This window comes from Hyla sarda, chromosome 4 (genome assembly GCF_029499605.1).
Source record: "Hyla sarda isolate aHylSar1 chromosome 4, aHylSar1.hap1, whole genome shotgun sequence".
Classification (NCBI taxonomy): Eukaryota; Metazoa; Chordata; class Amphibia; order Anura; family Hylidae; genus Hyla; species Hyla sarda.
In genome coordinates this window covers 377,630,702-377,774,880 of record NC_079192.1, presented here as the reverse complement: position 1 = coordinate 377,774,880, position 144,179 = coordinate 377,630,702, and the positions used below count along the sequence as shown (strand labels likewise).

The following is a 144,179-nucleotide window of genomic DNA, read 5'->3' as shown; positions in this document are numbered from 1 at the left end:
GTCTATGTGATGGCACATTTCCGGGAGTTCATAAGGTTGAAAAAAGACCAGAGTCCATAAATCCTAATGAGTCCCTACTGAGTTAATCCAGAGGAAGGCAAAAAACCCTCATACTAGAGGTAAAAATTCCTTCCCAACTCCAAATATGGCAGTCAGAATAAATCCCTGGATCAACCTTCTGTCCCTGTAAATCTTAGTATACATAACCAGTGATGTTGTTACTCTCCAAAAATGTATCCAGCCCCTTTTAAATTCTTTTACAGAGTTCCCCATGACCACCTCCTCAGGCAGAGAGTTCCACAGTCTCACTTCTCTTACAGTAAAGAACCCCTGTCTGTGCTGGTGTAGAATCCTTCTTTCCTCTAAACGTAGAGGATGCCCCCTTAGATACAGTCCTGGGTATAAATAGATCATGGGAGAGATCACTGTATGGTCCCCTGATATATTTATACATAGTTATAAGGTCGCCCCCAAGCCTTCTTTTTTCTAAACTAAATAATCCCAATTCTGATAATCTTTCTGGGTACTGTAATCCTCCCATTCTCCGTATTACTCTTGTTGACTGTCTTTGAACCCTCTCGAGATCCACTATATCTTTCTTGTACACTGGTGCCCAGTACTGTACACAGTATTCTATGTGTTGTCTGACTAGTTATTTGTACAGCGGTAGAATTATTTCCTTGTCGTGGGCATCTATGCCCCTATTGATGCACCCCATGATTTTATTAGCCTTGGCAGTAGCTGCCTGACACTGATCACTACAGCTAAATGTACTGTTAACTAAGACTCATTTTCCATGTCAGTGGTCCCAAGTGTTCTCCCATTTAATACATAATCCCAGCCCAGATTTTTCCTCCCCATGTGCATTACCTTACATTTATCAGTGTTGAACCTCATCTGCCACTTCCCAACCCAAGCCTCCAACCTATCCAGATCCATTTGTAACAGTGCACTGTCCTCTATAGTGTTTACCGCTTTACAGAGTTTAGTATCCTCTGCAAAGATTGCTAATTTACACTTCAACCCCTCTACAAGGTCATTAACCCCTTAAGGACAGGGCCCATTTTGGCCTTAAAGGAGTAGTCCAGTGGTGACCCAGTGGTGAACAACTTATCCCCTATCCTAAGGATAGGGGATAAGTTTGAGATCACGGGGGTCCGACCTCTGGGGCCCCCTGCGATCTCTTGTACGGAGCCCCGACAGCCCGCGGGAAGGGGGCGTGTCGACCTCCGCGCGAAGCGGTGGCCGACACGCCCCCTCAATACAACTCTATGGCAGAGCCGTAGCGCTGCCTTCGGCAATCTCCGGCTCTGCCATAGAGATGTATTGAGGGGGCGTGTCGGCCACCGCTTCGTGCGGAGGTCGACACCCGCTATCTGGCCGGAGAGCCTGGCCCCCGTACAGAGAGATCGCAGGGGGCCCCAGCAGTCGGACCCCCTGCGATCTCAAACTTATCCCCTATCCTTAGGATAGGGGATAAGTTTTTCACCACTGGACTACCCCTTTAAGGACCAGACCAATTTTATTTTAGCATTTTTGTATTTTCCTCCTCGCCTTCTAAAAATCATAACTCTTTTATATTTCCATCCACATATCCATATGAGGGCTTGTGTTTTGCATCACCAATTGTACTTTGTAATTAGATCACTTATTTTACCATAAAATGTACAGCCCAACCAAACAAATATTATTTATGTAAGAAAATTGAAAAGAAAACCGCACTTCAGCAAATTTTGGAAGGTTTTGTTTTCACGCTGTACACTTTCCGGTAAAAATGACATGTTTTCTTTATTCTGTGGGTCAATGTGATTAAAATGATACCCATGTTATATGCTTTTCAATAATTGTACCGCTTAAAAAATATATATAACCATTTTAATAAAATTAGTATGTTTGAAATTGCCCTATTTTGACCACCTATAACTTTCTCATTTTTCCGTGTATGGGGTGGTATGAGGGCTCATTTTTTGCGCCATGATCTGTAGTTTTTATCAGTACCACCAATGTGATAAAAAAGCGGCAATTTTTGACTTTTCATTTTTTTTTACGTTTACGCCGTTCCCCGTACGGGATAATTAACAATATATTTTAATAGTTCAGACTTTTACACATTCAGTGATACCAAATATGTGTATTATTTATTTATTTTTACGCTTTTTTGGGGGATAAAATGGGAAAGACGGATTTTTTACTTTTTTACTTTCTTTTTATACTTTAATAGTCCCCTATGGGATTATTTATAGCAATCATTTGATTACTAATACTGTTCAGTGCTATGCATAGGACATAGCACTGATCAGTATTATCGGTGATCTTTTGTTCTGGTCTGCTCGATCTCAGACCAGAAGACCCCGGGAGACAACCGGAGACAGGTGAGGGGACCTCCGGCTGCCATGATGGAGGATCGGATCGCTGCGGCAGCGCTGCGGGCGATCCAATCATCCAATCAAAGTACCGCACTGCCACAGATGCTGTGATCTGTATTGGTCACGGTATCTGAGGGGTTAATGGCAGACATCCGCACGATCGCGGATGTCCGCCATTACCGGCGGGTCCCTGGCTGCTGATAGAAGCCGGGACCTGCCGCGCATGATGCGAGCACTGGTCCGGCGCTCGAGGTCATGGCGGCGCGTAAATGTACGTCATGGTGTGTTAAGTACCACGGCACCATGACGTCCATTTACGTCCATTGTTATTAAGGGGTCAATAAATATATTAGATAGAATAGAACCCAAGACTGACCCCTGTGGTACCCCACTAGTAACAGTCACCCAATCAGAATGAGTACCATTAATAACCACCCTCTGTTTCCTATCACTGAGCCAATTACTTACCCACTTACACACTTTTTCCCCCAGTCCAAGCATTCTCATTTTATGCACCAACCTTTTATGTGGCACTATATCAAATGCTTTCGAAAAATCAAGATATACGACATCCAGTGATTCCCCCTGGTCCAGTCTGGAGCTGACCTCCTCATAAAAGCTGATCAGATTAGTTTGACAGGACCAATCCCTTATAAACCCATGCTGATATGGAGTCATACATTTATTTTTTCCAAGATACTCCAAAATGGCATCTCTTAGAAAAACCCCAAACAATTTACATACAACAGAGGTTAAACTAACAGGGCTATAATTCCCGGGGTCACCTTTTGACCCCTTTTTAAATTTTGGCACCACATTTGCCATGTGCCAGTCCTGGGGAACAGTCACTGTTACTATAGAGTCCCAGAATATTAAAAATATGGGTCTGTCTATAACATTACTTAATTCCTTAGAACATGCGGGTGAATGCCACCTGGACCTGGCGATTTGTCTATTTTGATTAATTGTAGGCGGCACTGTACTTCTTCCTGGGTTAGACAGGTGACCTGTACTGGGGAGTTTATCTTATCTCGCTGTATTTCACCTGGCATTTCATTTTCCTTGGTGAATACAGTGGAGAGAACCTTTCTGCTATTTATATAAAGAACATTTTGGGGTTAGTTTTACTCTCTTCGGCAATGAGTCTTTCTGTCTCTATTTTTGCGGCTTTTATCTGTTTTTTTTTTTTGTTTTTTTTTTTACATTTTTCTCTATTGCTTTTAATGCTTCTTCACTGCCATCCTGTTTTAGTAATTTAAATGCTTTATTTTTGTTGTTTATTGCCCCCTTAACATTTTTATTCATCCATATTGTTTTTTTTTCTGACCATTTTATTCCCATAAGGTATATACATCTAACAGTGAGAATTTAAGATATTTTTATAAGTCTCCCATTTAGTGTGAGTATTTTAGTTTTTGAAGACATTAACCCAATTTATATTGTTAAGGGTTTCTCTGAGATGTGATATTTATTGTTTTTGTGGCCCCTCGAGAGATTGCTGCCTTGTTTATTTGCCTCAGTAATTGATCTTCTGCCTCTTCCATTATGTTTGGTGGCTTATAGCAAACCCCTACCAGAATTTTATTTTTATCTCCATATATTTCTACCCATAATGACTCCACATTATCGTTTCCCTCCCATATATCCTCCTGCAATGCGGCATTCAGACTCGATTTCACATAAAGTCAAACTCCTCCCCCTTTTTTCCTATAGACTATAACCCTGTATGTTGACCGCCCAGTCACAGTTATCGTCCAACACGTCTCTGTTATACCCACATATGTCATAATTTTCCTCAGACATCAATGACTCCAAATCGTTAGTTTTATTGGACAGACTTCTGGCATTAGTCAACATGCAATTCAAAGGTGTATGAAGCCTTTCCCTATTAACTATTCTAACCCCTCCCTCCTCTCCACCCCCAGGTACATTAATAAGTCCCCCCTCTCTATCTACACTCTCTTCCCCCCTCTATGTTGTAGGTTCCCCCCCCCCCCCCACCCAGTCCCTAGTTTATACACTCCTCAACCCTTCTAGCCTCCCCATTGAGGTGCAGCCTGTCCCTACGGCAGAGCCGGTATCTGACAGCGAAGTCGACCCAGTTCTCCATAAACCCAAACCCCTCCTTCCTACACCAGCTTCTGAGCCACTTGTTTACCTCCCTAATCTCCCGCTGCCTCTCTGGTGTGGTTCGTGGTACCGGTAATATTTCAGAAAATATTACCTCGCTCTGGCATGTTCTGCCAGCACTCCAATGTCAGGGGAATGTCTGCACTGAGATTTTCCTGGGTGCTGGGCAGGGTCACAATCAGTCAGGGAGATGTGCAGAGTAGGCAGTGCTCATAGGTGGCAGCACTGCCTGAGGTTATCTTACTGACCTGCCCCAACTTCTCAGAAAAGTTTCAGAGCTCCAGAGATGGTACCAGCAGCCACTGCTCACTTCTCTTAAAGTGACTGTGGTGTGCTCTGTCACATGACAACATGGGCCACTGCCACTAGCAAACAGTGACTAGTGGCTGCAGCCACCATTACGGATTTTTTTGCATACCCCCAGGAGAACTGCTAAGCACCTCTGGGATTATGCGTACCTCAGGTTGGGACTTGCTGCTCTAGACCCAACCTTCCATAATTATGGCTTAGGTGGCGGCGTTCTCCTCTCTGCAGCGCCCCGGTCAGACCCGCTGACCGGGAGCGCTGCACTGTCTCTGCCGGGCGGGGATGCGATCCGCGTAGCGGCACGCGCCCGCCTGCGGGTCGCATCCCAATCCACTCACTTGTCCCATTCCCCGGCTGTCACGTCCCCGTGTGCGCAGCCTTCTCTCTAGGGCACGCGCGCCGGCTCTCTGAGATTTGAAGGGCAAGTGCACCACTAATTGGTGCCTGGTCCAATCAGTGTCTATTACCTCCATTGTTATAAAAACCCACTTCCCCTTCCTGTCCTCGTCGGATCTTGTTGCCTTAGTGCCCTGTGAAAGCGTTTTAGTGTGTTAACAAGCCTGTGTACCCAGACCTTCTGCTGTTGTCCCTGACTACGACTCTTGCTGCCTGCCCTGACCTTCTGCTACGTCCGACCTTGCTCTTGCCTTGTCCCTGGGTACCGCGCCTGTCTCAGCTGTCAGTGGGGTTGAGTCGCTATCGGGTGGAACGACCTGGGGGTTACCTGCCGCTGCAAGTCCATCCCGCTTTGCGGTGGGCACTGGTGAAAACCAGTAACCCCTTAGATTCCGTTCCCCTGGTACGGCCCACGCCATCACCTCACTGACACAGAGGATCCACCTCCAGTGTCCTCGCTGCATACCAGTCCGGATCCTGACAGTAGATCCGGCCATGGATCCCGCTGAGGTCCCGCTGCCTAGTGACCTAACCACGGTGGTCGCCCAGCAATCACAACAGATCGCGCAACAAGGACAGCAGCTGACTCAACTGACTGTTATGCTGCCACAGCTTCTGCCGCAACTACAGCAATCATCTCCTCCGCCAGCTCCTGCATCTCCTCCGCAGCGAGTGGCTGCTCCCAGCTTCCGCCTGTCTCTACCCGACAAGTTTGACTCTAAACAGTGCCGTGGATTCCTGTCCCAGTGTTCCCTACACCAATTCCCTACTGAACGGTCTAAGTTGGCTTTCGTGGTCAGTCTCCATTCTGGAAAGGCCTTGTTATGGGCCACACCGCTTTGGGACCGCAACGATCCCGCCACTGCTACTATCCAGTCCTTTTCTCAGAAGTACGTAGTGTTTTTGAGGAGCCAGCCCGGGCCTCCTCAGCCGAAACTGCTTTGCTGAACCCCGTCCAAGGGAGTTCTTCTGTGGGCGAATACGCCATCCAGTTCTGTACCCTCGCCTCTGAGCTATCCTGGAACAATGAGACCCTCTGCGCGACCTTCAAGAAAGGCTTATCCAGTAGCATCAAAGTTGTCCTGGCCGCACGAGAAATTCCTGCAAATCTGTCTGAACTAATCCATTTGGCCACCCGCATCGACATGCGTTTCTCGGAAAGACGCCAGGAACTTCGACAGGAAAAGGATCTTGTTCGCACTAGGTGGTTTTTCTCCCCGGCTCCTCTCTTCCAACGTCCTTTGCAATCTGTTCCTGTGCCTTCCGCCGAGGAGGCTATGCAAATGGATCAGTCTCGCCTGACCCTACAAGAGAGGACTCGCCGCCGTAATGAGAATTTGTGCCTGTACTGTGCAAGTACCGAACACTTCCTAAAAGACTGTCCTATCCGCCCTCCACGTCAGGAGAAACGCACGCACCTACTTCACAAGGGTGAAACGACTCTTGGTGTGAATTCTGCCTCTCCACGTCTGACGGTACCTGTGCGGATTTCTCCTTCCACCAACTCCTCCTTCTCAGCAGTGGCCTTCTTGGAGTCTTCAGGAAACTTGGTTCTGCAGGAAACTTTATCTTGGCCTCTTTCGTTAATAGGCTCAGTATCCCTGTAACCGGTCTCGTCAAACCGCTCTTTGTCTCTTCTGTTAACAGAGAGAAATTGGACTGCACTGTGCGCTACCCCACTGAACCCCTGCCCATGAGCATTGGACTTCACCATGAAAAAATTGAATTTTTCGTTCTGCCTAACTGCACCTCTGAAGTTCTTCTCGGCCTGCCGTGGCTCCAACGTCATGCTCCTATCCTCGACTGGACCACCGGGGAGATCAAAAGTTGGGATCCTTCTTGTCACAAGCGTTGCCTCACATCTGCTCCCACTTGTCAAACCCCTGAGGCTTCACCTTTACCGGGCCTTCCCAAGGCTTACCAGGACTTTTCAGATGTTTTCTGCAAAAAGCAAGCAGAGATCTTAAATTCCCATAGACCTTATGATTGTCCCATTGACCTCCTTCCTGGTACCACTCCGTCCCGTGGCAGGATTTACCCTCTGTCAGCCCCAGAGACTCAAGCCATGTCGGAGTATATCCAGGAGAACCTTAAGAGAGGTTTTATTCGAAAATTCTCATCCCCTGCTGGAACGGGGTTCTTCTTTGTTTCAAAAAAGGATGGATCCTTACGACCATGTATTGACTACCGCGGTCTAAATAAAATTACCATCAAAAACCGCTATCCCCTGCCTTTGATCTCTGAACTCTTTGACCGCCTACGCGGAGCAAGTATCTTCACCAAACTGGACTTAAGGGGCGCGTATAATCTTATTGGCATCCGTAAAGGTGATGAGTGGAAGAGTGGCTTTCAATACCACAGATGGACATTTTGAATATCTAGTTATGCCCTTTGGACTCTGCAACGCCCCTGCAGTCTTCCAGGACTTCGTTAATGAGATCTTTTGGGACTTATTGTATACCTGTGTTGTGGTTTACTTGGATGACATCTTGATTTTTTCCTCCAACTTAGAGGAACACCGTCGTCATGTCCGACAAGTGCTCCAAAGACTCTGTGAAAACCACCTGTACGCTAAATTTGAAAAATGTCTCTTTGAATGCAACAGTCTTCCTTTCCTAGGTTACCTAGTCTCTGGCCAAGGGCTTCAAATGGATCCAGATAAACTGTCAGCGGTTTTGGATTGGCCACGCCCTTCTGGACTCCGCGCCATCCAACGCTTCCTGGGATTTGCCAATTATTACCAACAGTTTATTCCCCATTTTTCCACCATTTGGCCCCTATTGTGGCTCTGACCAGGAAGAATGCTAATCCTAAATCATGGCCTCCACAAGCAGATGAGGCCTTAAATCGTCTCAAAGCTGCCTTTGCCTCTGCACCAGTGCTGTCCAGACCTGATCCATTGAAGCCATTCTTCCTGGAAGTAGACGCTTCCTCAGTCGGAGCCGGAGCCATACTTCTTCAAAAAACGCTACCGGATGTAACATTACTTGTGGTTTTTTCTCAAAAACGTTCTCTCCGGCAGAAAAGAACTACTCTATTGGAGATCGTGAACTTCTGGCCATCAAGTTAGCACTTGAGGAGTGGAGACATCTATTGGAGGGTTCCAAACACCCCATTGTCATTTACACTGACCATAAGAATCTCTCTTACCTCCAGTCCGCTCAGCGTCTGAATCCTCGCCAGGCTAGATGGTCGTTGTTTTTTTCCCGCTTTAACTTCGAGATACACTTCCGTCCCGCTGACAAGAATTTCAGAGCTGACGCCCTTTCTCGTTCCTCTGATGCCTCCGAATCTAAAGCCCCTCTGCAGCATATCGTACCGCCTGAGTGCCTGGTCTCCTCTGCTCCAGCCTCACTGGGGCAAACCACCCCTGGAAAGACTTTTGTTCCTCTACGCCTTCGCCTCAAGATCCTCAAATGGGGGCATTCCTCTCACCTGGCTGGTCATGCTGGCATTAAAAAGTCCATTCAGCTCATCTCCCGTCTGTATTGGTGACCTACTCTAGAGGGTGACGTTACTGATTTCGTTCGGGCCTGTACTATTTGTGCCCGGGATAAAACCTCTCGCCAGAAGCCTGCCGGACTCCTCCTTCCTTTGCCCGTCCCTGAGCAACCATGGTCCCAAATTGCCATGGATTTCATTACCGATCTTCCCGCATCCCATGGCAATACCGTCATCTGGGTAGTCGTTGATCATTTTTCCAAAATGGCTCACTTCATTCCGCTTCCAGGTCTCCCTTCTGCGCCACAGTTGGCGAAGCAATTTTTTCTGCACATTTTTCGTCTTCATGGGCTTCCCACGCATATCGCCTCGGATAGAGGCGTTCAATTTGTGTCAAAATTTTGGAGAGCTCTCTGTAATCAATTAAAGATCAAATTAAATTTCTCGGCCTCCTATCACCCCCAATCCAATGGACAAGTAGAAAGAGTAAACCAGATTCTTGGTGACTACTTGCGACATTTTGTCTCCTCCCGCCAAGATGATTGGGTCGACCTTCTGCCCTGGGCTGAGTTCTCGTAAAATTTCAAAAATTCTGAATCCTCCTCCAAATCCCCATTCTTTGTGGTGTACGGCCGTCACCCTCTGCCCCCTCCCCATTCTCACTTCTTCTGGAGTTCCTGCCGAAGATGAAGTAACCCGGGACTTCTCCGTTATCTGGAAGGAGACTCAAAAGTCGCTCCTACTGGCCTCGTCTCGTATGAAGAGACATGCAGATAAAAAGAGAAGAACTCCTCCTGTCTTTGCTCCTGGTGACAAAGTGTGGCTCTCTGCCAAATATATCTGGTTTCGTGTTCCTAGCTACAAGCTGGGTCCACGTTACCTTGGACCATTTAAAGTCAAAAGTCAAATCAACTCTGTCTCCTACAAGCTTCATCTTCCTCCTTCTCTTCGTATTCCTAACTCCTTTCATGTTTCCCTTCTCAAACCTCTCGTTCTTAACCGCTTTTCCCCCAAGGTAACCGTTCCTGCTCCTGTCTCTGGCTCCTCTGATGTCTTCGCGGTAAAGAAATCCTCGCCTCCAAGTTTGTCAGAGGTAAAAAAAAAATTCTTGTTGACTGGGAGAATTGTGGCCCCGAAGAGAGGTCTTGGAAGCCTGAGTACAATATCCTCGACAAGGAGCTCTTCCATAGGTTCCTGGGCTCCAAAAAGAGGGGGAGACCTGGGGGGGTACTGTTACGCCGAGCGCTCCAGGTCCCTGCTCCTCCCCGGAGCACTCATGGCATTCTCCTCTCTGCAGCGCCCCGGTCAGACCCGCTGACCGGTAGCGCTGCACTGTCTCTGCCGGCGGGGATGCGATCCGCGTAGTGGGACGCGCCCGCCCGCAGGTCGCATCCCAATCCACTCACCTGTCCCGTTCCCCGGCTGTCACGTCCCGGCGCGCGCAGCCCCACTCTCTAGGGCGCGCGCACGCCGGCTCTCTGAGATTTAAAGGGCCAGTGCACCACTAATTGGTGCCTGGCCCAATCAGTGTCTATTACCTCCATTGTTATAAAAACCCACTTCCCCATCCTGTCCTCGCCGGATCTTGTTACCTTAGTGCCCTGTGAAAGCTGTTACGCCGAGCGCTCCGGGTCCCCGCTCCTCCCCGGAGCGCTCGCAGCGTTCTCTCATTCGCAGCGTCCCGGTCAGACCTGCTGACCGGGTGCGCTGCGATATTACTCCCAGCCGGGATGCGATTCGCGATGCGGGACGCGCCCGCTCGCGATGCGCATCTCGGCTCCCGTACCTGACCCGTTCCCCGTCTGTGTTGTCCCGGCGCGCGCGGCCCCGCTCCTTAGGGCGCGCGCGCGCCGGGTCTCTGCCATTTAAAGGGCCGCTGCGCCACTGATTGGCGCAGCAGGCCTAATCAGTATTTTCACCTGTGCACTCCCTATTTATACCTCACTTCCCCTGCACTCCCTCGCCGGATCTTGTTGCCATTGTGCCAGTGAAAGCGTTTCCTTGTATGTTCCTAGCCTGTGTTCCAGACCTCCTGCCGTTGCCCCTGACTACGATCCTTGCTGCCTGCCCTGACCTTCTGCTACGTCCGACCTTGCTCTTGTCTACTCCCTTGTACCGCGCCTATCTTCAGCAGTCAGAGAGGTTGAGCCGTTGCTGGTGGATACGACCTGGTTGCTACCGCCGCTGCAAGACCATCCCGCTTTGCGGCGGGCTCTAGTGAATACCAGTAGCAACTTAGAACCGGTCCACCAGCACGGTCCACGCCAATCCCTCTCTGGCACAGAGGATCCACCTCCAGCCAGCCGAATCGTGACAGTAGATCCGGCCATGGATCCCGCTGAAGTCCCACTGCCAGTTGTCGCCGACCTCACCACGGTGGTCGCCCAGCAGTCGCAACAGATAGCGCAACAAGGCCACCAGCTGTCTCAACTGACCGTGATGCTACAGCAGCTGCTACCACAACTCCAGCAACAATCTCCTCCGCCAGCTCCTGCACCTCCTCCGCAGCGAGTGGCCGCTTCCGGCCTACGATTATCCTTGCCGGATAAATTTGATGGGGACTCTAAGTTTTGCCGTGGCTTTCTTTCGCAATGTTCCCTGCACTTGGAGATGATGTCGGACCAGTTTCCTACTGAAAGGTCTAAGGTGGCCTTCGTAGTCAGCCTTCTGTCTGGGAAAGCTCTGTCATGGGCCACACCGCTCTGGGACCGCAATGACCCCGTCACTGCCTCTGTACATTCCTTCTTCACGGAGATTCGAAGTGTCTTTGAGGAACCTGCCCGAGCCTCTTCTGCTGAGACTGCCCTGCTGAACCTGGTCCAGGGTAATTCTTCTGTTGGCGAGTATGCCATCCAATTCCGTACTCTTGCCTCCGAATTATCCTGGAATAATGAGGCCCTCTGCGCGACCTTTAAAAAAGGCCTATCCAGCAACATTAAAGATGTGCTGGCCGCACGAGATATTCCTGCTAACCTGCATGAACTTATTCATTTGGCCACCCGCATTGACATGCGTTTTTCCGAAAGGCGTCAGGAGCTCCGCCAGGATATGGACTTTGTTCGCACGAGGCGGTTTCTCTCCCCGGCTCCTCTCTCCTCTGGTCCTCTGCAATCCGTTCCTGTGCCTCCCACCGTGGAGGCTATGCAAGTTGACCGGTCTCGCTTGACACCTCAAGAGAGGACACGACGCCGCATGGAGAATCTGTGCCTGTACTGTGCCAGTACCGAACACTTCTTGAAGGATTGTCCTATCCGTCCTCCCCGCCTGGAAAGACGTCCGCTGATTCCGCACAAAGGTGATACAGTTTTTGATGTCAACTCTGCTTCTCCACGCCTTACTGTGCCTGTGCGGATATCTTCCTCTACCTTCTCCTTCTCTGCTATGGCCTTCCTGGATTCCGGATCTGCAGGAAATTTTATTTTGGCCTCTCTCATTAACAGGCTCAACATCCCGGTGACCAGTCTCGCCAGACCCCTCTACATCAATTCTGTTAACAATGAAAGACTGGACTGTACCGTGCGTTACCGCACGGAACCTCTCCTAATGTGCATCGGACCTCATCACGAAAAAATTGAATTTTTGGTCCTCTCCAACTGCACTTCCGAAATTCTTCTTGGATTACCGTGGCTTCAACGCCATTCCCCAACCCTTGATTGGTCCACAGGAGAAATCAAGAATTGGGGTACTTCTTGTCTCAACGTCTTTGCATTGATTACCGCGGACTTAATAAAATCACGGTAAAGAACCGCTACCCCCTACCTCTTATCTCGGAACTCTTTGATCGCCTACAAGGTGCCCACATCTTTACCAAACTGGACTTAAGGGGTGCTTATAATCTCATCCGCATCAGGGAGGGGGACGAATGGAAGACTGCATTTAACACCAGAGATGGACACTTTGAGTATCTGGTCATGCCCTTTGGCCTGTGCAACGCCCCTGCCGTCTTCCAAGACTTTGTTAATGAAATTTTTCGTGATCTCTTATATTCCTGTGTTGTGGTTTATCTGGAAGATATTCTGATTTTTTCTGCCAACTTAGATGAACACCGCCAGCATGTCCGCATGGTTCTTCAGAGACTTCGAGACAATCAACTTTATGCCAAAATGGAGAAATGTCTCTTTGAATGTCAATCTCTTCCTTTCCTAGGATACTTGGTTTCTGGCCAGGGACTACAAATGGACCCAGATAAGCTAGCTGCTGTATTAGATTGGCCACGCCCCTCCGGACTCCGTGCTATCCAACGTTTTTTGGGGTTCGCCAATTATTACAGACAATTTATTCCACACTTTTCCACTATTGTGGCTCCTATCGTGGCTTTAACCAAGAAAAATGCCAATCCCAAGTCCTGGTCTCCCCAAGCGGAAGACGCATTTAAACATCTCAAGTCTGCCTTTTCTTCTGCTCCCGTGCTCTCCAGACCTGACCCATCTAAACCCTTTCTATTGGAGGTAGATGCCTCCTCAGTGGGAGCTGGAGCTGTCCTTCTACAAAAAAATTCTTCCGGGCATGCTGTTACTTGTGGTTTTTTTCCTAGGACCTTCTCTCCGGCGGAGAGAGACTACTCCATCGGGGATCGAGAACTACTGGCCATTAAATTGGCGCTTGAGGAATGGAGGCATCTGCTGGAGGGATCAAAATTTCCAGTTATCATATACACTGATCACAAGAATCTCTCCTATCTCCAGTCTGCCCAACGGCTGAACCCTCGCCAGGCCAGGTGGTCGTTGTTCTTTGCCCGTTTTAACTTTGAAATTCATTTTCGCCCTGCCGACAAGAACATTAGGGCCGATGCCCTCTCTCGTTCCTTGGATGCCTCTGAAGTAGAGCTCTCTCCGCAACACATCATTCCTCCTGACTGTCTGATCTCCACTTCTCCAGCCTCCATCAGGCAAACTCCTCCAGGGAAGACCTTCGTTTCTCCACGCCAACGTCTCGGGATTCTCAAATGGGGACACTCCTCCCACCTCGCAGGCCATGCGGGCATCAAAAAATCCTTGCAACTCATCTCTCGTTTTTATTGGTGGCCGACTCTGGAGACGGATGTTGTTGATTTTGTGCGGGCCTGCACTGTCTGTGCCCGGGATAAGACTCCTCGCCAGAAGCCTGCTGGTCTCCTTCCTCCTCTGCCTGTCCCCGAACAGCCTTGGTCACTGATTGGTATGGACTTTATCACAGACTTACCCCCATCCCGTGGCAACACAGTTGTTTGGGTGGTCGTTGATCGATTTTCCAAGATGGCACATTTTATTCCTCTTCCTGGTCTTCCTTCAGCGCCTCAGTTGGCAAAACAATTTTTTGTACACATTTTTCGTCTTCACGGTTTGCCCACGCAGATCGTCTCGGATAGAGGCGTCCAATTCGTGTCTAAATTCTGGAGGGCCCTCTGTAAACAGCTCAAGATTAAACTAAACTTCTCTTCTTCTTATCATCCCCAATCCAATGGGCAAGTAGAAAGAATTAATCAGGTCCTGGGTGACTATTTACGGCATTTTGTTTCCTCCCGCCAGGATGACTGGGCAGATCTTCTACCATGGGCCGAATTCTCATACAACTTCAGAATCTCCGAGTCTTCTGCTAAGTCCCCATTTTTCGTGGTGTACGGCCGTCACCCTCTTCCCCCCCCTCCCTACCCCCTTGCCCTCTGGTTTGCCCGCTGTGGATGAAGTGACTCGTGATCTTTCCACCATATGGAAAGAGACCCAAAATTCTCTTTTACAGGATTCATCCCGGATGAAAAGATTTGCCGATAAGAAAAGAAGAACTCCCCCCATTTTTGCTCCCGGAGACAAGGTATGGCTCTCCGCTAAATATGTCCGCTTTCGTGTCCCCAGTTACAAACTGGGACCACGCTATCTTGGTCCTTTCAAAGTCTTGTGCCAGATTAACCCTGTCTCTTACAAACTCCTTCTTCCTCCTTCTCTTCGTATTCCCAATGCCTTCCATGTCTCTCTCCTTAAACCACTCATCATTAACCGCTTCTCTCCCAAACTTGTTTCTCCCACTCCTGTTTCCGGTTCTTCTGACGTCTTCTCCGTGAAGGAGATTCTGGCCTCCAAGACGGTCAGAGGAAAAAAAATTTTTGGGGTGGATTGGGAGGGCTGTGGCCCAGAAGAGAGATCCTGGGAACCTGAGGACAACATCCTGGACAAAAGTCTTATCCTCAGGTTCTCAGGCTCCAAAAAGAGGGGGAGACCCAAGGGGGGGGGTACTGTTACGCCGAGCGCTCCGGGTCCCCGCTCCTCCCCGGAGCGCTCGCAGCGTTCTCTCATTCGCAGCGCCCCGGTCAGACCTGCTGACCGGGTGCGCTGCGATATTACTCCCAGCCGGGATGCGATTCGCGATGCGGGACGCGCCCGCTCGCGATGCGCATCTCGGCTCCCGTACCTGACCCGTTCCCCGTCTGTGTTGTCCCGGCGCGCGCGGCCCCGCTACTTAGGGCGCGCACGCGCCGGGTCTCTGCCATTTAAAGGGCCGCTGCGCCACTGATTGGCGCAGCAGGCCTAATCAGTATTTTCACCTGTGCACTCCCTATTTATACCTCACTTCCCCTGCACTCCCTCGCCGGATCTTGTTGCCATTGTGCCAGTGAAAGCGTTTCCTTGTATGTTCCTAGCCTGTGTTCCAGACCTCCTGCCGTTGCCCCTGACTACGATCCTTGCTGCCTGCCCTGACCTTCTGCTACGTCCGACCTTGCTCTTGTCTACTCCCTTGTACCGCGCCTATCTTCAGCAGTCAGAGAGGTTGAGCCGTTGCTGGTGGATACGACCTGGTTGCTACCGCCGCTGCAAGACCATCCCGCTTTGCGGTGGGCTCTGGTGAATACCAGTAGCAACTTAGAACCGGTCCACCAGCACGGTCCACGCCAATCCCTCTCTGGCACAGAGGATCCACCTCCAGCCAGCCGAATCGTGACAAAAGCGTTTTAGTGTGTTCCCAAGCCTGTGTACCTAGACCTTCTGCTGTTGCCCCTGACTACGACTCTTGCTGCCTGCCCTGACCTTCTGCTACGTCTGACCTTGCTCTTGCCTTGTCCCTGTGTACCGCGCCTGTCTCAGCTGTCAGTGGGATTGAGACCTGGGTGTTACCTGCCGCTGCAAGTCCATCCCACTTTGCAGCGGGCTCTGGTGAAAACCAGTAACCCCTTAGATTCTGTTCCCCTGGTACGGCCTACGCCATCACCTCACTGACACAGAGGATCCACCTCCAGTGTCCTCGCTGCATACCAGTCCGGATCCTGACACCTACTGTAGCTATGTCTCTTACAGGACTGGTATGCATCTTACAGGACTGGCATGCATCACAGCCAAAAGCAGCTATAGTCTCCCTGCATTTAAGCACTGCTCTGGCCACCCAACAAAGGTATCTAAACTCCTCCAAATTTTCAACATCCAGGAGCTAACCATAGGGCTGACAATACACTTAAGGTGTACTGAGTCAATGGCAGCAGCCCACACAATACAACCGTAGGCCTACACCAATGACTAAATAATTTCCTCCCTGTCAGACTACTATTTAGCTCACTATCCACCTGTGATACATGGGACACAACTTGGTATAGCAGCCATACTGCCCTCCAATCCCAAGGTTCTGCTTACTCACTCTGCAGTGACTTCCTTCACATTACAGCAGTCCTCACTGTCATCTTTCCTTGTCTCTGGTCCACCACCTACTCAGGGTTCTTTCCTTCCTTTCTGCAGAAAGATCAGCTTGGTACTTTTAGCAGTTAGGTACAACATTCTTTGCAATTTACCGTACTCAGTGGCGCTAAACTTCCTTCTTATATAGTTCCTGTGTGGGGCCGCCCTTTTTATGATGAATAACACTTTCCTCGAAAAGGTAAACAGCATATTGTCCATTGTAGCAGGTGGGGGTAAAAACTTCCCCTGTAAGGCCCTACTCTCGCCCTATTAATTCCCTTCTTGGCAAGTGTTACTCGCCCTAAAAAGGATGGCCCCACACAGGAAACTCTCCCTATTTCCACCTAAAAACCCTGGGAAATGGCAGTGTTTGTAGGTGGAAATAGGGAGAGGTTCCTGTGTGGGGCCGCCCTTTTTACAGCAAGTAACAATTGCCAAGAAGGGAATTAATAGTGCGAAAGTAGGGCCTCACAGGGGATGTTTTTACCCCCACCAGTTACAATGGACCATACGTTGTTCCCTTCCACCTTTTAGAGGTCTTTGCATCACATCAATACTTGGTGGTCTAGGTGGCACATGGTGTTTTTTGCACATTTGAAAAATTGGGGTCCATATATTTTATCCTAAGTAAAGTTAAGTTTTAGCTAATGCATATCCTCATTACTTACTTGTGGTCTGATGCAGAGGAATTTCTGTAACTGTGGAGCAGCATTTTAAATTTGTTTTGCACTATCCACATTTGTGAAGTGTTGGTGTGGCACCATGGTCAATCTACTCTGATGCATCAGGCATCCCTGTTTGGCTGCCCAGAAGTCCAGCGGATCTTCAAAGTGTGTTGGCAGGGTCATGTCAAAGTATGCACCACCTGCTGGTTCAGGTCCTGTTCCAGGTCTACCTGCTGCTGATGAGTTGCTTCACTATATGGGTGAAGAAAGCTACTCATCAGCGACAGTAGACTCAGGCTGCTGCTGATGGAGCTGGTACTGCTCCTGCCATCCCACCCCTCCCCTCCCCAGCAGCCATAGCAGTGGAAGGTGAGCGGCAGAGGGACCCCTGAGTCAGACCTGCGAGAGGATGGATGATGGCGCAGATAAACATCGGCCTACTGACTACATAGGATGTCTCAGTAGCAGGTCAGTTTGTCCTCCCTCTCAGTGGGTGTAAAAAAGGCCCTCATTTTGTGCTGGTAGCAAGGGTCCAATAAGGTGGAGAGCCAGAAGTCATCCCGCTGCTGAATGGTGACAATTCAGCGGTTACTACGCAAGCAAGTGAGCATGTATCGTGCCATTTGTGCAAGTGACTTGGAGGGACTCCCTGCCTCCATCTCCACTGCATACTGCCACGATTTGTCTGGGTCCTCTGTCTCATCTTTCTCATGCCCTTCTAGCTCCTCTGGATGCTCCTATTCCTCCTCTCCTGTCAGATGACTATAAAAAACACCCATTTTGCGAAACCTAAACTTTGCTCCACTGTTCCCCTCCCCCTACTCCTCCTCTTCCAGTTCAGTCCCTACAGGGCTCATGTGGCCGTGAGATGTAGGCGCCACGTCTCCAGTGCCCTGACCAGCCATTGTTTCTAACACATGTTGTAAGAGATGAAGCAGTGGAATGATGTTGTTGATCCCAAAATCCTGGCGACTGACCTATAATGTGGCTTCCTCACAGGGCAAGAGCAAACGGCAGGTGTCACATATGAGCTGCCACTGGTTAACATTGAAGTTACACAGTGGAGTTCCCCTATCCGCTTCAAGAAAGAAATTGGTGATGGCTTTTCTCTGTTCGTGTAGTCAGTCCAACATAAAAAGGGTGGAATTCCAATGTGTGGAAACATCGCAAATCAGACTATGTTGAGGGATACCGATCTGACGCTGCAGCTCAAGGAGGGTGTGCTTTGTGGTGTACGGGTGACTGAAGTGCATGCAAAGTTTCCTTCCCATTGTTAGGGGGGGACACTTGCAGATGGGGGGACACTTCAGGAACCGCTTGACAACCAGATTGAACACGTGTGCCATGCAGGGCGCATGGCTCAGGCTTCCTTGTCGCAGCGCAGACAAGATGTTCTTCCCATTGTCGGTCACCATGGTTCCCATTTCCAGTTTTCGTGGAGTAAGCCATGATTCGATTTCTTGATGAATGACTTTTAACAGTTCCTCCCCTGTGTGACTCCGTTCGCCAAGGCAAGCCATGTGAAGAACAGTGTTACACCGCCGTGCCATGCACACATGGTATGCTGGAGGGGCACTGAGACTTGTCCATGCAGTGGAGGCTGAGGACACGGTGGAGGATGAGGAGGCGGAGTCACACACTGTCACAGAACCAATGGCCTGAGAGCGTGGAGGTGGAAGCGGTGTGACCTGTCCAAGTTGCTGTTGTGGCTGTGCAGGAACCACATTTACCCAGTGGGCAATAAAGGACATGTATTTTCCCTGACCGTAGTTACAGCTCCACACGTCGGCGCTGCCGTGCACTTTGGTACACACCGAAAGGCTCAAGGACTGGCCCACCTTCTCTTCCACAAAACTGTGCAGGGCTGGTACTGCCTTTTTCGCAAATAAATTATGGCTTGGGACTCTCCACCTCTGCTCGGCACAAGCCATTAGTTCCCTGAAAGGTGCAGAGTCCACTACTTGAAAAGGGATGGACTGCAGCACCATCAACCTGGACAGGAGCACATTCAGCTTCTGCACGTTGATTGAGGGTTGTGTCTGAGGAACCCACCGACTGTTGACTGGGAGTGCCGGATGTCACTTGTGATGAAGTGGATGACCGAGTTAACCAATCGATGACGGCAGATGGGTTGCTGGTTGAGACTCGACTGCTAGCTGATACCGGGAGCTCAGGCCTCTCGCTGCGACACCTGCTGCCACTCACCCCTACTCGGCTGTGACCTCTGCCTGAGGAATTTAAGACTCTGCCACCCCTCTGTGCACATCCTGGCACTTCTCTGTCTGACAAACTTATACACAAGTTGAGTGCGTATATGTTACACTTATGAGAGGGGGACAATACGCTCCACTACCCCTAAAACTGTGTTAGACTACAGAAGCAAGTGTGTAGCTTTGGCTGGCCTTTCACAGTAACTAGGCCCAAATTAGTTTAACAGGGAAATATATAAAGGACACCACGTAGGTGTACATACAGTTTAAACTTATGAGAGGAGGACTATGCGTTCCACTACAAACTGTATAAGGCTACAGAAACAAGTGGATATCTTTGGCTGGCCTTTCACAGTAACTAGGCCAAAATCAGCTTTTCAGGAAAAAAAACGTACAACATGTAGGTGTACCTACAGTGTTCACTTATGAGAGGAGGACTGTGTGCTCCACTACAAACTATACAAGGCTACAGAAACAAGGGTGTAGCTTTGGCTGGCCTTTCACAGTAACTAGGCCAAAATTAGTTTTTCAGGGGAAAAAAAAAAACATACACCACCTATGTACGCACAGGTTACACTTATGAGAGGACAATAAGCTCTGCTACGCAACCTGCATTAGGCACTGTAATAAGGTGACTATTAGTGTTGAGCGGCATAGGCCATATTCGAATTCGCGAATATTCGCGAATATATGGACGAATATTCGTCATATATTCGCGAATTTTCGCATATTCGTAATATTCTCGATTTATTTTCGCATATGCGAAGATTCGTGCATGCGAAAATTACCATATGCGAAAATTAGCATATGCCTTAATTAACATAAACGAAAATTCGCATATGCGTAAATTAGCATATGTTAATTTTCGCACACCGGTCTCACACAGTAGTATTAGAGCTTTCTTTACACCACACAAGCTGGAAGCAGAAAGGGATGATCACTGTGATGTGTACTGTGAAAAAAAAAATTAAGTTAAAAAATAAAAATAAAAAAAATAAATGAATATTCGTAATTACGAATATATAGTGCTATATTCGCGAATATTCGCGAATTCGCGAATAAAATTTGCATTGCGAATATTCGCGAGCAACACTAGTGACTATGGCTTTTCTTGCTCACCCTAACTGACCCATGTTAGCTTTACAGGTGTTGTACAACCAACTGCAGCAGTACAGAATTATTCGTCACTAATAGCAGGTGACAATGGTTTTTACTTCTCTGCCTAACTGGCCCCTTTATGCTTTAGAGTTGCTGTACACCACTGCAGCAGTGGAGTCGCTGTGTATTACACCCAAAAGTGTACTTTCTCTCTCTCTGTCAGTGCTTTTATGCAGTGATTTGGGCTTGTGGTGAATCGCTGCTATGAAGCTGTTTTTCTGTGCAACGCACACACTGCTCTATCTCTCTTTAAAAAAAATAATATATATATATATATTTTTTTTTATAGAGCCGATGCAAGTGCTCTCTATCACCCAAAGTGCAAGAAAAACGTGTCACACTAAAAAAAAGTGCACAAAGGATGCGGTCTATCGCTAAGCCCTTCTCCAACAGGACAGAGGCCCCCCAACAAACCTACCTTTCGCCAAAAGGCACCTGCAAGGATCCAGATTCGATGCCCTTTTCGCTGAAGCTACTAAGGGGCCGAAAATGCACCTGGCTTCAACCTAGGCGTTAACCAAGGTATTAGCCGAGGAGCAGTATACTGATGGCATCTTGACCAAAGCCAAGATGCCCAGGGGTCGCAGGGAGGTGAGGAACCAAAAGGCCGCACACACCTCCCCTAGACCGCCAGTAGGGACACCCAGAAGGGCTACCGCATCCTGACAATCCTATGTACAAAGAAAAACACGAACGTGGCACAGTGACATACAAAAAAATAAAAATAAAAAAAATAAGTGAATGAGTGCAGATATACTGCCCGGTCATCCGGCTGGATCTATAAAAATTTCCCTGATCCTAGCTAGAAGGCCGGGATACCAAGGGTGAGTTCCAAAGGTGAAGAGTATGGTGCAGTGCGTTCACTCAATGAGTTATAACACCCAGTGAGTTTCGGCACCTCAGAGTCACCACTCCCCAAGGCATAGAAGTACCTCGGCTCTACACCCACCAACCTCATGGCGAAACCCGGAGGAAACAGGTCACATCAGGACAGCCGTCAAGCTGATTCCTAAGAACCAGCCCCGGAACGCCCTGGTAGACCTGCCCCCTCCATGCAGCACCCATCCCCACCAGTCCCATACTGGCGTGACTTCTCCACCAGCATGAAACTGATAAGAACAGATACTACACTTGATCTTAGCCAAAAGGCCGAGAAGCGACAATGCTCTATCTCTCCCTGCAGTGAAACACTCTCTCTGAAATAAAACGCTGATGTGACTGGCTGCAAGATGGCTGCCAATTATATAGGGCGGTGACATCACAGGGGTGGCTGGCTGCTGGCTGCCGCATGCTGCCTGTGATTCAGGGTCATCCTGCCTACCCACCTTCCCAGAGTTCCTTGCCCGATGTCCTCAAATGTGAATACGCCATTTTAGATGCCCTGGAGCCTGGACCGCACTAAATGGAGTTTAATGAAGCGATTCGTGCGATCAAATCGAGGCCATATATGGATTCGTTGCAAAGCTAATTTTTCCTGAAAATCGTAACAAATTCAGATTCATCAGATTCGATTCACTCATTCCTATTCCCTAGCCTATGCTGGGCTCCCCTTTGGCCTAACTTTACCTCTAAGCCTCCTCTGGAACCTGCACCTTACCAACTGTCTCTGGTGGCGCTGGTGGGCACTGCATCTGTCCATCAACCAGTGCCAGAATTCTAGCACATTTGCAATAATAAATCTTGGCCAATGTTTGCTACTGGATGGATTCCAACCATTCCCTTTCCCAGCTTCATAAGCATGAACATGTCCAGTCACCTAGTGGCATTGCATGTTAATGGAGATGGATTTGGTAAGTATGGTCCAGTGCTCTGCAGTGCTACAGCTATGGCTTTTGCAGCAATATAATCACTGTCCGCTCCCTGTGCCCGGGGCCCTTTGGCTTTATTATATTGAGTCCCCTTGTTACAATCTAAACTCGAGAATTTAGAGATGGCCCCCAGACCTAAATATCTGAGAAAACAGGAAACTTAACACATTATTGTCTGCTGAAATATTGCACAGCCGTGATCTTTGACCTTTTCTACACACAACCAAGTTTACACAAGAACTAAAGCTGTCCGTAAAAGCCACCCCGGAGTTCAGTATAGATAGTGACCTCCCCTGCTGCATGTGTTCAGTTCACTGTAAGGCTCTGTTCTCACAGTATATTTTGAAGCAAAATGAATCTCAGAATTGCATTTTTTTCATCTTTTTTTTATTTTATTTTATTTTTTGTACTAATTAGTCTACTATTGAAATTAACATCACCCTGGGAGGGGATATTGCAAAACCAGACAGTCTATGGGCTACAGGCATGGAATTAAACTACATGTCAACAGTCAGATGTTTTAAATGCAATTCAATGAGGTGGCTTGGTAGGTTTTGAGGTCTAAAACAGAGGATTTACATGTCAAAATGCCATCCACAAAAGCCCAGATTTATCAAAAACTGTCTTGGTTGCCCAAAATGAACTCTGGCGAAATGAAAGCTGACCTGTAATTGGTTGTTATGGGCAACAAAGACAGCTTTTGGTCTTCAACCCATTGATACAAAACAGATAGATAGATAGATAGATAGATACGAGATAGATAGATAGATAGATAGATAGATACGAGATGGATGGATAGATACGAGATGGATGGATAGATACAAGATAGATAGATAGATACGAGATGGATGGATAGATATGAGATAGATAGATAGATATGAGATAGATAGATAGATAGATGTGAGATAGATAGATATGAGATAGATAGATAGATAGATAGATAGATAGATAGATAGATAGATAGATAGATAAATTTGATTGGGGCATTATTGGGGTGTTTCTTTTATTTCCCTTAGAAAACAGGAGCCCTATATATTTTCTCAGGGGTCTCTACAGAGCCTGATCCAGCCTTGGATACATAGGTAGGTACAATAGGCTTCCTGAATTGCTTCACAACCAGGCATGATTGTCATTTAGGTGTCTGGGAAAGCTGGATGACAGTGTCTACTGTGGGGTGGAGATACTACTGCTCCTTATTGTATTGAAGTAGTATAGGCAGGGTTATGATGTGTATAATCTGTGGTTGATTATTATAGTCTTCTCCCCCTACAATCCTGATCACTCTGCAATGAAAGCAGCAGCTGCCTCCTCACTGCATGTCTGTACAAGACACAAAACATCTGGGCCGGGGCTCACTTAAGTAAAATAGCGCGGATTGGACTGAAGACGTGGCAGAAGGAAAAGCCTCCTTTTCCTGGCCCAAAGCACCCCCTCCTTCTACTAAACAGAACCAAATGGCAGGGTGCATGACGGGAGGTTTGCTGGTGTACGTGGCGTCTCTACCACAAAATTGCTATTTATTCAGCTCAGAAATAAATGTTATAAAATTACCAGCAATCCAGTGTATTTGTTTTAACCAGACACATCTAACATCCCTCCAAGCAAAAGATTAAAAAAAAATATTCCTAATTAAGCCTTACAAAACTGCATCAAAACTACAACACAGGTCACACTAGCAGTTTTTTTTAATACAGGTCTATGGGTAGACCAGTGTTTCCCAACCAGGGTGCCTCCTGCGGTTGCAAAACTACTACTCCCAGCATGCCCGGACAGCCTTTGGCTGTCCGGGCATGCTGTGAGTTGTAGTTTTGCAACCGCTGAAGGCACCCTAGTTGGGAAACACTGCAGTAGAAAATCAAAAATCTGAACTAAGGAGGTTGCTGCATACTATTTTGAGGCACCCATACACCTTCAATAGCTATCTTTCCCATTCACCTCATACACGTGAACATTCAGCTCGGTGGGGAGGAAAGCTGTCTGGCAGTGGCTTATCTCACGGAAAATGAAAGGGTTGGGCAGCTTAAATCCAATATGCCCTATTCTTCTCTGCCCCGACACCATCAGTTTGGAAAGAGTCAGGAGGCCCCCCGTACATATTAGAGAATTGGCTGTACCCACCAGAGTTTGCCGTCGATGGGGACTTTTGCTAGGGATAATGTATGCAGATAAGCTCCTTCTAGTGGTATCTGTGGACAGACAGCAAATATTATCTTTTACATCTACACCCAATGGACACTTTATTAGAGGCCTTTGTTGTACATTGTGTGGCAGCCATGGGGAGTTAGATAGACTGTGGTATGGTACGGGACTCGGGGTGGTGAGATGTATCACTTTGTGACGCCAGGGCACCATTAACCTACACGGTCCAAGGATAGGACAGCTTCTCCTAGGCCAGGCGCGGAATAATAAATACACTGATACCAGGTTACAGATAATTGTCTTTACCGAGGCAGGAGTAGATGTTATGTTACAATCCTCACAGTGCAGATTAGAGTAGAGGAGATGCAGAGTAACCCTTGGGAGTTCTGTAGACTTGCTGTGCCTTTACTTGGGACTTTAGACTTAATGCTGAGGCCTCCCACGCTGACACTGTGTGGCCTGTCGACTCACCGTGTATTATGCTCACAATTAGGAATTTCTGACTCTTCCTGGACGGGGAACACTTGCAGAATGGCGGGGTCGCTTGCTTGAAAGTTTAATTTAGGCTTCCCTTAGATTCTCCTCATACTCCTTCTGTCTCTTTTCCACACTGCAGCTCACAGTCTGCACTAGTCTGGAGCTAGACTGAACTCCAAATAGACTCTCACTAAATAGCTCCTCCCCCCCTACACTATATGTGGCCTAGCTAGGGGGCCTTCCATTGGGCAACCAGGGTCACATGGGTACTCTGCATCATGCCTCCTAACAAATATCCTTTACATTTCTTAAAGGTTCAGTGCAAAATTATATAAATTAACAGACAAAGATCATAACAAATATTAAAGGATCACCCAAGAAGCAGGGCGTAGCGCAGGCACCTGAAGCAATGTTTACCTAACGGGATGCACTATGGTACTGGGACATCACAGTTGGACCTAATTTGGTGTTCAGAACCTCAGCAATTCTTCTTGGCATAGAGTCGACCAAGTAGTGAATATTGGCCCAAGGTGGACAGGATCACTTCTCACAATTGTTGTACATTAGATGGAGGTCCTGAAATGCTCTGAAAACAGAGATGCTGTCATTGGCTGTTCAGGCATGCTTAAAGAAGCCTTTTTGCTACATCTGGAGGACCACAGTTTGGAGATCACTGCTCTATGGGACTCAGATCTGAGGCTGAAGAAGCAAGAACAACTCACTTTCATGTTCCTGGAAGGAATCCATAACTATATGACCCCTATGGCAAGGTGTATTGTTGTGCTGACAGTCTCCTTCTGCTCAGAATAAACAGCTGCCAGAAAGGGATGAACTTGGTCAACCACAATACAAGTCCTGCTTGTCCAAATGTCCATTCACAGGTATTAAATGACCCAGAGTGTGCAAAGAAAACATCCCCCCCCCCCCCATTACACCTCCTTTACCAGCCTGCATTATTCACATCTGACAGGAAGGGCTCAGCCATTCATGCTGCTTGTGCTAAATTCTGACCTACCCTCAGAATGGTGCCACAGAAAATTGGACCAGGCAACATTTCTCCACTGTTTGGTGTTCCAGTTTTTGTGCTGCCTGCAGATATGCTTGTGATATTACTGCAAACATTGTGTTTTGCTTTTAGGGTAGAATATGTTACATATTTTTGTAAACTAACTCAGATTATATTGCCTTACTACTCCTAAAACCCCTTCTGCCCTTAAAAATATTTCCGAGCTTTAAAAAGCTCTGTATCATACCATTCCCCTTGCTCACATTGTGTGAGCTCCCAGCAGGAGAAAGTGGGCGTTCCCCAGCAGGCGTGATGTCACTGAAGCCTGCGAGAGCTGTTGTTCACCATGCCCCGCATGCACTTCCTGAGTTTGGTCTCCTGCCAGGCCGGGAAGAGACCAAACTAACAGTTTGACTTGCGCAGGTCACAGAACAGAGCCACCTAGTGGCCGTTTCAATCACATTAAAAACATATAAAGGTTGAGACTTTTAACAGCATGTAAATAACAAAGTGTCTTATAATAACATGAGGAACAATATATTAAAAGTTTAGTTTGGTGACAGGTACTCTTTAACTAACCGTAATGCTGTTCCACCAGAGGGGGCAGCAAAGAGCAGAATGTGTATGTGAATGTAAGTGAATGTAAATTCATGTGAGTGACTAGGTTAAAGGGGTACTCCGGTGAAAAACTTTTTTTTTTTTTTTCTAATCAACTGGTGCCAGAAAGTTAAACAGATTTGTAAATTACTTCTATTAAAAAATCTTAATCCTTCCTGTACTTATTGGCTGTTGAATACTACAGTGGAAATTCTTTTCTGTTTGAAACACAGAGCTGTCAGCTGACATCATGAGCACAGTGCTCTCTGCTGACATCTCTGTCCATTTTAGGAACTCTCCAGAGTAAATGGAAATCCCCATAGCAAACATATGCTGTTCTGGACAGTTCCTAAAATGGACAGAGATGTCAGCAGAGAGCACTGTGCTCATGATGTCAGCAGACAGCTCTGTGTTTCAAAAAGAAAATAATTTCCGCTGTAGTATTCAGCAGCTAATAAGTACAGGAAGGATTAAGATTTTTTAATAGAAGTAATTTACAAATCTGTTTAACTTTCTGCCACCAGTTTTTCACCAGAGTACCCCTTTAAACTCTATGTTTACCATCTGCCGTTACCTGGTAACAGTATAAAAGGGAAAATTAACACCTTTAAAGTACATTGTCCTGGTGAAGAACTGCTGATAAGTGAACAAGAGAAATATACAAGAGAAATATTTGTATATCCAGATGTGACCTGGAACCACCAAGAGACCAGCCATTGACACAATACTTTCCCACAAGAATGAAAAGATGCAAGAACTCTCTATATGGCATGGCTCAGGGATAGGAGCTGCAGAGGATGCAATTGTGATGGCCAGCGGTCCCACCACAACTGATCAAATATTTATAGCATCAAATTGATATATCATAAATGTTGTTTATGGAAAAAAATCCTTTTTAAAGTGCACATTGATTCTATATGTCATCGAGTAGAGCAATATGTGAAGTTGTAAGATGGGTAGATGTTACAAATCATTCTTAAGACAAAGGGATGTAGCACTGCTTTACTGTATATTTTATTGTTTCCTTATAAGTATGTTACCTTGGAGTCTGTGGCTGCATGGGTGGGTGTGCCCTAGAATGCAACAACGCCACCAAGTCACAGTATCAGACAGCAGGTAGTTGGTTTTCTAGCTTCCAGCTAACAAGAGGTGGTACCAGCAACAGCATAGGCCCATGAGGAAGCCTGACCCTAATATGGGTGTATTGGTGTGCTGAAGTGTTGCACCACAACCCAGATAGGAAAGGTAACTGGCACCATGGTGGAGAGTACGTTTGGACAATGTATGATGCCCAGGTTGTCCATCATTATAGAGTTGGTGAGCTGGATGGCGTGCCTGAGCAAACAATGCTTAGATGGGCTTCCTTGATTTTTTCAGGGTCCTTGAGAATCAAGGCACCAGTGTGGTACTCTGTGGTGCTGTTGTCACCAGACAGTGGGCTTGCAGGGGGTCTAAGTAACACTGGAAAGTATGGGCTGAGAATATCTTCAGCCCTGAAAAAATTGAGAATTGATAAGGTGGTTTGGGGTGTGAATATTATTAGCTCTATGAGGTGGGTGGCTTTGGAAGGTCTGCATTTGGCTGGTAGGTGGTTTGGCTTGGTTTCATCTCTGAAAAAGGCTATACCTAGAGCAGAGAAGGACCGAGTTGAGCTTTAGCCTGGAAGAGATTAGTGACCAGTGTATAGCAGAAGATTGGTTGTCTGGTGAGCAGCCCTTCCCCACCCATCCACCTAATTGCGTCAAAATGAGTGATGCATTAGCCATGGTACCGTTTGTATCATCAAGGGGTTGGCACTTAACATACAGAGTCACGCTTTCATTGCTTACATCCACAGTGGGAGTTTGGTTTTTCCCTCTCAGTCAGAGCTGCAGTATTTTTCTGGTACTGCAGTGTTTTGCACTGGGGCTTGGAAGCCAGTGCCCCTCTCACTTCCAAAAGGCCACAATGTTGAACACAGGGGATGGTGTGACAGTGGCAGCACCACTCACCTACCTATCCTGCACACCTTACCAACATGTGGCCTCAGTGAAGTAAATATTGCTGTTCCCTGACCTAAGCCACTATGTTGGAAGCCACTATTCTAAATTTGGCCTCGGTTATGGGCTCTTTTCCGTGAGTAGATGCACGTTTTGCATATATATGCCATGTGTCAAGTCCTTCAGTAATCCGCTAGACAATCAGAAATATGATCTAAGCGATTTCATTAACTGTCAAAGTACTGGAGTGATTTATATCACACAATGTGAATGTTTTAATTGATGGACTGTGTTTTTGTGCCCCTTTGGGTTGCCTGTGGCCAATAATGATTCTGATGTAACACATCAATATAATAAACATACAAGAGATACACATATTTTTGTAAATTGAATAGTTTATTGTGAGAATCAACTGATAGACATGCATATTGTAATCTACTACCCTATTAATCATCCTCCTATTCCTGCCTTAGTAGTAACTTACTTGCAGTTCTAAGTCCTGACGGACAAGCGCTGGACAACTAAATTTCTAAGTGTACGTGCAGGTTCCCGTGCGCATTAGACTGGCACATACGCACCTCTACAAGAGATCGATCACGGACACTAAGAGTTAGCGCAACCCGGTTCGTGCAGCCAGTATCGCTCATTCTTCTGGCAAGATTGATCAATCAGAAAGAGGTACGTATTCTTCTATTAAACAAGAACAAGAAGGAGGTCCAGCACAGCTTCTCACAGATATGCGGTTTTATTTTATCATGCAAATAACACACAGGACATACACAGAGGTGATGTGTTTCGGCCGGTGGCACCCGGCCTTAGTCATATGACTAAGGCCGGTTGCCACCGGCCGATACGTGTCACCTCCGTGTATGTCCTGTGTGTTATTTGCATGATAAAATAAAACCGCATATTTGTGAGAAGCTGCGCTGGACCTCCTTCTTGTTCTTGATTACTACAAGGTGAATCCGCACCTGTCCGTGCTGCAGCGGGTCTATGCCGGGTGAGCTGATCCCACTCTTCCTCTGCTGTATTCTTCTATTGGCTTTTTTTAGAACGATCCAAGATTTGTTTATTCAGCTGTCCATCATGGAATCAAGTATTTGGGATAGGATCTTTTTGATATCTATCAGGAATATCTAGTTCTCATTTGATTGACAATCTAGTTACGTCACCAAGGAAGGTTTTATAACCTCCTGTTGGCGTGTGGAACACACATTGCCTTGTTGCCTCTTGACAAAGCCACAGCCATGGCAAAACGTTGAGGGGGGCATTGTATTAATGTTTTTAACTTCCGTGTGCATTAGCCCTCTTTGAGTAGCATCATCTGCAGAGATGCTCTCTATACAAATTTGCTATATATATATATATATATATATATATATATATATATATGCCATTGTGTAGCAGCTATTTCAGCCTTATACTTACTCAATTCTCCAATGAGAAGAGGGACAGTATGCATACAGTATAGGTTTTAAATATAGTGTGTTTTTTCATTTTTCCCAATATAAACAAAGATTGTACAGTGCACTTAATTATTTGGTTGGTAAATTTAGGGATTTTGACCACCTTTGGTGGTTTATAGTATATTAAACAAACCGTATGTCTTCCATGAAGTTGTGTCTATCATAAAGCACAACTCTACAAGGTTAGTAGAGCATAATAGGTATGGTGGCGGGTTAACTTCACCATAACATACTACACCAGGGTGCCCCTGCATTTTTGTTTTTTCTCTTATCATGGGTATCAAAGGATCTAGGGGGTGTCAAGAAAAATATTTCCCCTACCATTACACCTCTCCTTAACCAGCCTGAACTGTTCACACCGGACAGGAATGGCTCATGAATTCATGATCAACAGAATGAAGACACCAATATCTGGATTCTTCAGAACAGACCAAGTTTTTCCGCTGCTTGGTGATCCAATTTTCCCCACTGTTTTTATGTTTTCCCTAGTCAACAATGGCCCTGGAGTACGTCATCAGTTGCTATCGCCTATTCATTCTATACAATGATGAGTCTTGTGTTCATAAATGTTAACTGGACAGCAGCGGTCTACTCAACTATAATATGATTGTCTGTGCATCGGAATGATTCTTGACATCCTCCTCTGACCCCTTTTGTCAGCACATTGTTTATGGCCACAGGATCCCCCTTTTGCTGAATATTTTGGAAATTATTATATTTTTTGCTGGATATTTTGGAAATATCAGTAAAGTACATTTAAATGTACTTTACTGACATTTCCATACGCACTGTGGCACTTTTTAATTGCCGGGATCTTTATATTGCAATATATACGTTTAGTAGTTTTTACCCTTGTGCTTTTTTCTTTTGTACTGTACCCCCATACATTACCTTATCTGGCATCCCAGGAGGAAATGTTTCCTTTCTCCGCCCAGCTGACTCCACCATTTACCTGTGGGTATTTTTTGCTGTGTTGTTCTGAGCTTTTTTATGTTTTTTTTTTTTTTTTTTTTGCATTTGTGCTTTTGTGTGACCTCAACAAAGATTATGTCTGTTTCACATCTATTTAGTCTACCATTTTTTCTGTAGGATATATATGTCCATATGGGTAGCATATACCTCGTTGGTGGAGAATTTTTTGTAGGAATATACATATATATATATATATATATATATATATATATATATATATATACATATATTGCTCAAAAAAATAAAGGGAACACTAGGATAACACATCCTAGATCTGAATGAATGAACTAATTGTATGAAATACTTTCATCTTTACATAGCTGAATGTGCTGACAACAAAATCACACAAAAATGATCAATGGAAATAAAATTAATCAACCCATGGAGGTCTGGATATGGAGTCACACTCAAAATCAAAGTGGAAAATCACACTACAGGCTGATCCAAGTTTGATGTAATGTCCTTAAAACAAGTCAAAAACTTCTCCTGCTATCCGGCTCTTCTTAGAGCTGAGAGGCCAGGGTTGGAGAAGTTGGGTACACTCCCTGCCCATGTGTATGTGATTCTGTGTTAAGGATTTGTGCTACAAAGAACATTTCAAATGTATAGCACTGATGTACATCGCTCAGTTGCTGCCTTTAGCCCCATGGACACTAAATGGAACAGCAGGGTTTACGCTTGACCACCACTCTATTCAATCTCCTCTAGCAGTGAGGAAGAATGGGGGACTAGGGACTCCAGTTCTATTGATTGGTGGGGGTCCCAGCATCTAACACTGTATCACTAAACAACTGGAGCTTTGTGACTGCTATATACAACACAGCACGATCATAATATTATCAACAGAGACTCGTCTGGCAGTGGCCGGGCCAAGTGAGTCTGCTGCCACATGGCACAGTCCCCTGGCCCCCACATTCCAGTCTCCCTTCACTTCTACTGACTCCCGGACTATATCACACCTATAATTGTGCACGGATTGGTCTTTGTGACCCATTGGTGCAGCTATAGCTGTCCATAGAGAGGTGTTGAGGGGGGATGTATGAGCCCCCACTGCCTTAGGGGCCCCGTCTCAACTGGGACTGCTGCAACCCCTATTGCTAAAACTGATTGACAGAAAACTGCTGACTGGATTTTATGCTGCACTCAAGGGTCATAGGTCTAATTTCCATACAGGGAAGCTCCAATGGACAGGTGTCACTGATAAAGTTGCCATTCATTTTATAAATGTTAATAGAAAGGTTTACATGATGTTTACATAGTACTATGAGGATGTAACCACTGTCTTCAGTATAGCATGCAACTATTCTGTGATTCTAAGACCAGGCTGAATGTTTGGTCTACATTGGATCTTATCGACAATAGATCTATGAAGTCTATATAAAATTGTACTTTTGCTGTGTAGACAGTCGAGCTTGTGTGACGTGGCCGAAGCTTTGAGCTCATGAACAGTCAAAGAGTTTCCAATTCTATTGTGAGTCACTTTGAAGGAATGCATTGCATGAATACATTTTGTTCTGTTCTCATTTCATGAAAAATTCATAGAACTGTACCAATTAGTAAACAATAAATTCATGAAAATGCTATAAGACTTTACAAATTATTTCTATTCTTTTTTTTCCCCATTGTCCTCCAACCCAGTCTTAGGCTGGATGCTGTCCTGTTCAACACCTTGCATTGGTGCCTACACATACCGTATATATATTGTGATATAGAGTGCCAAAAACATAAACATAACATGAATCATCAGCCTCATAGGATTGTGTATAAGTAACTGTCATATACAGTATACGTCATATACAGTATACTGGTAGATACCACTATCTAGTGCTTCAGTAACAGCTCCATACATAATAGTACATAATAGATTTAGTATGCACTGACTGAAAGGGTCTCTCCAATCTGACCAGTGTTATAATGTGATGTCATCACTTTATAATGGGAGAGGTCTGACCTCTGTGACCCCCACTGATCCCTTTATTGAAAGGGCCACAGTACTGAATTGGCGCTGTGCTCTCATTTTCCCAAACATTGCAGCCCCTTCATTCTCTTGAGAAGGTCAGACCTCCATAAAAGAGGAAGTTCAAGGAACTAAACTCAGGGACTAAGTGTTTGATTGAGTCCAACTACTGAGACCCCCCCCCCCCCCCCATGATCACCTGTACAGGGCCCCCGGCTACTTACACATTCTCAGCTGCAGCGATGTCCTGCCTTAGCCAGTGATTGTCCAAGCAGGCTGTCACTTGTGTTTGTCCAGTAAGGTGGGGGCTGGAGTGTGTCTTGAGGATGCGTAAGTAGCCAGGGTCCCATACAGGAGATCGCGGGGTCCCAGTGGTGTCCTTGGATTTGGGATAAGTGTCTAAAAAGTTCAGTTTCATAGACTGCACCTTTAACCATCATCGTTTCTTCATATTAAAAGAGTCCTTTAAACCATTAGGTGTTAAAAAAAATAAAAAATAAAAAAACACAATAATATGAATTAACTGGTTGTCTGAGATTAGCAAAACATTTTTTTTCCCCAGAAACAGCGTCACCCTTATCCATAGGCTGCATCTTGTATTGCAGTTCAGTTTACTCACATTAATGGGAGCTGAGCTATAATACCCCCTTTTAAAGCGGTGTCTTATTAAAGGGGTATTCCAGGAATTTTTTTTATTTGACTATGCTACAGAGACTGTAAAGTTAGTGTAGTTCATCATATAGTGTCTGTACCTGTGAGTGACGGTTTTCTCACAATTCTTGTGTGATTTTCACCCCAATATTTATTTTTAACAGCATACAAAATTACTCATGTCGCGGATTTTTCCCAGCTTGCAATGCGGTCGAGACCTGACTCACTAGTCAGCTGATGACAGGGAGCCTGTCTGCTTCAATGGGTGGAGAGAGCAATCTGCAAGTAATGCAACAGCTGTAGGCACCCTGATTGAAAACCACAGGTCTGCAGCTCATTTATGTTTCAATGGGTGGGGTGGCTGATGTGTGGGAAGGAGGAAAATGAAATCATGGGATTTGTAGGCAAACAAGAAAACTGAAAACAGGAAATAAAAGTTCACAGAAAGCTATCCACAGTGTTATGGTAATCTCACAGCATCGCCATTTAGCCAAAGACAAGCGCAGATCCTTCCTAAGCATGTCCATTACTGTCTGCCAGGTATGTACTAAAATCACCTTATGCTGGATAATCCCTTTAAGAGAACCATAGAGCTGCACTCAAGACCCAAAACAGAGAGCCACTGCATATTTTCTGGTGGGCCCCATACTGTTCATGCATTATATGACCTGCTATTCACTTGTGCTTAATTGTGTGGACAGGTAAGGGTTCTCCTAGTTACAGAGGCAAGATCTGGATCTGTCTTGGTAAGGGAACAACTTATTAAAATAAGGGCATAATCTCCCTAAGACATTTAGATTTACAGCGAAATCAATTACAGTATGTTTTATAAGAATATTAAGTCATAGCATTCTGCCAGTCCCATCCAATGGGTTAATGAGTGCTGAATAAACTCTGTGCTTGTAGTCTCTGCAGGCTATGAGTTGTCTGCCAGCTGTACAATATCATCATTTACATCATGGCTTCTGGGCGTGCCGCTATGGTGATGTGACACGTTGCTTAGCAGACAACGTTTTCCCAGCCACAAGCTGAAAACATACCCCCTGCAGCTAAATAAAAAAAATAAAAAAACATCAATGAAGAGATATCCTAGCAACGGCAGCTGGGTGGAAGACATTCTGATGTGGCGACTCAACAAGTTTGTACAGTGCCGGGATAATCTAGCATCTGCCATAGGATTGCAATGTAAAATCTAAAAGGGTCAGAGTGTAGAACAGACAGTGAATACAAGGATGAAGCCCATCGATCATAAGACATGCCATAAAAGCACGATCACCTGAATGCTGGGACCACCACTGATCTCAAGAATTAGGGACTTCCAAGCCCCATTGAGGTGGAGAGATAACCACTCAAAGAACACAACTGCTCTAACTTGTTTACTATCTTCTATTCAAAATGGTTGTATGAGGACCAAAGAAAAAAGGTCTGACCTTTTTTTAACCTTTTAAAGGGGTACTCCGCCCCTAGACATCTTATCCCCTATCCAAAGGATAGGGGATAAGATGTCAGATCGCCGGGGTCCCGCTGCTGGGGACGCCGGGGATCACTGCTGCAGCACAGCTGACGGGCAATACAGGGGCCGGAGCATCGTTACATCACGGCTCCGCCCCTCGTGACATCACGGCCCGCCCTGTCAAGTCTATGATGTCATGAGGGGCGGAGCCATGACGTCACGCTGCTCTTGCCCCTGTATCGCCTGTCATTACGCAGAGAGCGAACTCGCTCTGTGCAGTAATGATGGCGGGGTGCCGCAGTGGCGATCCCCGGGGTCCCCAGCAGCGGGACCCCGGCGATCTGACATCTTATCTCCTATCCTTTGGATAGGGGATAAGATGCCAGGGGTGGAGTACCCCTTTAAAGACATGGCAGGTTTGGGCCCTGAAGACATAGCCAATTTTCACTTTTGCCATTTTGTTTTTCCCTCCTCGCCTTCTGAGAGTCATAAACTTTAATTTTTTGTCTTTATGCAGGGTACTTTACGGTAAAACTGACATGTTATCCTTAGTCAGTCCAACTACAAAGATCCCCATATAGCTTTTCTATTTATTTTATTTTATTTTTTTACCAAGTAAACATGATTTAAATTGCCCTATAACTTTTTTAAATTTTAGTCTACAGCTGGGGGAACTAACAGTGCCCCTTAACAATACTTGCTGAGATGGGACACCTCTGCGGTTAGTGATTGGCAGAGCGGAGCTGTGACTTCATGTCTACAGCTCTGGACAGCTTAGTGAAGCAGACTGTCAGGGCGTCCGGATATCGGAGCTACAAAGAAGTGGAGGAAGGTGAATTAAAGTCTTTGTTATTTTATTAGGCAGCCTGGGAACACTAAGAAAATATTAAATTCCACTAGACAATCCCTTCAAGGGCCAACATCAATGGTGAGAGCCAGTTGCTGATAGCAGCCATCACTCCCCAACTTGGAGCAAGAGCAGTTTCTTAGTTCACTGCATAGTGTAATACGTAGTATACAAAACAATAAAACACATCCACACTCACCACTGGGAACGGGACTAGATGTTCCTATCTGGAGAAAGCCGGCGGACCAGGACTGCAGAGATATGTGGGCACTCAGAGGCTATCATCGGTAATTTTGCGCTTCTTCCGGCCTTGAGGCTAGTGGAATTCCACAAGCGGAAATTCAGAAGTGTGAATGGGAGTGCGGAATTCAGATTGAAGCCCCTTAAGGACACAGGACGTAAATGTACGTCCTGGTGAGCTGGTACTTAATGCACCAGGATGTACATTTACGCCCTATGCATAACCGCGAGCATCGGAGCGATGCTCGCGGCAGGTCCCGGCTGCTGATAGCAGCCAGGGACCCACCCGTAATGGCGGACATCCGCGATCAATAAAAATATGGTATCAATAAAAAGTACAGATCACGGCGCTTATATGGAAAAATGAAAAGGTTATAGGTCTTCAAAATAGGGGGATTTTAAAAGTACTAATTTGGTTAAACTGTTTGCGATTTTTTTAAGCACAACAGTAATAGAAAAGTATGTTATCATGGGTATCATTTTAATCATATTTGCCCAAAGAATAAAGAACACATCTAATTTTTACCGTAAATTGTACGGCATAAAAACGAAACCTTCCAAAATTAGCTAAATTGTGGTTTTCCTTTTAATTTCCCCACACAAATAGTATTTTTTTGGTTGCACCATACATTTTATGGTAAAGTGAGTGATGGCATTACAACGGACAGCTGGTTGCGCAAAAAACAGGCCCTCATACTAGTCTGTGGATGAAAATATAAAAGAGTTATGATTTTTTGAAGGCGAGGAGGAAAAAACGAAAACGTAAAAATTTAATTGTCTGAGTCCTTAAGGCCCAAATGGGCTGAGTCCTTAAAGGGGTACTCCGGTGCTTAAACATCTTATCCCCTATCCAAAGGATAGGGGATAAGATGCCTGATCGCAGGAGTCCCGCAGCTGGGGACCCCCGGGATCATGCACGCGGCACCCCATTTGTAATCAGTGCCCGGAGCGTGTTCGCTCCGCGTCTGATTATGGTCGACCGCAGGGCGGGCGGCGTGTGACTTCACGCCGCCGCCCCCGTGTGATGTCACGCTCTGCCCCTCAATGCAAGCCTACGGGAGGGGGCGTGATAGCTCGGCTTGTATTGAGGGCGGAGCGTGATGGCAAACGGGGACAGAGGCGTGATGTCACACGCCGCCGGCCCTGTGGTCGCCAGTAATCAGTTCCGGAGCGAACACGCTCCGGGCACTGATTACAAACGGGGTACAGCGTGCATGATCCCGGGCGTCCCCAGCTGCGGGACTCCCGCGATCAGGCATCTTATCCCCTATCCTTTGGATAGGGGATAAGATGTTTAACCCCTTAAGGACCAAGGACGTACCGGTACGTCCTTGGTCCTGCTCTCCTGATATAACGCGGGGTTACACAGTAACCCCGCGTAATATCAAGGCGGGCCCGGCGTCATAGTGAAGCCGGGACCCGCCTCTAATAGCGTGCAGCGCCGATCGCGGCGCCGCGCGCTATTAACCCTTTAGCAGCGCGTTCAGAGCTGAGCCGCGCGGTTAAAAGTGAAAGTGAAAGTGGGCGGCTATCTCAGTCGGGCTGTTCGGGATAGCCGCGGCTAATCGCGGCATCCCGAACAGCTGACAGGACAGCGGGAGGGCCCCTACCTGCCTCCTCGCTGTCCGATCGCCGAATGACTGCTCAGTGCCTGAGATCCAGGCATGAGCAGTCATGCGGCAGAATCGTCGATCACTGGTTTCCTATGAGAAACCAGTGATCAATGATGAAGATCAGTGTGTGCAGTGTTATAGGTCCCTATGGGACCTATAACACTGCAAAAAAAAAGTGAAAAAAAAAAGTGAATAAAGATCATTTAACTCCTCCCCTATTAAAAGTTTGAATCACCCCCCTTTTCCAATAAAAAAAAAAAACACAGTGTAAATAAAAATAAACATATATGGTATCACCGCGTGTGGAAATGTCCCAATTATAAAAATATATCATTAATTAAACCGCTCGGTCAATGGCGTGCGCGCAAAAAAATTCCAAAGTCCAAAATAGTGCATTTTTGGTCACTTTTTATATCATTTAAAAATGAATAAAAAGCGATCAATACGTTCTATCAATGCAAAAATGGTACCATTAAAAACTTCAGATCACGGCGCAAAAAATGAACCCTCATACTGCCCCATACATGGAAAAATAAAAAAGTTATAGTGGTCAGAAGATGACAATTTTAAACGTATACATTTTCTTGCATGTAGTTATGATTTTTTCCAGAAGTACAACAAAATTAAACCTATATAAGTAGAGTATCATTTTAATCGTATGGACCTACAGAATAAATATCAGGTGTCATTTTTACCGAAAAATGTACTACGTAGAAACGGAAGCCCCCAAAAGTTATAAAAACAGCGTTTTTTTTTCAATTTTGTCGCACAATGATTTTTTTTCCCGTTTCACCGTAGATTTTTGGGCAAAATGACTGATTTCATTACAAAGTATAATTGGTGGCGCAAAAAATAAGCCATCATATGGATTTTTAGGTGCAAAATTGAAAGAGTTATGATTTTTTAAAGGTAAGGAGCAAAAAACGAAAATGCAAAAACGGAAAAAAACCACGGTCCTTAAGGGGTTAAGCACCGGAGTACCCCTTTAAGGGGCTAATCTGAGGCGGAATTCTATAAGCGGAATTCTGCAAGCAGAAATTCTGCCGTGTGGATAGACCCTTTGGCTGATGGGAACCGAAGGGGAACTTTTCCCACGGTAGAAGTATCAAATGTATTATGACATGACTTTTGAAACAGTTTTTTCTTTCCGGTGTGATGGTACAAGTATGAGCAAAGCCTACATTCCCTGGACATAAGTGATTTTATGCTTATAGGTATTATCTTTTCTCTTTTATCCCATCAGTTCCTATAGTCCACATGCTGCACGGCACATCCTCCATCCATGCACATAGAAGGAACAGCTGTCTAAATAACACACATTCTCAATTCCATTGAACAACAGCTTGGTAGAAGGCAACATGGGGGTTGTGAGTAAGCAAACAGAACAGGATATAAACAGACGGGGGCCATAGCTATAGGTGGTCCGGTGTTGGTGCATGCACCCTGGTCCTGGTGGATGAGAGGGCCCATAGGAGAAGACACATATTGATGGTACATAAGGTTTATAGGTATGGTCATCTTAAATGGGTTTTCCATAAAGAAATGTTTTATAACATAGCTATAATACAGGTAATAAAAAAGACTTACCAATGGGAAACCAGGTACTGGGACTTGCAGAACCTGAGGATAGGCCAGTTTTGGCAGAATGTGTTTCTGTATCTGTATTACATGTCCAGACCTGACCTGTCTCCACGGTGTGGATCTAATATTCTATGTATAGAAAAGAAATAAAGATTAGTGACATGTCTCTTATAAACGTGTTACCGTGCAGAAACCACGTTGGAAGGTACACTGTGTAGGGCTAAACTGTGTCCAAAACTGTATCCAGATCCATGGCATACACTCCATTAAAATCCATAACAGAAATCCAAGGGTGTGTCTGAGATTCCTGACGTGGATTCACAGACTAAATTGTCATCATCTTTTATTTCCTGTGTGAACGCGCCTTTTATCGTTTGGGTTGACTTTACTGCATGAGGCTTTGTTTTGTGACAAGCTGTATGTATGTACATGCCATTCTTGTTGCAAACAATAATATTTATTTTATCCATTCTAAAGAGCGCAGGATAAAAAATTCTGCATCAGTTTTTAATTAATTAATTAATTAAGTAATTAATTAATTATTATTTTATAATACACCCTGGTCATCCTTAGTAATACTATAAATAAATTGTACAGGTAGTTATGATTCCGTTGATACAAAGTTATTGTCTGATATTTTGGAAATTATATTCCATAACATTTATTTAATCATTCTACATGGGTGAATATGTAATTTAGAAGTAATGTTTTTTTTTTTTTTTACTTTATTGCACAAGCATATCTTTATATGCCTGCATTAGTATGCCGTAACAACAGGAAATATGACCACTCAACTCTTGGGTCCTTCAAGTGACCTTGGGCTGTCAGTCTCTACAGGGAGGGCATGGGTCCTTATCCACCACAGCGATTCCCTGTGAGACAAAGGGGGATCTCAATCTCTCCCTTTGAATCTACACCGATAAAGTGGAGTGGCAGCTGCGTATTACATCCATTGCCCACTTCTGAGCCACATGGGCACACATGCTTTCAGCACAATGAGTATGACATATTGGTCCTATGTCCTTAACATGTTTATTGGGGTACTCCGCCCCTAGACATCTTATCCCCTATCCAAAGGATAGGGGTTAAGATGTCTGATCTCTGGTCCCGCCGCTGGGAACCCCTGCGATCTCCGTGCTGCCCCCGGCGTTCATAGAGAGCATCGGGTTCAGCGCCGGAGGCTCGTGATGTCACAGCCGTGCCCCACTCATGATGTCACGGCCACGCCCCCTCAATGCAAGTCTATGGGAGGGGACGTGGCCATCATGTCACGAGCGGGGCATGACTGTGATGTCACAAGCCTCAGCCCCGCATCGCTAGTCGACTGGCATGGAGAGATTTTTGCTCCGTGCACCGGATGTCTGGGGTGCCGCAGCCGAGATCGCGGGGGTCCCTGGCGACAGGACCCCTGCGATCAGACATCTTATTCCTTATCCTTTGGATAGGGGATAAGATGTCTAGGGGTGGAGTACCCCTTTAAGGGAACCTGTGGTCAATTTCATGCAGCCTGGACCACATTATCGAGGCGGTCCCCAATGGGCTCTCCGCGCTCCACCAGTCTTGATTGATAGATGCCTCTCTGTTTGGGTATAGGGAGAGATCTATTATACGTTTTTTTATTTTTGCGCAAAAGGATTTTATTAGAAGTATTTCAAAAGGCATAAAACAGCAACACAATAAGCAATGCAACAAGGTAAACATCACAGTATAGCGTATACGGTCCAGATATGATTCAAACAGCGTCGTGGCATACATCAGAAAGGGAAATCATTAGGTAGCTAACAGCTCGTCAGCGTGCTACGGTCCTGGAGTCAAGTCAACTGCAAGGTCATGCGGTATGGGATGCGTCACTGACCAGTTGATTTAGTGCCTAGCACACATACGCTAACAACGAGACCTATAATGGGTGTGCGTAACATAAGAAAGTCTAGGCAGAGATCAGCGTGTATCTGGCCGGAGCCAACTATGTTAGGCTGAACATCAGGAGCTTAATTGCAACTATTATACGTTTTTAACTTTTCTCTCTATTATGAGTAAAGTTTCACTTGTTTGAAATTCCCAAAAAATTTTTTTGGGTGTGCAAAGTCAAAAACTGTATGGTGCAAACCGGATGGAACCGTACGCGCATACAGTTCTGTACGGTTTTCATTGACTTCCATGTTTTAAAAAAACATATACGGTTTCAATACAGTTTTTCACCCGGACCATAAATCGTGGTAGGCTACGGTTTTAGGTATGGGGAAAACATGGACAAAACCTGTATTGCAAAACCGTGGTGTGAACCCAGCCTTACACAGAACCCATGTACAATAAACATACGGCTATACTAAGAAACAAAGATATATATTATCTAGGTATCTCCAGACATATAACATACAAATCCCTTTGAAATAAGTTTCAGAAGTTGAGTGGCCCCATCTCATGAAAAAGCATTTTTTAAAGCTGCCCACACAGTGTCGTCCCGTGTGCCCTGCTTGGCTTTTGTTGGCATCGATCAAAGCAGCTGCTGAATTACTGGGTGTATTCATTGTACCAGTTTATAAATAGGCTTTAGTGGTCGCTGCCAGTAACCTTCTCATGCCTGATGTGTGTCTTTCAGTCATTGTCTCGAGTAGTAAAGGTTATTCCTGGTGGAACCTCTTCTTATTAAACTGTAATGTAAGGCAATTCCCTAGTACACTGTTAAAAAAAATAAAGGGATCACTAAGATAACACATCCTAGATCTGAATAAATGAATAGTTTGAAATACTTTCGTCTTTACATAGTTGAATGAGCTGACAACAAAATCACACAAAAATGATCAATGGAAATTAATTACCACACCGGCACTCAGGGTCCCTGAGGGTCTGCATTATAGAACTTATGCAATCTGTCTTCAGCCATTACTTAGCCATGGACAAAAAAACTGAGCTAATTTCTTCCAAAAACAGCACCATACCTGTCATCAGGTTTTATGTGGTATTACAGCTTGGCTCAATTCACTTCAATGCAACTGAGCTGCAATACCACACACAACCTGAGGACAAGTGTGGTGCTATTTTATTTTATTTTCTAACCAAATCAGCTGTTATACTGCATGCAATGAAACCTGAGGCACCTGGGAATACATTAAGAGGCTATACAATTTCATAGGTATATGGTGCCTAAAAAAACATGGACCTATACTTTACTTGCATGTGCATTCATTCAATTTAAGGCTTAAAGGGGTACTCCGGTGAAAACCTTTTTTCTTTTAAATCAACTGGTGGCAGAAAGTTAAACATTAAAAAAGTTAAACATTAAAAAATCTTAATCATTCCAGTACTTATTAGCTGCTGAATGCTACAGAGGAAATTCTTTTCTTTTTGGAACACTGATGACATCACGAGCACAGTGCTCTCTGCTGACATCTCTGTCCATTTTAGCAACCGTGCATAGCAGATGTATGCTAAGGGCAGCATGGTGGCTCAGTGGTTAGCACTGCTGCCTTGCAGTGCTGGGGCCTTGGGTTCAAATCCCACTAAGGACAACAATAAATAAATAAAGAGTTATTATTATTGTTATGACGTCAGCAAAGAGCACTGTGCTCGTGATGTCATCAGAGAGCATTCCAAAAAGAAAAGAATTTCCTCTGTATTCAGCAGTTAATAAGTACAGGAAGGATTAAGATTTTTTTAATAGAAGTAATTTATAAATCTGTTTAACTTTCTCGCACCAATTGATTTAAAAGAAAAAAGGTTTTCACCGGAGTGCCCCTTTAAATCATGAAATTCATATGAGGTATCATGGACAAATGGAATAAATAATTCAGTGTCCGCTCATAAGTGGAATAATAGAGCACCAGTAAGTCTAGAGCCGTGTTTCCCAACAAGGGTGCCTCCAGCTGTTGCAAAACTACAACTCCCAGCATGCCCGGACAGCCTTTGGCTGTCCGGGCATGCTGGGAGTTGTAGTTTTGCAACAGCTGGAGGCACCCTTGTTGGGAAACACCTGTCTAGACTCTGAGAATTTAGGACTCAAAGAGGGAGATTTATCAAAACCTGTGCAAAGGAAAAGTGTACCAGTTGTCCATAGCAACCAATCAGATCGCTTCTTTCATTTTGCAGAGGCCTTGTTAATAATAAAAGAAGCAATCTGATTGGTTGCTATGGGCAACTGGGACACTTTTCCTTTGCACAGGTTTTGATAAATCTCCCCCAAAATACGGACTGACATGTTGGCAAGCCAAAGCCTGCAATGTTTGCCATTTGAACATACCCTATATAAGAGCGCCATCTGGTGGTTATTTTTGAAAATACCATTAAGGTAGATGAGCACTTTAGAAACTGCTTTAAATTAACATAATACATCAACAATAAAATGACAACTCATTGAGGTGGACATGCACTTTAGAAACGGTTTTAATTTAACAAAATACATCAAAAATGTAATTGAAACTCTAAAAAAAAGGCATAATTAAATATATCCTATTGTTTGGTGTATAGATATATATGGAGACTTTTAGAATGACGAGAATCTATAAACAGCTAAAATCTGTCAAAGCATTTTAAAGGGGTACTCTGGTGGAAAACTTTTTTTTTTTAATCAACTGGTGCCAGAAAGTTAAACAGATTTGTAAATTACTTCTATTTAAAAATCTTAATCCTTCCAGTACTTATTAGCTGCTGAATACTACAGAGGAAATTATTCTCTTTTTGGAACACAGAGCTCTCTGCTGACATCACGAGCACAGTGCTCTCTGCTGACATCTCTGTCCATTTTAGGAATTGTCCAGAGTAGGAGAAAATCCCCATAGAAAACATATGCTGCTCTGGACAGTTTCTAAAATGGACAGTGATGTCAGCAGAGAGCACTGTGTTCAAAAAAGAAAAGAGCAGTGACAGGTGGGTGCTGCGTGCTATATTGTGGGGGTCCCCAGTGGCAGGACCCCCGCGATCAGACATCTTATCTCCTATCTGCGGGGGTCCCCAGCGGATCAGACATCTTATCCCCTATCCATTAGATAGGGGATAAGATGTCTAGGGGTGGAGTACCCCTTTAAAGGGGTACTCCAGGGAAAACATTTTTTTTAAATCAACTGGTGCCAGAAAGTTAAACAGATTTGTAAATGACTTCTATTAAAAAAAATCTTTACCCTTCCAGTACTTTTTAGCAGCCATATGCTACAGAGCAAATTCTTTTATTTTTTAATTTCTTTTTTGTCTTGTCCACAGTGCTCTCTGCTGACACCTGATGCCCGTATCAGGAACTGTCCAGAGCAGGAGAAAATCCCCATTACAAACCTATGCTGTTCTGGACAGTTCCTGACACGGACAGAGGTGTCAGCAGAGAGCACTGTGGACAAAACAAAAACGAAATTCAAAAAGAAAAGAATTTCCTCTGTATCAGACAGCAGCTAAAAAGTACTGGAAGGGTAGAGATTTTTTAATAGAAGTCATTTACAAATCTGTTTAACTTTCTGGCACCCCTTTAACACCCCTGTCCATGTCAGGAACTGTCCAGAGCAGGATAGGTTTGCTATGGGGATTTTCTCCCACTCTGGACAGTTCCTGACATGGACAGAGGTGTCAGTAGAGAGCACTGTGGTCAGACTGGAAAGAACAACACAACTTTCTCTGTAGTATGCAGCAGCTGATAAGTACTGGAAAGATTAAGATTTTTTTTATAGAAGTAATTTACAAATCTGTTTAACTTTCTAAAGCCAGTTGATATGAAAAAATAATAATCATACTTTTTCACCGGAGTACCCCTTTAAGTGTCCTAAACTAGCCTATTGGATACCAATGTCACTACATGGGGTCGGCCCTGACTATTACTGAAAAAGTTCCATTCATGTTCAAATGAGATTCATTCATCTCACAAGCCCCTATTACTATTGTGTGTCTACGAGAGTGTTTTCCAACCAGGGTGCCTCCAGCTAATGCAAACTACAAATCCCAGCATGCATGGACACCCAAAAGACTGGAGGAAGCATAAAGGTAAAGGTACAAGGATGCATAAAGGTACAGCTGTCTATACACATTATACATGTCAGCCAAACTTTGACTTTCCCCCAACTCTCACTGAACAGATAATATTGGAGAAAAGGATTGAGCATTTCCATTCCAACTGCACAATCCTTTTGTTTTTGAAGAGATATGTTGCCAACAGGAGTCTGGCAGTAGCTTACCCTTCTTTTATAGGCTTCAAACAAATGAACACTTGACCAAGCATGTATGGGGGTACTGGGGCAGATAGCTGTCAGCCAAATGAACGTTTGACCGACAGCTATATTATGTGTATGGCTATCTAGTGGGGATGTACATAAATAGGGGATGAACATGATCATTGCTTTATTGTTATCTTGTTATCCCAGCCCGCTCCCCTCAGTTTCCCTTTAAATTCACAGGATTTTACATAACATGTGAGAAATTAAAGGGGAACTCTGGTACTTAACCCCTTAAGGACCCAGCCAATTTTCACTGTAGGACACGGCCATTTTTTGCACATCTGACCACTGTCACTTTAAGCATTAATAACTCTGGGATGCTTTTACCTTTCATTCTGATTCCGAGATTGTTTTTTTGCGACATATTCTATTTTATGATAGCTGTAAAATTTTGTCGATACTTGCATCATTTCTTGGTGAAAAATTCCAAAATTTGATGAAAATTTTTTAAATTTAGCCTTTTTTTTTTACTTTGAAGCTCTCTGCTTATAAAGAAAATGAATATTCCAAATAAATTATATCTTGATTCACATATGCAATATGTCTACTTTATGATTGCATCATAAAGTTGACATGTTTTTACTTTTGGAAGACATCAGAGGGCTTTAAAGTATAGCAGCAATTTTCCAATTTTTCACAAAATTAAAAAAATCGAAATTTTTCACGGACCAGTTCTGTTTTGAAGTGGATTTGAAGGGTCTTCATATTAGAAATACCCCACAAATGACCCCATTATAAAAACTGCACCCCTCAAAGTATTCCAAATGATATTCAAAAGGTTTGTTAACCCTTTAGGTGTTTCACAGGAATAGCAGCAAAGTGAAGGAGAAAATTCAAAATCTTAATTTTTTAAACTGGCATGTTCTTGTAGACCCAGTTTTTGAATTTTTACAAGGGGTAAAAGGAGAGAAATCTTCCTAAAATGTGTAATCCAATTTCTCTTGAGTAAGGAAATACCTCATATGTGTATGTCAAGTGTTCGGCGGGCGCAGTTAGAGGGCTCAGAAGGGAATGAGCAACAGTGGGATTTTTCTGAAATTGTTTTTGGGGGGCATGTCACATTTAGGAAGCCCCTATGGTGCCAGAACAGCAAAAAAAAAAACACATGGCATACCATTTTGGAAAGTAGACCCCTCAAGGCACGTAACAAAGGGTCCAGTGAGTCTTAACACCCCACAGGTGTTTCACAACTTTTTGTTAAAGTTGGATGTGTAAATTATTTTTTTTTATTCACTAAAATGCTAGTTTTCCCCCAAATTTTAAATTTTTACAAGGGTTAATAGGAAAGAATGCCCCCCAAAATGTGTTACCCCATCTCTTCTGAGTATGGAAATACCTCATATGTGCACGTCAAGTGCTCTGTTGGCGCACTACAATGCTCAGAAGAGAAGAAGTCACATTTGGCTTTTGCAAAGTACATTTTTCTGAAATGTTTTTTTGGTGGGAGGTCCCATTTAGGAAGCCCCTATGGTGCCAGGACAGCAAAAAAAAATACACATGGCATACTATTTTGGAAACTACACCCATCAAGGAACGTAACAAGGGGTACAATGAGCCTTAACACCCCACAGGTGTTTGACGACTTTTCGTTAAAGTTGGACGTGTAAATTATAAAAAAAAATTTCACTAAAATGCTGGTTTTCCCCCCAAATTTACATTTTTACAAGGGGTAATAGGAGAAAATGACCCCCAAAATTTGTAACCCCATCTCTTCTGAGTATGGAAATACCTCATATGTGCACGTCAAGTGCTCTGTTGGCGTACTACAATGCTCAGAAGAGAAGGAGTCACATTTGGCTTTTGCAAAGTAAATTTTGCTGAAATGGTTTTTTGGGGGAGGTCCCATTTAGGAAGCCCCTATGGTGCCAGGACAGCAAAAAATAAACCACATGGCATACTATTTTGGAAACTACACCCATCAAGGAACGTAACAAGGGGTACAGTGAGCCTTAACACCCCACAGGTGTTTGACGACTTTTCGTTAAAGTTGGACATGTAAATTATAATTTTTTTCCACTAAAATGCTGGTTTTCCCCTAAAATTTACATTTTTACAAGAGTTAATAGGAAAGAATGCCCCCCAAAATTTGTTACCCCATCTCTTCTGAGTATGGTAGTACCCCATATGTGCACATCAAGTGCTCTGTTGGCGCACTACAATGCTCAGAAGAGAAGGAGTCACATTTGGCTTTTGCAAAGTAAATTTTGCTGAAATTGTTTTCTGGTGGGAGGTCCCATTTAGGAAGCCCCTGTGGTGCCAGGACAGCAAAAAAAAAAAAAAAAAAACACATGGCATACTATTTTGGAAACTACACCCCTCAAGGAACGAAACAAGGGGTACAATGAGCCTTAACACCCCACAGGTGTTTGACGACTTTTCGTTAAAGTTGGACGTGTAAATTATAAAAAAAATTTCACTAAAATGCTGGTTTTCCCCCAAAATTTACATTTTTACAAGGGGTAATAGGAGAAAATGACCCCCAAAATTTGTTACCCCATCTCTTCTGAGTATGGAAATACCTCATATGTGCACGTCAAGTGCTCTGTTGGCGTACTACAATGCTCAGAAGAGAAGGAGTCACATTTGGCTTTTGCAAAGTTAATTTTGCTGAAATTGTTTTTTGGGGGAGGTCCCATTTAGGAAGCCCCTATGGTGCCAGGACAGCAAAAAAAAAAAAACACATGGCATACTATTTTGGAAACTACACCCCTCAAGGAAAGTAACAAAGTGTACAGTGAGCCTTAACACCCCACAGGTGTTTGACGACTTTTCGTTAAAGTTGGACGTGTAAATTTTTATTTTATTTTTTCACTAAAATGCTGGTTTTCCCCCAAATTTTACATTTTTACAAGGGGTAATAGGAGAAAATGACCCCCAAAATTTGTAACCCCATCTCTTCTGAGTATGGAAATACCTTATATGTGCACGTCAAGTGCTCTGTTGGCGTACTACAATGCTCAGAAGAGAAGGAGTCACATTTGGCTTTTGCAAAGTAAATTTTGCTGAAATGGTTTTTTGGGGGCATGTCCCATTTAGGAAGTCCCTATGGTGCCAGGACAGCAAAAAAAAAAAAACACATGGCAAACTATTTTGGAAACTACACCCCTCAAGGAACGTAACAAGGGGTACAGTGAGCCTTAACACCCCACAGGTGTTTGACGACTTTGGATGTGTAAATGTTTTTTTATTCTTATTTTCCACTAAAATGCTGTTTTTTCCCAAAATTTTACATTTTTACAAGGGGTAATAAGAGAAATGCCCCCAAGATGTGTAACCCCATCTTTTCTGAGTATGAAAATACCCCATGTGTGGACATCAGGTGCACTGCGGGCGCACTACAATGCTCAGAAGAGAAGGAGTCACATTTGCAAATTTTGCTGAAATGGGGGGGCATATCGCATTTCGGAAGCCCCTATGGTACCAGGACAGCAAAAAAAAAACACATGGCATACTATTTTAGAAACTACACCCCTCAAGGAACGTAACAAGGGGTACAGTGAGCCTTAACACCCCACAGGTGTTTGATAAATATTCATGAAGTAGGATGTGAAAATGAAAAATATAATTTTTTTACACTAAAATGCTGGGGTTACCCCAAATTTTTCATTTGGTAAAAGGAGAGGGGGGAGGGGGGGGGAGTATGTACTCTGTGTGATTGGTGTAACTATAAACTGTATGGGGGGGGGGGAAGCGCTGCGGCCCAAAAAAATGGGGGGCCAAATGCAGCGCCCTGAACCCCTAATAGGGCCCGGGTCACACTGAAAAATTGCGGCGGACCCTTGGGGACCTATTAGGGGTCGGGGGGGAAATTTTTTTTACTTTTATTTTACTTTTTATCCTACCTTTCCCTGGGCTGTATTCTTTCCCTGATCTATGGGGGGCTTCTTTCCTTCTGTGGGGGCTCCGATCTCAGCTGAGGGGGGGTCCCGGTCTTCTTCCAGCAGCTCTGACTGCTGACTGAACCCAGCCAGACGCAGGGGCTGCAGGAGGAAGCGGTTAACCCCTCCCCTGCCGGCTGCTATTGGCTGGATGATCGTCCAGCCAATAGCAGCGATCCTGGGGGGGTGACAAAATCGCCACCTCCCCATAGATACAGGAGGTGATCTGGGGTGTATCCTACACCCCCGATCACCTTGTATCTCCGGGTCAGCGGGTCACCAGTGACCCGCAAAACCGGAATCGCAGCGATTCACAAGTGTGAATTCGCTTGCGTTTTTTTGCAATCGCCGACATGGGGGGGTCTAATGACCCCCCTGGGCGTTTGCACGGGATGCCTACTGAATGATTTCAGCAGGCATCCCGGTCCGATCCCCGCCCGGCGGGGACCGGAATTGTCCATGACGTACGTGTACGTCATGGGTCCTTAAGTACCAGGGTGTCATGGCGTACGCGTAAGTCAAGGGTCCTTAAGGGGTTAAAGGGGTACTCATGTGAAAAACTTTTTTTTTTTTTTTTTTTATCAACTGGTGCCAGAAAGTTAAACAGATTTGTAAATGACTTCTATTAAAACATCTTAATCCTTCCTGTACTTATTAGCTGCTGAATACTACAGTGAAAATTATTTTCTGTTTGAAACACAGAGCTGTCTGCTGACATCACAAACACAGTGCTCTCTGCTGACATCTCTGTCCATTTTAGGAACTGTCCAGAGTAAAAGGAAATCCCCATAGCAAACATATGCTGTTCTGGACAGTTCCTAAAATGGACAGAGATGTCAGCAGAGAGCACTGTGCTCATGATGTCAGCAGAGAGCTCTGTGTTTCAAAAAGAAAATAATTTCTGCTGTAGTATTCAGCAGCTAATAAGTACAGGAAGGATTAAGATGGTATACAGTACCTTGCAGCTTAATTTAATGTTCCTTGAAGGTCTATTTACCTACATGTGAACTTTCCCTGCAGTTTGATAACATACAGTGATTTATGATATCCATACATATTGTTGTACATTTGTCATGAAGTATTAATAGACATTGTCATTTAATCAAACTTGGCATAGATCAATAGTACAAGCAAATATAGGAAACTTTGTCATTTATCTTATTAGACAAAAATGCTTTTTTCTCACCTGGAATGATAGGGATACTTAAAAGAATGTTTTTTTTTTTTACTGCATATTATAAATAATAGATAATCTGTATTGTTAAAGGAATACATATTTATTCTAGAAGTCATTGGTGAAATTATTCCTGGAAACCCTACTAAACTATTAATGGAAACCCTACTAAAGGATAGGATTGTGAAACATCTAAAATCCCATGGATTGCAAGATGAAAAACAACATGGGTTTACTTTTTTGACTGGGTGACTAAAATAATAGATGGCGGAGGGGCAGTAGACATCACATATCTAGATTTTAGTAAGGCTTTTGACACTGTCCCACATAGAAGACTTATCAATAAACTACAGTCATTGAGCTTGGACTCCCATATTGTTGAGTGGATTAGGCAGTGGCTGAGTAACAGACAACAGAGGGTTGTAGTCAATGGAGAATATTCAGAGCAATGTGTTGTCACCAGTGGGGACCTCAGGGATCTGTACTGGGACCAATATTGTTTAATATCTTCATTAGCGATATTACAGAAGGTCTCGATGGTTCGGTATTGGTCTTTTTGCTGATGACACAAAGATATGTAACAGGGTTGATGTTCCTGGAGGGATACGCCAAATGGAAAAGGATTTAGGAAAACTAGAATGGTCAGAACTCTGGCAACTGAAATTTAATGTGGATAAGCGCAAGATAATGCACCTGGGGTGTAAAAGCCATCGGGCAGAATATAGAATATTTGACACAGTCCTGACCTCAGTATCTGAGGAGAGGGATTTAGGAGTAATTATTTCAGAAGACTTAACCCCTTAAGGACGCAGCCAATTTTTCACCTCTAGGACGAAGCCCTTTTTTGCAAATCTGACCACTGTCACTTTAAACATTAATAACTCTGGAATGCTTTTACTTATCATTCTGATTCTGAGAATGTTTTTTCGTGACATATCCTACTTTAACATAGTGGTAAATTTTTGTGGTAACTTGCATCCTTTCTTGGTGAAAAATCCCCAAATTTGATGAAAAAATGTAAAATTTAGCATTTTTCTAACTTTGAAGCTCTCTGCTTGTAAGGAAAATGGATATTCCAAATAATGGTTTTTTTTTTTATTCACATACACAATATGTCTACTTTATGTTTGCATCATAAAATTGACGAGTTTTTACTTTTGGAAGACACTAGAGGGCTTCAAAGTTCAGCAGCAATTTTCCAATTTTTCACAAAATTTTCAAACTCACTATTTTTCAGGGACCAGTTCCGGTTTGAAGTGGATTTGAAGGGTCTTCATATTAGAAATACCCCATAAATGACCCCATTATAAAAACTGCACCCCCAAAGTATTCAAAATGACACTCAGTAGGTGTTTTAACCCTTTAGGTGTTTCACAGGAAAAGCAGCAAAGTGAAGGAGAAAATTCAAAATCTTCATTTTTTACACTCGCATGTTCTTGTAGACCCAATTTTTGAATTTTTACAAGGGGTAAAAGGAGAAAATATATACTTGTATGTGCAACCCAATTTCTCTCAAGTAAGGATATACCTCATATGTCTATGTAAAGTGTTCGGCGGGCACAGTAGAGGGCTCAGAAGGGAAGGAGCGACAAGGGGATTTTGGAAAGTACGTTTTTCTGAAATGGTTTTTGGGGGGCATGTCGCATTTAGGAAGCCCCTATGGTGCTATAACAGCAAAAAAAAAAACACATGGCTTACCATTTTGGAAACTAGACCCCTTGAGGAACATAACAAGGAATAAAGTGGACCTTAATACCCCACAGGTATTTCACGACTTTTGCATATGTAAAAAAAAAGATTTTTTTTTTCACTAAAATGTTAGTTTTCCCCCAAATTTCACATTTTTTAAAGGGTTAATAGCAGAAAAGACCCCCCCCCCCCAAAATTAGTAACCCCATCTTTTCTGAGTATGGAAGTACCCCATAAGTGGACCTGAAGTGCACTGCGGGCGAACTACAATGCTCAGAAGAGAAGGCATCATATTTCGCTTTTTGAGAGCAAATTTTGCTCGGGGGGCATGTCGCATTTAGGAAGCCCCTATTGTGCCAGGACAGCAAAAAAAAACCCACATGGCATACCATTTTGTAAACTGGACCCCTCACAGAATGTAATGAGGGGTACAGTGAGCATTTACCCCCCACTGGTGTCTGACAGATCTTTGGAACAGTGGACTGTGCAACATTTTTCATTTTCACGGACCACTGTTCCAAAGATCCGTCAGACACCTGTGGGGTGTAAATTCTCAGTGAGGGGTGTAGTTTCCAAAATGGGTGTGTTTTTTTTTTTGCGTTTGTCAGAACCGCTGTAACAATCAGCCACCCCTGTGCAAATCACCTCAAATGTACATGGTGCACCCCCAGAGCACTTTGCGCCCACATATGGGGTATTTCCGTACTCGGGAGAAATTGCGTTACAAATTTTGGGGGGCGTTTTTCCCTTTTATCTCTTGTGAAAATGAAAAGTATAGGGCAACACCAGCATGTTAGTGTAAAAATGTTAATTTTTTTTTACACTTACATGCTGGTGTAGACCCCAACTGTTCCTTTTCATAAGTGGTAAAAGGAGAAAAAGCCCCCCAAAATTTGTTAGGCAATTGCTCCCGAGTACGGCGATACCCCATATGTGACCCTATACTGTTGCCTTGAAATACAACAGGGCTCCAAAGTGAGAGCGCCATGCGCATTTGAGGCCTGAATTAGGGACTTGCATAGGGGTGGACATAGGGGTATTTTATGCCAGTGATTCCCAAACAGGGTGCCTCCAGCTGTTGTAAAACTCCCAGCATGCCTGGACAGTCAATTGCTGTCCAGAAATGCTGGGAGTATTTGTTTTGCAACAGCTGGAGGCTCCATCTTAGAAACACTGCCGTACAATACGTTTTTCATTTTTATTGGGGAAGGGGGGTGGTAGGGGGGGCAGTGTACGTGTGTATATGTAGTGTTTACTCTTTATTTTATGTTAGTGTAGTGTAGTGTTTTTAGGTTACATTCACACTGGAGGCAGATTACACTGAGTCTCCCGCTAGGAGTTTGAGCTGCGGTGGAAAATTTGCAGCAGCTCAAACTTGAAGCGGGGAACTCACTGTAATCTGCTGCCAGTGTGAATGTGGCCTGTACATTCACATAGGAAGGGGGTAAAAACTACAACTCCCAGCATGCACTGACAGACCATGCATGCTGGGAGTTGTACTTTTGCAACAGCTGGAGGCACACTGGTTGGAAAACCTTAAGTTAGGTTCTATGACCTAACTCAGTATTTTCCAACCAGTGTGCCTCCAGCTGTTGCAAAACTACAACTCCCAGCATGTACTGATTGCGGAAGGGCATGCTGTGAGATGTAGTTATGCAACGGCTGGAGGCACGCAAGTACAACTCCCAGCATGCCAAGACAGCCTTGTAGTTTTGCAAGATTTAGAGGGGTTCAGGTTGTAAATCACTGTCCAGTGGTCTCAAAACTGTGGCCCTCCAGATGTTGCAAAACTACAATTTGCAGCATGCCCAGACAGCAAACTGCTGTCTGGGCATGCCGAGAGTTGTAGTTTTGCAACATCTGGAGGGCTATAGTTTGAGACCACTGCATAGTGATCTACAACCTGAACCCCTCTGAATATTGCAAAACTACAAGTCCCAGCATGCCCACACAGCAAACAGCTGTCTGGGCATGCTGGGAGTTGTAGGTTTGCAACATCTGGAGGGCCACGGTTTAGAGACCACTGTAAACTGTGGCTCTTCGGATGTTGCTAGGCAGCAACTCACCTGGCAGGACCAGGATGAATTGCTGCCGCCGCACGTGGGGGATCCCCGCATGGAGGATCGCGATCCGGAATCCAGGTAAGGGACCTTCGGCACCGGTCCCTGGACAGTTCCCCCGTTTTGCCCCCGCTCGGCCGACCAATAGCAGGGATAGGAGGGGTGGCACCCCTGCCACCAAACTCCTATCCCTTCAGGGGGATCGAGGGTGTCTCGATCACCACAGATCCCTCTTATTTTCCGGGTCACCAGTGACCAGTATGACCCGGAATCGCGCAGATGGCAGGTCTGAATTGACCTGCGATTTGCGCCCATCGCGGTCATGGGTGGGTCTCAGGACCCCCCTCGGCGATGTGCCGGGATGCCTGCTGTTAGATAACAGCAGTCATCCCGGCCCGATCACCTATCGGTGACACGCCGCTCCCGGAACCCCGCAACGTACTTGACACTTTGCGGCGCCGTACATGTATGTCGCTCGTCGTGAAGGGGTTAAAGGGGTATTCCAGGCAAAAACTTATATATATATATATCAACTGGCTCTGGAAAGTTAAACAGATTTGTAAATTACTTTTATTTAAAAATCTTAATCCTTCCAATAGTTATTAGCTTCTGAAGTTTTCTCTCTAACTACTCAATGATGATGTCACGTCCCGGGAGCTGTGCATGATGGGAAATTATCCCCATAGGAACTGCACAGCTCCCGGGATGTGACATCATTGAGCAGTTAAACAGAAAACAACAAGTAAACTTCAGAAGCTAATAACTATTGGAAGGATTAAGATTTTTTAATAGAAGTAAATTACAAACCTGTTTAACTTTCCGGAGCCAGTTGATATATAAAGAAAAGTTTTGGCCTGGAATACCCCTTTAAAGGTAGGAAGACAATGTAATAGAGCAGCAGGAAATGCTAGCAGAATGCTTGGATGTATAGGGAGAGGTATAAGCAGTAGAAAGGGAGAAGTGCTCATCCGCTGTACAGAACACTGGTGAGACCTCACTTGGAGTATTGTGCGCAGTACTGGAGGCCGTATCTCCAAAAGGATATAGATAATCTAGAGAGTTCAGAGAAGATACTAAACTAGTACATGGATTGCAGGATAGAACTTACCAGGAAAGGTTAAAGGACCTTAACATGTATAGAAGAAAGAAGAGACAGAGGGGATATGATAGAGACTTTTATATACATAAAGGGAATCAACACGGTAAAGGAGGAGAGGAGATTTAAAAGAAAAACTACAAGAGGACATAGTTTTAAATTAGAGGGGCAAATGTTTCTGCAGTAATATCAGGAAGTATTACTTTACTGAGAGAGTAGTGGATGCATGGAATAGCCTTCCTGCAGAAGTGGTCGCTGCAAATACAGTGAAGGAGTTTAAACATGCATGGGATAAGCATAAGGCTATCCTTCATATAAGATAGGACCAGGGACTATTCATAGTATTCAGATTATTGGGCAGACTAGGTGGACCAAATGGTTCTTAATCTGTCAACACATTCTATGTTTTCTAATAATCTCATTGTTCTGGTTAAGATATGTTGACTGCCATTTCTGGATAGTTTTGTTTTGTTGAGTTAGAGTACCTGGGTGCCAATCTTTAGTCCCCGGCTTGTGCAGTTCTATGAGGATTATAGCGTAACCTTGAGTTTTCTTTCAAGCTCCCTTTTAGCATCATGTTCTAGTCTAGTCTTGGGGACATCTGGCTAGGGTCAGTCCTTTCTATTCATCCTTGCTCATCTGTTACCAGAACCCCCAGTGATCAGTAGGAAAACCGGACAGCTAGAATTATCTACACTGGCAAATGGACAGTCATGAGTGGATGAACTGCCACCTAGAAAATCCTTATATCCGAATAGGTCTTATCTAAAGAAGACACCCCCTTCAATATGGCATTAGAATTATAATAATAATAATCATTTTTATTTCTTTAAACACCATAAAAAGAAAAAGAAAAAAACAAAAGAAAGAAAGAAGGAAAAAAGTAGGAAAAGAGAAAAGGAAACAATACCTATCTATCTTATCATTACTACTGGCTTCGGTCGGACAGAGCACCTCTCCTTACAAATAGAAGGGAGGAAAAAAAATATATATATATATAATAATAAATTGCAAAGGATGCCTCCACACATACACACACACATATATATATATATATATATATATATATATATATCCAAAAACAAAGAATTTGCAGCACTACTTAGCTTGCAGCTTTAAGAAAAAAGTTGGGAGAACCTGATCAGGGTCCCATAATTAATCCATCCAAACAAATGGTGCAGCACTCCATAGAGAAATCCAAGGTGCAAAAAGGTTTATTCACTTCATATCAGTAGCAACGTTTCAGATCACACACACAATTTTTATTATTCATTCTTTATTTTACTATATTTTTTCATTATTTTTTTTTATCTATTTTTATTTTTCTATATAAGACTTTGATTTGTGCCCTACACTACTCACATAGGTCCGTCCCCCTTCATCCTGACTTTTTTTACACCATTTTTTACACTATTTTTATTTGCACATAACTAGATTCACTATATGCTATTTACTTACACATTTATTTGATGCCTCCTACACAATATATACTTTACAATGTATTGGGCCGAGAATCATGGAGAGCGTGTGGGAGCGTCGCTCCTTTCCATGACAACGGTCATGTGACTTAGAGAAGCTTGATGACGCAGATCACGTGATTGGGAGAGTCAGCTGACATCCCCGCAAGTACTCCGTTACGGCTCCCTGCATCTGCGCAGTGGAGATTCTCCCACACTTGCCGGCGCCTTTACCTAGCAGAGTAGGTGAGCGTTCCTCCTTCCCATTGTTTATGATCTATGTTCACAGCACTTGATTATGTATTAGGACTAGAGATGAGCGAACTTACAGTAAATTCGATTTGTCACGAACTTCTCGGCTCGGCAGTTGATGACTTATCCTAGGACCTAAGAGTCTCCTAGGACTGTATCCACCTTTTCCAGCCCATCGGAGCACCTGAAAGCTGAACTAATTTATGCAGGAAATGCCATCAACTGCCAAGCCGAGAAGTTTGTGACGAATCGAATTTACTGTAATTTCGCTCATCTCTAATTAGGACATAGAGGTTTGTGTACTTAATTATGTCTGTACTATTATATGCATTTTTAATTATTATCAAGCGTTTTTAATTATTTTAGTCCACAAGATAGCACTTTAAATATACTTTTTCACTACTGTTTTATATCTGTGATATGGTTCACAAGATACCGTATATACTTGAGTGTAAGCTGACCCGAATATAAGCCGAGGCCCCTAATTTTACCCCCAAAACCCAGGAAAAGTTATTGACTCGACTATAAGCCTACGGTGGGAAATACATCATCCCTCCCCATGTAATCATCCAGACCCCCGTCATCATCCAGACCCCCATCATCCCCCCCTTCATCATCACCGCCTTTCAATCCCTTCATCAGTGGTCTTCAACCTGCGGACCTCCAGATGTTGCAAAACTTCAACTCCCAGCATACCCGGACAGCCAAAGGCTGTCCGGGCATGCTGAGAGTTGTAGTTTTGCAACATCTGGAGGTCCACAGGATGGAGACCACTGGTCTATAGTATTACATTGAGTTATAGATCAGACTAGAGAGTCCAGCTTCATCAGCTTCACATCAACGATCAGTCAACAAAGGGCTAAGTGTTAAAGGGGTATTCAGGGCATGCTATGTGTTGTAGTTTTGAAACCTCTGGAGGTCCACAGGTTGAAGACCACTGCGGCCTTCGTCATCATCCAAGCCACCCCCCCCCCGCCTTTTTGTTTTGTACTCACCTCCCCTCGGCGGGAAGTTATGGTGAGCTGGTCCGGGCCATCTATGCTGCAGAGACCATTCGGTGGGGATGGTTAGTCACTGCGGGCTGTCCATTTTCACCGGGGGGGGCCTCTTCTCCTCACTTCGGGCCTGGACTAGTGACGTTGCCTTGACAACGAAGCACAGGGACGTTGCGCATGAACGTCCCTGTGCGTCATTGTCTAGGCAACGTCACTACTCCGGGGCCGGGCCCGAAGCGCGGAGAAGAGGCCCCCCCGGTGAAAATGGACAGCCCACAATGACTAATCTTCCCCACCGGACGGTCCCTGCAGCATAGATGGACCTAACTTTCCGCCGAGGTGAGTACAAAACAAAAAGGGGGGGGGGGGCTGGATGATGATGACGAAGGCCGCAGTGGTCTTCAACCTGCGGACCTCCAGAGGTTTCAAAACTACAACACCCAGCATGTTGCTGGGAGTTGTAGTTTTGCAACATCTGGAGGTCCGCAGGTTGAAGACCACTTATAAAGGGATTGACAGGCGGAGAGTTCACTCGAGTATAAGCCGAGGGGGGCATTTTCGGCACGAAAAATCGTGCTGAAAAAACTCGGCTTATACTCGAGTATATACGGTATGCATTTTTTTTTCTTTTTCTGCTAATTTGCACTATGATTATTGTACAATTGTTGGATTGTTCACATGGGTATATATTACCCCCTAATGTGTGTTTGTATGAGCTTGAAAAAGGATCCCGTGTGATCTGCAACGTTGCTACTGATATGAAGTGAATAAACCTTTTTGCACCTTGGATTTCTCTATGGAGTGCTGCACCATTTGTTTGGAGATATATATGTATATTTATATATATCCCCATATGTACAGTGAATTCGAAGAAGACCTATTAAATATGTAAGCAGATGTATATTTTACTATATTTAGCCTTATAGTCTTTGTATATTACTTTGTATATTTCCTTTTTATAGTCATCTTAGGTTGAAATCAGATGGTCACCACCAAGTTCTCAGTCTAGCAACATATCACTTACACAGAAGTCATGTTATACTGTATTACTTTATTAATACATACAACAATGAATTTTTTACATTTTATTAGTTGGAAAGCAAATGTTAAAGACAACCGGAACTTAAAATACAAAATCTATTTCCATTGTGCAAGACCCAGTATCACTAATGTAATCGGAATATGTAAAATCTTGATACTAGATACAACTAATGTAGATATAGACAGGTCCCCGGCTTATGCTCCACCGTCTCTTCATTAGGGTTAGGACATTAGTGTCATCTCTCCACCACAGTGCAATTTATTTTCCCATCTGAAAGATAAAAAACTTTAGCAACTTAATGCAATTTAAAGAACTGACTGGAAAATACAAAGGACAAAAGTGAACAGCCTAAGGTTTTATATGCTGTCACTAGAGATGAGCGAACTTACAGTAAATTCGATTCGTCACGAACTTCTCGGCTCGGCAGTTGATGACTTTTCCTGCATAAATTAGTTCAGCTTTCAGGTGCTCCCGTGGGCTGGAAAAGGTGGATACAGTCCTAGGAGACTCTTTCCTAGGACTGTATCCATCTTTTCCAGCCCACCGGAAAGCTGAACTAATTTATGCAGGATAAGGCTGGGTTCACACTACGTTTTTCAACTACGGTTCCCGCATACGTTTTCTATCAAAAACCGTATGGGGAAAAAACGGATGGAACAGTATGGGAAAAAGTAAACCGCATGCATTGTTAAACAGTATACTGTTTTTAAAAGTGCATACAGTTCCGTCAGTTTTTATAGAAAAAAAAAAACATACGTTTGTCCATTTTTAATGGGAGGGGACTTGGGTGGGGATTCAAATGCGCATGTGCAAAGTAAAAACGTATACCTTTTTACCCATATGGAACCGTATACATGTGCGTTTCCCATTTACGTCCATGTTTAAAAAAAAACGCATGCGGTTGCAGTACGGTTTGTAAACCGAAGTCAAAACCGTGGTTTACCACGATTTTGTCTCCGGTTTACAAACCGTACTGCAACCGCATACGTTTTCTTTTTTAACATTGACGTCAATGGGAAACGCACATGTATATGGTTCCATACGGGAAAAAGGTATACGTTTTTACTTTTCACATGCGCATTTGAATCCTAAAGTCCCCACCCAAGACCCCTCCCATTAAAAATGGACAACATTTTCAAAAACGTATGGTTTTTTTTTCTATAAAAACTGAAGGAACTGTATGCACTTATAAAAACAGTATAATGTTTAAAAACGCATACAGTTTACTTTTTCCCATACTGTTCCATCCGTTTTTTTCCCATACGGTTTTTGATAGAAAACGTATGCAGGAACCGTAGTTGAAAAACGTAGTGTGAACTAAGCCTAAGTCATCAACTGCCGAGCCGAGAAGTTCGTGACGAATCGAATTTACTGTAAGTTCGCTCATCTCTAGCTGTCATTATAGCTCATATAGGATGTTTACAGAAGATCACATTCATAAAATGCACTTGGAAAGTTTTCAGTCCCTTTCACATTTTGTTCTGTTGTGGCTTTGTGCTAAAATACATTTTTGTTAAGTTTTCCCCCATCATTTTGCACTCAATACCCCATAATGAGCATGTGAAAAATGTTAGAATTTTGGAAATATTAGCAAATTTACAAAAAAGGAAAAACTAAAGTTTCTCATGGACATAAATATTCATAACTTTTGTTACAACATTTAAAAAAATTAGCTCTGGCTCAGAATCATCTATAAGATCATTTTACCTTGCTTTAAGTCCCCTGTAGTAAAGCCAGATGATTGGACAGGATTTGGAAAGACACAGCCCTGTGTATATAAGGTCTCACAGCTGACAATGTATATCAGAGTAATAAACAAGCTATGAGGTAGAAAGTACTGCCTGTAGAGCTCAAACAAACAATTGCGTGGAGGCCAAGATCTGGAGAAAGGAACAAAAAAAATTCTGACAAAAAGAAAGCATAAAGCACAGGGTAAGCTGACCACCTTATAAGGCATATAAGACGCACCCAATTTTAAAGGAGGAAAATCTAAAAAAAAAAAAAAAAGATTCTGAACCAAATACAATGTAAAGTATAGGACAGTGATCTTCAACCTGCGGACCTCCAGATATTGCAAAACTACAACTCCAAGCATGCTCGGACAGCAGTTGGCGGTCCGGGCATGCCAGGAGTTGTAGTTTTGAAACATCTGGAGGTCCGCAGGTTGAAGACTACTGGTATAGGAGGTAATACTCACGTGTCCCCATTGCTCCGGAACATCTCTGCTGCCCGGTATCCTCGCTTTCCGTCACCGCCATCACGTCGCTACGCGACCACGTGATGACGACGAAGTCGCTGGCCATGCAGGGGATCCCGGCAAGGAGCAGCCATTCGCCGATCAGACACAGAGGCAGGTAAGGTCCCTCCCGGTGTCCTGTAAGCTGTTCGGGACACCTCGATTTCACCGCGGCGGTCCCAAACAGCCCGACTGAGCAGCCGGGTTAGTTTCCCTTTCGCTTCAGACGCGGCGGTCAGCTTTGATCGCCGCGACCGAAGGGTTAATACAGGGCATCACTGCGATCGGTGATGTCCTGTATTAGCCGCGGGTCCCGGCCGTAGATGGCCACAGGAACTGCCGCGATATGACAGGGTTTTAATGTGTATTTGCCGTATAAGACGCACCAACTCGCACCACCAAAGTGCGTCTTATATGGCAAAAAATACGGTAGTTTCCAGTAGATGCAAACATGGAGGATGGAAGTGATCCAAAGGCATGGAGTAGATACTCCTGAGCCAACACATTTCAACCTGTGAACAGATCTTAAAAGGAAAACCGAGTTATAGTGTGGTGAACAGGAGTCCAAAGAGGGGTCCCTTACTTCCTAGATCCTGAGATATGTCTCCCCAGAAGATCTTCTGCTGAATTCAGTGAAGCGCTCACAGGGGGCGGGGCTTCACCGGCTCAATTTACATATTTATTGTCTGTGACTCCACATCCCTGTGAAGTGGAATCACACACAATGAATATGTAAATTGAAACGCCCCGCCCCCTGTGCGCGATTCACTGAATTCAGCAGGGGAACTTCTGGGGACACATCTCAGGACCTACTGGACATATTTAGGTAAGTGACCCCTCGACGGACTCCTGTTCCCACACTATAAACCTGTGTATTGGGTTTAGTGTGGGTGAATAGGCTGACAGTTTTCCTTTTAATCATGCCCATAATTAAGATCTGTTAACAGGTCAAAACGTGTCTGCATTTCATTTGGGATTTTATGATCACTTGTGTTACTAATGAATTAGTTGATACTTTTAATCTGGGAACTGGAGAACTACGTCTTTTCCCTGCACAAAAAAAGAAAAATTCTTCAGCATTGAACGATATGAAGTATATTTTATTTATAATGCAGTCTGGATTTAGGATGCTGGGGGAGCCCGGGGTGTCAGTGCTTTTAAAGCTGCGACGATTAATCGATTAAATTAAATAACGGGATTCGTTATCGACCCGATTCTTTGTCCGCGGTCAGGAGGCTGCTGCGGGCAGGGGGGCGGGAAGGCGCGAGTCTCGAAAATCCTGCAGCAGCCTCAGTGACAGTCCAAGGCTGAGACTCTCAGCTCCACCCTCCGATCAGTGTTACCAGGTAGGAGGCTGCTGCTCCTCCTAACTGTCTCCTCCCCCGCCGCCATTTTACCTGTATTTCCCCCACTCAGCCCATGTGGACCAGTAACCCTCCATTTTCTGCCGCCGTCCACCGCCTCCAGGGCCCCCGTACGGTAGGTTGAGGTTCCAATACAGCACACACTCACTGTGCTGCGGCCCTGGCAACCTGTGATCCTCCCAGGGCCTCCGTCCATGTGTGTCTGCAGTCTGCGCTGTACTGCTATACACACGGGGGGTATGTGCAGAGCAGACTGCAGACAGAGCATTGCACCCTAGTGTCTTCTACAGACCTTAGGGTGCAATGCTCTGCAGCCTGCACATACCCACCACGTGTATAGCAGTGTGTGTACATTCCTTAAAGGTGGGGGTTTGTGCAGAGGATTGCACCCTAGTCTGTACTACAGACACCAGGGTGCAATGCTCTGCATATACCCCTATGCGTATAGCAGTATATGCAGAGCATTGCACCCATGTCTGTGGTACAGTGCACACCGCTTTACCCATGTGGGTATGTGCAGAGAATTGCACCCTTGTGTCTGTAGTACAGCTAGGATGCAATGCTCTGCACATACCCCCATGTGCATAGCAGTGTGTGTGTACTACATACACACTGCTATACAAATGGTAATATGTGCAGAGCATTGCATCCTAGTATCTATATACTACAGACACAAGGGTGCAATGCTCTGCACATACCCCCATGGGAAAAGCGGTGTGCACTGTACTACAGACACCAGGGTGCAATGCTCTGCATATACCCCTATGTGTATAGCAGTATATGCAGAGCATTGCACCCATGTCTGTGGTACAGTGCACACCGCTTTACCCATGTGGGTATGTGCAGAGAATTGCACCCTTGTGTCTGTAGTACAGCTAGGATGCAATGCTCTGCACATACCCCCATGTGCATAGCAGTGTGTGTGTGTGTGTACTACATACACACTGCTATACAAATGGTAATATGTGCAGAGCATTGCATCCTAGTATCTATATACTACAGACACAAGGGTGCAATGCTCTGCACATACCCCCATGGGAAAAGTGGTGTGCACTGTACTACAGACACAAGGGTGTAATGCTCTGCATACACTGCTATACACATGTGGATGTGTGCAGAGCATTTGTATCCTAGTATTTGTAGTACTACAGAGTCTGTACTACAGACATGGGTCAGGTGCAATGCTCTGCAATCTGCACATACCCCCATGTGTATAGGAGTGCTATAAAAAAAAGAGTAAAAGTAAAAATAAAAATAAATGTAAATTAACTGCTCCCCCAATAAAAATTAGCTCCCCCTTTTCCTATTGCTATACAAAAAAAGTAAAATGATTATTATTATTATTTTTTTTTAACATATTTGATACTGTTGCATGGCTAACTGTCTGAACTATTAAAATGTTAGTGAATCATTAACATTTTATTTTAATAGTTCAGATAGTTACCCATGCGGCAGTATCAAATTTACACTGGTTTCTGTACAGGATCATTATTAATGATCCTGTACGGCAACCGACGTAAACGTTAAAATTAAATAAATAATCAAAAATTGCTGCTGTTTGGTCACATCACATGCTAGAAACGTTTAATATGGCCATTGTACATGATTTTTCAAGTAGAATCAGCTGAACCCCTTTTTTAGAATTTTGACATTTTTTCTGATTAATCGATAAAATAATCGACAACTAATCGATTAATAAAATAATCATTAGCTGCAGCCCTAGTGCTTTGTGGGGTGCACATATAAGATGTTGGGCACCCCCCCCTGATCGAATAGTTTGGGCGTCACTAATAGGTTGTAAGCCAGCATGGTGCACTACACGTTGTCATGTAACAGCTCTATTGATGTGCAAGTATAATACTAAGCAGCTACCCCCCTCATGAAGAGTAGGCTTGTGAGAGCAGTTCATCAGTATTTTACACCTGTGCGACCTCTCCCATATAGCATTGTGTCCTATATCATAGTGGGAATAGGGGTCTAACCTGCCCTTTTACCACTAACCAGTAAGTGTGGCCTCTTTTCTGTGATTTCTTTTAGCACTGAAAGTTCCCAAGAGAACAAAGCACATAATTCTGAAATGGAAGAAACCACCAGAACTTGTCCTCAGTTCTAAGTTTCATGTCTGAAGGAAACCAGGCACTGCTCATGACCTGCCCAATACTATTCCTACAGTTTCGAATGGTGGTGGCAGCATCTTAAGCAGCTGGGACAGGAAGACTGGTCCCAGTGAGGCTAGGATTCCACGGAGATTTTTTCCCACCAGCAAAAACGCCAGGAAAAACTGCAAGGAAAACTGCCACAAATTTTCTTTGCATGTTGGCAGTTTTTCTGGCATTTTTCCTGGTGTGTGGAAATAGCCTGTTTTGTCCCCTGTGGCAGTTTTCTCACTGCCTTCTGGGTACCACTCTGGGTCGGATGCTGAGCGCCCGGTCCAGAGAGTATAGGGAGATGAGGAGGGATGTACAGCATCACTACTCACCTCCCCGGCCGTATAGTATACAGGGGGCATAGTGTACCCGTGTATACTATACAAGGGCCGGGAATCCCGTCACCAGACTGACAGGACTCCCTGCTCCTATAGCCATTTGGGCAGTATACAGTATATACAGCTATCTATAGATAGCTGTATATAGTGTATAAAGAAGACGAGGTCCACTTACCTTCCTCGCTCCCTGTCCCCACCAGTGTAGCTCCGCCCCTAGTGATGACATCATTAGGGGGTGGAGCTACAGAAGGGAACCAGGCTAGTAAATCTGAAGCTCTGTTCACATTGTCCATTTTGTATAATGTGAACAGACCCTTCTGGCAGTGTCTACAATGACAGGGAGACTCCAGCTATTGCTGGAGTTTTGCACCAATTGGTTGCTCCCTGTTTGGGTAGACATTGCATTATGGGTGCTCTCCCCAGCAGACAGCGCCAAAAATGTCAAAACCAATTTTTTGTGTTTTTTTTCTTCTCGTTTCAGATCCGTGTATGCAGAGTATTACGGCGGTTCATTTTTTTTTTCTTTTAATAAAATGGTTAACAAGGGCTGTGGGGGAGTATATTTTAAAATAAAATAATTTTTCCAATGTGTTGTGTTTTTTTTTTTATTGAATTTCCAGGGTTAGTAGTGGAAGCCGGTCTTATTGACAGAATCCATTACTAAGCCAGGGCTTAGCGCTAGCTCCAAAAACAGCTAGTGCTAACCGCCAATTATTACCCCGGTACCCACCGCCACAGGGGTGCCGGGAAGAGCCGGTACCAACAGGCCCGGAGCGTCAAAAATGGCGCTCCTGCGCCTAGGCGGTAACAGGCTGGCGTTATTTAGGCTGGGGAGGGCCAGTAAAAATGGTCCTCGCCCACCCTGGTAACGTCAGGCTTTTGCTGTTTGGTTGGTATTGTGCTGAGAATGAAAATACGGGGAACCCTATACTTTTATTTTATTTAAATAAATAAAATAAAAAACGCATAGGGTTCCCCGCATTTTTATTCTCAGCACAATACCAACCAAACAGCAGCAGCCTGACGTTACCAGGGTGGGCGAGGACCATTGTTACTGGCCCTCCCCAGCCTAAATAACGCCAGCCTGTTACCGCCTAGGTCCAGGAGCGCCATTTTTTACGCTCTGGGCCTGTTGGTACCGGCTCTTACTGGCACCCCTGTGGCAGTGGGTACCGGGGTAATAATTGGCGGTTAGCGCTAGCTGTGTTTGGGGGCTAGCGCTAAGCCCTGGCTTAGTAATGGATTCCGTCAATAAGACCGGCTTCCACTATTAACCCTGAAAATTCAATAAAATAAAAAAAAACACAACACATTGGAAAAATTATTTTATTTTAAAATACACTCCCCCACAGCCCTCGTTAACCATTTTATTAAAAGAAAAAAAAATCCGCCGTAATCCATCGAATCCGCCGTAATCCTCTGCATACACGGATCTGAAACGAGAGAAGAAAAAAAAACACAAAAAATTGGTTATGACATTTTTGGCGCTGTCCGCTGGGGAGATCACACATGTCTACCCAAACAGGGAGCCACCAATTGGTGCAAAACTACAACTCCCAGCATGCCCTTGGCTGTCTGGGCATGCTGGGAGTTGTAGTTTAGCAACAGCTGGAGTCTCCCTGTCTGGGTAGACACTGCCAGAAGGGTCTGTTCACATTATACAAAATGGACAATGTGAACAGAGCTTCAGATTTACTAGCCTGGTTCCTTTCTGTAGCTCCGCCCCCTAATGATGTCATCACTAGGGGGCAGAGCTACACGGACCTGCCCGGGATTCGAGGGAAGTAAGCGGACTTCGTCTTCTGTATACAGCTATCTATAGTGTATACTGCCCAAAGAGTTAACTCTTTCCTTGCTGGGCTTGCGCATAGCGCACAGCTCAGCAAAGGGTTAAGTGAGCCAGCAATGTGTATACTGTATACACATTGCAGGCTCACTGTAAGTTCTTGCTGGGCAGTAGATATACAATGTATACTTACGGCTCAACATCAGCTGTTCTCCCGGCTCTGTAGCCCTGAGAACAGCTGATCCCGACAGTCACATCAGGAGGATCGCAGCGGGTGTCAGGAGGAGTGACATCCGCTGGGATCTGTCCCTTACTGCAGGTACTACTACTCCCAACATGGAGCACACTCTGCTCCATGCTGGGAGTTGTAGTACCTGCATTAATAGACAGATCGCGGTGAGTATAATTTCTGACACATGATGCAATCTGTCTATTAATGCAGGTACTACAGCTCCCAGCATGGAGCAGAGTGTACTCCATGTTGGGAGTAGTAGTACTTGTAGTTATGGAAAGATCACAGCAGGTATCACTACTGACACTCACTGAGATCCTCCTGTATAACGTATAGATGCAGCGGCCGCTCTTCTATGGTCCCCTGCACTGCCGTATATATACACAAATTCCTAGAGCTGTGATAGGCTGGAACCATCTGGCCAATCACAGCTCTCTGCGGGAAATATGAATGTGTGTATATATACGGCAGTGCAGGGGACCATAGAAGAGCGGCGGGACGCATCTATACATTATACAGGAGGATCGCAATGAGCGATCTGTCTATTAGTAGAGGTACTACTACTCGCATCATGGAACAGTGTGTTCCATGCTGGGAGTGGTAGTACTACCTAAAAAATGTAAAACAAAAAGTGAAACACACACACACAATAAATTTTTATTATTGTCGGCTACATTTTTAGTGCTTTACCCGCCCACATAAATTGATCCCTGTTTAAAAATGAATAAACATTTCGTCATAAAAAAAGATACATTTCGTTAGATACAATTTTTTCCATCACTACTATATCTTTTTTATTATTTTTTTTAGTACCCTACGAAATTTTAATAAAAAAGGTGTCTCCATAATTTTTTTGGATCGCTAAAGTCCAAAAAAAGAATAAAAACCGCCTGCAAAAACGCTAAATTTAAAACCAACATGGCGTTTTTCTTGGCATTTCTGCTCTCCCATAGACTTCTATGGGAGGAAAACGCCACGATTTCATGGCAAAAAACGCCAAACTAGGTTTTGTCAGGCATTTTGAAAATCCAGCCTCTGAGCCCAAAATTGCTGAAAAACGCCAAAAGGATTAAAAAAACACCAAGTGAATCTGGCATTTTGCAGTTTACTATTGACTTGCAGCTAACATCTGGACGTGGCGTTTTTTCACTGAAAAAACGCTGTGCGGGAAAATTGGCATTTTTGCAAAAAAAAAACCTCAGTGGAGTTCCAGCCTTAATGAAAAGCTGAATGGAGCAAAGTACAGAGATTTTCGTAATGGTTAACTGTTGCAAAGTGCTTTGGACCTTCATTTGAGCCAAAGGTTCACCTTCTAACAAGACAATGACCCTATGCCAGTGTTTTCCTAAACAGCGTGTCTTCAGCTGTTGCAAAACAACAACTCCCAGCATGCCCGGACAGCCTTTGGCTGTCCGGGTATGCTGGGAGTTGTAGTTTTGCAACAGCTAGAAGCACTCTGTTTGGAAAACGCACTCTAAGCACACAGCCAAGACAACACAGGAGTGACTTAGGGACAACTCAGTGAATATCCTTGAGGGGGCCCAACTAGGGCCCTGACTTAAATCCAATTAAACATCTCTCTTACCATTTCTCCTGTGCCACATTAGTTGGAAGGTAAGTGTCTGGCTTCTTTTCCAGTCTTCTTCAGGGTCTCCAGCAACTGGTCCACTGAATGGTTGTCAGCTTGGATCACCACCTTCTTGTTCGGCAAATCGATTTCATACTGAACGTCTGAAGGAGAAACAACTCACATCAATCGAAGATGATAACAATAGTTAGACAATGAATAGTAGTAGCAGTGTGTATATAATATATGGACAAGCATTTATTAGATGTATATGTATGGCTTCCTTTCAACACCCTACAGTTTATACATCGATACAAAGCGACAATTTCTTTGACACTTAACTTCTAAATATACATTTACAGTATTCAGGTCTCCATTTTTCTGATATAGGGGAGAGAGCATGGACTACCTGCATTCAATCTGACTCCTCTAGAGGGTTCATGCTGTACCGAAAAGGGAAAACCAAGACTTTTTCTCTAACCACCCATAAAGTTATTGGCAGTTTTTCCTTGTGTTTCTACTACTGGGTGTGCACAGTGCTGCTCCCTGAATGTAATTTCATGCTCCCTTTAGTCTTCAGGCTTGATAACATCATTAAATTTGACCCGATGAAGAAGGGGGTTCCCCATTGCAACTCCTTGTCCATCGCATGAACCACTACCTATATGAATGTTAATAAAAGCACATTGTTGATAATAATAATATCGAATCCTTCCTGGGTGAAGCCCCACAAGCCACAAGTTGGATTTTAAAGAGTACCTATCATAAACTACACTTTCCCTAATTATCTTGGATGTGTATATTACCTATACCAAGGCCCCTAGCTGCACATGCATCACTGGATATGAGGAATTTTTTATTTGAGCTTGCGGCAACATTGATAAATACAATAAGATAATGACAGCCTATGCAGAATAGTAGGGGCTATCAATAGAGATAAGCAAATCTACAGTAAGATTTGATGACCTCAAATCTAATCAATGAGACATCTCTTTGTTTAGCTTTGAAAAAGTCATTCCGCTTTCCAATTGTTGCAATTCCCTGGCAAAGTCTGGACAGACCTAGAAGACTTCACAGTCAAATGCCAAACTCCCCTGAAGAAACGTAACACTCGGAAGGTGGAACAACTTTTTCAAGCCTAAACAAATAGCCAGCCGATTCATTTGATTTGAAAAAACTTACCTAAAGATTAGTATCATCAGTCACCTTCCCATGCTGCAATCACTGACTTCTGAAGTCATGTGAATGATGTTTAATATGTGACAGCAGGGTATTTAATGGACGAGTAATTGCAATTATTATTATTTTTTTGAAATAATATTTCCAGCTCTTAAAGTAATAAGTATTGGCTGACAACTCTTCCTCCCACCCCTGTTACACCAACCATTTTAATCTATGGGGCAGTCCAGAGAGGCTGGATGAAGATTGTGGGGGTCTATTATGATCAAATCCCACACATCCCTGTGACAAGTTTTTTTTTTTTTAATGACATGTACAAGATGCTTCCATATCCATTAGATCATTGTCCAATGCCACTGGAATCAACAGGTTCAACCAAGTTTATGTCTAATGTGTATCTGTACTTTCTTTATCTCATGGAGTCCAAGTTGAAGTGAATAAGGCCTGTGGCAGAGAGCCTAGCTCCAGGTACCTTTTTGTTGGGATAAGTTACCAAGTACAATTTTCCACAAAAACTAATACCCTCTTTACCAACCCCACCCTAAAATGTCACTTTTATTAATGTGCGATTAAAACATGTAAGTACACCACAAATGTTTAAAAGGCACCCAAGTCACCAGCAAAAAGTGGTATAGCACCTAACAGTCACTATGGGGCTAACAGCCACTAACAAACTGTACAAAGATATTACATAATGTATAGATATTGATGGCTGCAGTCCAAACAACAGAAAAAAAGTGAAGGCATTTTTTAAAAGACAACTAGCCCCCCTGACATGTTTCGCTCCAAAGAGCTTCATCAGAGGTCCGGGCTAATGGCTTCTGTAGGTTAGTTACCAAGAACAGAACAATTCTGTTCTTGGTAACTAATATACAGAGACCAAGTGCACTTTTCCTACTTTTCCTAAACAGCTCAGGACATCCCAATGTACCTTCATCTCAAGCTGAATAACAATTTACAAACTAAATGTTCTTGTTTAATCCATTCATATGTCTAATGAAATGGTATGCAACTTCCTAATATGTGTTCCAATTCTTAATCTTTTTCAAGATTACTGGTAAGCTGCCAATGAATGCAAACTTCTGTATATACATAACTAGTCCTGTATAAATATCTACAGTTTGTTAGGGTTCATAAATCCTTTTATATCTAGGAGTTGTGGATCCGGCAGCTAGATATCGCAGGAGAATTTCAAAAACCACCTCCTGCGATATTGCTGCCGGATTCACAACTTGGTCTTTAGCTTACACTGGAGACATATAGTGGTTTGCCAAAAGTTTTCACTCCCCTTGGTAATTTTTCCAAGTTTTTTTTTTTTTTGTATTACAACCTAGAATTATAAAAAATAAATTTTAAATTAGATTATGTGGTGGGTGTATGGTAGTGGTGGTATGTTATAGGTATATAAGGGGTTAATGTTAATCCTAGAAGAGTTGGTGACGCCAGGCTGAGGGCTGGTATGCTGAATCAGTGTTCCGGCCTATCGCCGCCCTTCCCAGTAACGATAGGTGCATAAAATAACTGAAGGTCCACAAGGAGATTTAAACTTGAACAACGTTTACTGAAGTGCTTGCAATATTCACGGTACAGTCACAGTCTCATACAAACAGTCCTTTGGTTACTTAGTGACTGGCAGTAGTTGCGGACCTTGAGCTAGACAATAAGTCTCTTAATTTAGGAAGAGATTTGCAGATCCGTCCGGATTTAGGGGAGGTATTAGGTCCGGAGTTGCTGCAGAGTGTTTGGGAGGTGATACACTCTATAATTATCGTTCAGCCGTTGCCGCAAGGCTCGGGCCTAACTCACTGCGATTACTGCTGTACAGGTCTTCTCTCATCAAGAGCACAGGAGCAAGAGAGAGAAACATTGCCGCCGCTCCCTTATATGGGCAGGGGGCGTGGCGAATCTGATTGGTCCGAACGTTTGCCATTCACCTTACATGGTGTGATGGGATTGCTTACGTCACAGGATCTATATACATTATCAAACCAAAACGAGGCTAGAGATACCAAAGTGAGGCCTGGAACGCATCACATGACCCGAAGGCCCTGCGACACCATGGAAACAAGTAATTAACCATTTATTTACATTTATACTATACTATCTATATTGTCAATGCATAAATTACTATACTATTATACATTAAGATAGAGGCGACTAGGGGTAGACTAGATTACAGGGATCCCTATGTCCTAGGGACTCTGGCTATGGGGACCCATAAATAGATAAGTACCGTATGAAATGCGGTACTGGGACACCACAATTATATATACTGGACCTGACAAAATAGTCCAAACTGTTAGAGTGGAATGAAAGAAAAAAAAAAAAAAACTATTTTTATCTGTACTTTTACCTGACTAGACAGATGTGTGAATTTTATTTTAATAAGGGCAGTGAATGCTAAACCCAGCCATATATTTACACCCTCTGAACCTTATTCATTCCCCTCAGCCTGATATTTACCCCCTTAGCCCCATATTTATACCTCCTATTTATACCTCCTGAGCATTGCATTTACACCCCTTTGAAATAGAGGTAACCCCTACATGACTTTTCAGAGAAAAGTGGCATAGACAGATTCTATATATGTGTATTACATATGTCATTAATGTATAAAATTCACAAAAGTAATAAAATCCCTGAAATTCCTTTCTTTTGATCATGTACTGGTTCACAGTACATAAAGAAATCTTCTCATTCCAGTAAATTGACCAATTTCCCCTCTTTCGCAGTATGCTGAGACTAGCTGTCAAACACATGACTGCAGTAGGAGCCTCCCCCCTTTGCCTTATCTACAGTTGGACACACATATTGATTGGGGAAGGGGCATAGAAACCAAATAACAGCATTAGTTTTGTCGGGCACTTTGATACAACCAATCCTTTATCTGTAACCCATTAAAAGATACGGCTGTGTAGCGCATTTATGATCACAAAGCTAACAATCAGTTTTCAGTACTATTACTTTTAATTGGTGACTGGTAATATTGTTATATCTGTGTGACATTAATTTTAGAGATGAGCGAACTTACAGTAAATTCGATTTGTCACGAACTTCTCGGCTCAGCAGTTGATGACTTATCCTGCGTAAATTAGTTCAGCCTTCAGGTGCTCCGGTGGGCTGGAAAAGGTGGAAAGAGTCTCCAAGGTCTGTATCCACCTTTTCCAGCCCACGGGAGCACTTGTAAGCTGAACTAATTTATGCAGGATAAGTCATCAACTGCCGAGCCGAGAAGTTCGTGACGAATCGAATTTACTGTAAGTTTGCTCATCTCTAATTAATTTTTTCTTTTTTGTTCTTCTGGTTAATTCAGTAGCAGAATAATTTTCTATAGTTTTATTGTTAAGTTATATTCAGTAGTTTCGTGTCGGTCTTTTTATCTAGGTTTTTGTCAGCAAGCGCAAAGCTGAATATTTTTTCCCAGACAATTAAAACAATGAGCCATAACATTAACACCACAGGTGAGGTAAATAACATTGTTTGTGTCGTGAAAATGGCCCTTGTGTAGGGGTTGAAATATATAAGCAAGAAAACAGTCTGCTCTTAAATTTAAAGGGTACCTCTCATCAAATAAGCTTTTGATATATTTTAGAATAATGAATGTTGAATAACTTTCCAATAGCATGTTAATGAAAAATATGCTTCTTTCTATTGTATTTTTCCCAATCAGTCCTGTCAGCAAGCATTTCTGACTCATGCTGGAGTCCAAAACACTAAGAGCTGCCAGCCTGCTTTGTTCACAGCCACACAGGCTGTGAACAAAGCAGGCTGGCAGCTCTGAGTGTTCTCCTTTGTGAACAAAGCAGACTGGCAGCTCGTAGTGTTTAGGACTCCAGCATGAGTCTGAAATGCTTGCTGACAGGACTGATAGGGAGACCCCTAGTGGTCATTTCTTCAAAGTGGAAAATTAAATAGAAAGAAGCATATTTTTTAATAACATGCAATTGTAAAGTTATTCTGCATACATTAATCTATAATATATCAAAAGTTTTTTTGATGAGAGGTACCCTTTAACATGTTGAAAGCCAGAAAACTGGGCAGGAGTAAACATTTGACAAGGACCAGTCTGGTCTTTGTCTTCTTCAAAATGGTAGATCTTTTGGGTGTTCCTGGTATGCAGTGGTTAGTACTTACCAAAAGTTATTATAGGAAAGGCAACCAATGCACCATCAATAGGACCATGGGCACGGAGATCTCACTGATTCGTGTAGGGAGCAAAGGCTAGCCTGTGTGGTCCAGGCTGTGACGATCCGTCTTGGGGATTAGCTCTGGGATCGTCCTGGACCACGCCACAGGATGCGTTTCTTCTCAATAAACCAGCAAACAAACGCTTGTAATGCAAATCTGGCACCTTGCCAGTTTTATTAGACAGGTTGCAGGGAAAGAAATAAACAAAAAGCAGGAACAAAACAAAATCCTAGACCGTCTGGTCACTGCCTAAACAGATCAGCTTGTCCTGACTAACAACCGCTGAGCTTCCCTCAGCCGGTTAAACATATGTCCCCTGCAACCTTCTACTCACAATATCACTCTCTTTGAGCCCCTCATAGCTCGGGCTGTGTACTCCTCAGCAGGCTCTGTCTCTTCCCTACAGCCCACATGCTGTCTCCTAGGAAGAGCCCCCATTACACTGAGTCTTCATCTCATATACACCTCCCTTCCCTCCTGCCTCATTACTTAAGAAGCAGGTGAGAGCTTCTGCAGGGTGAGCCAAGGAAATGCACCCTTTCCTTGCCACACTGCCACAAGGCTTACAGAAAAGCTACTGAATTGCTGGAAAAGTTTCTGCTGGCTATGATAGAAAGGTGTCAGAGGAGTACACGTCACAGTATCACAGCTTGCAGTATATTGCCCTGCGTAACCCCAACCAGTAAGGCTGTTGGCCAACCCAATCCACTGATATATATACTTCTGACAAATATAGAAAGGAGATGTGAACACAGCCTAAGTGATCTGCATCCTTACCTCCAAGACGAGAAAGTACACGGTTCACAGCATTTGAACAACCCTCGCAGGTCATATCCACAAAAAACTCCTCTTTCTGAAAGAAAAAATATAAATCATCAATTAAAAGAAACCGTGTAATAAATGAATGCTGTGGCTAGTAGTGTACATGAACTGTCTTTTATTTACATTCACATTTTTCCATATGGTAATGCATTTTCTTAGTGATAGGTCTCTTATAAATTGAAATTTACATCTATGGCCACTTTCAGACAGCCACAATACAACCAGATAATAGCTTACACCAGGGCTTGACAACTTTGTTAACAATCTAGGAGCCAACAAAAAAGTTAGGAGCCAGGATGTGGCACGACACATAACGTGACATTATGAGAAGTTATATGATCAGTCATTACTGTCCCCTCATCTCTCCTGTGTCACAGTCATTACTGTCCCCTCATCTCTCCTGTGTCACAGTCATTACTGTCCCCTCATCTCTCCTGTGTCACAGTCATTACTGTCCCCTCATCTCTCCTGTGTCACAGTCATTACTGTCCCCTCATCTCTCCTGTGTCACAGTCATTACTGTCCCCTCATCTCTCCTGTGTCACAGTCATTACTGTCCCCTTATCTCCCCATTCTGTGTTAGGAATTAATGTCCCAGTGTTAAGGAGTTGCTCAGGATGTATCGCTCCTCACTGGTTGGCTCTGGTTAGGCCTCTAAACGTGAGTGACTGCCGCTGTCCAAATTGGGGATAAATAGCTGAGTGCCGGCAAGAGGAACTGACACCAGACACACAGTTCGTATAACCTCCTCACTCAGCCGAGGTTGGAGCGCACAAAACGGCAAGAGCTCCTTATCCCGGGAAGAAAACTGTTTTATATCATTATAAAAATAGGAGGTTGTTTCTTACATTAAAAATCATTGTGTTATAGTTTGATTGGTTGTTTAAAATATACATATATATCTATGACATAAGTTTTTTTAAATCATAATCATATGCAGCTATATGATGCAGGTGCTTCCGGTTTATGCCGAAGATTCTTGCTGTGTCCGTCATTTTCCATTATCTGACCACTTCTCCATAATCTATAGTAGGATGTTAGTTCTCCTTTTGGGACACTGGAAATATTTGTCTTGCTTCTTGGGTGCTTTCCCAGAGAGCAGTTTCCATCTTGGTTACAAGCAATAGCTAGCTGATGTATCTGATAAGGGTAATAATGTTTGTCTGCAGCAATTGATTAGCAGTAGTATATATTATGGATTAATATATTGATCAACAATCAGAATCCTCAATCATCCTTAAAGGAGATATCCAGTGGTGAAAAACGTATCCCCTATCCTAAGGAAGGGGGCGTGTTGACCACCGCTGACACGCCCCCTCAATACAACTCTATGGCAGAGCCGGAGCGCTGCCTTCGGCAATCTCCGGCTCTGCCATAGAGTTGTATTGAGGGGGCGTGTCGGTCGCTTCATGCGGTGGTCAACACACACTATCCAGCCAGCGAGCCGGGGCCCCGTACAGGAGATTGTGGGGGGCCCCAGCGGTAGGATCCCCTGCGATCTGAAACTTATCCCCTATCCTTAGGATAGGGGATAAGTTTTTCACCACTGGACTACTCCTTTAAAACCCTTATCTCCCCCCTGTATGTTCGTTATTAATATCCCCTTATCTCTTTTTTTGTGCCAGTTTTTAATATCCATTTATCTCATACCCGGTGCGTCAGTTATTACTGTTCCCTAATCTCCCTCGTGTGTCAGTTAATAATGTCCCCTCATCTCCCCCCATATGTGTCACAGTCATGTGTCTCATCCGTTACAAATGAACTGTTTTTGCTTACCTCTGCCTCCTTTCCCACGCAGATTCCCCTTTCTGCCAAGCTAAACATTGGATGTCTTTGGTTGGCGCTCCAGTGTACAGCAGCAGATGTCTAGTCGGCGCTCTGGTGTCATGTGACTGCTGCAGCCAATTAGCAACCTCACTGTAATGCTTCATATTTCTGACTATGAAGCGTCACCACCAAGGCCTCCGGTTGGCTGCAGAGGTCACCTGACGTCTGCTGCTCCAGTAACACCTGAGCGCCAACGACAGGCAGAATGGGGAATCAGTGCAGGAATAGAGATGAAGGTAAGTAAAACAGTTTGTATTATTAAAGGATGGACAGGGCTGACGAAAATCTCAGTCTAAGAGATTCTCAGTTGCCGTGGTAACTTGGCGTTCGGGATTTGTCAAGCCCTGGCTTACATATAAAATTGCAAGACCTGATCCTACTGTAAACCAAACTTAGATCACCATAAACCAAAAGATTCAGAGTAGCCAGTCCTTAGTTAGACGTACACATTAGATTAGCCGACAATATAACTATTTTCACACTGCGGAATTCTGGGAGTAGAATTCCACGCTGTAAACATTACCATCAGTGTGAACGGGTCTTGGGTGAGACCTGTCCATACTGAGGAATTTCAGTGGCGAACAATTCTGCCGCTGAAATTGTTCTGTGCAAAGAAAGTACCGTATTTTTTGCCCTATAGGACGCACCGGCATATAAGACGCACCCAATTTTAAAGGTGCAAAAATCTAGAAAAAAAAAAAAGATTCTGCACCCAACAGTGATCTTCAACCTGCGAACCTCCAGATGTTGCAAAACTACAACTCCCAGCATGCCCGGACAGCCATTGGCTGTCCGGGCATGCTGGGAGTTGTAGTTTTGCAACATCTGGAGGTCCGCAGGTTGAAGACCACTGGATAGGATGTAATACTCACGTGTCCCCGCCGCTCCGGACTCGTCACCGCTGCCCTGGATGTAGCTCCATCGCTGTCGCCGCGTACCCTGGGTGTCCCCCACGCTCCGGACGTCTTCTTCCCCGGGATCCACGCTCTCCGTCGCCGTCATCACGTCGCTACGCACGCCGCTCCTATTGGATGACGGGACGGCGTGCGCGACGACGTGATGACGTCGAAGGAAAGCACTGCCATGCAGGGGATCCCGGCACGGAGCAGACACCGAGGAGGCAGGTAAGGTCCCTCCCGGTGTCCTGTATGCTGTTCGGGACGCCACGATCTCACCGCGGCGGTCCCGAGCAACCCGAATGAGCAGCCGGGTTACTGTCACTTTCGCTTCAGACGTGGCGGTCAGCTTTGATCGCCGCGTCTGAAGGGTTAATACAGGGCATCACCGCAATCGGTGATCTCCTGTATTAGCTGGGGGTCCCGGCTGTTGATGGCCGCAGGGACCGACCCGACAGGTGTGTATTCGCCGTATAAGACGCACCAACTTTTCCCCCCCAGTTTTGGGGAAGAAAAAGTGCGTGTTATACGGCGAAAAATACGGTACATGTTCTTACTTTGCTAGGAATTCCGCGAGCACTGCATAGCCATCAATGGTGACGGCGCGTTGCCGCACGGTCCTACCGCTGAAGTATCTTTGGCTATCTCCGCTCGCGGAATTCCACCAGCGGAGATTCCCGCAGTTTGAACATAATAGCAGGAGAACTTTCAGCTAATGTTATAGGAGAGAAAAACAAGGCTGTTGCATTTCAACATGTCTGATCCTTTTGTTCTCATTGGAAATAAGCCACTGCCAAAGGAGTCTAACAGCAACCAATTCAGTTTCCGCTATCAGGAACATACACATACTTGGCTGAGCTGAGCATACACATTGGAGACAGGAGGAATAGCTGTTAACTGAACGAGTGCTGTCACCTATCTGATGTATGGACAGCTTTATTCACAAGCAGGTCTTATGCAGTTTATTTATACTGCTTAAGTTGTAATGTAAACCTATGCTGCCTGAACCTATTTTGTACCCGGTAGCTTCTTATTGCCCCCCCCAGCCCTGATTACTTGGTTTCTCTCTATTTGGGTATAAGCAGAGGGCCGATCATTTAGGGCCGATGAATACTGGGAAAATGCTGAAGCATTTCAGGGTAACTCATAGACCATTGTAGTTAAAGGGGTACTCCGGTGAAAACCTTTTTTCTTTTAAATCAACTGGTGGCAGAAAGTTAAACATATTTGTAAATTACTTCTATTAAAAAATCTTAATCCTTCCTGTACTTATTAGCTGCTGAATACTACAGAGGAAATTCTTTTCTTTTTGGAATGCTCTCTGATGACATCACGACCACAGTTCTCTCTGCTGACGTTATTATAATAATAATAACGCTTTATTTATTGTTGTCCTTAGTGGGATTTGAACCCAAGTCCCCAGCACTGCAAGGCAGCAGTGCTAAGCACTGAGCCACCATGCTGCCCTTAGCATACATCTGCTATGCACGGTTGCTAAAATGGACAGAGATGTCAGCAGAGAGCACTGTGCTCGTGATGTCATCAGTGTTCCAAAAAGAAAGGAATTTCCTCTGTAGCATTCAGCAGCTAATAAGTACTGGAAGGATTAAGATTTTTTAATAGAAGTCATTTACAAATATGTTTAACTTTCTGCCACCAGTTGATTTAAAAGAAAAAAGGTTTTCACCGGAGTACCCCTTTAAGGAGCCTGTCCTGGTTTCATACTGGACATGGTTTGGGGAGTATGAAAATGATGACATGTTCCCTTTAGTATGCCCCCCCCCCCCCCCCTCAAGAAACTTTATCAAGAATTTTCAATAGGGACCAAGCCCCGATTAAATAGGAATGCACAAAAAAACCTTTGTTAAACCTTCGTTCTTTCCATATAGATTCAGATGGATCTGTTACATACAATAGGCTTTTAATAAATGTTGAAATGTATCTAATGTCCTCTTTAAAAGGTTATCTCAGGAGGCTCAAATTCCTCAAACCTGGTATAATGCCATATGTGTTTCCAGATATAGTGACTTATCAGTGTAATATATATGAAGCAAAGGTTTCAATACAAATCTGTCAATTAAAACACAAGTACATAGCCATTAAAAAAAAATTTTTAAATCAACTGGGGCCAGAAAGTTAAACAGATTTGTAAATTACTTCTATAAAAAAATCGTAATCCTTCCAGTACTTTTTAGGGGCTGTATACTACAGAGGAAATGCTTATCTTTTTAGATTTCTCTGATGTCACGACCAAAGGGCTCTCTGCTGACCTCTGCTGTCCATTTTAGGGACTGTCCAGAGAAGGAGAAAATCCCCATAGCAAACATATGCTGCTCCTAAAATGGACAGCAGAGGTCAGCAGAGAGTGCAGTGATCCCTCAACTTACAATGGCCTCAACATACAATAGTTTCAACATACAGTGGTCTTTTCTGGACCATCGTAAGTTGAAACCAGACTCAACATACAATGCCAAGGACAGTCCAGATCTGTGAATTGTGTCAATGGCCAGAAGAACCGACCAATCAAAATGGGCATTCACTGGTAAAACCCCTGTATTACTGAAGAGTATGCACTGACTGGTGTCTAGTAGCGCCCCTACAGTACAGGGTGGTATTACATGTTCTGTACACTTTACCTATACCAGGGTTAGCTGCTCCTTTGGACACCAGGTGAGGGCGACTCCATTACTTTTTTTACGTACAGGACCCTGAAGAAGCTCCTGTCCTCCACATAGACCAGTGTTTCCCAAGTAGGGTGGCCCCAGCTGTTGCAAAACTACAACTCCCAGCATGCCCGGACAGCCTTTGGCTGTCCGGGCATGCTGGGAGTTGTAGTTTTGCAACAGCTGGAGGCTCCCTGCTTGGGAAACACTGACATAGACAGTGATTTACAGTTCCCAGCAGATCTTTATTACATTTATATGTAAGGATTTGCTTTATCTATATTAGTTATCTACTTTTTTTTTTACTTATTTTTGGATGACATTTTGGGGCTTCAGAACCAATTACCAGATTTCCATAGAGTTCTGGTCTCAACATGCAATGGTTTCAACATACAATGGTCATCCCAGAACCAATTAATATTGTAACTTGAGGGACCACTGTACTATGGTCATGACATCAGAGTAACCTAAAAAGATAAGCATTTCCTCTGTAGTATACAGCCCCTAAAAAGTACTGGAAGGATTAAGACTTTTTAAAAGAAGTAATTTACAAATCTGTTTAACTTTCTGGCACCAGTTGATTTATTAAAAAAAAAAAAAAAAAAAAAAAAATTACAAATATTTTCCATGGGACCACCCCTTTAAAGGCGTTACATGACATCATTGACATTTGGGGCCACCAATGTCTAATTGTCAGCAGTCCTCACTGGCAGCACTAGGAAATCCCCATGCCACAATGTTTCCTGTTACCTCCCCTTTCTCCAGGCGCTACATCCAATCAATAGTCCACCAATTACCCCCATTATTCCCCTCCAATTCATGCAGAATTCTGCCAGAAATTCTCTTTCAGATCACCAATCTCCTATTTTGCAGAATTCTGCGGCAAAATCTCATTGAAGTCAATGGGGCTTGAATTTTGGTGGAATTCTGTTTTTTGACATCACAGAAATTCTCCTGCCATTCCGCAAATCGGTTCAGCAAGCTTTGTGTGGAAACATTGGGGGAATTCATCAAAACCAGTGTAGAGGAAGAGTGGTGAAATCCCATAGCAACCAATCAGATCGCTTCTTTCATTTTTCAAAGGCCTTGTTAAAAATGAAAGAAGCGATCTGATTGGTTGCTATGGGCAACTGCCCCACTCTTCCTCTACACTGGTTTTGATGAATCTCCCCCATTGTGCCTAACTCTGCTGCCCGATCAATCCACCAACAGGGAAAGGGTTGAGGCAGAGTTACTTGCCTTTACCAGGTTCTCATGTTAGCGCCCTCTGCTGGCCAACAGTGGGGAATATCAAAAAAATTACTAATTAGTTTCTCATGTTTCTTATCCAAAAATACATAAAAAAAAAAAAATGTGAAAAATGTATTGGATATATTTCATATCTTACAAAAAAAAAAATAGAAATTAGGTGATACATTCTCTTTAATGCCTGTTTTCCTGCACTAAATGACGGAAGACTGCTTGAACTCTGCAACTAGAGATGAGCGAACTTGCAGTAAATTCGATTCGTCACAAACTTCTCGGCTCGGCAGTTGATGACTTTTCCTGCATAACTTAGTTCAGCTTTCAGGTGCTCCCATGGGCTGGAAAAGGTGGATACAGTCCTAGGAGACTCTTTTCTAGGAATGTATCCACCTTTTCCAGCCCACCGGAGCACCTGAAAGCTGAACTAATTTACAAAGGAAAAGTCATCAACTGCCGAGCCGAGAAGTTCATGACGAATCGAATTTACTGTAAGTTCGCTCATCTCTTTTTGCAATGTATCCACTTTGTAATTTAAGGAGACGTGCAAAAGTAATAGGGCTAAAGGGAACCTTTCCCATACATAGAAAGTACCCTAAATGCGAAACTAGAGCATAAGTCAAGTATTTTGGCTGCAATATTGGTAATTTTGCGTCCACTTAGTACTTCTATATCTGCACCACCAGTTCAGACGTATTGATTTATCTGTAGGGCCATAAATGTTAGGTCAGTAAGGGTCTGACCACTGGGATACCTACCTGCCACTTATTCTAACATGTTGTGATCAGAACTATATTCATTACTGAAGGGATCAAGTCCCTATCATAACCCGTGTACAGTGGTCCCTCAAGTTACAATATTAATAGGTTCCAGGACGACCATTGTATGTTGAAACCATTGTATATTGAGACCAGAACTCTATGGGAACCTGGTAATTGGTTCTGAAGCCACCAAAATGTCATCCAAAAATAGGAAAAAGTGAGGATTAAAGATAAATAAGTAGATAACTAATAGGGATCGACCGATATCGTTTTTTTAGGGCCGATACCGATAATCGGTGGAGGTTAGGGCCGATAGCCGATAACTTATACCGATATTCCGGTATAAGTTATCGGCTATTTATCCCCCCGCGACACCGCTGCAGATCATTGATTTAAAGCGAGCGCTTTAAATCAATGCACTGCAGTGGCTTTTGCGGTGCCATAGGCCGCCGCCACCACCCGCTTCTCTCCCCCTGCCTGTCCGGGGGTCCTGAGACCTATCACCGTCACCGCACCCGCCCCTCCCCCCCCCCCCTCGCACCGCACCGGCACCATTGCCTCCCCCATCCCTGGTTTTATAATTACCTGTTCCCGGGGTCCACTCCACATCTGGCTCCGGTGGCGTCCTCCTGAACTGTCACTGTGCGCACTGACGGTGACGTCATGTCGCGCACATCACTCGTCATTGCGCACAGCGTAACGCAGAACGCAGCAGGAGCAAGAAGTAGTGTGGGCTCCGGGAACAGGTAATTATAAAACTGGGGATGGGGGAGGCAATGGGGCCGGGGCGGTGGGGGGTGCGACGTGGTGGGGGGTGCGACGTGGTGCGGTGCGCCGGGTCGGTCGCAGGGCAGGGCATTATCGGCAAGGTAATTGCCGATACCGATAATGCCCAAAATCGTGATAATCGGTCGATCCCTAATAACTAATATAGATAAAGCAAATCTTTACATATAAATGTAATAAAGTTCAGCTGGGAGCTGTAATCACTGTCTATTTCAGTGTTTCCCAACCAGGGTGCCTCCAGCTTTTGCAAAACTACAACTCCCAGCATGCCCGGACAGCCGTTGGCTGTCCGGGCATGCTGGGAGTTGTAGTTTTGCAACAGCTGGAGGCGCCCTGGTTGGGAAACACTGGTCTATGTAGAGGACCGGAGCTTCTTCAGGGTCTGTACAGTACACGCAATGTCCTAAAAAAAAAAAAAGTTAAATGGAGTCGCCCTCACGTGATGTCCAAAGGAGCAGCTAACCGTGGCATAGGGTAAAAGTAGTACAGAACATGCAGTACCTCCCTTTACCATAGGGGGCGCTACCATACAGCCAGTCAGTGCATGCACTTTAGGAATACAGGGGTTTTACCAGTAAATGCCCATTCTGATTGGTCGGTTCTCCCAGCCATTGACACGTTTCGCAGATTCCATAGCATTGTATTTTGAGTCTGGTTTCAAGTTACAATGGTCCAGAAAAGACAATTGCATGTTGAAAATATTGTATGTTGAGGCCATTGTATACAGCGGTGCATACTTCCTAGAAAAGTTGTGTCGGCCCCTGGGTGTTGTACCCCAAATCCTCACTTTTCTACGCGTCTCATTGCTGAACCCCCCAGCTAATCACTCGAATGAAAGTCCGGAGTCCCCCGTTTCTCCTCACTACACGAAACAGGGGTACCACCCTGGGCAAAGGTTTGGAAGTCCTGTTTCTATACAGGGTAAAATGCAGCTGCACAATGGCGTGAGATGGTGGTAAAACCTATGGGCACAGCAATCATTCTGTATTATTGTGTATAGGTTTATGGCTGTTTGTCTTACTCCACCATAAAACTATAAAGTAAATGCTTTTTTATGAGAAAGGCGACTTATGTCGACTATTAAATGATACAAGCCAGACCGCTGAAAATCCATCTACGGTACTACATGTAAACACCATTAAAAAATGGTCTGAAGTAACGTTCTTAAAAAGGGGGGGGGGAGGGAGAGATTGTTGTTTCCCTATCAAGGAATATTCAATATGGCAACAACACAGATTTCAGCAAACTGGATCCAGTTAAAAGCACAGGGGGAGATTTATCAAAACCTGTCCAGAGGAAAAGTTGCTGGGTTGCCCATAGCAACCAATCAGATCGCTTCTTTCATTTCTGAAAAATGAAAGCAGTGATCTGCTTGGTTGCTATGGGCAACACAACAACTTTTCCTCTGGACAGGTTTTCATAAAACATAGCCATGTACCAATGTGTGGCAGGACTGACACGTTTCGGTAAAGAGACCTTACTCATAGACCCCACAAGAAATATTATCTGAATATAATATTTCGTCACGCCCCCTCCCATAGACTTGCATTGAGGGAGCGTGGTCTGATGGCACGAGGGGGCGTGGCCAACCTCCGCAGTGCGCGCACACAGCGTTCGGAACTAAATGTTCCGAATGCTGCCAGTGGAGTACCCCTTTAAACATTCAGTGGAAGACTTAAAAATAGGGATGGTAAGTTGTAAAGGGGTACTCCAAACTTTTTTTTTTTCATTTTTGTATGAGGATACGGTCCATTTTTGTAATTTGAAAATGAAATAAAAATAAAGGGGAAAAAAAAAAAAAAAAAAAAAAAAAAAGAGGGGCTATAATATTACAGGTGCCGCTCCAGGGTGTCAAATAACAATATAGACCAGTGTTTCCCAACCAGAGCACCTCCAGCTGTTGCAAAACTACAACTCCTCTGAATGCTGGGACAGCCAATGGCATGCTGGAAGTTGTAGTTTTGCAACAGCTGGAGGCACCCTGGTTGGGAAACATTGAAATACTGTATACAGTGATCCCTCAACATACAAAAGTTTCAACATACAATGGTCTTTTCTGGACCATTGTAACTTGAAACCAGACTCAACATACAATGCTATGGAATCTGTGAAACGTGTCAATGGCTGGAAGAACCGACCAATCAGAAAGGACATTTCACTGGTAAAACCCCTGTATTCCTAAAGTGCATGCACTGACTGGTGTCTGGTAGCGCCCCCTACAGTACAGAATGGTATTACATGTTCTGTACTCTTTACCTGTATTAATGAAGTGCATGCACTGACTGATGTCTGGTAGTGCCCCCTACAGTACAGGGTGGTATTACATGTTCTGTACTCTTTACCTGTATTAATGAAGTGTATGTACTGACTGGTGTCTGGTAGCGCCCCCTACAGTACAGGGAGGTATTACATGTTCTGTACTACTCTTTATCTGTATTACTGAAGTGCATGCACTGACTGGTGTCTGGTAGCGCCCCCTACAGTACAGGGAGGTATTACATGTTCTGTACTACTCTTTACCTGTATTACTGAAGTGCATGCACTGACTGGTGTCTGGTAGCGCCCCCTACAGTACAGGGAGGTATTACATGTTCTGTACTCTTTTCCTGTGCCAGAGTTACCTGCTCCTTTGGACACCAGATGAGAGCGGCTCCATTTTACTATTTTAGGACATTGCGTGTTCTGTACAAGACCCTGAAGAAGCTCCTGTCCTATACATAGACCATTGTTTTCCAAAGAGTGTGCCTCCAGCAGTTGCAAAACCACAACTCCCAGCATGCCCGGACAGCCGAAGGCTGTCCGGGCATGCTGGGAGTTGTAGTTTTGCAACAGCTGGAGGCACCCTGGTTGGGAAACACTGAAATAGACAGTGATTTACAGCTCCCAGCAGATATTTCTTACTTTTATGTGTAAGGATTTGCTTTATCTATACTTTTTTATCTTTAATGCTCACTTTTTCCTATTTTTGGATGACATTTTGGGGCTTCAGAAGCAATTACCAGGTTTCCATAGTGTTACGGTCTCAACATACGATGGTTTCAACATACAATGGTCGTCCAGGAACCGATTAATATTGTAACTTGAGGAACCACTGTACTGCAAAAATGCAACCAGCAAGCATTGATGTTGCATGGGTCAGAAAGGCACATGAATACAAAACATAGATGGGAAAGCGGACTTACCGGCATGGCTAGTTGCAGGGCTCACAGGATGTGTGACAGCTCAGCTTTCCTTCTGCTGGAAGGGAAGCAGCAATGAAGCCCAGCCCTGCTTCCTGTCTCCCCATGAGAGGAGGGGCAGCCTTCTCTCTCTCTCTCTCTCTCTTCTGCAGGCCTACGCTGGGAAAGCACACATAGGACATGATGCTGCTGCCATCTTCTGGTGTGCATGGTCAGAGTGAGGACAGCTCAATACTCATCATGGGAGAACCCGGCACAAAGTATGTACACCCTCCCGCTGCCTCCTCTGCTTCTTCTAAAGTCCTGCTCGGGACTCCCTGCTGTCACAACCACTAACACCTCACAAGGTCTCTTCCTGTATGGTGGGGACTTGGCACACCTAACTTCTGGCATGGCGGCCGTAGACTGTGTCGGTTGGTCAGAAACAAGCCTCGGTGTCTGGAACTTACGGGACAATGACGTGAATGTTGTGGACCCCTGTAACATAAGAGGACGAGGGGCAGTCAGGGGGCAGCTATAGGGGAGTGCGGAGGTAGCTGTCATAACTGGAGCACAGACCATATAATTACAGTGATCCCTCAACTTACAATGGCCTCAACATACAATAGTTTCAACATACAATGGTCATTTCTGGACCATTGTTACTTGAAACCAGACTCAACATACAATGCTACAGACAGTCCAGATCTGTGAAACTGTGTCAATGGCCGGAAGAACCGACCAATCGTAAAACACCTGTATTCCTAAAGTGTATGCACTGACTGGTGTCTGGTAGCGCCCCCTACAGTACAGGGAGGTATTACATGTTCTGTACTCTTTACCTGTACCAGGGTTAGCTGCTCCTTTGGACACCAGGTGAGGGTGGCTCCATTTCTGTACAGGACCCCAAAGAAGCTTCTGTCCTCTACATAGACCAGTGTTTCACAAAGAGGGTGCCTCCAGCTGTTGCAAAACGACAACTCCCAGCATGCCCGGACAGCCTTCGGCTGTCCGGGCATGCTGGGAGTTGTCGTTTTGCAACAGCTGGAGGCACCCTGGTTGGGAAACACTGACACAGACAGTGATTTACAGCTCCCAGCAGATCTTTATTACTTTTATATGTAAGGATTTGCTTTATCTATATTAGTTATCTACTTATTTTTCTTTGATCCTCACTTTTTCCTATTTTTGGATGACATTTTGATAGCTTCAGAACCAATTACCAGGTTTCCGTAGAGTTATGGTCTCAACATACAATGGTCGTCCTGGAACCAATTAATATTGTAACTTGAGGGACCACTGTACATGCCAGTGGCACATATATGTCCTCTTTATATCACTATGCAAATAAATACATTAAATGTGTATTATATATGTATAGACCTGTTAGGGTTGTGATCATTAGAGATGAGCGAACTTACAGTAAATTCGATTCGTCACGAACTTCTCGGCTCGGCAGTTGATGTCTTATCCTGCATAAATTAGTTCAGCTTTCCGGTGCTCCGGTGGGCTGGAAAAGGTGGATACAGTCCTAAGAAAGAGTCTCCTAGGACTGTATCCACCTTTTCTAGCCCACCGGAACACCTGAAAGCTGAACTAATTTATGCAGGATAAGACATCAACTGCCGTGCCGAGAAGTTCGTGACGAATCGAATTTACTGTAAGTTCACTCATCTCTAGTGATCATGATAAACATCCCCTTGCAGGTCACCTGTGAGGGTCCAAATTAGGATAAGCTAATGAGAAGCTACATTAATGAATGCACAGACAAGCTGATAGGAAGCCAGTAATGTGCTGATCTGTTTATTAAGCAGAGCTACATACTAGGGATCGACCGATTATCGGTTTGGCCGATATTCACGATTTTGGGCGTTATCGGTATCGGCAATTACCTTGCCGATAATCCGATAATGCCATAAACATAGGCACAATAGACTGGAGCAGACCCCATTCAAATGGGAGGTTTCTTGACATGCTTTGTGACCTGTCCAGAGGTCATTCCACCGGTTAAGGGGAAGGCTGAGCTCTGTTAACTGTATCGTAAAAACCTCTATAACTTTCTATTATACTGTTTGTTTAAGCAGGTTTAAATGAGTTATCCAGGCATAGAAAAACAGCTAATTTCTTTCAAAAACAGTTCCAAGTCTGTCCCCAGGTTGGGTGTGGTATTACAACTTGGCTCCATTCACTTCAATGGAACTGAGCTGCAGAACCACACCCAACCTGGAGACAGACAGGGAGCGTTTATTTATTTTATTTTTTTATAAGGAAGCTCTGTTTTTATATTCCTGGATAATCCCTTTAAGGTGTCTGCTTGTTATAAGTGAACAGAAACCTCTCCTGACCTAGCAAGGATGACAGCATCCATTTATTTATTCTGGACTCACAATACCATGTAAGCTATATGTGTCAAACTCAAGGCCCACAGGAGGAATTCGGCCCACCACATTGTTTTACATGACCCACAAGGTCCAGATACATTTCAGAGTTTGTAGCCACCCCCTCTGGAAGAGCTGGCTGCATCTTCTTCTTCTGTGTTTGAAAAGCAGAGGAGGCAGCCAGCACAGAGTGTGTGCGCCATCTTTGATTCTGAGCTCTAGCGTGCATCTCCACACTGCTGGTCACAGGTGGTGGCACCGTTCTAGGCACCCTGACCACCCATTAAAGGGTTTATCCAACATTACATTCTTTATTCTGCCTGGGCTTTAACCCTTTAACGTAAATATACGTCCTGCGCCAGCTCGCGCGATATGAAACGGGGTCGCGCTGCGACCCCGCATCACATCGCGTCGATCCCGGCGCTCATCAACGTCCGGGACCCGCGGTTAATACCACACATCACCGATCGCGGCGATGTGCGGTATTAACCCTTTAGAAGCGGCGGTCAAAGCTGACCACCGCTTCTAAAGCGAAAGTGAAAGTATCCCAGCTAGTCAGTCGGGCTGTTCGGGACCGCCGCGGTGAAATCGCGGCGTCCCGAACAGCTGGCAGGACACCGGGAGGCCCTTACCTGCCTCCTCGGTGTCCGATCGACGAATGACTGCTCCGTGCCTGAGATCCAGGCAGGAGCAGTCAAGCGCCGAGAACACTGATCACAGGCATGTTAATACACACCAGTGATCAGCATAGGAAATCAGTGTGTGCAGTGTTATAGGTCCCTATGGGACCTATAACACTGCAAAAAAAAATGTAAAAAAAAGTGTTAATAAAGATCATTTAACCCCTTCCCTAATAAAAGTTTGAATCACCCCCCTTTTCCCATAAATGCTGGAGTCCTAAATCTCAGACTGCAGCCGGGACACAGACAAACTCCCTGGCAGTGAGCAGTGCTGGGTTTGTCTGTGTCCCGGCTGCAGTCTGAGATTTAGGACTCCAGCATAAGTCTGAAATCTATAAAAAAAATAAAAAATAAATAAAAAAAATAAAAAAAAAAGGACTGGTAGGGAGGCCCCTAGTGGTCATTTTGTCAAAGTGGAAAATTAAATAGAAAGAAGCATATTTTTAAATAACATGCTATTGGAAAGTTATTCTGCATACATTAATCTATAATATATCAATAGTTTTTTTGATGAAAGGTACCTTTTAAAGCGCAACTGTCATCAGTTTTCAGCCCCCCTGACTACATTAATCCAGTGGTCAGGCACAGTTGGCAAAGCCCCGCCGCCCCCACGCCTATCCTCTCCTTTCAGCTCTGGGACTGCTGTGTAGTAAGACGCAGCGCATGCGCCCTCCCTTCCTCTAGTACTATACCAGCGCAGTGAGCGGATAGGCAGCGGGAGCTCTGTCAATGCAGGGCGGGGGTGTGCGCACATCAGGAGAGGGGCATGCGCTGTGTCTTACTACACAACAATCCCAGCGCTGAAAGAGGATAGGCCTGGCGGCGGCAGGGCTTTGCGAGCCCCAAGCCACGCCTAGGCGTCTGTGTCTGACCGCTGGATAAATGTATTTTATAAAAGGAGGAAAAGCGATAAAGGTATGGTTACACTCACGTTATGGACATCTGTAACAACATTGTAGTAGTCTGGGGGGCTGAAAACTCATGAAAGTTTTAAATGGACACTTTCTACATTTTTATTATTGTCATCTACATGTTTAGTTTCCTGCCACCCACATAAATTGATCCGTTTAAAAATTTATAAAAAGTGATCAAAAATACGCTATTTTGAATTTTTTTGCATATACGCCATTGACCATGCGCTTTAATTGATATATTTTTATAGTTCGGACATTTCCGCACGCGGCGATACCACATATGTTTATTTTCTGACTTTTTTTTATTTTATTTTTTTTATTACTTGAACAAAAAAACCTGCCCTGTCATTTTGCACTGCCAAGATGCAGTTTTTGGGGGGAGACTTTTTTCAAAAATAGTTTTAGTCTTGGTGTTTATTTATTTATTTTTTATCCCTGTGTTTCGATCCTGACAAGTCATGTGATTCTTTAATCATGTGAGTGAAGTATTTCAAATGGGGGGGGGGGGGGGGAGGAGAAGCCAGAACAAAATGGCAATGCTAAACCCACATGGCGTTTTTTAATTTTTAATTTTTTATTTAAATGAACATGTGTTAAAAAATAAAATAATAATTAGGATCGACTGATTATCATTTTGGCCGATATTCACGATTTTCTAAGTTATCGGTATTGGCAATTACCTTGCTGATAATGCGGGCGCTTTAACTGACTTTTTAATCGCTTTTTAACTATTTTTTTCTGGGATATTATAAAAATTGCAATTCTGTGGTTTGGTATTTTTTTTTACGTTTATATAATTTACCGTATGGGATACATAATGTTATATTTTAGGAGTTTGTACAATTACGCATGCAGCGATACTAAATATGTTTGTTTCTATTATGTTTACATGTTTTTATATAGGAAAAGGGGTTGATTTGAGCTTTTAACCATGGAAGGGGTTAATGTGTGTCTTAACTTTTTTATTAAAACTTTTTTTTTTTTTTACTTTGTTAGACTTTTAGGAGGAATCATTAGATTCCTCATACAGATCAATAGAGTTATATTGAACTCCATTGATCTGTGTGCTCTGCAAGCCATTGATAGAGCCTAGTCCAGCCAGACTCTATCAATGACAGAGCCGGGACACCAGGGAACAGAAGTAAGCCCTCCGGCTACCTCTATAGTGGATGGCCCCCACGATCACGCTGCAGAGGGGGGGTCCACCCCATTAGCCCACCATGGAGCATTCACATGTCCGTTTAGATGCAGCTGTCCGCTTTGACAGCGGCAATCTAAAGGGTTAATAGCCAGCTGCGGCAATTGCCGCATGGTGGCTATTAGCGGTGGCCCCCGGCTACTGAGAACAGCCAGGGGCTGCAGAGTATGGAGCGGGCACGAGTCGGGAGCCCCTCCATACAGACTGCTGAGTGCCCCCACGCTTGTCAGGTCCGGCCCTGCTTGCCTGTCCCAGGCGTCGGGCGATAAGAATTCCACATCCCTGGTTTAGCACAGTTACAGTTCTTAATTCATGGCATATCTATCAATTTACCAAGAATATACATAAATACAAAAGACACACAAAATCTGTTTGTGTATTTTGTATGTTCTTTGTAGCTTGATTTGGTAACTTTATGTCATGACTAAGAACTGTAAGAGTTCAAAACACATTGGTGTTTCATTTGCGTTTCTTTGTTGCTTGATCATTAAAAAGCTGTACAGTTCACAAAGTTAAAGGAGTACTCCGGAGCTAACCTTTTAAAGGAGTAGTCCAGTGGTGATTCAGTGGTGAGCAACTTATCCCCTATCCTAAGGATAGGGGATAAGTTGCAGATCGCGGGGGGTCCGACCGCTGGGGCCCCCTGCGATCTCCTGTACGGAGCCCCGACAGCCCGCGGGAAGGGGGCGTGTCGACCTCCGCACGAGGCGGCGGCTGACACGCCCCCTCAATACAACTCTATGGCAGAGCCGAAGCGCTGCCTTCGGCAATCTCCGGCTCTGCCATAGAGATGTATTGAGGGGGCGTGTCGGCCGCCGCCTCGTGCGGGGGTCGACACCCGCTATCTCGGCGGAGAGCCGGGGCCCCGTACAGAGAGATCGCAGGGGGCCCCAGCGGTCGGACCCCCTGCGATCTCAAACTTATCCCCTATCCTTAGGATAGGGGATAAGTTTTTCACCACTGGACTACTCCTTTAAGGGGGAATTGTAGCATGAGGCAAAGTTATATAACATTCTAATATACTCACGTTTTCCATATGGTCGTCTTCCCGGTCTACTCCTCGCTTTTCTCTCCGGCCAGAAGCTGGGTCTTCTGATGACGCTCGACCTGTATTTCTTCTTGATCCGCCGCCATCTTCGCCCGGTGACTCATCGCTCCCATGAGTCTCTGCGGGCTGCGCCGGCCTCCCATCCCGGAGTCGGCTACTCCCCCAAAGTAAATTTATTCTGCGCATGCGCAGTACTACGCAAATAGCGTAGGGCTAATGCTAGGCTCCTATTGCTGCCTACGTTAGCCCTACGCTATATGCGTAGTGCTGCGCCTGCGCTACATAGAATGTACTTCTATATACTGTTCCTCGAGTACTATATACACTGTACACTGCTCCAGCACCCCCTGCTCTCCCTATACCCTGTGCCTCCCTTTAGCCGCTGATCTCGCCCTCTCCCCCAGTATATGATCCGCCCCACCCGGCCCGGAAGCCTCAGGTCTCAGGGGCGCGCCTGTGTGTTCTCTGGCATTACAGCTGCGCGGACTCGGGGTCCGGGAGGAGGAGGACGGTGGAGGCGGCGGTGACAGCAGGGCAGAGCGGCGGGCATCATCCCTCACTCCGGGGTGAGTGACACTTCAGACTGGGGGAGGGCGGCACTGGCAGCATGCTCGGCCACCGGCAAAACTTTCACTAGTTGTGTGTGAGTGGGAGAGAGAGGAGCCCCCTGCAGGGGAGAAGGGGCAGGTGTGCCAGGTGAGGAGGGGGCACAGCCGGACCCTGGGGGGCACTACTCTCTGGGGTTGGGGTGCCCAGTGCAAGGAGCAGTGAGTTACTTTGCAGAACTGGGGGCAGCATGGGCACTGTTTCCAGGAATGCATTATGTATAGTGTGTGTTGTAATGGGGGAGCCCCTTTAACTTTAGGGAGTCTGTAGTGAAGCAGCTTTGTGGGGTCACCCCAAACTCTATAGCCCTGCTGTAACATGGATACATGTGTAAGACAGTGGTCTCCCAGCTATCGACCCTCCAGCTGTTGCAAAACTACAACTCCCAGCATGCCCGGACAGCCTTCGGCTGTCTGGGCATGCTGGGAGTTGTAGTTTTGCAACAGCTGGAGGCACCCTGGTTGGGAAACACTGCGCTAGTGGGCACATGGAAGGAGGGAAGGAGCTGTGGGCGTTACTTTATTATAATTTATCATTTCCTGGGGGGGGGGGGAGAGAGCAGCAGCAGCTAACAGGAAGCTGGCGCAGGGAGTCATGGGAAATGTAGTCTTTATGACATGGCTGCTTACTGCTACAGGTGGCAATTACAAGAGAATGGCTGAGCCAAATTTGACAAATGAGGTATCATTGGAAAGGTCTTTGAAAGAGTTATCAGACGAGATAAACTCTTTTTTTAAGTACCAGCGCTCCGGAGTACTCCTTTAAAATAACACAAATGAAACAACGCATTTTAAACTGCTACAGTTCTTATCGTGACACTGTTTCCCTGAACATACTTATATACAAAAGACACTGAAACTGAGTTTGTGTATATGTATGTTCTTGGTCACTTGATAGTTATGCCCTCACGAAGAGCTGGAATAGTTCGAAATGTATTGCTTTAATTTGGGTTACTTTTACTTTTTTTTCACTGTGCAACTTTTTAATAATGAAGCAAAGTAACACTAATGAAACTCCAACATGTTTCGAGCTATTACAGTTCTTGGCTTGTCTTGGGCATAACTATCAAGTTACCAAAAGCATACTTAAAGGGATATTCCGGGCAAAAACATTTTATCCCCTATCCAAAAGATAGGTGATAAGATGTCTGATCGCGGGGGGCCCGCTGCAGAGACCCCGCGATCTCTATGCGGGTGCTGAATCTCCAGTGTCGGAAACCTCTGGGTTTCCGGGACTGGGGATGTGATGTCACACCACGCCCCTCCATTCATGTCTATGGGAGGGGGCGTGACGGCCGGGGGTTTCCGAAACTGGAGATTCAGCACCCGCATAGAATGAGGGTGCTGCAGGGAGATCGCGGGGGTGTCGGTAGCATGCCCCCCGCGATCAGACATCTTATTCCCTATCCTTTGGATAGGGGATAAGATGTTTTTGCCTGGACTACCCCTTTAAAATACAAAAACCAAGTTTGTAAGTAGAGATGAGCGAAGTTACAGTGATTTGATTTGTCACGGACCTTGCAGCTCGGCAGTTGCTGACTTTATCCTGCATAAATTAGTTAAGCTTTCAGGTGCTCCAGTGGGCTGGAGACTCTCTCCTAGGACTGTATCCACCTTTTCCTGCCCACCAAAGCACCTGAAAGCTGAACTAATTTATGCAGGATAAAATCAGCAAGTGCCGAGCCGAGAAGTTCGTGACGAATCGAATCACTGTAACTTCGCTCATCTCTATTTGTAAGTATATTCTTTGTAAATTGATGTGCTACGATGAAAAACTATAACAATTCAAAACGTGTTGGAGTTTAATTTGCGTTACTTTAACTCTTTGCACTGTACACAGCATTTTAATGATAAAACAACCGTTTGAAAGAAGCTGGAGATCACTTCACTTTCTTTGTGCACATGGGGCGAGAGTCAAGCTGTAAGGATTGAAAGCTTTGTGCCCTGCCCAGTGAATGTAAACTGAGCAGCAAACTAACAATGTATGCTATGCCTTGCTGCTTAGTAACTACCAAGAAGGCTCTTGTCCTTGACAACGGTCCCTGCTTATGTACTGATTTCTCAAAATTGCCCCCCCCCCCCCAAAAAAAAAAAAAATGTACTGTAAAATTTGGAACAGATTGTATTATGTATAAACAACAAGAGAAAAAGGCGTATAGATCAAATAAAAATAGCTTTATTGAAACTTAAAGAGGCACTGTCATTGTTAAAAACTTTTCATATATTGCAGGACTCATTATAATATGACATTTCACAATATACACCTGTTAATTTTTTTTTTTTTTTTTTCCTGAAATTCAAGCTCAAAATAGCCGCCACTAGGGGTCACCTGTCTTTTAGCCAGACAGACTAGTCTAGATTTTACAGCATACTGGATACCGGCCGAAAAGTATACCGGTATCCAGTATAGAAGATTTCTATTGTGTATGCAAAACTACAGATAAAGGATGTGTGGACATGCTGGGAGCTGTAGTTTTACAACAGCTGGAGGCAACACTGCTCTAACACAGTTATTTTCAAACACTACAGCTTCAGTTGTTACTAAATTACAACTCCCAGCATGCTGAAATAGTCAAAGCTTTCTCGGACTCCTGAATGACAAAGAAGTTGATCAGACATTCAGTAGTCTGTGAAAGATGAATGACACACATAGTGACAGCTATGCTGATTAGCATCCAGCTTTACTAGGAGAAGATAAAACAGATAGAACATATATTCATAAAAATGCTGTACTTTTATCTAAAAAATCCTTGCACTAATTTTATAAAGATCTATTCTTATATTTATAAATGTTATCCTGTTATGAATTCACCATAATGTCTTCTGATTACTGCAGGCAAGCTCCAAGTATCTTCCTCTGACACATGACACAGCATAAACCAGAGAGGAAAGGGTTACAGAGTAGAGAGTACTGATTGGCTGACTGCCCAGGCTTGCTCCTGTGAGGGAGACAGACTGACACGCCCCCTCCAGCCTGCACAATGAAAAAGTAACTCACCAGCAGATTAATGCTTATATCTCTGGATATACAGTGGTCCCTCAACATACGATGGTAATTCGTTGCAAACGACCCATCGTTTGTCGAATCCATCATATGTTGGGGGATCCGTGCAATGTAAAGTATAGGAAGTTATACTCACCTGTCCCCGCCGCTCTGGACCGCGTCCTCATCGCTCCCAGTGCTGTCCCAGGGGTTCCCGATGCTGTCCCGCTGCTTTGGTGTCTTCAGGATCCTCCGGCTTCTTCCGCTTCTTCTGCAGGGTCCGGGCCTCGCTTTATGGTGATGTTATTACGCTGCTGCGCCGGCATGGCGTGCGTAGTGACGTAATAACGACGCCGGAAAGCAAGGCCCGGACCCCGGAGAAGATGCAGAAGACGCTGGAGGATCGCAAAGTGGACCCGGAGCAGCGGGAATAGGTAAGCGAACCGGCCCGGAATGCTTAAACTGCTATCCGACAGCAGCTTAAGAATTTAGCGCTGCCTGATAGCACCTAATGCGATGGCCCCGACATATAAAAGCATCGTATGTTGATGCTGACATCGACATGCGATGGCCTCTGAGAGGCCACCGTATGTCGATTTTATCATATGTCGGGGCCATCGCATGTTGGGGGGTTACTGTATAGGTCCGAGACACATAAAAATTATATGCACATGATCAGGATTGGGTCCTGAGTAACATATCACTTTTTTTTGCACTATGACAGGTACGCTTTAAAGGACTACTCCAGTGGAAAACTTTTTTTTTATTTTTAAATCAACTGGTGCCAGAAAGTTAAAAAGATTTGTAAATGACTTCTATAAAAAATGTTTAATCCTTCCAGTACTTATTAGCTGCTGAATACTACAGAGGAAATTATTTTCTTTTTGGAACACAGAGCTCTCTGCTGACCTCATGACCACAGTGCTCTCTTCTGACATCTCTGTCCATTTTTAGGAACTGTCCAGAGCAGCATATGCTTTTCTCCTACTCTGGACAGTTCTTAAAATGGACAGAGATGTCAGCAGAGAGCACTGTGTTCCAAAAAGAAAATATTTTCCTCTGTAGTATTCAGCAGCTAAAAAGTACTGAAAGGATTAAGATTTTTAAATAGAAGTAATTTACAAATCTGTTTAACTTTCTGACACCAGTTGATTAAAAAAAAGTTTGCCACCTGAGTACCCCTTTAAGTGCTCAAAAAGACATATACATTTAAAAACATGTAAAATTACATATAAAGACAGAGAGTACAGATGGTGGGAAACTGAACTGAAATGGAGGCTGGCAATGGGAGGTGACCACAATGTAAATAGCTACACCAAGGGTATATCATTTTCCCAGCAATCATCATCCTTACCAAAAGGCTGAATAGCAGCAATGAATGCAAAGTGCATAATACAGGTAATAACATTAGGTGCTACAAGGCAGGGGGAATCAAATATTATCCAGGTAATAGAAGCAAAGAATAATAACAATTACCAAGTCGACTACAAGGATGAACCAGCCTCCACTACCCGATGTTTCGCTCCAATGCTGCTTCTGGGGCATGACGCCCCGGAAGAAGCCTTGGAGCGAAACGTCGGGTGGCAGAGGCTGGTTCATTTTTTTGATATGTTGTACTACTTATGTACTACAACATATCTCTAATATAGATCCATAAAACTTTTTTTTTTTTTTATTAAAATAATTTATTTTAATTAAAAAAATCTGCCACTAGGGGTCTCCCTCCTAATGGCCGGCCGGGCAATCGGTCCTAATTCATTCAGCCTTCGCTCGCTCCCTGTCTGTCAATCAGACAGGCGGGAGCGAGCGCTGAGAGTGCATTGGCTCCCTGGACTCACACGCTGGCCCCGCCTCCCGGCATGTATGCCGCCGCCGCTGCTGCCTCAGGACTCTGCACTAAGGTATGTCTTGGGGAGAGCGGGGTTCGGGGTTTTCAACACCGGGGGGGGGGGGGGTATAACGGGGTATTGCCGCGGCCATGGCCCAACTTATTGTTTTCAACACAGGGTGCCTCCAGCTGTTTCACCACTACAACTCCCAGCATGCCCTGACAGCCAATAGATGTCAGGGCAAGCTGGGAGTTGCAGTGGTGAAACAGTTGGATGCACACTGTATAGGTCAGTGGTAGAGATGAGCGAACTTACAGTAAATTCGATTCGTCACGAACTTCTCGGCTCGGCAGTTGATGACTTATCCTGCATAAATTAGTTCAGCTTTCAGGTGCTCCGGTGGACTGGAAAAGGTGGATACAGTCCTAGGAGACTCTTTTCTAGCACTGTATCCACTTTTTCCAGCCCACCGGAGAACCTGAAAGCTGAACTAATTTATGCAGGATAAGTCATCAACTGCCGAGCCGAGAAGTTCGTGACGAATCGAATTTACTGTAAGTTCGCTCATCTCTAGTCAGTGGTCTCCGAACTGCGGCCCTCCAGATGTTGCAAAACTACAATTCCCAGCATGCCCGGACAGCCTTCGGCTGTCCGGGCATGCTGGGAGTTGTAGTTTTGCAACATCTGGAGGGCCGCAGTTTGGAGACCACTGGTATAGGTGAACTAAGGGCAAAAGTCGGCCCCCCCCCAGCAGGCATCAGTGACGTCAGGGAGGGGGTTAGAGATAGGTGTGCAATAGGCAGGGACAGAAAATAAAAAATAAAAATAAAAAGGATGGTGGGAGCTACTGTGTTTCCTACGTTTCAATCTATTGTTATTTGATCTATACGCCTTTTTCTCTTGTGGTTTCTGATTTGGTTTCTGTGTGGATCTGTCACACATGGGAATGCTTTGTATATTTTATTCTTATGTATAGTCCACAGGCATAACTTGAAGCTCCTGCCATGTTTAATACTGGGTACACTCCATTGAAATGTAAAAATCTTTATTATTTGTACTTGTTTTAAGTATGGGCTTTGACTATGGGCAGGTATAACAATCGGTTTACACATGATGGAATTGCTAAATAAAAACTGGTAACGTGACTAGAGCTTTGTATTTTCACACTTTATCCCTCAGTATATTCTACGTGGAATAATTATACAAAAAACAGCAGGGTTTAGTTCATGACCCGAGTCTAAAGACCCTCTCTCCCTCCTGTGGGTGGTCACACTGGGGAGACCCCGCTGTTTTATGGGACAAAATCTTTTTTTTTTTTTTTTCCCTCTCCTGTCAATCATCTGTCCTTCTCTCTGTTATTGGCCAGCCCTTCTCTTTCCCCGCCTCTCTTTATGATCGCTAAGGGTTTCCCACTCAATCTCACAGGGGCTGGTATTTCCCCACAACCACACTAGCTAAGCGTAAATGAGAAAAACCACAACGCCAACCACGGCCGAGCTCTTTCTTTTGTTACAGGCCTCGCGCTATGTCCCGCCCTTCCTCATATAACCTTAATTTCTATAGGCTGCCTGCTGGAGGCAGTGGCGGTTCATGGAAATCATTCTTGAAGCTTATTAGCTAGTTTAGACGTCAGTCACGTTGTCGCCACGCCCACCGGACGCGTGAGGCCCAATAGACTTTTGAAACTGCAGATTCGCCCTCAGCGATTGGCCAGAGAGGATCAGTGGGTTAGGTTGTATACTTACTATATGTAGCCGGCAGCTGAGCACGCCGTTGCTTGTGCCGACGCTGTGTGAGATAAACCAAGGCTGCACCGGAGCGCAGAGCCCGCCCCAAGCCGGACCTTCAGCAGGTGAGAGTTCACATTGTTCCGTGAAATTATTTTCAGTCTCCGTTCACGTCAAACGCGGTTTCTTGTTCTCGTCGCTTAGGGCCGCCGGGCCGCATCCTCTTTCTCCTTGAGCGTCGCGTCGGGTGCTCGCGGCCTACGCCATTATCTCCGTCGCGCCTCGCAGTACGTAAGCCATGAGCCGCACGGCCATGGCGGCTTCCATATACAATCGGGCATGAGGAGCTCTCTAAGGCGCCGTCTAGAATCTCCCCTGCTGGGGATATGTGGTTTGAAGGAATGGCTCTTCACACCCTTATGGTCTCCCCTAAATGCGTTTGGTACAGTCCTAACAGTTAAAGCGTTTTATTTTGTGATCACGTAGTTACATTGTATCATGTTCCTATATATGTCATTGGCTATAGAGGAATAAATATATATAAACATATATTTATTAACTTTCTGAATCGGTAGTGTGATACTAAAACTCCCAGCATGCCCTGATAGCATTGCTGTCAGAGCATGCTGGGAGTTGTAGTTTTGCCACAGCTTGGAGAATGCTGGCATAGACAACAATCCCAGCTTCCTGTTCACACATGAAATCAGAGGTTGTGCTCAACAATGTTCTTGACTAATAAATCTGTTAAAAAATAAAATGACCCGGTGTGACCTAAATGCTGTAATATATATATATATATATATATATATATATATATATATATTCAATCATGTCTCTCCTGGTGCCTGTGTACACAAGGGGCAATCATTTTTAGGGTGAATTCACACGAGGCCGATTGGTTGCAGAAATGTTTGCACCTGTCCTGTGTACATGTAAGTCCTGTGAGAATTTCCTCCTAGTAAAAGATTTGATCTGCGACGAATTAGCAAATTCTCGCTAGACATGTTTAGACTGCACAATGATTGGGGAGCATATGCCTGGGATAATGTTTTTATAAGGTGATAATCACCACCTGACAGCAACATCACCGGCACTTACCTGCAGCTACTGCCTGGTAGTGAAGGTGACACTGATTAAAATGGGGTTTAGCTCCTAGGTGCCATACTTCCTGATATAGTGCTAAAAATCCTTTTCTATGTAAAATTGGCACTTGTTGCACCCGGGTTGTTCCCTAGCCTGAGATTCACTGGTTCCTTCTCCTGGCTGGTCCCTGATTTATGCCCCTTAATAAATATTTATACTTCTGCACGTGGTTGCTACATGGCAGGGTAGTGTGGTCCGGCTGTGCTGGAGATCTGTGCACATAGCAGCTACATGCAGAAGAGGTAACGTAAGAATACTTCTATATGATTTTCATTAAGGGGGTTATCCAGGAATCAGAAAAGGTCCTACCTCTTGTGCTCCCCGGCGCTCCGCTTCCTGGTTGTTGCAGAAGTGCCATGTTCTGAGAAGGGCAGGTGTTGCCTCGATCATTGTGGTTTTGCTCAAATGCGATGATCAGGACAAGCTCCCTTCCTTCTCGGAACAGTACACTTCTGCAACAACCAGAGGTAGGACCCTTTCTGCCATTGGCCATCAATGTAGTTTGTGTTTGGCCAATTCTGACGGTCTGCATCCATCCAGCCCATAATGTAAGCAGCAGTGTGTATAGCATTGCTGCTTATCTCATGGCTGGTATACAGGTGCTTTTGTCTGGACTCCCTACTCCTTTATGTACTTTATATGGATAGTATGTTTAAAAGCAGGGACTTGACACTGATGTGAAAATGCTGGTCCGGCACATGAAGATGGTATGTATCCATAAAATTGGGACTTAGTCAAAAATGTGTTGGAGCAGGGACTCTTATCAATTTTTTTTTTTTATGTTAATAAAATGGTTAAAGAGGGCTTGTGGGTCATTTTTTTTTAAGCGTGTTTTTTTATTTATTTTTTATTTACTTGAAAGGCTTAGTAGTGGAAGCTTAATCTTAAAGACAGTCAATTACTAAGCCTGGGCTTAGCATTAGCCACAGAAACATCTAGCGCTAACCCCCAATTATTATCCTGGTTCCCACCGCCACAGGGGTGCCGGGAAGAGCTGGCATCAACAGGCCCGGAGCTTCAAAATTGGCGCTTCTGGGCCTAGGTGGTGACAGGCTGGCGTTATTTAGGCTGAGGAGGGCCAGTAACAATGGCCCTCGCCCACCCTGGTAACATGCTGCTTGGTTGGTATCTGGCCAAGAATAAAAATATGGGGAACCCTATGTTTTTATTTTATTTATTTTTTGTTTGGGCATAAATAATAAAAAAAACGCATAGGGTCCCCCCTATTTTTATGCTCAGCCAAATACCAACCAAGCAGCAACAGCCTGACGTTACCAGGGTGAGCGAGGGCCATTGTAACACCAGCCTGTTATCGCCTAGGCCCAGGAGTGCCATTTTTGACACTCCGGTTCTATTGGTACCGACTCTTCCCAGCACCCCTGTGTCGTTTGGTACTGGGGTAATAATTGGGTGGTTAGCACTAGTTGTTTATGTGGCTAAAGCTAAGCCCGGCTTAGTAATGGACTCGGTCTATTAGACAGCTTCCCCTACTAAGTCAAGTAAATAAAAAAAATAAAAAACGCGTTTAAAAAAAATAGTTCCAAAAAAACACTCCCCACAAGCCCTTCGTTAACCATTTTATTAACATTAAAAAAGAAAAATGCTGGTCATTAATGTAGTCCACTGAATCCGAAGGAGTCCACAGGATACATGGATCTGAAATGAGAAAGAAAAAAAACACATGAAGAATAGGTTAATACATTTATTGTCACCCGCTCGCACATCTGCGCTGCATGACTATAATTCCCAGTGGGCGAGATGTGCGGCCGAGTGGCAAGCTTGTCATCTGCGCCCTGCTGCAGGACTACAACTCCTTACAGTAAGGGCTTGCTGGGAGCTGTAGTTGTGCGGCAGGGACAGGTAAGAAGCTTGCCAATTGCCCGCACAACTATCAGCATGCAGGGAGTTTTAGTCCTGCAGTGGGGGCAGGTGACAAGCTTATCACTCAGCCAACACCGCACAACTACAACTCCCAGCATGCCATCGCATTAAGGACTTGCTGGGAGTTGTAGTTGTGCAGGCGAGTGACAACCTGTCACCTGCCCCATCTGCAGGGCTACAAGTCCCAGCATGCCCTTACAGTAAGGGCATGCTGGGAGTTGTAGTCATGCAGCGCTGCAGTTGACAAGCAAGCCAGGGAAGCGGGCGGTAATGTGCTCCACTTCCTGGCCGGGGGTGAAAAGAAAATCACTGTAATTTCATATTTCCCGCCGAGTCCCATGGCACGGAACCCAGCGGAAAATTTGAAATGACAGTGAACTCCATGGCGCCGTAGCAAAGGGAGCCTGTCGGGAGCAGTCCCTGCCATCCCTCAGTGTGTACCGCCATGCTGAGGAATGGCAGGGATGGCTCCTGAACCTCGCGTGGCTGCGGGAGTCCCGGGTGGCTGCAGAGTTATGCCAACCCTGCTTCTTACAACGGCGCTGTGAAGTTAACCCACCCCCTCTCTCCCTCCCCACTTTTCTCCCCAGCTTTTTTTATTTTTTACTTCCCCTGGCTGCACTCCTGCAGGCTGTGTCAGGCTGCGGGTCTTCCGGGACTGCGGTGCCTGTAAAGCATTGAAGGCATGCCGAGAGACGATCCCTGCCGGCTGCTCTTCTAAGGGACAACACCGGTGCTTTGGCCACTTTCACCCACTGCAGCTGCGGGGAATGACATCCCTTATACCGCGCAGAAGAGGACCCGAGCTCCATTATATGGTTGTATATGTATCGTATTTCCCGCTGGAGCTGTGATCATGGCTGCCAGCGGGAAATATAAAGTCTGCTCTCCAAAGCCCTTTTGTAAGCCAGCTCCGGGCTTGCTTACATTTACGCTGTTTTGAAGCCGGTTGCGACTTTTTGTGAGACTTTCGCACTTGATAAATCCCTGACCACTGCAAAGTGAAAAATGAAATTTACTTTAATAAGCTCTTTTGTAGCTTTTTGGTTACAGCCAAAAGTCACACAAGAATTTGCTTAGTGCCCATGCGACTTTTTGTGCGACTTCTGTAAGCAAAAAAAGAGCTCTAAATCCCCTGATAAATGTCCCCCATAATCTTGGGATAAAAGGGAAATCGGTCTAAGCCACAAGCAGCATGAAATAGATGTAGGCAGGTGGGTGCTGGGGCAATGTGATTCACTTTGAAATACCCAGACATTTCAGAGAAAACACTTCAAAAAAGCCGCTGGAACCCTGCTAAGTAGTCACCGGATAGAGCTCTCCATGGCTGCTTCGCCGTCATTGATGGATGCTTTTCTCCCTGCGAGTGTATAAGGTGAACCGCATCACTCAGGACCAACAAGGTGGAGAGAAGCTGTTGAGAATGCCCCCGTGACTTAAAAAGCTGCTGGGAGTAGTATGCAGCATTGAGTGACTTCTCTTTCCCTATGAGTGTGTAGAGAGCCACATCACTAAGGGCCAGTGGGGCAGAGAGCCAGGGACCACCTCCTGTGACTACAGTGGTTTCATGCTGCCTGTGGGTATGGTTAGCATGAAACAGCTGACTGTTCTCTTTACTGGTGTGTCAGATCAGTCTGACTAGAGAGTTTACAGGAAATATTACACATGTATATAAATATCTGCTGATAATGCTTTGGGCAGGCTAGTCTGATGCAGCATTAACAGCATGTATGTATATTGAGCTTAAGGCTACATTGAGATAAATCTGAGCCTGTATATGTGTCCACCACATGGCAAGTGATGTATTATGTGCCAGCTGGCACATAATACATCACTTGCCATGTGGTGGACACATATATGGGGAAATCCCTTATGATATTTTAGGACTATGGCTACCATAGTCCTAAAATATCATAAGGGATTTCCCCATACATGAAGAGATCCATAAGTACATGTTGCTGTCTGTGACTTTCTTTTTGCAGTACAATACACATGTGCACACACACATACTCCAGCATTGATCATAGGATAATAAGGAAGAGCACACAATACCTACAGGCAGTACTGAGCCTTGGCATGAATACAGTGAATCTGGGCTTGCTCACTCATTGTTGCTTATGGTCCTGGGACACTGCTCCTTGGGGGGGATGGGGGTGTATAAGGCCTCCATCTGCTTCCATTCTGATGGGGCTCAGCTCTGGTCTTGGTCTCCACAGAAGGAAGTGTCCCCACAGCGGTGACCTGCCTGAGCCATTGAGTGTGCACTCAGTCTTGTTTGAAGTGCTGAAAAGCTCTTTCCAGGCAACATAAGAATGGCACACAGGGGCAAGGGAGTACTATTTTTTTTTTTGTATTTATTTTTTAAGCTAAGGTTGGTTATAAAGTTTTTAGTCGCTAGACAATCCTCAGATGATTCCTTTGTACGTCTTTCACTCCTTGTACTGAACCACACAGGCCGCCTTCTGCCCTAGATTAGTTCAGTCTTATGTATGAGAATTCCACAGGAGACTGATATTTTAATGTATTCAGGAGCATTTACAGGGATCATTGACAAGTGTAGAGGCATTATGACCTCTGGAGTCCTGGTAGCTTCTACCTTTAGGATCATACAGCATTTAGTTATCCGCTGATGCAGAGACAATTTATGTGGCTGATGATCTGCTTTGGTTGCTTTTAAATAAGGGTGAGATGTTTTCATCGGTCCGGGGCCAGTTATCTTTTTCAAAGAGGTATTCCAGCTACAAATATTTTGCTTCTCAGTTGGGTTAGGTAATAAATGTTGGCTTAGTTACATTCTGTCTGCTGGGACTCGCTTGTCTAGAAGAAGGTTCCCAATACAGTTTAACCCCTTGCCGCAAATGGACGTCCATCTGCGGCCCCCGAGGTATGACTCAGTGGGTCCCGGTTGCTATAGTCAACCAGGACCCACAGCTAATGTCAGACACCGCTGATCGTGCTGCTGTCCGGCATCAACCCCCATGTCTAAATCGAAATTAAACCTTGCCGGTTAGCTCAGTGGTGCTGTTCGGGACCACCGCGGTGAAATCGCGGCATCCGGAACAGCTTGCAGGACGCAAGAAGGGATCCCTACCTGCCTCCTCGCCGAATGACTGCTCCGTGCCTGAGATGCAATAATATGGGGAAAAAAGTTAACAAAGTGTTAATAAATGTGATTTAACCCCTTCCCTAATAAATTTGTATCACCCCCCTTTTCCCATTAAAAAAACTGTGTAAATAAATGTGGTATTGCCGCGTGCGCAAATGTACAAACTATTTAAAAAAAATCGTTAATTAAACTGCATGGTCAATGACGTACACGTAAAAAAAATGAAGTCCAAAATAGCGTATTTTTTGTCACTTTTTATACCATAAAAATGAATAAAATGTGCTTCATTCATTCACCGCCATCGGTTCCCGACATACCAGACCGAGATGTGCGCTCCGATTGCACTTGGAGCAGGGCAGCAGCAGGGACATGTCGGGCAGTGGTGGGGAATGAATAAAGCAGCGCACAGGGGGGGACAGGTCAGGTACCGGCGGGGAATGGAGTGCTAGAACAGCGCACTGGGGGGGGGGGGGCAGGTCCCTCCATTCTCCACTGCTTCTCTCTGTCATATACTGAGATGAGCAGCAGGGAATGGAATGGCATGTCCCTGCTGTGCGCTGATGATGACCGGGCAGCAGGCAGGGGTGGAATCATACACATGGGAATAAAATGAATATGCTCGTCAGGGGAAATGTGATAATACAGTAATTAGACACACTGTAAGTTAAAAAAAACCACCGGGAGCCCTGAATGGCTTCTCTGTACCGGAAATTTGGCGCTCCCGGCTGGGAATTTAAAAATGAAAGTAAAAATACGTTGTACATCGCAGGGGAGTGTTTAATAACTTCTAATCGCATCGGGTCTCAGAAGTGAGACCCAGTGCGATCAATCCCTCAGCCCCTGTACTACAACCCCCATAATGGAACAGAATCTGTTCCATTATGGGGGTAGTAGTACAAACACTTAGCCACCGGCAGACTCCCACAGCTGGGTAACTACTACTCCCATCATGGAAACAAGTCTGTTCCATGATGGGAGTAGTAGTCCCTCAGCACTGCAGGAGTCTGCTGATGTCCTCTTCTGAGCATGCTCAGAAGTAATAACAGATATTATAAACCAGATGCAAACTAATGACATTAAAAGCTCATCCGTTTGCCATAGACTTCAGTGTTAAACATAACGGCCATTATTCCACCCTTATTTTTTAACCGAAGAAAAATTTGTGCATGTGCAGTTTTTTTTCTTCCGTCACAAATCACGTTCGTTATTCATGACGGACTATAACGGGTCTTAACGCATAATCAAAAAATCCCATAGACTTTAATGAGATTTTGTAACGGACGTTTAACGTCTGTTTTTAAGGCTTTTCTATCGGAAGTTTATAACGGTCCTTTTAACTGAGCAACTTTATAGTGTGAAAGGGGCCTAACAGTAAAAACGTGGTGACTATTTGGGACACACATTTGGGAGAATACTGGGGGAGACTTCTCAAAATTCGTCCAGAGAAAAAGTTGCTGAGTTGCCCGTAGTAACCAACCAATTTTTGCAGAGGCCTTGTGAAAGAAGCGATCTGATTGGTTACTATGGGCAACTCTGCAACTTTTCCTCTGGACAGGTTTTGATAAATCTCCCCCACTGTTCCTAACCTTGGTGTTCGCCAAGATGAGCACATTTTGCTGTCCTGCTTTATGCTATATATAAGCTCTGGAGCTCCTTACTTTTGACGCTTCTATATTAATCTAGTGTCTGGTTTGTGCACTTTGTTTCTCCTGCTGGCTTGCTATGAATAGCGGAGCAGCTTTCAGTAATTTGAGCACAAGTTATTTCCAGGTGCCATAAATAGCTGCAACTGAAAATCAGGCTACAGCAGGAGCAGCGGGTTATTCTTTATAGATGGACAATTCGTATTCATTATTTTTATTTTCCTTCAAAATGACTTAAAGGGAATCTGCCATCTGTGTCAACTGCACTAACCTATTGTTATAGGGAGGTGACCCTGATAAACTGCACTTACCCGTCTTCTTTATATGGCTCTGTTCTGTAATCCTCGCTCTTCTAGATATGTTAATGAGGAGATTGGAACACTGTGATGTCCTGTGATCTGAAGATCTGTACTCTGGCTTCTTCATTGGCACTCTCCTCCAGAATAGAGCTCTCCTCTGCATAATCACAGATGATGTTCTGCACTCTACTCCATTCTGTAGTAGAGTGACAATGAAGAAGCCAGAGTACACCGATCTTCAGAACACCAGACGTCATCATGCACAGGGTCTTACTGGGAGTTGTAGTTTTGCAACAGCTTGAGGCCCCCTGCTGTGGAAAACACTGCCCTATACACAGGAAAGATGACTGGTTGATCAGCAGGGATCCAGCCATTGAGACCCCCACTGATCACATGAAAAGAGGATTGGAGCAGCAGTGTGCATGCACAGCCAACACTTTATTGACTGGCTATGGGATTTATGAACTTAAAGGAAAACGGTCAGCTTTCTTCACCCGCACTAACTAGCGATACTGGCTGGTAGCTTGGGGATGCTGATCAGTTTGATCCTTACCGTGCCCAGATCCGCCGTGCCGTTCGGCCTTAATCTTCTATTTTCGGTATATGCACATGAGGTGCTAACTGGCACTCTGATGTTAGTGCCGCTGGCCGCAGCGCTGCCCAGCTCATCAATATTCCTCCCCTCTCTCTTCATTAGAGGGGGAGAAAAGGGAGAGGCAGAGGGAGGGGAGGAATATTGATGAGCTGGGCGGTTCTGCGGCCCGACACTGATATCTGAGTGCCAGTTAGCACCTCATTTGAATATACCAAAAATAGAAGATTACGGCCGAGCGGCGCGGCGGATCCGGGCACGGTAAGGATCAAACTGATCCACGTCGCCCGCACTACTAGCCAGTACCACTGATTAGTGCGGGGGGAGCAAGCTGAGAGTTTTCCTGTTAAGATCTGTGTTCTGCAATGTTCAGATGCCTCATAGGGAATGAATGGAGCACGGACTTTACATGTGCTGCTGCTGCTCGGTTACCTGTGGGGGATGCTGGCCCCTGGTAGTCCCACGCATCAGCTGGTTATCCTGTATTATGTGGATAGGGGATGACTCTTCATCTTGAGAAAACCTTTTAAAGTTCCTATTGTCTAAATAATGCCCCCGTATTAATATTGAGGGTAAAGCTGGTTTCACCTTCTGACAACCATTACATTGTAATGTCCCGTTGTGGGTGTGATGGCATTTGCATTACAGTAATTGTATCCTTACCTGGATGATGTAAATGCAAATTGGGCTTTGTTCTGTTTTGGCCGCTTTTTACAGTAACTTTTTACAGGGCTTTGGGGACTGTTTTCTGGTTGGATCCTGTTTAGTGTGAGAAGTCATTCTGGTTTATTATACCCAGTTCCCTGTGGTTAGACTATTCATCTTCTCCTGCATTGTTTCACATGTACTTACATTTTAAGTGTTGCTTAGCAGCTGCTCATTGTGGTGGCTAGGTGTGTAAGGTGTGTGCACATTAACTGGAATGTCACTTTTGGAGTCCAGTGCTTAGTTTACCAGGAGCCTTGCCTAGGCTGGGTTAAAAGGTGCCAGCTCTCCAGAGGAAGAACAGATGGTAAGTGCTACAGTAGCAGCAGGTGCTGCCTTGGAGCAGATCGGCATTCGTGCCCGGTCTTCCAAAACCCAGACGTAGACTTAAGTGAGAAATGAATCCTCTGCTTGTCACTTAATATATTAATGTTATAGTCATAGAAGTGACTGGTAGGTATTGTATTTAAAAACTTCTTTACATTCAGAGTCTGCATTAACTAGAAGTCAGAATGAATTGCGGGCTGACTTTATCAAGCTGCTTGTGGTCATGGGTGGCCAGTGATGCATTTAGGATTTATTGTCGTCCTTCTTGCTGAGGTGGTGATCAGAGATTGTGTACACAGAGGTCATCTAGATGACGCAGAAGAATGCTTTCATTTACTATACCAAGCGGAATGGACGATGGCATAACAGAGTCATAAAGAGGGGTGGGATTTATCATCGTATGTGTACATTTATTTGTAGCTTGCTTTGCCTGTGCAGATGTCATGTGTCCCCCTTTCCGTATCTATTAAAAAGGTGCACGTTCTTTATATATAGAATAGATCTAAGCATATTTCAAACTGCAGTCTGGGATACAGTTAAACATTCCCATGTAGCTCTGTACACACAATAAATAGTCCCAATGAACTTTACTTTTGGGTTCTTCTAAAGGACAGTAAAGAGTGATTATTTCAATAATTTTTCTCCATGTTAAGAAATGTAGATTGTGCTAGTGCAGTGGTTGCCAAATTGTGGCCCTCCAGTAGTGCTAAACTACAACTCCCAGCATGGGCATGCTGGGAGTTGTAGTTTTGCACTGCTGGAGGCTACAGTTTGGAGACCACTGCGCCACGGTATAGTCATATCACAAAGTTCTGCCCTTATGCTGTATTCTGATATAGTGAATTTTCTGTTTTCAAGACTGTATAGAGCACAGCCTATTCTGGCAGGCTAACATCTGTTAAACCAATTTACATATTTGTTTGGTGTTCCATTTGTTGCTACATTTTTGCGTAATTCCTTAAGTCTGCACAACTGAGAAATGAACATAATCATGGCAGAATGAATTACCAATCGAAACTGGCCAGCCATGCCTTATTGGGGAGAGTAAAATAAGAAGCAGCCAGACATCTCTGGTAGGGCTGCAGCTAACGATTATTTTAACCTCTTTAGGACGCAGGGCGTACAGGTATGCCTGTGGGAATTCCGGTCCCCACCGGTCGGGTTCAGCAGGTATCCCAGCCCATCCTGAGACCCCCCCCCCCCTCCCCCATGTCGACTATCGCCGCAAATCTGAATTGACTGGCGATTCTGGATCATACAGGTCTCTGGTGACCCGAAAATAAGGGGGATCGGGCGTGTCCCTGAAAGGATAGGAGTGAGGTGCCACCCCTCCTATCCCTGCTATTGGTCGGTCAGAAGCGACCGACCAATAGCAGCAGATCGGGGGCAGGGGGGGGGGGGGGGGTTAAAGTTCGGTTCCCCCGTTCTGCCCACCCACGGTAGTCAGGGCAGAATGAGGGAACTCTGGTGTGACCGGCGGCGGTGGAGGTCCCTTACCAGCGGCAATCCCTTTCTTGGTGCGGCAATCCTGCTGGAAGCCAGTGAGTTTACAGTGGTCTCTAAACTGTAGCCCTCCAGATGTTGCAAAACTTCAGCTCCCAGCATGCACCAACAGCAAACGGCTGTCTAGCCATGCTGGGAGTTGTAGTTGCGTACCTCCAGCTGTTGTATAGCTACATCTACCAGCATGCCCTTCAGCGATCAGTACATGCTGGGAGTTGTAGTTTTCCAACAGCTGGAGGCACACAGTTTCTCTTGCCCAACTCAGTATTTTCTAACCAAACTGAAGGTTTTCCAACTGTTGTGCCCCCAGCTGTAGCAAAAGTACAACTGCCAGCATGCACTGTCTGTCAGTACATGCTGGGAGTTGTAGTTTTGCAACAGCTGGAGGTTTAGTGAGTTTCCTGCTTCAAGTTTGAGCTGCGGCAAATTTTCTGCCGCAACGATAACTCCTAGCGGGAAATCGCTGCAAACACCCGCCAGTGTGAATGTACCCTAAAACACTACACTACCACATAATAAAGGGTAAAACAATACATATACACCCCACCCCAATAAAAATTTTAAATTTATGGTATGGCAGTGTTTCCAAAAACTGAGCCTCCAGCTGTTGTAAAACAATTCCCAGGATTTCCGGACAGCCACTGAGTTTAGCAACAGCTGCAGGCACCCTGTTTGGGAATCACTGGTGTAGAATACCCATATGTAATCCCTAACTAAGTCCTCAAATGCGCATGGTGCTCCCTCACTTCGGAGCCCTGTCGTAGTTTAAGGAAACAGTTTAGGGCCACATATGGGGTATTTCCGAGAAATTGTTACAATTTTGGGGGCTTTTTCTCCTTTTACCGCTTATGAAAAGGAAAAGTTGGGGTCTTACACCAGCCTGTTAGTGTAAAAAAATTAAAAAAAATTACATTAACATGCTGGTGTTACCCCATACTTTTTATTTTCATGAGGTAAAAGGAAAAAAAGACTGTTCCAAAGATCTGTCAAATACCAGTGGGGTGTAAATACTCACTGCACCCCTTATTACATTGTGAGGGGTGTAGTTTCCAAAATGGGGTTACGTGGGGGGGGGGCACTATTTTGGCACCATGGGGGCTCTGCACAGCCCCCATGTTGTATAGCAGTGTATATGTACTACATACACACTGCTATACCCATGGGGTATGTGCAGAGCATTGCACCCTTGTGTCTGTACCTAATCTCTGGTGCAGTCTGTCTCCCTTGAGAATAAAAGATTGGGCAAGTTAAAATCCAATACATGTGCTCCTTCTTTCTCCGAACAATGGCTGTGAGCTTGGGACAACCCGCATACAATCCTGTTAGCACATGTACTGGGATCTGCCCATAACCTGCATATACTTTAAGTATGGCCAGCTTTATTCCACCCTTTCTGTTGAAATAAGCATAAACACTAGGCCAAACAGAGCATGCACATTATATTTCAAAGATGGAGGCTGGCACCCGAGTGTGGGGTGGTGCACGGAGAAAATGTAAATCCAATTATAAAGAAATGAATCCCAGCAATCAATGTGAAACTGTCTTTCCTTCATAAACACCGTTTTGCACTGAACAATTAACAGTGAGTGCCGGGATTCATTTCTTTATACTTGGATGCACATTATATGACTTGATATGTCCAGGGCAGTAATCTTTAATGTCCTCATACATATCCACTGGAGTTGTACAGGAGACTTCTATTAATAACATTGCTGCTCAGCATTATTACAAAGACCATGGGATAGACTTGTGCACTTGTAATGTGAATGTAAGTGACTTATGTTTGGTCTAATGGTTTTTCATTCATTTTCAGATTTCAGTTGACCAAAGAAATGGTGATGGAGAAGCCAAGTCCCCTGCTTGTCGGGCGGGAGTTTGTGAGGCAGTACTATACCCTGCTTAACCAGGCACCAGACTTTCTGCACAGGTAGGACTTTTGTATAGGTGATCTGCTACATCTGTTTCTAGAATAAGTTTGGAGTATGTGACTTGGTCAATTATCGCATTAACCTTCACTTTTTTTTTTTTTTCTTAGGTTCTACGGCAAAAGTTCTTCCTATGTTCATGGTGGTTTGGACAGCAATGGAAAACCTGCAGATGCTGTATATGGGCAAACTGTAAGTCTTCAGTCAATGTATTGCACTTGTCAGTATTTTGTCAGCTATAAGCTAATGTCTCTTCCCCCCCCCCCCCAATAGGACATCCATAAGAAAGTTATGTCCTTGAATTTTAAGGACTGCCGAACAAAAATCCGGCATGTTGATGCCCATGCCACTCTGAATGATGGGGTTGTGGTACAAGTAATGGGTGAGCTTTCCAACAACAGGCAACCCATGAGACGCTTCATGCAGACCTTTGTGTTGGCGCCAGAGGTAGGTTGTCACTACTAGTGTAATTGCAAGAACTTTTATGTTGTCTAGCATGTCACAATTGTGTGGAATTTTATTAGTAACAAATCTCCTCCCTGCTTAAAATTTAGCAAAAGATTTTCTTTGGACTTTTTTATAATTCAAGGATGACATGAATTCTAATGTGTAACATTAACTTTATAGGGATCTGTGGCAAATAAGTTTTATGTCCACAACGACATATTCCGTTACCAGGATGAAGTTTTTGGTGACTCTGACACAGAACCTCCTGAAGGTATGTATTACCCCGTTATCTGTGTAGCTAATACTTATTTGCCATTGATTAAGATCCTTGTGGGGAAACTTTTAATTCATGTAAATTAGGCTGTGTACAACACTTCTGCACTGAATCTATATCACAATTCAGTAAAACTTAACCTATAATAAACATAGCCTTAGTAAAGCCAAGCCCAGGTATGAGAGCGTTTCAGTAGGCAATCTGTACCGTCACATCAAAGATTATTTCTGTACTGTAACTGCAATATATTAAAATACCAAATTAAGATGAATTCTCTTTATTTAGAATCGGATGAGGAAGTAGATGAGCCTGAAGAAAGGCAGCAAACTCCAGAAGTAGTTGCCACAGATGACGGCACATACTACGATCAAACTGGCAAGTAAGTAGTATTCCTTACCCAGCAGGCTTAAAGGGGTTATCCAGTCTATTAAAAAAAAAAAAATAATAATAATATATATTCGGCTCCATGGGGGGGGGGGGGGGTGGGGGGGGACAGACCGTGGGGTGTATCGTGCTGTCTATAGGAGGTGTAACACTATGGCAACAAAAAAAAGTCGGCTCCTCCCAGCAGGATATACCCGCCTTCAGGCTCTGAGGTAATCAGTTTAACTCCTTAAGGACTCAGGATGTACCTGTACGTCCTGAGCCCAGCTCCCGGTGTTTAAAACGGCGTCACGCTGTGACCCCGCATCACACCGGGTCGGTCCCGGCTGCTAATCATAGCTGGGACCCTGGGCTAACAGCGCGCGGCACCGATCGTTGTGCCGCGCGCTGCTAACCCTTCAGACGCGGCGATCAAAGTTGACCGCCGCGTCTGAAAGTGAGACTAAAATATAAAATGATAAAATCGCGATGTTCCGATCAGCTGGGATGCAGACGGAGGTCTCCTTACCTGTGTCCGTGGCATCCGATCGGGGTTTGATTGCTCCAAGCTTGAGCTACATGCTTGAGCAATCGAGCCCCTATCTCGCTGATCCATGCAGAGCTATGGCTCTGCAGGGATCAGCATAGATCAGTGTGTGCAGTGCTATAGCTCCCTATGGGAGCTATAACACTGCAAAAAAAAAAGTTAACAAAGGTCATTTAACCCCTTCCCTATTAAAAGATTGAATCACCCCCCTTTTCCCATAAAAAAAAAACTGTGTAAATAAAAATAAACATGTGGTATCTCCGCGTGCGTAAATGTCCGATCTATAAAAATATCATTAATTATTTTTGGTCACTTTTTATATTATAAAAAAAATGAATTCAAAAAGTCCGATCAATACAAAAATGGTACCGATAAAAACTTCAGAACACTGCGCAAAAAACACCGACCTGTACGCGGAAAAATAAGTTATTGGGGTCAGAAGATGACAATTTTAAACGTATACATTTTCATGCATGTAGTTAAGATTTTTTTTTCAGAAGTGTGACAAAATCAAACCTATAGAAGTAGGATATTAATCGTATGGACCTACAGAATAAAGATAAGATGTAATTTTTACCAAAAAATACACTGCGTAGAAACGGAAGCCCCCAAAAGTTACAAAATGAAATTTTTTTCTTCAATTTTGTCGCACAATGATTTTTTTTTTTTCCGTTTCGCCGTGGATTTTTTTGGTAAAATGACTAATGTCACTGCAAAGTAGAATTGGTGGCACAAAAAATAAGCCATCATTTGGAATTTTATGTGCAAAATTTAAAGCGTTATGATTTTTAGAAGGTGATGAGGAAAAAATGAAAATGCAAAAACGGAAAAACGCTGAGTCCTTAAGGGGTTATGCTCAGTGTCTAAGGAGGTGGACAGGTCTGGTTTGCTCCAGACCAGGTCTACTGTGGCTTAAGGCTTTGTATGCGGATGCCGCTTCCGGAAGGCCTCACTGGGCTTCCCTTTTACGGGTGGCCATCTTTTTTGACAAACTCCTTGATGAGATTATCTCCGAGGCATCGGGAGGTAAGAGTTCCTTGTTACCTTAAAATAAGGCTCGCCATCCTTCCCAAAGGAAGTGTTTTTTCCTTTGGTTCTTTCGGACCTCTGGCCCCAGTTAAGGGTCCGGACAGGTGCTCTCGTGGGACAAGAAGGCTCCCTTGTTCCGGGCACGCCCGTCTTGGAAGTCGGACTCCAAACGGTCCAGCCGTTTTGCGCCCAAATCTGACAACCGCAAACCCACTTCTGCATGCAGTAAGGCCCTCACCCGCTGTTTCTTTCGGGTGAGAGGTCGGCTCTTGTTTTTTCGAGTCATCTGGATCCCATATATTCAGGACTCTGGGGTCAGGGACGTGGTGTCAAACGGTTACCGGATCGAATTCGCCTCCCTTCTGGGGGATTGCTTTTTTCGTCCCCTCCTCTGGCGAAGCAATTTAGAGCGGCTCTCCAATCCCTGCTTCTCCATGGGGTTTTCGGCCCCGTTCCTCCAGGGGAACATTTTTCGGCGTTACTTTCAAATCTTTTTGTGGTCCCCAAAGGGTCGGTTCTGTGCGCCGATTCTGGATCTCAAGCGTCTCAACCGTCTTTCCCATCCGCCACTTCAGAATGGATTCTCTCCGTTCGGTAGTGACGTCTCTGGAACAAGGAGAGTTCCTTCCATCGGTGGATATCAAGGATGCCTACCTCCATGTGTCATTATTTTCGGGCCATCATCGCTACCTCCGCTTTGCGGTTCCAGAAGGGTACTTTCAATTTGTAGCCCTCCCCCTTGGTCTAGCCTCGGCGCCTTGGGTCTTTACAAGATCCTGGCACCAGTGATGGGCCTGTTACGGTCAAGGGGAATCTCGGTGACACCTACCTGACGACCTTCTCATCAGGCTCCAACCGGAGCCCAGACTCTGGAGAATCTGGACATCACTCTCCACACTCTGACTCTCTTTGGGTGGATCATCAACCGGGACAAGTCAGTCCTCCGTCCTACCCAGTCTCGAACCCTTCCGGGACTTCGATTCTTCACGGCCTCTGCCCGAATTGGTCTTCCGGGACAGACGTCTGGCGCTCCGGTCGGGGGTCCGCTCCCTTCGGCCCCAGGTATCTTTCTCCATCTGTACTTGTATGGAGGTCCTGGGGTGGATGGTGGCGACTATGGAGGCCATACCCGTTGCCCAGTTTCATTACCGCCCCCTTCATCTGGCGTTTCTCTCACGATGGGACAGGTCTCCTCTATCCATTGATCGTCAGAATGTTATCCTCGCAGGGTCCGTCAGTCTTTGCTCTGGGGTCTCCCCCCCCCCCCCCCCCCCCCTTCTCCTCCAAAGGTGGTAGTTTCTTCCCCTTCTTTGGCAGGTGGTTACAACGGATGCCAGCCTGTCGGGCTGGGTCGGTGTGTTCCCGGATTGGACGGTTCAGGGACTCTGGTCTGGTTGACCACTGCTTTGTGCTGTGATCAATACATTTCTGTGCTGTGATCATTGGGGGCTCCCAGCTGTGTGACCCCCTGTGATCTGACACTTATCCCCTATTTTGCACATAGGGGATATGTTTTTAAATACTGTACTACACCTTTAATTGGTTCTTATTTTCAGTGTGTCTGTATGTATATATATCTCTTAATACATCAAGCATGAACTACATTTTAGGACTTATGTGCGTCATATAACCCTTTATCATTTCAGTAGCAATGACTTGGATGAACCACTGGAAGAGCAGATTATAGAGGCAGAACCCGAGCCAGAACCTGAGCCAGAGCAAGATCCCGATCCTGAGGTGACTGAAGAGAAATGTGAACCTGTGTCTGAAGAACCTGCACCAGAAGAAGAAGAGGTGGTTGAAAAGAGCCCATCTCCTCTTCCTGCTGACCCCGCACCAGCAGTACAAGAAGACTCCAGGGTAAGGAGGGTTAAAATGAATTTCAGATGACCTGCTATTGTGTCGCATAAGAGCATTTGTATTGGATATTTTTGTTCTCTCTTAAGGCATTCTCATGGGCATCTGTAACAAGCAAAAATCTTCCACCTAGTGGGGCTGTACCAGTGTCAGGAATACCACCACATGTTGTTAAAGTTCAGCCATCACAGGTAAGCAATATCTAGGTTTTGATCTGATAAAGCATTTCATTCATACTTGTTTTTGTGACATGGCTTGACCAACATTGGCTTGTCACGATCTTCTTTTTGGCATTTTAGAGAGAATTTTGTAATAATGGGAATTTCACCAGGCAAGCAGAATTTTAGGTAGTTACCACTGAGTTTACTTGGCTGCCTTTATATAGTAGTATTTTTGTCAGTGGTTTGTAAGCTAAAACAAGGAGTAGAACCTAAATGATATGAAGGAAAGCTTTGCACCTCTCCCGTGTTTTGGCCCATAAATGCTGATTCATTATGCTGCCATGTGAAAATGACCTTATAATGTTTTTTGCTTTTTGAGCTTATAATAGTGATGCCCTGTAGAATAGTCTATATCCTAGTGCAGTGGTTTCCAAACTGTGTGCCTCCAGCTTTTGCTAAAATACACCTTACAGCATGCTGGGAGTTGTAGTTTTTCAACAGCTGAAGGAACACTGTTTGGAAACTATTCTAGTGTCTATTAATACCATTTTTGCTCTAATCCAAACATGGAATCTTCTGTGTTCTGAGCTGGAAATTTTTCTTTTAGCCCCGGCCTGAAGTTAAATCAGAAAACCAGATCTCACAGAGACCACCACAGAGAGATCAAAGAGTCAGAGAACAGAGGACTACAACAATTCCTCCACGAGGAGGGCCAAGACCTGGTCAGTATACTTATTTTACCCATAAATGTTTCTGCTTGAATGTTTATGTAGCCCACAGAGATCAGTTTCCAGTTTATTGAAAGTGACCCAGTTGGTTGACATGGGAAAACATTACAGCATCGTCATAAGAACAACTCATTGTTTCAAGGAGGTGATAAGTAGTTTAGTTTTGTGGATACTGAAGAGACTTTCTTGAGGTGCGTTCATATGTGCATTTTGTTGCAGCAGTTTTTGATACTCATTGAAGTCAATGGGCAGCAAAATCTGCAGCAAGAATATGCACGTCTGTGCGCACTCTTAGGGTAGGGTCACACGTAGTGCATCTGCAGTGTATTTAATTCTGTGGATGCGCTACTAACCATCCCTGGTGTGCCTCCTGCTTTGTCTGCTTATAGCGGCATCTGCTGCTAAGAGTAGACACACAGTGATCTGCCAGTTTCATGTGCATTGTGCTCACAGACCTTGTGGTCGCTCCCTGAGCCAGGTTAAGTGCCGTCGATGCGCTACGTGTGACCCTACCCTTTAGAGTACGTGTGCGTCTTTTCTGCTGCAGATTTTGCTTCTCATTGAAGTATATAGGTAGCAGAATCAGCTGCACAAAATTTGCAGCAGATCCTGTACGTGTGAACATACCCTAAAGGGGTTTTCGAAGATTTTCCTTTTTCAAGATGCAGGATAACAGTAAACAAAAAACTTTCACTACAGAACTGCAGGGTGTGGATTCCATGTGTTAAAAAATATAAAATAAAAATATGTGGGTCCCATGCATAAAAATGGTAGAAAGCAGTGCCTAGAAGTCATAGAAGTATATTATGAATTAATATAACTTGGTATGATGTGCTCACAGGCTGGAGAACCAAAAACTCTAAAATACCCCTTTTACCCACAAGTGTGCCGTTCACATTACGTAATTCCTGTGGAATTACATGCGGTGAACTTTAACACCAGTGTTAATGGGTCTTTTGCAAAATTGTTCCGCACAGAGAACATGTTAATTCTGTGTGTGGAACTCCGCGAGCTCTGTATAGGGGTCCTACCGCCAGAGTATTTCAGCAGCGGCTGCCAGACTGAATCTCCACTTGCTGAATTCCACAAGTGGAGGTTCAGCAAGATTTACCCAATGTGAACGCACCCTTATTGCTACTATATGCCAATATGTCAAATTATACTTTATTAGAACGGCAAGTTTTGCCATTTCTTATGTGTATAACTTTTTTTTTCTTTTGCAGAACAGATTAAAAAAATTTTTTTTTTTTGAGGCAGTATGTCCCTCTTTATTGTCCATGGCCAGGGTCACTCTGCTTGCACCACAATTTTAGTGGTATATCGTTAAAGGGGTTATCCAGGAATAGAAAAGCACGGGTGATTTATTTCCAAAAACTGTTCCCTGTCTGTCTCCAGGTTGGGTGGTGGTCTGCAGCTCAGTTCCATTGAAGTGAATGGAGCCAAGTTGTAAAATCACACCCAACCTGGAGACAGACAGGGAGCGGTTTTGAAAATAAATTGCCCGTTTTTCTATTCCTAGATAACCCCTTAAGGACCAAGCGTTTTTCAGTTTTTGCATTTTCGTTTTTTCCTCCTTTCCTTTTAAAAATTATAACCCTTTCAATTTTCCACCTACAAATCCATATGACGGCATATTTTTTGCACCACCAATTCTACTTTGTAATGACATGAGTTATATTACCCAAAAATTTACGGTGGAAAAAAAATTGTGCGACAAAATTGAAGAGAAAATCCTTTTTGTAACTTTTGGGGTCTTCTGTTTCTACGCAGTAAGTACATTTTTCGGTAAAAATGACACCTCTTTATTCTGTAGGTCCATATGATTGAAATGATAACCTACTTATATAGGTTTGATTTTGTCTTCCGAAGAAAATCATAACTACATGCACGAAAATTAATACATTTTAGAAAGTCCTCTTCTGACCCCTATAACTTTTATTTTTCTGCATACTGGAATGTATGAGGGCTCCTTCTTTGCGCCGTGATATGAAGCTTTTATCGGTACCATTTTTTTGTTCTGACTTTTTGATCACTTTATTTAAATTAAATAAATTTAAGGTATAAAAAGTGACCCAAAAAATCTTTTTTTTTTTTTTTTTTTTTTTTAACGTATACGCCATTGACCGTGCATTATTTTTTTTTTTATGGGGAAAGGGGGGTGATTCAAACTTTAATTAGGGAAGGGGTTAACCCGTTAAGGACACAGGGCGCACGCCCGCGGGAATTTCTGTCCCCGCCGGAACCCTACTCCCACCCCAAAGTCGGCGATCTCTGCAAATCGCCAGTCAATTCAGACCTGCAATTCCAGGTCAGAGACAGCCCCATTCACCCTTACCCAGCAGAAGTGAGGTGAAACGGGTGCCACCTCACGATCACGTGATTGATCAGTCGGAATGACCGACCAATAACTACCCTGCTGGGCGGTCATCGGGCGGCGATCGGGGCCGGCGGGGGTCTCCTACCTTTCCTCTATGAAAGTTCTCCTGACTACGGAACTACTCCTCCATATGTGGGTGTTAAGTGCACTGCGGGCCCACAACATGGCTCAGAAGTGAAAGTGCACCGTGTATATTTGAGGTCTAAATTGGTGATTTGCACAGGGGTTGCTGATTTTACAGTGGTTCTGACGCAAAACAATAATTACCCACATGTGATCCCATTTTAAAAACTACACCACTCTCCTAATGTAACAAGGGGTATAGTGAGCCTTAACACCCCACAGGTGTTTGATGAATTTCCGTTAAATTTGGATGTGAAAATGAAGGAAAAAAATGTAAAATGCTGGTGCTACCCTACATTTTTCGTTTTGAAGAGGTATAATAGCAAAAAAGCCCCCCCCATAGTTTGTAACCCCATTTCTTCTGAGTAAGAGCATACCCCATATGTGGATGCAAAGTGCTTTGCGAGCGCACTACAGTGCTCAGAAGAGGAGGAGCTCCATTGGGCTTTTGGAGAGAAAATGTGTCCGAAATGGAAGGCTTTGTGCGTTTACAAAGCCTCTATAGTGCCAGAACAGTGGACCCTCCCCATATGTAACCCCATCTTGGACACTACACCCCTCACTTAATGTAATAAGAGGTGCAGTGAGCATTTATGCCCCACAGGTGTCTGACAGATTTTTGGAACAGTGGTCCTTGAAAATGAAAAATTTAAATTTTTCATTTGCACAGCCCACTGTTCCAAAGATCTGTCAAACGCCAGTGGGGTGTAAATGCTCACTGCACCTCTTATTAAATTCTGTGCGGGGTGTAGTTTCCAAAATGGGGTCACATTTGGGGGGGGGGGGGGTGCCACTGTTATGGCACCATGGGGCTTTGTAAACACACATGGCCCCCGACTTCTATGCCAACCAAATTCTCTCTCCAAAAGCTCAATGGCGCTCCTTCTCTTCTGAGCATTGTAGTTCACCCGCAGAGCACTTTACATACACATGAGGTATTTCCTTACTCAAGAGAAATTGGGTTATAAATTTTGGGGGGCTTTTTCTTCTTTTACCTCTTGTAAAATTTCATAAACTCAAGAACATGAGTGTAAAAAAAATTAAAAAAAAATAAAATTAAGATTTTGAATTTTCTCCTTCACTTCGCTGCTATTCCTGTGAAACACCTAAAGGGTTAACACACTTTCTGAATTTTTAATACTTTGAGGGGTAATGTTGTTTATAATGGGGTCATTTATGGGGTATTTCTTATATGAAGGCCCCTCAAATACACTTCAAAACTGAACTAGTCCCTTGAAAAATTCAGATTTTGAAATTTTTTGAAAAATGTAAAAATTGTTTCTGAACTTTGAAGCCCTCTGTCTTCCAAAAGTAAAAACATGTCAACTTTATGATGAAAATATAAAGTAGACATATTGTATATGTGAATCAATATACCGTATAATTTATTTGGAATATTCATTTTCCTTATAAGCAGAGTTTCAAAGTTTAAAAAAATGCTAAATTTTCTAATTTTGGAATTTTTCACAAAGAAATGATGCAAGTATTGACAAAAATTTACCACTAACATAGAGTAGAATATGTCACTAAAAAAACTTTGAATCGGAATAAAAAGTAAAAGCATCCCAGAGTTATTAATGCTTAAAGTGACAGTGGTCAGATGTGCAAAAAATGCTCTAGTCCTTAAGGTGAAATTGGGCTGGGTCCTTAAGGGGTTAAATCACATTTATTACTTTTTTTTTCCTGCAATGTTATAGCCCCAATATAGGACTATAACATGCAGTACATTGATTGCCAGCACTGAGCAATGCTATGCCATAGCATTGCATTGATCAGTGCTGTCGGTGATCAATTGTTCAAGCTTGGAGCAATCAATCGCCGATCGAAAGCTCAGGAGGCAGGTAAGGGACCCTCCTGGTGCGTCTAAAGGTTTAATAGCGCACGTCATTGATCGCGATCGGTGACGCCCGCTCGCTATTGGGTACGGGTCCCGGCTACTGTTAGCCGCTGGGACCGACCCAATATGATGCAGCGTCACCTGCATCCTTAATGAGTTAACTCTCACTTCATGTAGGCTTCTAATCTTGAGGTTTTAGGGACTTGGTGTTAATGCTGATTTCTGTATGGTTTTTGTTTTTACCTTTTTTTTTTTTTTTTTTTTTTAAGTGAGAGAAGGTGAACAAGGAGAACTAGAAACCCGGCGCATCAACAGGTATCCGGATAGCCACCAGTTGTTTGTAGGCAATCTGCCGCATGATGTAGACAAGAACGAGCTCAAGGAGTTCTTCCAGAGTAAGTTTGTGTGATTTATCTTATACACGTCTATAATATATGTGGAGGAGTCTGTTGATATGAACACTTTACACGTTCTGTTTTTCAGCTTATGGCAATGTTGTTGAGCTGCGTATAAACAGTGGCGGAAAGCTTCCCAACTTTGGCTTTGTGGTATTTGATGATGCAGAACCCGTGCAGAAAATCCTAAGCAGCAGAGTAAGTACTTCATTCCCCCCCCCCAGTTTGTCTATTTACACTAAATAAAATACATATTGATTTCCATTCCATTGACATTGATCAGATCTGTTGGTTTCCTGATATGTATGAGATTAAAGAGGACTTTTAGAGACTTTCCCCCAAAGCCATATGAAATCAGTTCTCCTTTTTTCTTCAGAAAGCTAACTTACTCCTTTATTTTTCACAGCCTATTATGTTCCGTGGAGATGTCCGCCTAAACGTGGAAGAAAAGAAAACTCGTGCAGCTAGAGAGGGTGATCGTCGTGGCGAGAGGCCCCGTGGCCCTGGAGGACCACGTGGAGGTCTTGGAGGTGGTCTGAGAGGACCACCACGTGGTGCGATGTCACAGAAGCCTGGTTTTGGGGCTGGAAGGGGTGTCCAAGGTCCACGCCAGTGATTTTGTTTTGGGTTTTTTTTTTTTCTTTGAGTGGCTTCTTACATCAGATTGGGTACAGCCCTCTTCTGTCCTGCAGCCTTCTGAAACTTGGGTCTTGGATGTCTTGGCATATTGTCCCAACGTGACGGACTGCTACACTTCACCTGTCTCATCCCAAATGTGTTGCAATTTTACAGATTTCTTTTTTTATTTCCCAGCCTCCCCCCTCTTCTTTATCCAGTTCCCAGAATCCAGCATTTGTTGGACAGTTACTTTTAGGGGATAAAAGGATTAAAGGAAAATTACGCATAATCCTGTTTTCAGGAGTCAGATACAATGGAACATTACCTGATTTTAGGCAAATCCACTGGTGTAATCGTGAACGCTGGTATAGCATCTGAGTCTTTGAATGATGGAAAATTTGACACTTTACTTAATGCCCTTTTGTAGAAAAGGCTAGTCCTTGGCGCACAGTATTCAGGTGTTGAGAGTAGTATATATCCTTTTGAAGCTGTGAGTAGTGATGAAGACGCAGGTGGCTTAGAGCAGCTGCTTACAATCTTCATCCATGCTGTTTTACTTCATAAGAATAAAGGGTGTTCATTGGAATTTCTATAATAACATTTTTTTTATATGGCGCCATCAAGGGAATGGAAAACAAACAAAAAATAATGGAAACTACTGTTTTACCACTCAAATTTTGGATTTTGGGATGGGTTTTAAATGTCTAGCTACTTGACTTTAAAACACGTTGAATTTGTGAATTTTTTTGATAGGGATTTTTTTTCCTCATGGTTTTTAGTTTGTATTTGTAAAAAACAAAAATTTCAAAAAGAGCAAAATTGTTGTGCCTTCTATTTATCTCTCATTCCAGTCTCAGCAAGTTATTAAAAATAAAATGCATAAAAATTTGAAGTTGTGTTCAGAATCCCAACACTCAGCTATGGCTTGTATGGAATTTATTTTTTGGTGAATTTTATCCTTTTCTGGAATTTGAAGAACTTAAAGGGGTTGTCCAGCAAAATAAACTGTATTGTGTCAAAGTTTAGTAAAACTTACCAATATAGGGGGAGATTTATCAAAACCTGTACAGAGGAAAGGTTAACCAGTTACCCATAGCAACCAATCTTGCATCTTTGTTTTTTATATAAAATCTCTGAAAATTAGGGATCTAATTGGTTGCTATGGGCTACTGCAGTGCTCTTCCTCTACACAGGATTTGATAAATCTCCCCCATAATGCTCAGATCTCTTCAGATCAGCTGAGTTGTCTGTTTTGAGAGTGTGATATCACAGTTAAAGCCAGTCTGCCTCCCCCCTTTCTGTTTGCCGAGGACCAGACCATTTGTCTTGTGAAGTGAGCCTGTTTTGACTTAAACTTCTGTGAGACTGAGAGTTTACCTTCTGCCTTTAAATCTAATGGGCAGTAATATGAGCTCCCCCTTCACACTATGGGTCTCTTCCAGAGCAGACAGGAGGGGTAGCAGGGACGGAAGGTCTGAATAAGACATGTCACAGCTACAAGGAAGAAAGCAGAGCTGGTATGGATAGATCTGTGCAGTACGACTAATAAACTATTAGTATGTTGCTATATTGTACTTTTGCTAGAGGGTGGTTCTTTGGCTGGACAGCCACTTTGGTTTGGGTAAAAACTTTAAAACACAAAGTTTACTTTAGTTTGTCATGTCCATGTGAAAAACAATGACCATAGCTTTGAGCTAACATTTTGACATGGTGTCATTTTCTGTAATAAACAGAGGTATCTTACAGTGGCACAGTATATATATCTACCTCCGGAGCAGCGGTTCTGCTGGCAGGCACCTCACACAGTTTGCATTAGTGTTGTATGAGGTGCCTAGAGAAGGAAGAAGACTTTCCATGTATATAGATGTGAGCATTCCTGGTGCTTCCTTCAGAAGAATGTGATGTATGCCTATACAGAAGAATACATTGTAGTCTTCCATTAGCGGTGTCAGAAGTCCTTCCAATGTATACCTCTGGAAGGCTTAAAATGTGGTTGATACGGTTCCTTAAATCACAAAGTCCATGTGCTGATATAAGTTCTTTACCACCAACACAGTGCCATCTTCATTCTCAGGTAAAATGCTGGGACCCCAAAGCAGCAAGCAGTCCTATAGACTTTGAATGGAACAGTGGGGGGGGTTGTCAGATTAGATGGTTTTTATCCCATTACATATATATATATATATATATATATATATATATATATATATATATATATATATATATATATATAATTAATATATATATATATATATATAATTAATATATATATATATATATATATATATAGGGTAAACTCTATTAAACTCCATTTTATATATAGGGGGAAAAAGAAATAATGAATATTGAACCTCAAACATTGTTTTTTGAAAAGTCAACATTTATTTTCAGTATGCTATAATTATATAAGATGGAGATTATTTCATTAATGTTTTATAGCACTCAGAGCTACTAATCAGATGTAGAACGGTTTTCCATCTGTACCCAAAGTTAAATGATGCTGCTTTGGTGGTCTGTAGATGTTACTAGTGGGAGCTTACTACATACTTTTTATTAGGGATGTCCCGATACTGGTATCGGTATCGGGGCCGATACTAGCCATTTACATGGTATCGGGGACTCGTTTAATGTCCCCGATACTTGCATCCGCTCCACTGCCCCGTTCTCCGGTCCTCCCGTCCGCTTCATAGTGTTCCATGGAGGAGCATGTGACGCACGCGTCACTCCGCCTCCTCCCCTGCGCCCAGCGTAACGCTACGGAGGAAACGGAGTGACGTATATGTCACATGCTCCTCCATAGGACGCCATGATGCGGACCGGGAGGACGGAAGAACGGGGGAGTGTAGCGGTAGCACCCGACGGAGGACAGCCGCAGGTGAGCTGTGTGCTGCTGCTAATGTCTGCAGGGGGGCCCGCTGTCTAAAGGGGGGCCTGCTGCTGCTGTCTGAAGGGGGGGCCATGATGATGCTGTCTAAAGGGGGGGGGGGCGCTGCTGCTGTCTAAACGGGGGGGGGCGCTGCTGCTGTCTAAACGGGGGGGGGGGGCCCTGCTGCTGTCTGCAAGGGGATGCTACCTACTATTAAAGACAGTCTTACAGCAGAGTAACCTGCACTAACTTGAATTTATAGGTACATAGGTCAGGTGACCCGGTTTCTACCGCTGCTCACCATGTGGTCATCGGTCTCGCCGCCAATGCAAATTCCCTGTTCTGTCCAATGGAGAAGAGAGAAATCTTGGCTCATACTACATCAGCCGCATCCATTGTACACAACAAGGAACCCACATATCATACGGCAAACAGCGCCAAAAACCGGGTCACCATGCTGTCAAATTCCCTTTAAAATAAAAGTACTCGTACTTTGTATTGGCGAGTACTAGAATTAAAGTATCGGTACTCGTACTCTGTCTTAAAAAAAGGTATCGGGACATCCATACTTTCTATTGTTGAACATAGAAGTATTGTGTTACAAGCTTTGGCTGATGAACAAGTGATCGGTGCAGGAAGGCCAGTTTGTGTCATTTAAAGGAGGTTTCCATAGGTGAAACCTGTTTTTAACTATCTAATAAATAAACCTCTATTAGAAAAGTTATTTACCATCTTGTGATCTTTCATGCTTTGCTTCTGATGCAAATTGTATGTTCTCTCCATATCAAACTTCCTGCCTAGTACATCCTGAAATGGACTTCCGGTTTCTGCTGTACATGCTAGCTGGAAATTCAGCCACTATCTCTCTCCCCTCCCACTGTGGGAGGCTCGGTGGGTGAGGTTATAGTCAAGATGGCGATGGTTAGAGTTTCCAGCTAGTGTACAGCAGGAAACAGAGTACATTACAGCATGTAAACTAGGCAGGAAGGGGAGCAATGAAGACAGCAGAACTGAATTTGCATCAGTATCAGAAAGCATGAAGATCACAGAAGGGTAGTAGAATTAGGGTCTCATTAACAGAAAAGCCTTTTTTTTTAATTTATTTATTTTTTAGCTGATTTTGCTACCTATTGATTTCTCGGTGTCTATCAGCCGCCAGGACCAGTGTCTAATGCTGGCCATCAACGATCATGGGGATGCCCGGCATTAAACCCATACACGCGGCCATCAAAGTTGATTGCGCGTCTAAAGTGAAAGTAAAACCGTTCCCGGCAGCTCAGTTGGGCTATTAAGGACCGCCGCAGTGAGGCATCCTGAACAGCTGAGAGGACAGCGGAAGGGTACTTACTTGGCCCTTCGTCCGATCGGTCATCTGCTGCTCCATGCCTGCTTAGCAGGCTGGAGCAGCAGAGCACCGATAACACTGATCAATGATATGCTATGGCATAGCATTGAACAGTGTATGCAATCAGAAGATTGCATGTTATAGTCCCCTATGGGGACTAAATGGTGTTTAAGGGGAAAAAAATGGAATAAATGTGATTTAACCCCTTCCCTAGTGGTATAAATGTCAGAACTATAAAAATGACGTTAATTAAACCGCATGGTCAATTGCGTATATGTAAAAAAAAAAATTATTCAAAGGTCCAAAATTGTGTATTTTTGGTCACTTTGTATACCCAAAAAAAGGTATAAAAAGCGATCAAAGTCCAATCAGAACAGATATTGTACCGATAAACTTCAGATCATGGTGCAAAAATTGAGCCCTTATACATCCCCGTATACGGAAAATAAGTTTTATAGGGGTCAGAATATGACAATTTTAAACATACTAATTTTGGTGCATGTAGTTATTGTATAAATTGGGTATCCTTGTAACCTTATGGACCTACAGAATAAATATCAGGTGTCAATTTGACAGAAAAGTTTACTTTTCTGTTAAAACAGAAGCCACAAAAAAATTACAAAATGGCTTTTTTTTTTTTTTTTTTTATAATCTTGTCCCACAAGGGGAGAAAAAACGGAAAAATGCAGAGTCCTGAAAGGGTTAAAGGGGGTACTTTTACATTTTTATTATTCCCTATGTGGAGCATTGGGGACAAGTCTGATCACGGGCCTGACCTCTGGGACTCCTGCTGCTTATCCCTGTTGGAACACTCTCCATGCATTCTTTATAGGAGTGCAGGAGATGCAATGCTTGTGTCTTCTGTAGATAGGGGTATGTTTAGAAGTAGTAGAGTACCCCATTGGACTATTTTGTGGCTGTTTGCTTGAGTGCTGCAGCATTATCCTATCCAATAGAGTGGATAGGCCATCAATTCTTTAAGGCTGGATAATTTTTTTTTTTTTTTTTAAAGGGTGGGTATGGAATTGTGTGCCTCCTATAGATATTCACAGGTTGCTGACTGTACTGAACCATCCCTTTTCAGTTGGGGTGCATCCACACCACGTTTTAGCTACAGTTTTCTTACCGGACTGAAAAGCGCAGCATTCCACAGTTTTCAGTCCGGTCAGAAAACCGGACACGGGTCAAACATGAGTCGACCGGAGTCACTGTTTGACTCCGTTCGGCTCATTCAAATGAATTAGAAGGGGGGCCGGCCCGGTTTTCACTACCCCCAGCCGGGTCCGGCCCCCGAATAGCTAAAACGTGGTGTGAATGTAGCCTTAGGATTTGGTAATTGGAGAATTTGTCATAATCTGTTTATAATGTCATTTAGTGGGTTCACTGTTAGAAAAAATGAAATGTTAACTTTATTATGCAGGTAAGTACGATTAGTGATGCCAAATTATTTTTTCAATTCCAATGTTAAAAACAATATATTTGCCGGAGTATGGTAATGCCGTGGTTTGTTTTTTTATTATACTGTACAAAGCTGTGTGAGGTTCTCCCATTTTGTGAGGTAATCTGTATTTTTTGCATTGGAAGAAAAACTCAGTTTTGTTTGAACATGCCCCCAAATTATTCCAGCTGATTATTTGGGAAACTCGCATGGACTCTGCTGGACTAAGCTACTTCTGGATTCTTTTGTCCTGACACCACAGGACCTGCCCAGTCAGTAGTGTCTCTTCAGTCACTGATTGGCAGAGCGGGTTTGGACGTCACAGAATCTGGAAGAAGCTGAGACCAGTAAGTGTTGGCATAGCAGCTGCTGGGGACCGGTAGAGTATATACACTACCTGAGGTACACATTTTTGTTTTCCCCATACAACCAATGTGTGGGTTAAATAAAAGCTGTATTGTATTGTAGAGGACTAATACAAAGTGCTGGTCATGTTTATCAAGCAGTCACTATCACAGTGCCTATGTGATCAGGAGAGGCAACAGCAGTACCACACAGCCCCAGACTGCTCTCTTATCTGACATCAGAGGAACCATTTTGATTTTCACTGCGGCAACTGCTAGCAGACTGGACTCATTGGCTATGAAGCACACTCAGGTCCTGGTGTGCAACATCACAGCAGCAGACACAGGACATGTACGTCCTGTGTCCTTAAAAGGTTAAAAACAAAAAACCCTTAAAGGGGTATTCCAGGCCAAAACTTTTTTTTTTTATATAGATCAACTGGCTCTGGAAAGTTAAATAGATTTGTAAATTACTTCTATCAAAATATCTTAATCCTTCCAGTAGTTATTAACTTCTGAAGTTAAGTTGCTGGTTTCTGTCTAACTGCTTTCTGATGACTCACGTCTCGGGAGCTGTGCAGTTCCTATGGGGATATTCTCCCATCATGCACAGCTCCCAGGACGTGACATCATTGAGCAGTTAGACAGAAAACTTCAGAAGCTAATAACTATTGGAAGGATTAAGATTTTTTAATAGAAGGTAATTTACAAATCTGTTTAACTTTCCGGAGCCAGTTGATATATATAAAGAAAGGTTTTGCCTGGAATATCCCTTTAAGGATTTAGCCCGTTTTCACCTTTTAAAGGCGTACTCTGCTCCTAGACATCTTATCCACCTACCCAAAGGATAGGGATAAGATTTCTGATCGCGATGGTTCTGCTGCTGGGAAGCCCAGCAATCTTCCCTGCAGCACCCACTTGTCTTCGCTGCACGGAGGGAAGATCACTCCATCCCTGATGACTCACGATACAGGGACCGGAGTATAGTTATGTCATGGCTCTGCCTCTTCAATGCTCTTCTATGGCAGGGGGTGAGACGGCCGACACGCCGCCTCCCATAGACCTGCATTGAGCCGGCAAGTTGTGATGTCACGAGTGGGCGGAGCTGTGACGTTACGATACTTCGGCTCCTCTATGGTATGTCATCAGGCACAGAGCGATCATCGCTCCGTGCAGCTGATGACAAGTGGGTGCTGCATCAGAGAGTGCTGGGGTCCCCAGCGGCGGGACACCCACCATCAGACATCTTAACCTTTGGATAAGGGATAGATGTCTAGGGGCGGAGAGCCCTTTTAAGGACAATTTTCATTTTTGCACTGTAGTTTTTTCCTCCTCCCCTATTAAAAATCATAACTTTCAATTTTGCACCTACAGACCCATATAAGGGCTTGTTTTTTGCATCACCAATTGTACTTTATACTGACATCACTTATTTTATAACCTAATCTGTGTCCACAACAAAGAAAAAACATTTTGTTGGGGTGAAATTAAAAAAAGAAAATGTTTAGGGCTTCCATTTCTACGCAGTGCACGTTTCGGTATAATTGACAGTAACACAGTTCATAAGGTCGAAAAAAAAAAAAGGACCAGAGTCCATCAGACACTTTGGCCCTATTTACTATTGCAATCCCGACATGTTTTGTGGGGTTGTGCGCCAGATTCTATCGCATTGCGCCAGAAATTTTGTCTGCGCCAGATTTTGCGCCAGAATTGAAAAAAATCTGAAAAAGGGGCGTGGTCATCTGGAAAAGGGGCGTGTTCCTGACATTTTCACAAAAGCCCAACATATTTATTAAGGTTTCCACATAAAATGTGGTGGATTTGAGCTGAGGAAAACCAGACAGATCAGAACATGTGTAAAAAAAAAAAACCTTGGTAAATACCGTGGGAAATAAATTGTAGGGAATTTAAAACCGACAAAGAAACCTACACAACACTCTTAGTAAATAAGGGCCATTCTCTTTATTCTGTAGGTCTATATGTTCACAAAGATACCCAATTTATGTAGGTTTGATTTTATTTTACTACTTAAAGGCTAACTGTAGTGCAAGACTTTTATATATTCCTGTGCCTGGGCCTCAAACCTAAACAAAATAAACTCATACATACCTTCCTACGTGCCCCCGTTGGTCCGGCACAGGCCTCATGGTCCAGCGGCGCTAACCTCATTCAACTTCCTGGGGACGGGGACTCCGCAGAGTCGTCGGCGTATCGCTGGCCGCAGCGATGTCCCACCCCGGCCTGTGATAGGCTGAGCCCACTTTCATGTAAGAAGCCGGCCAGAGCACCTTACATGACAGTGGGCTCAGCCTATCACAGGCCGGGGCGGGACATCGCTGCGGCCGGTGATACTCCAACGGCTCTGCGGCGTCCCCGTCCCCAGGAAGTTGAATGAGGTTAGCGCCGCTGGACCATGAGGCCTGTGCCGGACCAATGGGGGCATGTAGGAAGGTATTCTAAAGTTTATTTTGTTTGTTAGAGGCCCAGGCACAGGAATATATGTCTTGCACTACAGTTGTCCTTTAAAAAAAATTATAACTATACACTAACATTAATATGTTTTAATATTGTCATCTTCTGACCGCTATAAATTTTCTATTTTTCCGCATACGGGGCTATATTAGGGCTAATTTTTTTGCGCTGTAGTCTGTCGATTTTATCGGTACCATTTTTGTTTTGTTGGGACTTTTTTTGATAGATTTTTATAAAAAATTTTTTATGGTATTTGAAGTGACCAAACATGCACAATTTTGGACTTTGATATTTTTAATTTTTTTATGTGTACGCCATCGACCGTGCCGTTTAGCTTAACCTTTTAAGGACGCAGGGTGTACCTGTACGCCCTGGTCCCGGTCTATAACGCGGTGTCACATGAGCCCTCATCCCGCCCTGTACGCGGAAAAATAAGGTTACAGGGGTCAAAAGAGGACAATTTTAAACGTATTCATTTTCGTGCATGTAGTTATGATTTTTTCCAGAAGTATGACAAAATCAAACCTATATAAGTAGGGTATCATTTTAACCCCTTCCCGCTATAGGACTTATGCATATGTCCCAGCACCCGACACGTTCGCATGCTGGTACCTATGCATACGTCCTAGCGATCTCCTGCACTGCCGCGAGCAGTGCAGGAGATTGGCGGCGGGACCCGGCTGTCAATAACAGCCGCAGTAACGCTGGGGCAGACAGCGCGCCGGTCCTGGCAGCATTAACCCCATAGATGCCGTGATCAATCCTGATCATGCATCTATGGTGTTGACAGGGGGAGCGTGCACAATACGATCGCGGGTCGTTGTTGGTTGCTATGTCAGCAGGAGGTCAGATCATGACCTGTCTGCCTGCTACGGAAGCCTGTGAGATCCAGCCACAGGTTGGATCGCACAGGCTGTACTGTGTGCAGCTCATCGGGTCATACCGTGCTGCAGTACAAATGTATTGCAGCATAGTATAACCTGTAAAAGAAAAAAAAGGTTCTTAAAGTGTGAAGTGTAAAAAGGGGGGGGGGGGGGGGGGGAAGGCCCCTTTCCCAATAAAAGCCCTGTTTCTCGGTCACTTCTTCATTGGGGGACACCTTACTGATGGGTATATGCTCTTGTCACTAGGAGACACTGACACTAGGAAAAAAAAAAGTTGCGCTCCTCCCTGGCAGGATATAACCACCCACCTGCAGTGAGGTAATCAGTTTTAGCTAGTGTCAGTAGGAGGCAAGACACAGGTCTGGGTTCAACCCAGACCTGGTCTTTTTTATTTTCTAGTAAGGGCTGTTTAGTTAGAGATTTTTATTTTTTTATTCCCTTTTGTTTCCTTTTTTCAGGTGGGGGTTCAGGAGCATGGCGCTACCTGTTCCCCCATATGCGGCTAAGGGGCACGGGACATAAAATACAAATGCACTGTTAACCCCTTCCCGCCAACGGCTAGCGCCTGGGGTTTTACCTAGGGTCCGGGTCCCCCTATTTTCCCTGCTCGTCTTGGACTGTAGCAGCATGACATGATGCATGTGACTAAAAAGCTGGCTGGAGACATCTTAGGTGAGCATAAGAAGACAGGTGAGTATAATCCCATCGCCCCCCCCCCTTTCCCTCCCTGTGGGACGCTATCCTTTATTGGGGGTTCATAATTTGGCTCCCTCAGGTCTCCTGGGGGAGGCTGTGTTTTGTCCATACTAGGTCCTGTGGAGGACAGCCGCCGACATTTTGCAGTGGCCCCCTCCACAGGAGTTTTTGCCGGCTCACCACCTTCTCGCCGGTTAGCAGGTGCGGCTAGGCATTCTGCTCTGTACCGTCACAGCTCCTGGGGCGGCCCGCATGTTTTTTTTATGTTTAAAAAATATATATATATACATAGTATATTTCTTGGTCTCTCTGACCAATTGGTGGTGGTTGGCACCCCCTTGTGGCCAATACTTGGATTGCAATTTTTTCTGTTGCAGCCTTAACATGCCTTATTTTTTTTAATCCAGCAATGTGGCTCCTGTCGTGGCACATATGAACACCGCTGTGGCGGGTTGTTACCAGGGATTCAAGTCTCCTTGGAACCTGGGGGTCATATTCCAGCATTATGTTCCCTTCTACCACTGAGTGCCATACAATGAGCAAATTATTTTGCGTTTCTGCCAGACGCTAATGTTTCTTTTAAGATGCCTCATCTGTCCGGTCTGCTGGCCATCCATCCTAAGGGTGTTCTTGGCAGTTCATACTATGGGATTCCCTTCTCCACAGGCTAACGCATCCGCGGATAGTGTTACGGATCCCCTCATCCTGCGCATGGCCCTCAGGGCAGTATTCCTGCGTAAGCATGGGGACCAGTTCAGTGGATTTGAGGGGCCTTCATATTAGAAATACCCCATTATAAAAACTGCACCCCTCAAAGTATTCAAAATGACATTCAGTAAGTGTGTTAACCCTTTAGGTGTTTCACAGGAATGGCAGCAAAGTAAAGGAGAAAATTCTAGTGAAGGAGAATTTTTTTTAATTTTTTTTACGAGGGATATAAGGAGAGAAATCACCTTAAAATTTGTAACCCGATTTCTCTCGAGTAAGGAAATATCTCATGTGTATGTCAAGTGCACTAGAGGGCTCAGAAGAGAAGGAGCGGCAATGCGATTTTGGAGGGTGAGTTTTTCTGAAATGGTTTTTCGGGGTCGTGTCACATTTAGGAAGCCCCTATGGTGCCAAAACAGCAAAAAAAAAAAAAAACATGGCATACTATTTTGGAAACTACAAGGGGTACAGTGAACCTTAACACCCCACAGGTGTTTGATGACTTTTCGTTAAAGTTGGATGTGTAAATAAATTTTTATTAAATTCACAAAAAAGCATTTTTTCCCCACCCAAGTTTTCCATTTTTACAAGGGGTAATAGGAGAAAATGCCCCCCAAAATTTGTGACCCCATCTCTTCTGAGTATGGAAATACCCCATGTGTGGACGTCAAGTGCTCTGCGGGCGCACTACAATGCTCAGAAGAGAAGGAGCCCCATTGAGCTTTTGGAAAGAAAATTTGTCCGGAATTGAAGGCCATGTGTGTTTACAAAGCCCCCATAGTGCCAGAACAATTAACCCCCCCCCCCCCACATGTGACCCCATTTTGCAAACTACACCCCTCATGGAATGTAATAAGGGGTACAGTGATCATTTACGCCCCACAGGTGTCTGACAGATTTTTTGAACAATGGTCCGTGTAAATGTAGAGAAGATAGACTAGATAGCAAGCGCCACCTGTGTGTAAATAACACAGCGGTCCCAACAATGACTTACAGGGGGTGGGGTATAGCGTACCCTGCGCCACACCTATCCGACTGTGTGCGGCTGGTATCAAAAGTGTTTTTTGGGGTGATAAAGGCCGGTAGAAACTACTGTAAACACCATCTTCACACTGATATAAGTCTGAGTGTAGGTTATATAGCCCAGAGTTCATGACAGTTGCGCTCTAAAGTCCAAACAGCCGTACAATCAGCCTATATATAAGCAAAGGACTGATTGTGACTAAACAAAATATGGGAGACAGATGGCACACCTCTAATGGCTGCAGCTTGTGAGACCTGCCTGTGATCCTTTTTCAGGTTATTCATGTCTATTGAGTTAAAGGAAATGGCCAGAGTTCAGTTAAACAAGAATCCTTTGTATAAGACTTATTGTTATGTTGTGTGAGCTCAGTATTTGCTCCACCATTGATTTAGAACATATAGACACCTCACGTATAGATGCTCAGCTGAGCTCCGATATCTCATTGCTGAAGCACTAGAAGCAAATATTTACTCATTTGTCTACAGACAACAACTCAAAATCAACTGGTGCCAGAAAGGTAAACGGATTTTTAAATTACTTCTATATAAAAATCTTAACCCTTCCAGTACTTATTAGCTGATGTATACTTTACAGGAAGTTCTTTTCCTTATGAATTTCTTTTCTGTCTCACCTCTGTTCTCTCTACTGACACCTCTGTCCAGAACAGAAAGAAATCCCCATAGCAAACCTCCTGCTGTGGACAGTTCCTGACATAGACAGAAGGGTCAGCAGAGAGCACTGTGGGCAGACAGAAAATAACTAAAATTTCCTGTTTAGTAACAGCAGCATTTTTTTTTTTTTTTTTTACATATCCACTGGTGCCAGAAAGTTACCGATTTGTAAATTACTTCTATTTAAAAATCCTAATCTCTCTAGTACTTATGAGCTGCTGTATATTCCAGAGAAAGTTGTATTTCTTTTCTGTCTGACCACAGTGCTCTTTGCTGACACCTCTGTCCATGTCAGGAACTGTCCAGAGTAGGAACAAATCCCCATAGCAAACCTCTCCTGCTCTGGACAGTTCCTGATACAGACAGAGGTGTAAGCAGAGAGCACTGTGGTCAGGCTGGGAAGAACTACACAATTTCCTGATAAGTACTGGAAGGCTTAAGATTTTTATATAAATGTAATTTACAAATCTGTTTAACTTTCTGGCCCCAGTTGTTTTGAAAAAAAAAAATTTGTTTTCAACTGGAGTACCCCTTTAACCCCTTAAGGACTCAGCCCATTTGGACCTTAAGGACTCAGAAAATTTTATTTTTACTTTTTCGTTTTTTCCTCCTCCCCTTCAAAAAATCATAACTTTTATATTTTCATCCACAGACTAGTATGAGGGCTTGTTTTTTGGCGCGACCAGTTGTCCATTGTAATGCCATCACTCACTTTACCATAAAATGTATGGCGCAACCCAAAAAATACTATTTGTGTGGAGAAATTAAAAAGAAAACCGCAATTTTGCTAATTTTGGAAGGTTTTGTTTTCACGCCGTTCAAATTATGGTAAAAATGACATGTTTTTTATTCTCTGGGTCAATACGATTAAAATGATACCCATGATTACATACTTTTCTATTACTGTTGCGCAAACTTTTTTACCAAATTAGTACGTTTAAAATCCCACTATTTTGAAGACCTATAACTTTTTCATTTTTCCGTATAAGCGGTGGTATGAGGGCAAATTTTTCACGCTGTGATTTGTACTTTTTATTAATACCATATTTGCTTATACAAAACTTTTATTACATTTTTATACATTTTTTGGGGGAATAAAATTTTATAAAAAAGCAGCTATTTTGGACTTTTTTTTTTTTTTTTAACGTTCACGCTGTTCACCGTACGGGATCATTTACATTTTATTTTAATAGTTCGGATATTTACGCACGCGGCGATACCAAATATGTATATAAAATAATTTTTTTACACTTTTTGGGGGTAAAATAGGGAAAATGGAACAATTTATGTTTTTATTGGGGGAGGGGTTTTTTCACATTTTTTTTTACTTTTACTTTTATTTTTACACTTTAATAGTCCCCATAGGGGACTATTTAAAGCAATCACTCGATTGCTAATCCTGTTCAGTGCTATGTATAGGACATAGCACTGATCAGGGTTATTGGTGATCTTCTGCTCTGGTCTGCTGGAAGGCAGATCAGAGCGGAAGACAGCGGAGACAGGTGAGGGGACCTCCGTCTGCCGTGCAGGAGGATCGGATCGCTGCGCAGCACTGCGGGCGATCCGATCATCCTGTTAAGTGACCACGATCCTGCAGATGCCGTGATCGGTATTGATCACGGCATCTGAGGGATTAATGTCGGACATCCGCGGGATCGCGGGTGTCCGCCATTACCGGTGGGTCCCTGGCTGCGATGCACAGCCGGGACCTGCCGCGCGTGATGCCGGCATCGCTCTGATGCCCGCGGTTATGCTCAGGACGTAAATGTACGTCCTGGTGCGTTAAGTACCACGTCAACAGGACGTACATTTACGTCCTGCGTCGTTAATGGGTTAATCTGGTTGGAGAGTTTCTGCCACACAGCTACCAAGCCTGTAGGGCAGTGGTTCCAAACTTTTGTGGCCAACCCCTCAGTAAAAAAAAATGTTCGTGGGGCACTCCTACCGAATAACTGGTCTGGGCCATCATGACGATTTCTTTCAGCCACAACAAACAAACCTATTGGGCTCTGCATTTTTCCAGCATCAGCCTCCAGATTCCGCCACACATAATGTATTCTAATTCCCAACACACACACATAGCACGCCTTCAGCCTCACCCCCACACACACACACACACACACACACACACAAAATGCCTTCAGCCTGTAGGTAGGTAGCTTGGCTCCAGTCTTACCCCTTTTACAAGTGAAGAGGAATACAGAAGCGTGTCGGTGTAAAGAGGTAACGGAGGGGTGTAGAAAGGTGTAGGTAAATGAAGAAAAGGTAGTCCAGCAGTTCCTTTAAAATGTAGATCCTTTATTGAACTTTTCTTTAAAATGCAGAGCACACGCCATCCACCTTCACCTGGTCAGCTAACCTCTCCTATGGACGCGTTTCGAACGCATGCGCATTCACCTGTGTGCTCTTCACCTCTTAAATAGTAAGTTCAAGAGGGAGGAGCACTTGCTTCAAGAAGACTTGTATAAAACACCCTTCATGTACCTTAAAACTTCTTTCAAAGACAGGTTATATTTCAAACTTGCATGAAAAATTCTTATTGCCTTCATCCGCTTGGATTGTGTGCAATTCTAAACTGATGAATGACATATATCCTACACCGGCAGCGGAATCGGCAAGAAACGAATAATGTGTACTGGTTCTAACGTTTCAACACAATTTCACTATAGAAAACTTCCACATTGGATGCTGAATTTACAAAATCATTTGAACAATGTTACAAACATATTTGCTACTGGAACACAGTGTGACAACTTAAAATACACCATACAGAAATTATTCCTAGTAGTGAAACATTAATTCTTTCCGTATGTTCAAACCGTGCAGGATTCTGGTGAGCAAAGTGAACTGCCAGAAGGCTTCACGGCTGAACAATTTTCTTTGTATGTCACCACCTCTTATGGGCTTCTTAACCTTCTCGATACCATATGCCACAAAATTCTTTGTGCTACCATTGTGAGCCTGTGCAAAATGTAAGGATGCACCCGATTTATTCCTGTTGCTTTCCACTTTGACTGCGTCATATAAATGCTCGCGGATTCTGATTTTTAATGGACGCGAGGTGCAGCCTACATATTTTAGGCTGCAAGCAGTACATTCAATTACATATATGACATTTGTCGCATTGCAATTGATGTACTGCTTGATACCATATCTCTGGTTTTCTATATTGCCAGCAAAATCTTTGCACACCCCGGCAACATCACCGATTGGCTCCACACTTGAAAAAACCTTTGTTTCTTAGCCACATGTTCACACCCTGTGTTTCTGAAACAACTAAACTAGGGGATAATCTGTCTTTGAGAGTACAAGCCTTTTTAGGCACCACAGCTACCCCCTGTGCCAGGAGACCAGCCAGTATTTCATCATCCTTTAAAAGGTACAAATGTTTATTAATTAAATCCCTGATGTTTTTAAAGTGTGAATTGTATGTGATTGCAAGTACTGGTTTTTGTGTTCTATTATGTTTCTTGTTGTTTGTTGTTCTCTTTTGATTTGTCACCAAATTTTCTCGGCTTTTGTTTTGAACAATATTCATGGCTCTGTTAAATTGTTTGTGACTATAGCCCCTTTGGAGCAGCCTATCCTCTAACTGTTTTGCCTTTTCCAGAAATATGGAATGTGATGTACAGTTGCGCTTTAACCTAGTCAGTTCTCCTACTGGAATGGCTCTTATGGTTTGTATGGGATGGTTGCTATTAGCCCGTAAAATTGTATTCCCTGATGTGGGTTTGCGATATGTGGAGCTTTGTATTGTTTGTCCTGGAATGCCTGTTAGTTGTAAATCCAAAAAGTTAACTGTGACTGAATCAACGTGTTGTGTGAACCTTGAGTTAAACTGATTGCCATTCAGATATTCCATGTACAGTGGTATGGAAGACATATATCTCCTCTCCAAATGAGGAGAAGGTCATCTATGAATCTTCACAACACGTTGATTCAGTCACAGTTAACTTTTTGGATTTTAGAGGTGAAGAGCACACAGGTGGTGTGGTGATCAAGAACGTGCATGCATTTGAAACGCATCCATAGGAGAGGTTTGCTGACCAGGTGAAGGTGGATGTTGTGTGCTCTGCATTTTAAAGAAAAGTTCAATAAAGGATCTACATTTTAAAGGGACTGCTGGACTACCTTTTCTTCATTTACTTACAAGTATCAAGCCGGGCCGGGCTCGAGTCCTTGCAGACCGTGAAGGAGGTGAGCTGAGAGGATTTATTTCTTACTGGTGTAGAAAGGTGTACATACTTAACTGGTGTAGAGGAGTGTAGAGTGGGTGTAGGGGGTGACAGATGGGTGTAGAGTAGTACATAGGCAATGGGTGTAGGGGAGTTTACAGGGGTGTACATGAGTGACGGGTGTAGAAGAGTGTACATGGGTAACAGGTGGGTGTAGAGGTGACGGGGTACATGGGTGGGAAAGAGGTGACAGGGGGGTGTAGAGGTGTGTACATGGGTGACAGTGTGGTGTAGAGGAGTGTACATGGGTGACGGGGGTGTACAGTGTAGGTGGGTGCAAGAGGGGTGTAGAGGAGTGTACATGAGGGATGGGTGTAGAGGAGTGTACATGGGTGACAGATGGGTGTAGAAGAGTGTACATGGTTGACGGGCATAGAGGAGTGTACATGGGTGACAGCGGGGTGTAGCAAAGTACATGGTTGACAGCGGGGTGTAGCAGAGTGTACATAGGTACTTGTACAAAGGGGAGGTCAGGGGTGGACGGGTGGTAGGCAGGAGTGACGGGGGTGACAGTGGGTAGACATGGGTGAAAGGTGTGGATAGGGGTGAACATGGGTGACAGAGGGGAAGGCAGGAGTGACAAGGTGGTAACGGGTGGATGGGTGGCAAAGAGACGGGTGAATAGGGGGTGGAAATAAGTGACGGGTGGACAATGGGGGGTTAACATGGGTGATGGGGATGGACAGGTGGATAAGGGTGTGGACATGGATGACAGAAGGGTGGACAGGAGTCACAAAGGGACAGGGGGGGGGGGTGAACAAAGTGGACATAGATGACAAGGAGGAAAGGGGTGAGTACCTTAAGCAAGCCGAGCTGTTGATCCGCCTCAATGCCTTCTGTGGGGGACCAGGAAGAATCCGGAGGCCTGCAAGAATCCGACGCATCATCCCTGGTGAGTTAATTCCCTTTCTACTTTATGTTAGTGGTAACATTTTGTTGTTAGGCTGGGTCCACACTACGTTTTGTCCCATACGGGAGCGCATACGGCAGGGGGGAGCTAAAAGCTCGCGCTCCCGTATGTCATTCATTTCAATGAGCCGACCGGAGTGAAACGTTCGGTCCGGTCGGCTCATTTTTGCGCCGTATGCGCTTTTACATCCGGACCTAAAACCGTGGTTGACCACAGTTTTAGGTCCGGTTGTAAAAGCGCATACGGCGCAAAAATGAGCCGACCGGACCGAACGTTTCACTCCGGTCGGCTCATTGAAATGAATGGCATACGGGAGCGCATACGGTAACATACGGGAGCGCGAGCTTTTAGCTCCCCCCTGCCGTATGTGCTCCCGTATGGGACAAAACGTAGTGTGGACCCAGCCTTACTTGCATAATTTCTTGGTGAAAAATTCCAAAATTTGATGAAAAAATTGAAAGTTTTGCATTTTTCTAACTTTGAAGCTCTCTGCTTGTAAGGAAAATAAACATTCCAAATAAATTATATATTTATTCACAAATACATTATGTCTACTTTATGTTTGCATCATAAAGTTGACATGTTTTTACTTTTGGAAGACACCAGAGGGCTTCAAAGTTCAGCAGCAATTTTCCAATTTTTCACAAAATTTTCTAAATCAAAATTTTTCATGGACCAGTTCAGGTTTGAAGTGGATTTGAAGGGCTTTCTTATTAGAAATACCCCATAAATTACCCCATTATAAAAACTGCACCCCTCAAAGTATTCAAAAGGACATTCAGTAAGTGTGTTAACCCTCTTGTTTCACAGGAATAGCAGCAAAGTGAAGGAGAAAATTCAAAATCTAAATTTTTTTACACTGGCATGTTCTTGTAGACCCAGTTTTTGAATTTTTACAAGGGGTAAAAGGAGAAAAATCCTCTCAAAATTTGTAACCCAATTTCTCTCGATTAAGGAAATACCTCATATGTGTATGTCAGGTGTTCGGTTGTACACTCCTCTACACACCTGTCACCCATGTACACTCCTCTACACACCTGTCACCCATGTACACTCCTCTACACACCTGTCACCCATGTACACTCCTCTACACACCTGTCACCCATGTACACTCCTCTACACACCTGTCACCCATGTACACTCCTCTACACACCTGTCACCCATGTACACCTTTCTGCACTCCTCTGTTACACCTCTACGCCCCTGTATTCCTCCTCACTTCTAAAAGGGAATCTGGAGGCTGATGCTGGAAAAGAGGCGGAGCCTATTAGGTTTGTTTTGCAGGTTTAACGGTGAAGAATTGTGGATGGAAGAAATCGTCATGATGGTGCAGACCAGATGTAGAAGAGAAGGAAACCACGCTGATTTTAGAAGATGTCACTTGTGAGTAGCTGTATAAAGCAGCACAGTAATCTACATACCCACAGATAAATTGATTAGGAACAAGTTAATCATGGGAGAGAGATCTGTATTGATCTTTGGTACATTTACCAGTGCTGAACATCATCTACAATTTCTCAGCCTAAACCCTCTGTGAAGGTATTAGTAAATATCCCCCCCCAAAATAGAACCCATACTGCCCCCTGTGTTACCCCACTAGTAACAGTGACCCAGTCAGAATATGTATTGTTATAAACCACCATATATTTCCTATAAATGAGCCAGTTATTTACACAATGACACACAGTGTCAAATGCTTTGGAAAAATCAAGATATGCCATTTGTCTCTAGTCTGGAACTTACCACCTCATAGTTGTTATCTGTTCATCTTGCCTTCCAAAAACAGGAATGAAAAGCAATTTACAAAGTCGTACCATAATGGAACCAATGAAAACAACAGGTCCTTATGTAAGAAAACAAACCCTGATACACTGAAAAATAAAAATGTTATGGGTCTTGGAAGTCAGTACTACAAAACCAAATTCAATTGTAAAGATAAATAAATAAAATAGAATAAGAGTACAAAAGTAGTAAAAATATAAAATTGTAACCAGGTAATTGTAACCACCTGATATTATTCAACTTTTGCACTTGATATGTCAAATTGTAGATCGCACTAAGACCCGCTGCGATAGTGAGATATAAGCTGGTGAAGCAGGCATCATTGCACTCCACTCCTTGGCCGGCTGATCCGACCTTTTCTCAGATCAGGTCAGATCGTCTGGCCAGCCGGGTAGTGGAGTGCAATGCTGCCTGTTTCACCAGTTAATATCTCATGATTACAGCGGGTCTCAGGAGTGAAACCCGGTGCGATCAAGAACTTTTCTGAGCATTAAGCACAACGTTGTTTTTAATGACAGTAACACTTTAAGGGTACATTCCCACCTGGCGTATTTTGCTGTGTATTTGCTGCTGCGTGTTTTATTTCCCATTTGAGGTCGATGGGTAGGAAAATACGTAGCGGCAAATACGCTGCAAAATACACCAGGTGGGAACGTACCCTAAAGCACAACTCCAATGATGTTCTGGTGGCAGGATACATGTTAAAAACTGCCAGCAACTCTATTGCCCGCTGCTAAAGCAAGTGATCTATACATTTCCCGGAAGTCATGCAAGTTTATGAGACCTATGGCAAATCTGCAGACCGCTTGCTTTAGCAATGGGCAATTTGTGGGCTATGGAGTTTATTTTAAAGGAGTACTTTGTTAACCCCTTAAGGACCGGGGATTTTTCTGTTTTTGCACTTTCATTTTTTGCTCCTTGCCTTTAAAAAATCATAACTCTTTCAATTTTGGACCTAAACATCCATAGGATGGCTTATTTTTTGCGCCACCAATTCTACTTTGTAATGACGTCAGTCATTTTGCCCAAAAATCTACGGTGAAACGGAAAAAAAATCATTGTGCGACAAAATTGAAAAAAAAATACGCTGTTTTGTAAGTTTTGTGGGCTTCCGTTTCTACGTAGTACATTTTTCGGTAAAAATGACACCTGCTCTTTATTCTGTAGGTCCATACGATTAAAATGATACCCTACTAATATAGGTTTGATTTTGTCGTAACTTCATGCAGGAAAATTAATACGTTTAAAATTGTCATCTTCTGACCCCTATAACTCTTTTATTTTTCCGCATATGGGGCGGTATGGGGGCTCATTTTTTGCGCCGTGATCTGAAGTTTTTAACGGTACCATTTTTGCATTGATAGGACTTTTTATTCATTTTTTCATGATATAAAAAGTGACCAAAAATGCACTATTTTGGACTTTGAATTTTTTTTTGCGCGTA

General features: G+C 44.2%; 2 protein-coding genes and 1 pseudogene across 5 annotated transcripts; 1 reads left to right on the top strand and 2 right to left on the bottom strand.

Moving 5' to 3' along the window:
• Positions 1-21,377: 21,377 nt before the first annotated feature.
• Positions 21,378-21,470, bottom strand: LOC130267812 (U2 spliceosomal RNA; annotated as a pseudogene).
• Positions 21,471-58,958: 37,488 nt separating this feature from the next.
• On the bottom strand, positions 58,959-86,260 carry ATOX1 (antioxidant 1 copper chaperone). 2 transcript variants are annotated; one of them, XM_056516851.1, is made up of 4 exons: positions 86,143-86,260; positions 74,741-74,816; positions 68,615-68,760; positions 58,959-59,196 (listed from the first exon to the last, which is right to left on the bottom strand). In XM_056516851.1, exons 1-3 carry the CDS (start codon positions 86,146-86,148, stop codon positions 68,633-68,635), a joined length of 210 nt encoding a protein of 69 aa, XP_056372826.1. In that variant the 5' UTR covers positions 86,149-86,260; the 3' UTR covers positions 58,959-59,196; positions 68,615-68,632. The 2 variants fall into 2 exon arrangements, with proteins under 2 accessions (XP_056372826.1, XP_056372825.1); XM_056516850.1 differs by lacking the exon at positions 86,143-86,260 and adding an exon at positions 76,562-76,624.
• Positions 86,179-123,758, top strand: G3BP1 (G3BP stress granule assembly factor 1). Of its 3 annotated transcripts, none has more exons than XM_056516848.1 (12): positions 86,179-86,399; positions 112,493-112,606; positions 112,715-112,796; positions 112,878-113,051; positions 113,232-113,322; positions 113,611-113,704; positions 116,914-117,124; positions 117,211-117,312; positions 117,890-118,004; positions 122,617-122,742; positions 122,831-122,940; positions 123,149-123,758. In XM_056516848.1, the coding sequence occupies exons 1-12, from the start codon at positions 86,320-86,322 to the stop codon at positions 123,356-123,358; spliced, it is 1,509 nt and encodes a 502-aa protein (XP_056372823.1). In that variant the 5' UTR covers positions 86,179-86,319; the 3' UTR covers positions 123,359-123,758. The 3 variants fall into 3 exon arrangements, with proteins under 3 accessions (XP_056372823.1, XP_056372822.1, XP_056372824.1); XM_056516847.1 differs by having other exon boundaries at positions 116,911-117,124; XM_056516849.1 differs by lacking the exon at positions 86,179-86,399 and adding an exon at positions 99,448-99,605 and having other exon boundaries at positions 116,911-117,124.
• Positions 123,759-144,179: the final 20,421 nt, after the last annotated feature.

Excerpts from the sequence above, each read along its gene's own strand:
- ATOX1 (XM_056516850.1), bottom strand. The coding sequence starts at position 76,609 with ATGTTTAGCTTGGCAGAAAGGGGAATCTGCGTGGGAAAGGAGGCAGAG. Across the intron at positions 74,817-76,561 it reads GCGTGGGAAAGGAGGCAGAG|AAAGAGGAGTTTTTTGTGGA; the intron begins GTAAGCAAAAAC and ends TTTTTCTTTCAG. Across the intron at positions 68,761-74,740 it reads TGTACTTTCTCGTCTTGGAG|ACGTTCAGTATGAAATCGAT; the intron begins GTAAGGATGCAG and ends TTTCTCCTTCAG.
- G3BP1 (XM_056516847.1), top strand. The coding sequence starts at position 86,320 with ATGATGCTGCTGCCATCTTCTGGTGTGCATGGTCAGAGTGAGGACAGC. Across the intron at positions 113,705-116,910 it reads TACTACGATCAAACTGGCAA|TAGCAATGACTTGGATGAAC; the intron begins GTAAGTAGTATT and ends TTATCATTTCAG. Across the intron at positions 118,005-122,616 it reads ACGAGGAGGGCCAAGACCTG|TGAGAGAAGGTGAACAAGGA; the intron begins GTCAGTATACTT and ends TTTTTTTTTAAG.